We start from the raw sequence: 144,179 nt of genomic DNA on the forward strand, positions 1-144,179 counted from the left end.
TCCTGCACATTTTAATTATGCCACAAAGCATGCATATTAATGTTTCCAACTTTTTTTTGTTACCAACTGGACTGAAATCAGTGAATTAATCCCATAAAGTTTGACTGAAGGAAACTGAAGGAACTGACTCAAGATATTTTTATGGACCAGTGCTCTTATTTTGGCCAACTCAGTAACGCCTTACCAAGCACCCAGAACAATCTGGTTACCACAATATTCATAAAAATATTTTATGTAGATATCACTGATATTTTACTTTTATATGTTGAAGTGTCGACTTAAAAATAAGTAAGCAGGCATAACCTGCAATAACCTTTTGAGAAACTAAACTAGTAGATACATGTATATTTATTAAAGAGCCATACAGATACCTAGTGGGTAAACCATGGTATTACAAATGAAAAAGTTTTTTTTTTTTTAAACCACAAAAGGACTCTAATTTGCCTCTTTGCATTGGAATTTAAAACCTTCTTCTCTATTTTAACCTTAAATACTACACTAGTAATTTAAGTAAAAGAAATATGTGACCCTGGACCACAAAACTAGTCTTAAGCAGCACGGGCATACTTGTAGCGATAGCAAAAATTACATTGTATGGGTCAAAATTATGCCAAAAATTTAATTTTTGATTAGTAATATGCATTGCTACAAATTTCATTTGGACAACTTTAAAGGTGATTTTCTCAATATTTTTAATTTTTTGTTGCACCCTCAGATTCCTGATATTCAAATAGTATCTATTTATTTATCAAATAAGGTCCTATCCTAACAAATCATACATCAATGGAAAGCTTATTCATTCAGCTTTTTTCAGATGATGTATAAATCTCAATTTAAAAAAATTGACCCTTATTACTGGTTTTGTGGTCCAGGGTCACAAATTAGAAAAAATATATATTTTAAGTGGTCATTAACGGACCATAATTATTGCACAAATGGTATTTAGTACCAAAATATCTCCTCAGAATATTGAATAAATATTATTAAACTAAAATATAGAACATTTATTAACTGAAAAATATGGTCATATTATAAGTAAGGAATATGTTGCCTTTCCATCACTCTCCAGAGTAAAATGATACTGTAAATGTCATCGATGGCAATGCATAATTTGCTGTAATGTTTACTAAAAATAGCTGAAAATAACTTTAGAGTAAATCTGTGTCTGTCCTATTCAGATGTACTCAAAGCGCTGGTTTGTTTAAGCGCGAAATCGGTATTTACTATTTGACTTCCGTATTAAAACCTACAAAACACTTTGTTTCATGAACTGTTATTCATTTTGAGTCTTTCCAGTGATTCGAATCTTTTGAGTCTGTTTACTAAAAAGACCTATTCATATTCGTTCAACGAATCAGTGATTCGTTCTTCAAGTACATCGTTACGCCAGGGCGGGGTAAAGTGTGTAATTGTGTATTTTGACTCATACATTGATTCACAACAGATTCGTTAATACCGAAACTAGTTTTTTAGACTTTATTCGAATTTACGCGTTTCACGCACTAACAAGATTTGCAGTTCATTCCTGTTGTTCACGAACAAAATCACTCGTTGCTGCTTCGATTCTCATCAGATTCAAAACGACTCGTTCAGTAAAGGGGCGTGACCCTTCAGCAGGTTCAGCCAATGAAATGTCTCGTCACAAACCGCACTAGAATGCCATTGGTCAAGCTGTGGTGAGTGTTTAAAGGCTTCGGCGAACGTTCGAAAATGATTCGTTCACTTAAAGGATTCATTCAAAAACGTTCACGAATCAAACACTGCTGAAACTTTGAGTGCACTGTAAGTCTATTTGGATAAAAGCGTCTTATACGTGTATAAATGACTATGCAGATTCACTTCAGACTGAATTTACAGCGTTTGGGTAGAGGCCAGTCTATTAAAGGGAAGTGGCCTTTAAAATGACTGATCAGGCCATTTAAAGAACGCCATAATCAGCTGCAGCCATTCACGCAGACCATGATTAGTTAGTTGTGCTTTGTTCACAACTAACTATATAAAGTAGAATCATTGTTCAAGCATTATTTTAAATGTGAAAACAATATGTGAACAGAATATGTGGCTTTATATGGCTTTAGCTGTGTATATTCACATACACTCGTTGTTGGACTGCATCAAAACACTCCAGTATTTGTGAACAAGAACCAGCATGAGATTGTCAAGTGCATTTGAATTCAAGATCTTGTTTGGGAGTAAATCTGAATGCTAATATCAGTGGTTGTTACACTGTCCAGGCAGAGCTGGCCTGTTTTATCTCAGAATCAGGTTTCTGTGACCTTTACTTCATTACCAGGCTGGCTCATCCAGAGCAGATTTTGTGTTAAATGCTGACTCGCTTTTCTGTTTGCTGGTCAGTGCATCAGTTTAATCTCCTACAGAAAGTTCCTCTGTAGTCGACGTCTATTTGGGAATGCAACACACGAGATGTTCTGTTTAATAATGAATTGCCTGAATCATGTTAGCAGTATATTCATAGCCGTGAGCAGATTCTCATATTCTCAACCTCATTCATATGGGATAAGTGGTGATGTGAATGCGGATAAAACTTTTACTATGCAGAGTGTTCTACAGACCAAGACCTCAAGTGTCAAAAAGAGTCATGTTCCTGGAATAAATGTGTGTTTGTGTGTGGACAGGGTGTTCTTTGTATAAAACTCAATTATTCACCCTTCTGCTGAGGGCAGGACAGGTTGGAGATTGCTATGTAGGGTGCTTACGTTGTTTTTGTTTTCAGAACACGGCCATCCAGATGGAGCACTGCATCCTAATTACCAGAGCTGAAGGACAGAGGACATCTCCGCGCCTCCTTGGCCTGGTAAGTGCGTGTGTTTGCTTTTCTTTACTTCAGCTTAAAAGGATCCTCAGGGTATTCAACAGGTCTAGATGGAATTTCGATTGAAGATGTGAAGCAGAATGGGTTTAAACATGGTACGGTGTGTTAAAGGAATAGTTTGCACAAAAATTAAAATTTGCTGAAAATTTACTCACCCTAAAGCTTCATCTGAACAGATTTGGAGAAATTTAGCTATATTTATGCCATTAAAATGAGAATCCAAACAGATGATAAAAAACATCACAATAATCCACATGATTCAAGATTCAGTTGACCTCTTGAAAAGCTAAAAGCTGCCATCCTGAAGATGTTTTTGACTTCAAACTGTTGTTTTCATCTGAAATACTATCCAATCAAGTGCCATTTACAAGTGAAAACAGTCCAGTAGTCTAGTAGTTTGGGTAGAAGTAATGGTTTAAAATGGCCTGAGGGTGATTATATTTTAAGCATTTTTTTATTTTTGGATGAATTATTACTTTAAAGATTATGCAGTCTTATTGATAGCTGAAAGCATTCTCAAATTAGTTGAAGTATTTAATGAACACTTACATAAGCAATGGGAACTTTGTGAATCATGAGCATTTAAATGCTGCAGCACAGTGAACAGTTGCATTTATTTAATCAAAAATACAAAAAAAACATTAAATATTATTGCAATTTAAAATAACAGTTCTATCTCAGTATAATTTTAAATATAATTTATTTCTGTGATGAAATGCTAAATTTTCATAATTCGATTACTCCAGTATTCAGTGTCACAATCTTTCAGAAATCATTCTAATATGTTGATTTATTATCAATGTTGGAAACAGTTTTGATGCTTAATATTTCTTTGGAACCTGCAAAACTTTTTTCAGGATTCTTTGGTGAATAAAAAGTTAAAAATATAAGTATTTACTACCACTTTTAATCAATTTAATGCATCCTTGTTGAATAAAAGTATTATTATTTCCTTTTCAGAAAAAAAAAAACTTTTTAAAAATGGTAGTGTATATATCATTACAAAAACTTTTTTTTTACTCATCAGAGGTTCCAAAAAATATTAAGCAGCACAACTGTTTTCAACATTGATAATAAATCAGCATATTAGAATTCTGAAAGATCATGTGATGCTAAAGACTGGAGTAATGATGCTGAAAATTCAGCTTTGCATCACAGGAATAAATTGTATTTTAAAATATATTAAACTAGAAAACCGCTATTTTAAATTGCAATAATATTTCACAGTATTACAGTTTTTTTCTGTTTTTGATCAAATTAATGCAGCTTTGATGAGAATAAGAGACTTTAAAAAACATCTTACTGATCCTAAACTTTGGAATGGCAGTGTATATTAAACTATTGGTACATTGCAAAGCTGTGGACATATATTAAGAATTGGGGGAAATTGAATTAGAAATGGCTATTGAAAAATATTGTATTGTTTTGACCACTGAATTTTAACGTCTTATTGTGGTCCCCAAATTTCCTAAGGACAAACATGCTGTACATTATTACTGACATTCATCATCAACCCGAGCTCAACAGTGTAGCTAGACTAAAATCAGGATATCTGACTTAACTGAGCATTCTAGATTTCTCCTCTCTGATTGTTGGTGTCAAGTGTGAATATATCAGTGCTGAGCCTTCATTCGACGGCTCTTATGTCAGTCATCTCCGGCTGCTGTAATCTTCCACTGGAGATGAACTGCTGTCTGCTTCCCTGAATAAAAGCCCAGACTTATTCCTGGAAGGATTCCTCCGCCTGTCCTCTGTAAAGGACGCCTGAGTCAGCTACTAAATTCATCTTCAGCAAATTTGCCCAACCGGTGGAGTGTTCTCGAGATGAAGAGTCACGTCAAGAACGATTCTTTCACCTCTGTTGATCATTTGCTCAAAAGAACATGACATTTTCTTTCTGTTCGGATTCTTTTCAGGTGCATCCGGTCAAATGAGATTCCCGAGATGTGAAAGAAATAGCCATACACAGTAAATCAAAGGTAATGAGAATGAGACCTTTGATTAAACTTAACCAAGGACATTTACTGTGATATTTTGACACACACACACACAGATGTGTGTGACCCTGGACCACAAAACCAGTCATAAGTAGCACAGCCAACAATACATTGTATAGGTCAAAATTATTGATTTTTCTTATATGCCAAAAATAATTAGGATATTAAGTAAAGATCATGTTCTATTAAGATATTTGTAAATATCCTACCATAAATATATCTAAACTTAATTTTAGATTAGTAATATGCATTGCTAAGAACTTCATTTGGACAAAGGTGATTAAAGGTGATTTTCTCAATATTTTGATTTTTTTGCACCCTCAGATTCCAGATTTTCAAATAGTTGAATCTTGGCCAAATATTGTCCTATCCTAACAAACCATACATCAATGGAAAGCTTATTTATTACATCTTCATTGAAAATCTTCATTAAAAAACTGACCCTTATGACTGGTTTTGTGGTCTAGGATCAAATATATTGAGAACACATTTTTTGTTAGTCAGCTTTACAAAAGCAACTCAAATACAGCTTCATGATGAGGTTGATCAGGGATTTGGGTGTTTTTTTGTTTATCTGCCCTAAATTTCCCTGCTCTGTAGGAAAAGGCCTTTGTGCTCAGGAAAACTTATTTCAGGGACATATTCATGGAAGATGTTTAGGATATATAATATAGATAATATAAAAAATATGTATATAACATCTGCTCAGATGGTCCTACTATTTATTCAGCAAATGATGTATGATTATTACAAGAAATAATCCTATTTAAGGGTGGTGCAAAAAGGTGGAAAATTTCTGGCAAATTTCCAGAAACATTCCAGAATTTTTTACAACTTTACAGAAATTTTTTGGAACTTTCTGAAAATTCTGGAATTGTTTCCAAATCTTCGAAATGATTATTCTACAGAACTTTAATGTAGTATCACACCCCCTAGAGGTCATATGACAGAATTGCTCATCTATCTATCTATGAGACAAAGTCTTGACACAGTGTGACTTTATTGCATAAAATGGCAATAACATGAATATTTACAATCACTTGACTTGAGACTATAAAATATTATGCAATATTGTAACATCCAAAATAAACAATCTACATTTACAGGTTTTTTTTTTCACAAATCTAAGCTGTATAAAAGCTATTTAGACAAATACAAACTTACACTAAAACGTTTTAAAAGTAAAATTCTAAAATATAATTCCACTTATGAACTAATGCTTATTTATTAAGCTTTAAAAACATATAGCTGCATTATGAGAGAAGTTTGTGCCTCATTGTCTTTCTCTGTGTCCTGCAGGCGTGGCCCTCGGATTGTAGCAATGAGCCGCCCTGCCAGCCGATCGGATGAGAGGAAATCCACTGCATACAGATTTCAACATCAGCTGCCAAACATAATGATCCAGCCCAGAATGGTCCTGAGGGACAGGCTGGTTCCAAAAACAGTCACTGGCCAGAGGAGGGCGCTATGGAGTCGCAGTCACCTGCTTCAGTAAATCGCTTCATCCATATTATCATCACTGTCTCCTCCAAACTCCTCTCCATTGTCAAAGTAGGACATGATGTAATCTGTTTCCTGTTACACACATGCATAGGATTAATTGGCTAAAACTTATTGAATGTTGGTTTAATGCAAGTTAATCTCAATCAAAAGCATTTGAGGCATAATATTGATTACCACACAAAGTAGTTACAATTCATACTTTGTATTTTTATTTTTTTTTAAAAAGCAAAAATCAAGATTACCTTGAGGCACTTAGAAGTAGTAAACGGGAATTCTAAATTCTAAATTTTGGGAGGTTTTAAAAGCAGAAATTTGAAGCTTATAATTTTATAAATGCACACATTATTTTTTCCTTTTAATACTTGTGTGTTATTTGAGCTATAGAGTTATTATAATTTTTATAACAAGTTACACACATCTTGTGGCTATAGTATTAAACTAGTGAGTATTTTATTATTTATGAATTAACTTTAATTATGTGAACTTTCATTTCATCAAGAGTCTCACTGTAACCCAGTAAATAAAAGGAAGGACAGGTCAAAATAATTATTTTATAGAATATTTTCCACATATACTGACAATCTGTTATTGTTTACCAAAACCCATTAATTGAAATAAAGCTGAAATGAAATATAAATATTAAAATAAAACTAGAAATGTGGCTAAAACTGAAGTGCTAAAATGATTAAAACTGATATATATACACTACCAGTCAAAAGTTTTTTGTATCATTCTAATATTCTTATTTCCTGTTCAAACAACATTATTATTATTATTATTATTATTATTATTATGTTGAAAACAGCTGAGTAGAATTTTTTCAGGTTTCTTTGATGAATAGAAAGTTCAGAAGAATTAGCAATTATCTGAAACAGAAATGTTTTGTAACATTATAAATGTCTTTATCATCAGTTTTGATCAATTTAAAGCATCCTTGCTAAATAAAAGTATTAATTAACATTAGGTAACTATATTAGTTAGCATGAACTCTCAATGAAAAATACTTCTTAAGCCTTTATTAATCTTAGCGAATGTTGATTAAAAAAATGACTAATTATTAAAATCAAAAGTTGTGTTAATATTATTTAATGGACCTGAGCTAATATGAACTACCAATTAAATTATATTTTATTAACATTTATTAACAAAAATGAATGAATACTGTACTGCGCACTGCTAGTTGATGTTAGTCACTGCATTAACCAATGCTAACTAATGGAACCTACAGTGTTAACAATATATCTTAGTATACGACTCTGCTGCCGTTTGAGTATATTCCTTTAAGTTAAAATCAACTGGACTTAAATTAAACTTACATTTATGCATGTCAAATGCTCTTTCAAGTGATTTACAATGCATTCAATTTTTACATTTTATTAAATTGTACATTTACTGAATTATAAATTGCAGGTTATTTTCTCCCTCTCAACTATCGCAACTCAAGTCACTTACATCCTCAAATTCCTCTTCATCATACTCCTCCTCTCCCTCAGCCTCTTCCTCTTCCGGCTTCTTTTTCTCTCCCTCCTCTTCATCAGAACTCCTCTCTTCCTCTTTCTGCTCCAGAGTCTGAATACAAACACACACAGTCTGTCACATTGTGCATGTGTAATAAAGTAGATTAAAATTCTTTGTTTTTCGGTTCACTCTAAAAAGGTATCTTTGCACCTCGAGTTTGCGTATGATCTCCTCTTTGTCCACTCGTGGCTGTTTGGGTTGTTTAGGAACAGCTGGACCTTCTGCAAGCATATAAGCAAAACCATGTTTGTGACAGTGGAAATGACATCAGCAACATCTTCCCATAATAACATCAACTCATTGATCACAGCTCCTCTGACAAAAGACGCAGAATGACTAAAAATAATCTTGTCTCTCCTCTCTTGGTGACAGACGTTCTTCAAGCCTAAACCTTCATCCCTCTCTCATCTCTTCTTTCTCTCTCTCCATCCTTTCATTTTGGAGATGTGTGTGCAGCGCGGCTGAGAGCCGTCTCTCTGATTTCCCCAGAGACGCCGATGAGTCAGAGAACGAAGCGCAGACCTGCCGGTGCGGCTTGTCTTTACACACTCATTCATGAGCACATCAGCCTCACCTGCTCCCTTATCTGGGCTTTAAAAAGAGCACATTTACAAACGCATGCTTCCTGGGCTGGGCGTCTCTGCTCGACTGCAGCAAGAACACAGTGTCCAGTATTGGAGCGTAAGAGCCAGTTAACAGCATCAGACACACTCACTGTCTCTCAGGGGTCTCTTCTCCCTCACGCGCAGCTCCTTCGGAAAACGCCTCCAGTCTAAAACACACAAATGGACGTAGAGGATCACACAAGAGTGCAGAGGCGCAAGTGAATTGGTGTTGAATTGTTAACTAAAACAATAACAACATTTTAAATTTAAAATAAGCTGAAAAAAAATACAAATATTAGATCAAAAATGTAAACTAAATGAAATTTATAATATGTTGACTAACTAAAATAAGATTAAGTACTAACAAAAAAAGAAAAGAAATACTGTTTAGTTTTTAATATTTTTTTAAAACATTTTTTAAAATTTTTTAATAAGTAATGTGTATTATTTGAGCTGTAAAGTTGTTCTCATGATTTTTACAGTTTCAGTGTTTAGGCTTTATGTTGTCAAGACAAAGTTGTAAAATTGCATACTGTTTTTACGTCTATACCCAGACTTTTCCTTTTTTGGTTAATAAAAGGAGGGACATATTGAAATTCATTTTTGTGGTAATCAACATTATGCCAATAAGTAATAAGACTAAAATAAAAATAAATTGAAACTGTTTCTAAATATAAAAATAAATAAAAAAGACAAAATTGGATCAGTAAGATTTTTAATGTTTTTTTTTTTTTTTTTTTTTAAGAAGTTTCTTATGCTCATCAAGGCTGCATTTACTTGATCAAAAATACAGAACAAAACAGTAATGTTGTGAAATATTATTACAGTTTAAAATAATGGTTTTCTATTTTAATATATTTTAAAATGTAATTTATTCATGTGATGCAAGCTGAATTTTTATCAGCCATTACTCCAGTCTTCAGTGTCACATACAGTGTCAATGTGCGGATTCATTACTTTTATTATCAATGTTGGTGTTACACGGAGTGAGGGACGAGAGGCGAGCGGATCCATATGCAAGCCTTTATTGGGATGAGACAAAGACATGGTCGTACAGGCAAGGTCGAGACGGGAGCAAACAGGAATAACAAAGGCGATCGAGAGAATAATCCAGATAACAAGAGCGATAATCCAAGGCAGGCGGCTAGACAGACGTAAACGAAAGAGCAGGCGAGAAGTCAAAAACACGGGAACCAGAAACCAGGGAACGCTAACACAACAACAATACAATCTAACAATCCGTGACTAGTATGGAAAGTCCGGGGCTTTTATAGCGCCGCTGATTGGTCGTGGGTCAAGTGTAATGGCTGATGGGAAATGTAGTCCGGGGTGTGGTGCAACAGTCTGTGTGTGAAAGGGCGAGAGTGACATCTGGTGGTGAGCGGACAGCGGGACACCGACCAGATTCGTGACATAGCCCCCCAAGGAGCGGCTTCCAGACGCTCCAACAGAGTAACAGTCCAGGGAAGCGGTGGGGGCGGGAGTGAGACAGGGCGAGGGCTGGAGGGCCAGGTTCCTGCGGAGGACCCGGTGATTGAGGCAGGACTGGCAGAGCAGGAACCCTCCAGGGTGGGGCCGGAGGCGGAGCAGGAGGCACAGGAGACCTCCAGGGCGGAGCCGGAGGCGGAGCAAGACGCCAGAGCCCTCCAGGGCGGAGCCGGAGGCAGAGCGTGAGGCGCGGGCGCCCTCCAGGGTGGAGCAGGAGGCGCAGGAGCCCTCCGAGGCGAAACAGGAGGCGGAGCAGGAGGTGGAGCAGCCCTCCAGGGCGAAACAGGAATCTGCGTCACGGTCTGGGACCTGGGGATAGCAGGGACAGAGGAGGCAGACAGAATAGGAGAAGGCGCAGCAGTCCTCCGGGGCGGAACAGGAGGTGGAGCAGGAGGTGCCGCAGCCCTCCGGGGCGGAACAGGAGGCACCGCAGCCCTCCGGGGCGGAACAGGAGGCTGCGTCCTGGTCTGGGACCTGGGGAAAGCAGAGACAGAGGAGCCAGACAGAATAAAGGGAGAAGCAGAGAGTTCAAAGGGAAACGCCCCCTCCATAGGAGGTTCTACAGCTGACGCTGACACCTCTGGAGGCATTGGCGCAGCTTCTCCGACGGGGAAGGCCTCTGGAGCCGACTTGAGACCAGACGGGACCTCTGGAGCAGACTTGAGACCAGACGGGGGCTCTGGAGCAGACTTGAGACCAGACGGGGGCTCTGGAGCAGACTTGAGACCAGACGGGGGCTCTGGAGCAGACTTGAGACCAGACGGGGGCTCTGGAGCAGACTTGAGACCAGACGTGACCCCAGAAGCACAATGTGCAGCCCACACACACCAGATGGCAATAGCCATTAAGGGTAGAGCAGCAGCGGGAGGTTGTGGTGGGTCCAGGGCGCTGGCTATCCCGATAGGCTGTGGTCTTGGGATGTCAGACGAGATGTGACTTGACTTGGGGTCTGGTGTGACTTGACTTGGGGACTGGGCATGACCTGACTCTGGGCCGTCAGACGGGTCATGGTAAGGCTCTGGGTGGCCAGACGAGACGTGGCTTGAGTCTGGGCCGTCAGGCGGGGCGTGGCTTGAGTCTGGGCCGTCAGGCGGGGCGTGGCTTGACTCTGGGCCGTCAGGCGGGGCGTGGCTTGACTCTGGGCCGTCAGGCGGGGCGTGGCTTGACTCTGGGCCGTCAGGCGGGGCGTGGCTTGACTCTGGAACAGCCGCCTTGACATTGCTCGACTTGGAAGCTTGACTGGACCTGGAAGCTTGACTGGACTTGGAAGCTTGACTGGACTTGGAAGCTTGACTGGACGCTGTAGCTTGACTGGACGCTGTAGCTTGACGGGACTTGGAAGCTTGAGTGGACGCTGAAGCTTGACTGGACGCTGAAGCTTGACTGGACGCTGAAGCTTGACTGGAGACAGAAGCTGCATTATGACAGGACCTGACAACTAGGCTTGACTCACGAGGATCTGCAGAGGCCTGGCTTGCTTCAGGAATAACAGCTGTAACGTGACTTGGCTCAGGGACGACAGCTGTGACGTGACTTGGCTCAGGGACGACAGCTGTAACGTGACTTAACTCATGAGGAACAGCTGTGACTTGGCTTGACTCGTGGAGAACAAGAGCTTTGGTTTGACTTGACTCTGTTGTTTGACCGGACTTGGAAGCTTGACTTGACCCTGGGGTAGCAGCCGCGACGTGAAGGAGCGCCATTTTAGCTGCCCGTACAGCCATCAGGGGTGAATCCAGCACATGTGCCATCATGATAGGCCGCGATCTTGGGATGTCAGGCGGTACGTGACTTGACTCAGGAACCACGGCTGTGACTTTGCTTGACTCGGGAACTGCTTCAGGGAGGGCGGCCATGATGGGTGCAGACTCAGGAGCAGAAGACATGGCGTGAACTGGCTGTGACTTGACGGAGATGTCCTGAGCAGGCTGTGGTTTGGCTGACGTGGCGTTAGCGGGCGCCGGCCTGACTGACGGGGCTTTAGCAGGCGGAGGCTTTGGCGTGGCAACCATCTTGTGCAGTGGCTCTGGCGTGGCAGCCATCTTGACAGTGCTTGGCTCGGGAACGATGACTGTAACTTGACTTGACACAGAAACAGCAGCTGTAATGTTGCTTGACTCAGAAACTTGACTGGACTCAGGAAACAGAGCTGCAACTTGACTCGATTTGGAAACTTGACTTGACTCAGGAAATGTAACTGTACCTTTAAATGGCTTTTGTATGGCAGCTGTGACGTGACGGAGCTCTGTGATCGCCGCCATCTTGTGAGCGGGCTCCGCCGTCGCCGCCATTGTGTGGACGCGCTCCGACGCGGCCGCCATTTTGTGAACGGGCACCGCTGTCGCCGCTACTTTGTGCACAGGCTCTGTTGTCGCTGCTGTGGTATGAACGCGCTCCGGCGCGGCCGTCATCTGGTGAGCGAGCACCGGCACGGCCGCCATTACACGGGCCGGTTGCGCTGCCGGCGTTACCGCGATGTCGCGTTGCTTCCCGCGACACCCACAGTGAGCAAGGAACCGCTGATCTGGAGTGCAATGTTCAGATATTGGCTTATCGTCCACTGGGGCTGATACATTGGCATTAAGGAGCCGAAAGGTTCAGAGAGACCTCCACGGAAAAAATCATCAGACACAGATCACTCATCGAAGTCTGCTGTGCTAATGCGTAGAAGTCCATGACAAACTTTTCAACTGGTCGCTCACCTTGCTTGAGGAGCATGATCTGTACTGCGGGGTTCTGAGCTGCTGGATCCTTGTTGACGGATTGTTCTGTTACACGGAGTGAGGACGAGAGGCGAGCGGATCCATATGCAAGCCTTTATTGGGATGAGACAAAGACATGGTCGTACAGGCAAGGTCGAGACGGGAGCAAACAGGAATAACAAAGGCGATCGAGAGAATAATCCAGATAACAAGAGCGATAATCCAAGGCAGGCGGCTAGACAGACGTAAACGAAAGAGCAGGCGAGAAGTCAAAAACACGGGAACCAGAAACCAGGGAACGCTAACACAACAACAATACAATCTAACAATCCGTGACTAGTATGGAAAGTCCGGGGCTTTTATAGCGCCGCTGATTGGTCGTGGGTCAAGTGTAATGGCTGATGGGAAATGTAGTCCGGGGTGTGGTGCAACAGTCTGTGTGTGAAAGGGCGAGAGTGACATCTGGTGGTGAGCGGACAGCGGGACACCGACCAGATTCGTGACAGTTGGAAACAGTTGTGCTGCTTAATATTTTTTTGGAACCTGTGATTCTTTGCATAAAAAGTAAAACAGCATTTATTCAAAATAAAAAATCTTTTCTAACAACAGAAGTCTTTGATATCACTTATTAATTAATAATTTAATTTCTTAAAAAAACAAAAACAAAAAAAGAAAGTGTACTGACCACAAACTTTTAAATTGTAGTTTTTTTTATTTTGTTACTAAAGATTTCTATTTTAAATACAGCTGTTCTTTTGAGCTTTTTATTAATTAAAGAATCCTGAAAAAAGTAGTACAGGTTGTCTCAAAATATTAAGCAGCACAGCTGTTTTCAACATTAAAAATTATGAATGATTTCTGAAGAATCATATGACACTGATCAATGGAGTAAAGATGCTGAAAATTCAGCTTTGCATCACAGGAATGAATTACATTTTAAAATATATTAACATAGAAAACCGTTATTTTACATTAAAATAATATTTCAATATTACTGTTTTTTCTGGATTTTTTAATAAAATAAATGCAGCCTTGATGAGTATAAGAAGCTTCCTTAAAAAAAAAAAAAAACGCCAGTGTAAATGCATCAAAATTACTAAAAAAAAAATCAACTAAATTAAACAAATTGATTTACAATAATAAATTACAAAAAAAAGAAATAAAATTTAAATGGAAACTGTAAAATCTAAAAATAAAATTTTAAACTTAATATTATTAAAGACTGAAATATATAAATAATACAGAAATGTCACTAAAGTGAATCGCTGACATAAATCACTCACCTGGCTTCCATTCCAGGTTGTTGTCAGAGGTTTCAATTTTCTGGTACTTGTCAGAATAACGTTCCACATCTGTCAACAGGACAAAATAACTTCAAATTACTAACCACATATTGCTGTATAAAGAAGTCTTTATACTTGTGTGAATATTTGCCATCATTTTTTTCAGAAAAAAATGTAAAGCAATGCATAACTATAGACATAAAGGGGAATAGAATCATCTGACACAAATTTTGTTTTTTGCTTTCCATGCTTTCTGTACTTTTTATACTTTTGATCTGTGAAAAAATTACAAATTTAATTAATTTAATTATACATTTATTACTTATGTAGTCTGAAATGTACAAATACAAAAAATGCTGCAAAGAAATGCCGGATGTCTTAAAGATGCCAGAGCTCGTCCTTGACCCCGTACTGACCTTTCTTGGGTGCAGCTGGCCGGATGTAAAACGGGAGCGTCTTCATGGCTCCTCTGAACTCTTGTTTGAGTGCCAGCATGTACTCGGCCTCCTCACCCGCCTGCAGGGGCACCGGCTTCTGATCCAAAGGCTAAAACATCAAACACAAGTGAAGAGGGACAGCTGATACACATCTGTCTAGTATCAGGGGTCAAACAAACACCTGCTGGGACAGTCAACTCTGTACTAAATGAAACATTCATGTAAGTGAGCTTTTAATAAGCAATTTCTGATAGATATGAGATATGTTTTCTTAATTATGAACAGTATTTTTTAGCCATTTTTAACTTTGACTTAATAAAATGTTATGCTATGGCTATTTTTACTTGCTGTGTTTCCTTAAAACAAATGCCACTTCAGTCATTTGTGGATGTCATTATCTGTGACTTCTGTAGCTCCAACAGTAGCGCACAGCGACAGCAACGTCAAAGTCCTAGGTTCGACTCCCAATGAATGCAAATACTAATGTGCATCTTGAATACAATTCCAAAGTCGCTTTGGATAAAATCGTCTGACAGGTGCAGTAATGTAATATGAGTATTAGTTTAATCATGTTTTATTCTATCTTGAAAAACTCACAGGGAATAGAGGGGTGGGCTGGACGGAGGAAGGAGGGAGATTTTCTCCTTTACCGATGCCAACAATCTCCACAGAGAAAGTGAGCTGTCCTCTGCCCCTTCCTGCCATTATCTGAGACATAATCACCACACATAACATGTAAAAATCATACGTCATCTTTATTTCATATGATCGATACAATCGATACAATTCACGCAATTACATTCCGTTACAAAAATAAATATTTAACGTTAGACCAAGCACATGATATAAAATTTTAACTGCACATCTTCATTTAGCTGTTAATATATATTTGTTTACACAGAAATATAATATTTGAACACGCCTCGTTCACTCACAGACAAAGTTCCGCCGAAATCCCTCTCTATTTATAACTTCGTTTCATTGTGCAAAGCATTTATTGGATAATCCGTAAATATTACACGCAGTTGATTTTTTTTCAATTCAGATTTTATTGATGTAGAATTGAGCAGTAAAATCACCCGCCAAACATCTGCATATTTGTTTTGTCCGCTGCTGAAAATGTTCGTGGCAGAAACAAACGCGCGTTCTCTTATGGTTCCGCCTCTGCTGCTAAATTAAATTAACCCTGATTAATGTGAGTCATGCAGAACGAACAACTCAATTAAAAAAAATATCTGATGCACGATCAAAAGCAAAAATTTGTTTTTACATCTGTATTCCGTTTCAAGATTTGTTTTAAAACTAACACATTTATTTTTGTTATATAAAGGTCACGTTAAAACTATAATGAAAACATTTACCCATTACTTCATAGCCTTTCAGTTACATTGCTATAAATATTACACTACCAGTCAAGTTTTTGAACAGTAAGATTTTTGTTTTTTTTTAAACATTCTGCTCACCAAGCCTGCATTTATTTGATCCAAAATACACCAAAAGCAGTAATATTGTGAAATATTTTTGCTATTTAAAATAACTGCTTTCTATTTGAATACATTTTAAAATGTAATTTATTCCTGTGATCAAAGCTACATTTTCAGCATCATTACTCCAGTCTTCAGTGTCACATGATCCTTCAGAAATCATTCTAATATGCTGATTTGCTGCTCAAAAATGTACTATTATTATTATTATTATTATTATTATTAATATTTAAATCGGTTGAGTGAATAGAAATATCCAAAGATCAGCATTTATCTGGAATATTTTGCAACATTATACACTATACCATTCAGAAGCTTGGAGTCAGTATAATTGTTTTTTTTGTAAAGAAATTATAGAAAATAATACTTTTATTTAGCAAGGATGCTTTGAATTGATCAAAAGTGATAATAAAGACATTTATAATGTTATAAAAGGTTTCTATTTCAGATAAATGCTGTTCTTCTGAACTTTCTATTCATTAAAGAAACCTTAAAAAAAATCTATAAAGCTTTTTTTAACATAATAAGAATAATAATAAATGTTTTATTTTTTTTTGAGCAGCAAATCAGAATATTAGAACAATTTCTTAAGGATCATGTGACTGTAGTAATGATGCTAAAAATTCAGCTTTAAAATCGCAGGAAATTACATTTTAAAATATATTCAAATAGAAAGCAGTTATTTTAAGTAGTAAAAATATTTCGTAATTTTACTCTTTTTTTCTGTACTTTGGATCAATTAAATGCAGGGTTGGTGAGCAGAAAAGACTTATTTAAAAAGCATTAAAAATCTACTTTTGATTTGTCCTTGTTCCATTACCCTCTTCCCATCGTAACAAAAACAAACAAATAAACAAAAAAACTAAATGTATGACATTTGAAAGTATTGTGACCTAAAAAAAATTACTATAAAACTGGGTGAGATTCTTTGTTTATCATTCAGATTTTTCCAAAAACTATGACTGTCCCACAGTTAAATGTCATTTCTATAACGTCCAACATTTTTGCCCCATAATAAAATAAAAAAAGTTAGTGTACTTGGTTATCAGGGACACAAAAGTTTCAGGGAAGAGCATGCTTAACATTAAATATGAAAAATGAGGTTAAATATTGTATTGTGTACCAAGCTATAATTTTGTCAAATTATTTAAATGTGTTTAATTAGGATACATAAAATTGTAGCTGTAAAAATGCCTTAGTAAGACACACATTTTATTCTAAAATATTTAAAATGTCTGTTTAGAATAGTATTAAACACAAATATTTGAATTGTGGTGGAATGTTTGACATTTCAGAAAAATCACAGCATTCTCCTATGATACATGGCTGCATTTGTTATAAGACAAAAGTAATAAACTAATAAACTAGAAAAGTTTTTCTAAAAAAGTTTTTCTAAAAGTCCAAAAGCACCCATCACTCCAGTTCCATTTCCATCTGTCCTGATAAAGCTGCTCGCAGCACTGAAATGCATTTCTAGAAAACCTGAAAACAGCTAAAATTCAGCTAAATCTGCATTTGTTAAAAAAAGAGAAAAAATAATGAAAGGAAAACTAACCATGATATTGCTGACTCACAGCCTCCCCCGTCAAAATCAGAAAATGTGTGCGAGTATGAGAGACAGAAATTAGGCATATGCTCATTTCAACAAGGTAACCTCATTTTAAAAAAACACAACACTTAAAAACATTGATTAAAATGTTAGGACATAATATTTAAACAAATTTAAATCTAAACATGTACAGCAAGAGCACATTCACTACTATAACCTCTCTCTCTTTCTCTCTCTCTCTCTCTCTCCTGCAGCATGTGCATGTCACCGTGGGAACGCTTCTGTCGGAATCCACTGAATCAGTTGCCATAGAAACTGTGTTCAATAATAGCTATAGTCACTGAATTAGTATTTATGCAGTCTGAGAATTGTTTCACACCCCCCTGCTTTCTTGCAGAGAGGGCCTTGATATATATTTAGCCCCAAAAATAAAAAAAGGCAAGCAAAAATCCAGATTTATGTTGAGGGAGAACATGCACCTCTGCAAATGTGTTTATTGCATTTCAGCTTAAATGTTAAAGTGAGCAAATACACAGTTTCTTCACTCTGCAAAGCTGGCACAGAGGTTGCACACATGCATTGCACAAGTATTCCATCAAAGTGCTTCAGAAATTAAATTATGACTATAGAAATGCTAAATTCTATAATAAATGCTCTGTCATGACAACAACAGGCTGCACCAATGCCGCATCATTTACATTCATCACCGGGTGCTTAAGTGGGTCAGGGCTGGCATATTTTATATTTTGCATGGGTTTAATGCGCCATTGCGTCTTTAGGCAGAATTTAGAGCAGGCACAGAGCCTGCTCAGAGCTGCCTTAACTTGCACATGCACACATTGCTTAAATGTTATCATGCACCAAATCACAACATGCAAAATATGCTCTATTTCTTAGACAGGACTACTTATACTGCTATTATTATTATTATTGGAAAACTCATTGAATTCTTATGCATCAACTTGCATTTTTTTTACATCTACTTGTTAGAAACAAAACACCGTTGCACACGCATGCAGGGGTGCATTAAAAAAAAAATCAGGCAATGGTACAATGATAAACTTGAAATGATCAAAGAATTAAAAATAATTGAATAAGTTTCCCCCTAGTGGAAAGCAGAGATGTGCATGTGAACACTCAGTCAGTCAGTCAGTCAGTGGTTTGCTCGGTGAAGCTGGACCTCAGCGAGTCTGTGCGTGATCGTGGGAGCCTCGCATCAGCTCACTGCCCACTCCACGCCCCCGCAGAGTCTCCCAAACTCTCGGTCGCAGGAGGAGAGATGATGTGGGGGATGTAAGACACGGGGATCAGCAGACAGCAGCTGGATTCTCGGGCTAAAATCAGCCGCTCTGATGGAGTGAAGACAGCGGATACACGGTGAGACTCTCTAGTCTGCAAATGTTGCTTTCAAAATGCTCTTCATGTGTAGGATAACATTTATTATTATTTAATTTTAATTTTCTGTTAATCTCAGCTGAGCACGGTCGTAATTAAGCAGGCTTAAGTCCTTTATATTGCAGCGATGTCTTAACATTCCCTTGCACTGTCTTCCTTCTTATTATTACACACATCAAACCACTTTCATATAGCAATTTTCGAGTCGTCCTATGTTGTGTAGCATGCAAACGGCTCATTTTCTAATCAGAAATGGTAGCTGGCTGCTCATTTGGTGTGAGTTGTTGAAGCTAAATGTTTATGCAAATGTTTTATTGGAGGAACGGTGTGCATGTGGTTGCAGCTGTTCGTAAGGCTTTATGAACGTTCGTTGCGAATTGCACTGCAATTCGGATTCTCAGTCTCACTAAATGTCTGCTGGCATTTCCTTAAAAAGGTCACTGAAGATTGCATTGGATATCTGAAGGAGAAGGTTTAAGATTTGTAAGGTCTCCAACTGTGAGGTTTAATCTCTCACTTCACAAAAACTTAAAATATGAGCGTTTATGTGGCGATTGGTGCACGTTTGCTCTAACAGAGACTTGAAGTGTGCGTCTGCTGTTTGGAAGTTCATTTGTGGACACTGAAGCTTTGCGTCAGGCGGAGAGCTGACGTGAATAGACACCAAATTTGATGCTTCAAGACTAAAAATAGTCCTGAGCTGAAGATATTTGCAGCTGGCGGTGTGAATCGAGTCTGTAACGCATCAAAATCGGCAATTGCTCCGTTTTGCGAATGGCGTTCAGCACCGCGGACAGCGACACATAATCAGCATTTACTCGTTTGATTTGAGTAATATTTCCACTTGAACAATCAAAACATGAGAAATGTTGGCGTTTGGTATCTTACCTGGTTATATTAGAAGAAAATAATACCATTGTATTGGAATGTGCACGCTATTGCCAAGGTTTTTGAACGTAGCATCGGCAATACCATGTTTTTGGACATGTACCATGGTAATATTGGAGTTTATTGAAGCACTATGTATATACCATGCCACATATGTTCTTTTAGTATATAAAGTATGCAGAAGAATCTCACTTAAAATTAAAATTAAATATTTCACTCCAGGAGAATTAAGGCTATTTTTAGAACAATTAGGATTATTGATTGATTTTTTTTTGACAGTACATTTTGCACCCCACTTCTCGTTATTATAATATAAAATACTTAGTTATTACTGCCATGTAAAAATGTTAAGTATTTATTCATCATGCTAGCAGATTTGTTGCATGATTTTTTTTTAAATAAAATAATTGAAGCTTTAAAAAAAAGCATTGTATAACATAATTTTTACTATATGACAGTAAAATGCTATTTTACAGTAATGACAGTAATGCAGAAAATGTATCATTTTTAGCTATTTATTCATAATGCTAGAAGATTATTTGTTGCATTATCTTAAATATTTTATTAAAATAATTTTACAGTGCTATTTTACAGTAATGAGAAAGTAATATGTCAAGGAAAAGTAATTGCAATATTTATTTATAATGCTAGTAGATTATTTGTTGCCTTAACTTTAATTTTTTTTAAAAAGTACTTTGAAAAAAGCTTTGTGTAACTATTTTTCTGTACAACAGTAAAAAAGCTGTTTTACAGTAATGAGAAATGTCAAAGAAAAATTTTTAAGATACTTATTCATAATGCTAGTAGATTATTTGTTGCATTCTTTAATTGGTTTTAAAATATAGCTTTTTTTCTTTAAAAAATACATTGTATAACATTATTTTTTTTTTACTGTAAGACTGCATAAATACTATCTTACAGTAATGAAAAAGTAATTGGAACTGTAAGAGTGACATAATTAGATGCACTGAATTAATTTGTCCTAAAAACAGTATCAAAATGGAAAAAACAAACGCAGTGATCATAAACACAAGACGTATCCCATATACTGGACAGTATATAAATCATAAGATTTCTGCGTTGATCACATGAAGCCGCTTTCCTGTCTGCATAAAACCATATTTTATTTCTGGCATCTGCAGTTCGAGGGCAGAGAGAATGCATTGGTATGCGGTTGTGTGCAGTTATGAGAAAGGGGACGCGCAGATTGCTCTCGAATTGAGGTGAATTCATTCTCAGCTCTGTAAATCACTGAACACTCGGTCTAGTCGAGTCAAGTGGTTTTGTTGTCATTCATCTCATTACAGACCAAGTGTAGGAGAAAAACGAACTTGGCACGACATGTGCGGCGTCGAAACCGTCAGCAAGACCTAAACATGCCATAGTAAACAATACGGAGTAAACACACAGCAGTGTCAGGAACGCTTAGGACATTTAATATGAAGCAGATAATCTCATTGCCCCTCCGCAGGACGGTTTTCTTTGAAGTTGCCAATATGAGTGATGAATTGCCTCAGCGGTTCTGAAGCGACTGGGTCAAAGGGTCATCGGTGCACCGCTGATGGATGCTGTTCTCTCAGCTGCTGTAAAAGTGATTGCACCTGCCTCGATCCGTGTGATCTAATGAGGCAAACAGCAGCTCTTGGTGGGGCGATAACGCTTGACTGCGCAGCCCCTTATGGTCACGGGCCCCCTCGCGCAACCTCAGATGCAGCCTTGAGTCACACACACACTGCTGTTACATAAAACAGAAAGCCAGGGGGTGGGGGCTCTCAGAGGCATGAGAATGAAGACATGATATTCATTTCCATCATCTGTCGGGAGAGCATAAAGAATTAGATACGATTTGTCCCGACAAGACGGCGCGGTACGTCGCCTCCCTCCTCCGACGTGCTGCTGAAACTCAGACCCTCTGCAAGTGCTCTTCAGCGTGCTGCAAAATTGGCAAGTTTATTTTGGTCATGTTCAACAGCTCTCCACTACGCTGATCCGTACACACTCGAAGATCCGTGGGGAATGCTGGAAGAGCAAAGGCTTTGTTCAGATGGCACATAAATCCGATTTATCTATCAGATTCAATCTTGAGAGCTGTCTGGTTGTCTGCCACTTTTCAAGTGATTAAAATTGGATGCGTTTGTTCAGCAAAGTCAATATCTGATATATTTACACATACACCGAATATTGACGGGTCATCCTGACATCCTTCAATGCATAATGGATGCAAGAGAAAATGAGTTAAGTCAGGTCGCCTATTCTGTAGCGCTTTATACATAGATTGTGTCAAAGCAGCTTCACAGTGATAAACAGTGAAATAACAGAATCAATTATGGAAGCTCATAGGGGTGCGCCATAAATCATATCAATCAATAAATCACATTTTAAGCTTCTTTCAGTTTAATAAGCATAATTGTCTGCAATATTTGCGCACTGGTTATTTATCCTGAGTGAATTCGGACACAGTTGTAGACAAGCAGACAGTATGAAGAACCTTTAAAGGGATAGTTCACTAAAAAAATGCAAATTCTGTCATCACTCACCCTCAAACCTGTAAGACCTTTGTTCATTTTCAGAACACAAATGAAGATATTTTTGATGAAATCCAAGAGCATTCTGACCCTGTATAGACAGCAACGCATGGTGCATTTTAACAATGTCCTTACTACCTTTCTGGGCCTTGAATGTTTCAGTTGCATTGCTGTCTATGCAGGGTCTGAAAGCTCTCGGATTTTATCAAAAATATCTTAATTTGTGTTATGAAGATGAACGAAGATCTTACAAGTTTGGAATGACATAAGGGTGAGTAATTAATGACAGAATTTTCAAATTTGGGTGAACTAACCTGTTAAGATCAATGGGATATATTCATAAATGCAGTTATGCCTTAAAGTTCAAGATATTGGTGCAAAAAAAAATGCCCCTTTGTCTCATATTTATATACATCATATATCACAAAGGCAGCAAGAGCAATATGACATGAGTGCTGATTTTGTCCCGATCTATCCACAAGCTTAAATGTGATTTTATACAACAGTTCAGTAAATAATTTGTTGATATTGTGCTATATTTTTAACACAATGTGTTTTTGCTCAGTTTTGCAGAGAACATATTAACTTTAATGCGCATCTCTGAGAAACACAGCAGTGTTTAGTTTCTGAATTAATTTTGTTTTGAACGAATTGTGTGAATCAATGATTCAAATGCCCATTCATAAAGATTTACTTCCATTTACTTCATTCCTGAATGAATCAGCCATTTGAACGAATCGAATCGAATGAGTGAATGACTCATTAAGACATTTACCGCCACCTGCTGGCAGATTTCATTTATTTAGAGTACCATTCATTTAAAAATGATAATAATAATAATAGTAATAATAAAAATAAAAACATTAAAGGGATGGTTTATTCAAAAAATTTAAATTCTGTCAGTTTACTTACCCTCATGTTGTTTCAAACCTTTCTTTTGTGGAACATGAAAGAAGCTATTTTGAAGACTGTTGGTAATAAAGCTGTTACTTTAATTATAGGAACAAAAAATACTGTTTCTCAAATGATCTTTTATGCTCTATAGTTTACATTAGGCCGTTGCAGCCTAAATGGTTATGCGTAATAAATTTTATGTTGAATCATAATATTTCTTTCTAAAGCTATAATTTGTAATGTCTACTTGATACTTTCTCATTTAACACAAAAATAGCTTTAAATAGTATTTTGTGGGTATTTTCACAGTCAAATTTATCTTGCGATTAATTAGTTCTTAAATCTTTATTTGGTTTGGATTAGGTCTAAAATCACAATTTCGGTTGTTTTTTTGTGCTGTTTAGGCTACAAAAATAAGAGATTTGAAGTTCGAAATGCTTGCTTGTCTGAACAAAGCCACAGAAATGTTGACATGATTGAAAGATGATGACAGTTGTTTGTCCACCTGTATGAATTGAAAGAGTGGAAAAAGTAAGTACGACATCTTCAGTGTGTCATTTGTGACATAACATCCATTTTGGAGTTACACAACTGAAGAATCAGACTTCTGTTATGTTTTTTATTTTTCAAGCAATTCTTGTTCTGTTTAGCATCAAGACTTTATTTTAAAGTTCTTTTGTGCTTGTTTTGTGGGGTCAAAGACACAACTGATCAAATTTATACCTTCGATGCAACATAAGTCACTTTGTGAAAAGCATCTGGCGAATGTAATGTTCACAAACCCTCCCTGAATTGTACCAGGTGTTGCTTGTTTAATCAGTCTGTGTATAAATAACCCTTGTGGTTCTAGACAAGTATCTATAAAGTATGCAAATTAGACTAGAAAACAATTTATTATTTAGAAAACACAGATGCTGGTGCAAAATTGCAGTAGCTGCATGTACATGCATATCTATATGCATCTTTTACGCATATATCAGTACATATCAGCTCTGCTTTAAAACCTGGAAGGCTGTCTGTAAATTTTTTGGGTCTGGCTTCCGGTCTCATCTGCTTCAAGCTATTTTTAGCTGTACAAAACAGCTCGTTTTGCTGCTTGATATTGCAAATTGGTGTCTTACCATATTATTTTAATTATGAACACACTGGTTTGTAGTGCAGACAGTTACTGTTAATTCCCTATAGCGGTTAATGAACCGTAAGTCTCACCCATAGCCTTACTTCTGCGTTCTTAACTGAAATGAAACTCTCAGAATAAACTGCACTTTGCTTCTTAATATCGTGACACATTGTGAGTTTCACTGTGTGACTGAATACTTGACCAAAGTCAAGGGAAACATGAGGAATGTTTTTACACAGACTTATAATTAAGCAAAGGACACCTGTGAATTATGGTCACAGACAAGAGCAATAGAATTAAGCTTCACAATAAAGGTCCTGACATTAACATTTACATTCCTGCATTTAGCAGACGCTTTTATCCAAAGCGACTTACAATATGGAGCCTAAGCAATTTGTCACAGAGCCTTTAGTTCACTTCCAGAATAAAAATTTCCTGATAATATAAGTTTTTTGAGGAAAACATTCCAGGATTTTTCTTTATATAGTGGACTTCAATGGGGATCAGTGGGTTGAAGGTCCAAATTGCAGTTTCAATGCAGCTTCAAAGAGCCCCCAGCCGAGGAATAAGGGTCTTATCTTGTGAAACGATTGGTCATTTAAATAATAATAATAATAATAATAATAATTTAAATACTTACCCACAAATGCTCATCTTGCACTAGTATGACTTCATGCATTATGTAGTTACGTTAAAAAGGTCATGCATGATGTGGGCGGAAGTACTGACCCAGTGTTTACAAAGCCAACGTGCAAAGAAAGTCAAACGCCCTTTACAAAAAAAGTAAAACAACAATGTTGGACGAGTTTTTTGCCCTATCCTCCCTTTTTGAACCGTAGTAGTTATATATATGAAGAGCTTAATGCATGTGATTTTTCCAACGCAATTATGTAATGCATGAAGAGCTAGTGCAAGATGAGCATTTGTGGTTAAAAATAGAAAAGCTTTCCATTTTTAGTACATTGTTGTCATGTAAGAGCACTGATTTTATTTTTCCACCTTTTTCCTTTTTCCCCCTTTAATTCTCACTGGAGCGTTTAAAACAGCCTGGTCACAATGCACATGTCAGGTCAAGATACATGTAAGAAGGCCTGTGGGTTTCAGCAGGCTGATCTCCTGAGAGACGATGCCTGCCACATCTCTCCAGTGAGTCTATCATGAAGATGAGTCATCCATGCTGCCCGGTGTGTGTGAGACAGGAGATTAACCTCACCGTCTCGAATCCCGGAGACCCCAGTCTCTTAAAGACGGATTTTTTTGGCGGTTACGCTTTCAAAGAACAGTTCTTTTCTTCCTGTTCCTCTCCACCTCTCATAATCAGTAGGCAAAAAACAGCATTCCTCTTGCTTTCCTGAGCTGAGCTGGCTCGGAAATCACAGAGAATTCCTTAAGAAGGCAGGCAGGAGGAACAGCTCGGGGTCTGTGGGTGTGTTGGTGTGATGCAGGAGGATGTGAATTCTGTACAGCTTGTACACACTCTTGACGTTCACAATGTTCTTCATATTGCCAGAGATAGGCTTAGAGAGCAGCGGGACCTCTTCTGGGGGGGTGGTTGATTTTGGGGATGGTTGTTGAAGCCAAGTTAAAATATAATGGAAAAATGGTTTATTTTTCCATCCTCAGGCTGTCTGTTTTAAGCTGCAGATCCTGGCATACGCAGATGAAATAGACAATGTTTAGTAAAGCAGCACAGGAATCATCGCTTCCTAGAGATTGAACATATGGTTAGCAAATTATACTATTATAAGTAGCATGGGTATATTTGTAGCAATAGCCAAAAATACATTGTATGGGTCAAAATGATCGATTTTTCTTTTATGCCAAAAATCATTAGGATATTAAGTAAAGACCATGTTCCATTAAGATATTTTGTAAATTTCCTACTATAAATATATCAAAACTTAATTTTTGATTAGTAATATGCATTGCTAAAAACTTCATTTCGACAGTTTTAAAGGTGATTTTTTTTAAAAGTATATTGATTTTTTTTTTTTTTTTTTTTTTTTTTTTTTTTTGCTCCCTCTGAAATAGTTGCATCTCAGCCAAATATTGTGCTAACCTAACAATAATTTAATTTGCATTATTTATTCAGCTTTCAGATAATGTTTAAATCTCAATTAAAAAAAAAAAATATATATATATTGGTTTTGTGGTTCAGGGTTACATACTATTAGAAAAAGCCAAGTTTTAAAATAACAGCTGTTTTTAATATATTAGTTATTTAATATCAATCAAAGTACAGTTAAAATTCAGTGTATATAAGGATGTTTATTTATTAGGCAATACATTTTATTATACACTTTAAATATATTACTGTTCATTCAGGTTTAGGGTTGGTAAAATGTTTTTTTTTTTTTTCATGTTGCAAAGAAGTCTCTTATGCTAACTAAGCTGCGTTTATTTGATCGAAAATAGTATTGAATTGTGTAAAAATTATTACGATTTTAACAATTGTTTTCTATTTTGAATATTTTTAAATTGAATTTTTTCATGTGATGCAAAGCTGAATTTTCAGCATCATTATTCCAGTCTCCAGTGTCACATGATCCTACAGAAATCATTCTAATATGCTGATTTGCTACTTAATAAATGCTTATTATTGCCAATGTTGAAAACAGTTGCTGTTTTATATATCTGTGGAAACAGTGATACATTTTTTAGGGTTCTTTTTTCAATTTAGTGCATCCTTGCTGAATAAAAGTATGAAAAAGTTTGACCCCAAACATTTGAATGGTAGTACATACAGTGTAGTGGGTTGTTATCTGTTATGTGTTGTCCTGTGGCAAGCATGGGTCCTGGGCTTTTTTTAGTCCTAGTACATCTCAGCATTCCGCTGCTTTATATCACCAGAGCTCAGGTGCAGCAGTGAGAGGAAGCCCACTAGGAATAAATCACACAAATTATAACTAGAAGAGTAAGAGTCTCACTGTCTTCAATTAATCAGACAGTGAAGGAATAAGAACATAAAAAAAAAAGAAAATCCAGTAGAACGTCTTACATTTGTCCTTGTGCATTTGACCTCAGGTAAGTCACTTAACATCACCAGCATGCATAGCTGACCCTCCATAACAACCTTTCATGACAATACATGATCGACCATGTAGTCAAACCAATTTAATCCTTCTTTCCTCCCCATTTGTGTAGCTCATTGATCAGTTTCTGTTTGAGAAAAGGCGGGGCTTCGTTCTCAGTGCCTGTATCAATATGCTATGTGACTTTGGGCTCATTGAATTTCAAATAGGTTCAAGCTGATTTCGATGGCTGTGGCATGTTAATAATGCTGTTATTGGACTGGTTGCTCTCTTGCCACATCTCCTGTCGCTCGCTCTAATCATCTTACAAAGATAGTTAGTGTAATGATCTGATTGCCTACGTTCTGTATAACTTGTGCATTGCATGATGTGAAGGTTTCTGATTAAGAGTGAATGTGCACCTGAAAGCATGGGATTTTTTTTTAGGTATGGAGTTTTTACTGGTTTTAAAATTATCATCTTTCACATTGTCACCAGCTTGCACTTTTGTCCAAAAAAACATCCTGTACTGTCAAGTTAAACATTGGAAATATGGTTCATTTGTTATACCTTGCAATGGCAAAACATAAGATAACAAATGAAACCATTTCGAACATAATTTTTGTGCCTGGTATCTGTGTGTAAGATGAATACATATCATAAATTATATGTACATGTGCAGAGCTGACTGAGCTTGTCACATGTCTCGATGCTCTTTGCACCACTCAGGAATTCAATTTTCTTTTCTTTACTGGACTGCCATTATCATCTCTCTCCTGCCTTCATTATAGAGAAGATGGAGAGAAAGACTGTGTTAAAGAGTACAGGGTTGTACAGAGTGTCAGCCCACAGGACACAGTGTTCAGAACACAATAAGAACACAATAAGGCTGTATGCATTAACTTTAGTTAAAGGGTTAGTTCGCCCAAAAATGAAAAATCTGTCATTAATTACTCACCCTTACGTTGTTCCAAACCCGTAAGACCTTTGTTCATCTTCGGAACACACATATATTTTTGATGAAATCTGAGAGCTTTCTGTCCCTACATAGATAGTAACACAAGTACCACGTTCAAGGTCCAGAAAGGTAGTAAGAACATCTAAAAAAAAGTCCATGTGACATCAGTGATTCAACCTTAAGTTTATGAAGCTACGAGAATACTTTTTACGTGCAAAGAAGATAAAAAGAGGTTTTGATAGGGTTCCAAGTCGTCTTTTATTGATCCGGATTACACAGACTATGCACGCTCATCGCAGAGACAAAACGAGCATTTGAGGTTAAGAAGTAAATAAATTGTCAATTTGTTTAAAAAATGACTGATCGTTTCACTAGATAAGATCCCTCTTCCTCGGCTGTGGTAATTTAGAGCCATTTGAAACTGCATTTTGAAAGTTCAAACTTGGGGGCACCATTAAAGTCCAAATACAAATACATATTCATATTCATTAAGGTCAGGCCAAAACTAACTTTTCAGCGCTAATTCTTTTTTTTTTCCTGTCCATTTTTCCATTTTACTTTGAAAGGAGAGTGGAGATGAGACACAAAGTGAGTGGGAGCGAGAGAGGGGGGGTGGGATCGGGTCCACAAGGCAGGATTCGATCTCGGGACACCCGAGGCACAACTGCACCATATGTCGGTGCACTCCCCACAAGGCTATTGGCGCCAACTTCAGCACTAATTCTTCACTTTGTGTCTTTAGTAAAACCTGACGCAAGCTGTTAGTAAAACTGGCCATTGGTGTCAGATCAGTGTCTGTGATTTTGCCAATATTCAAATGTCAAGCAACCCTCTGATAAACCACTTTTATTTGTTTTCATTTTAGGTTCACCAGAATCTGAGCCGGGATGTACCGACAGTGCTGAGCCCGGTGGAGGAGAGGGGTGGGGGATTCTGGGATTCTAGAGGTGGAGAGCGAGACATCATGGGTGATGGAGGGGCCTTGCACGCGGAGGGCAATGCCCTTCTGAAGGCGGTGTTCCAGGGCAAACTCCGCCTCGCTCGCCTCCTCCTGGAAGGCGGAGCCTATATCAATGAAGGAAATGAGCGAGGGGAGACGCCCGTCATAGCAGCCTGTCTGGCAGGATACGATGATCCGCAGACCCGGCAGAGAATGGTGCGGTACTTGCTTGAGAAGGGAGCAGACCCAAACATCCCTGACAAATCGGGTCGGACCGCCCTGATGCATGCATGTGCAGAACAGGCAGGCAAAGAGGTGGTGTCGCTGCTGCTGGAAAACGGCGCCGATCCCAGCTTGAAGGACTACTCTGGGGCCTCGGCACTTGTACACGCCATCAATAAAGGCGATAGGGAGACTCTCCAGGTTCTGCTGGATGCCTGCAAAGCCAAAGGTAAAGAGGTAATCATCATTACCACCGACACATCTCCCTCTGGCACTAAGAAGACCAAACAATACCTGAACTCCCCACCGTCTCCGGGTATAGTGGACAAGCTCTCCCCTGCTTGCATGTCTCCGTCTGAGGTGGAGATCCATACCTCTGGCTCTGCCCCCGGTGAAGAGGAGGAAGGTATTTTCAGCTTTGCTGTAACTTCAGCACTCCCACTACCCTCCAGCAGACCACAAGGGGAGAGGAGACCACCGCCCCGTAAGCTTCTGAAAAGACTGAACTCTGAGCCGTGGGGTCTGGTGGCTCCTTCCGTACTTGCTGAGAGAGTGGAGCGGATAGAGAGCGATTTAGCAGAGGAGGACAAGTTGGTCTCGGAGATGAATGGGATGACAGTTTCTGGTCCAGGCAGACCTCTCCTGTCACGAAGGCACAGTATAGAGACCCACGACCCATCCTCTCCGAAGCTGATGGACCGGTCCTGTTCGGAAGACTGTGCAGCACTGTGTGGCTCTTCTTGGGCGGATAAAGTCCATCAGCACCAGTCACTGTATCGCAGAAATACGGCCCCTGAGACTCAGGACAATGTGGCTCAGGCACCAACAGGAATCCGTGGTTTACCACACCCTAAACTCACCCGCATGGAACACTACGAGTCGGACACCCACCTGTGCCCTGCCTCCATCCCTGGATCTCCAGATTCTGGACGTGTCTCAGTGGAACGCCGCAAGTACAATGCCTCTCCCCTGTCGCTGCTCACCAGCTCTTCTCGAGAGTCTCTGGAGAGCATTCCCAACTCTGTGTCTCCTATCACAATTCGGCGGCGTCCAACAGGACTCTTGGAACGGCGGGGATCAGGCACTCTCCTTTTGGACCACATCTCCCACACAAGACCTGGGTTCCTTCCACCTCTCAACGTCAACCCTCAGCGACCCATTCCTGATATCCGTGCCAACGGAAAGCCCACTTCTCCTGTTCACTCAGGGAGCAAGATCCTACTGCCGGTCGCGCCGTCATCCCCAAAACGTGGACCAGACTTCAAGATGAAGAAGAAGCTGATGAGACGACACTCGATGCAGACGGAGCAGATGAAGCAACTTTCGACCTTCCGGGAAATCCTCACAGAAAAGGTGATGGAGATGAATGGAGATTGAGAGCAAGAAAGAAGGAAAATGAGAAAGAGTCAGTGCTGGCCGAGAGTTTCCTCACTGGGTTCATCTACATCTCTGAGGCAAACCTGCTCTGGTCCAGTTTAGATCTTTTAGAACTTAATACATCCATCAAACATATGCATTGTGGAGACAAAACCATTTTCAAATCCAGACAATGAGAGAGAAAATGAGTCACGGTCACTCAAGATCACAAAAGGGATCAGTTAGTCCAAATTCGGAGATAACATTCTAATGTTATTTGGGATTATTCCTTGATCATCAAAAGTGCGTGAAGATGGACCCATTAGTGTCAGTGGAAGTGCTTTTGGTGTTTGAATTTGCTGCAACCCTCAGATGAAACCTCATAGATTAGGTTTCTCTAAGTATTAGCGCTGTTATGGCTATCAGCCTTATTGTTGTGCACTGTCAGAAAAAAAATTGTACCAGAAATTGTACCTTTAGGGGCACAGCTTGTTGATGGGGTAGTACCCTTAAACTAGGGGTGTCCAAACTCGAGTTTAGCTCTAACTTGCCTCAACACACTTGCTTGGAAGTTTCTAGCATGCTTAGGAAGACCTTGATTAGCTGGTTCAGGTGTGTTTATTAGGATTGGAGCTAAAATCTGCAGGACAGTGGACACCCCTGCCTTAAAAGGACAAATTTGTAGCTTGTCTACCCCTGAAAGTTGCATATTTGTATGTTAGATAAGTAATATATACCTTTAATGTACTACTGTGCATCACTTAGGGGTAAATAAGGTACAAAGATGACCCAATAAAGCCTAAAGTATACTTCACTTTTTACACATACGCAAGGGACAGTGTACAGTATGCACACACCGAATGCGCACGTCCGATTTTTGTAACCAGTCGCACATGCGCATTGAATTTGTTTTACAATAATCAGTTGTTCCCCAAGATGGCAACATGTCCTGGGCCGATGTTTCACAGTAGAAAAATAAACAAAAGATACAGAACAACAACAACAAAAAAGCGGAGACTGCAACAACAACAGACGGCCACATTGACAAGCGCTTGTGAGTGAGAGTGTATGGGAAAGCCCAGCTTTGGTTCGAAGGAGTTAAAAAAATATTTGTAATCGGTCATAAATTCTGGGGAAGCTTAGAGTAGACACTGGACATGGATGAAGATTTCAAGAGTGCATGTGTCGACCGCCTGCGTTTGTGCGCAACATCAAATGGGGTGTACTTTGAAAGGCCACACGTTTGACTGAACGCATACGCTAGCGTACATATACAAAAAAAAAAACCCAAAGTATATTTTGGGCATAAGGGGACAAGCTGTTGTACCTCTAAATGTACAATTTTTGCACATCCTGTGGAATAATTGGGTTCATGCTCTTAATATTCCAGATAAAATGCACATCCCTCTGTTTTTCTTTGGTGACAACATCAAGTGTAGTTCAGAACTCTAAAATTAATTTCTATGGTCGTTACGGTACAACTAAATTGATTCAAGTAGTTTCGTTAAAATGTGAACTGAATTTGAAGTTGATCAATTACTTACTTGTAAATAATGGTTCTTAAGCCTTTTTGATTAATATGTATTTGTTTCAGCGTGTTTGTTTTGGACTGAAGGTTGGGAAATGCAGTCCTTGAAGGACTTTTAATTTGGCACTGGCAGGCTTCCATATTTTTTCCACAGGATGTAAAGTAGAGGAGTATCGGAGATGTCTGACTGCTGACTTTTCCATTAACAATCGATAGTTTCACATTTCTGAAAAACATTTTATTGCATTATGAAAGTGCAATAAAATATTACAGGAATGAATTAGCATAAAAACATTTTTTAAAAGCTATATAACTGAAAACATAATTGTACTTGTTAAAACATTCTGCATGATTCAGGGCTTTTGGATGGGTTGCTTATCTTTCTTAAACTCTTATAAGTGATACAAAATAAGTGAAGTGCAATTCTTGAAACTCAAAATCCCAAAGAAACTCTACAAAGCCCATCCAAAACCACACAGATCCACCCTGACCCGACTCAGCGTAGGGGAGAGAGAAACCCCTCGCCTAACGCACACTCCCTCTGGAGACACAGAGCACAGATATTGTGTACATACTGTACAGAGTACAATTGTGTCTCAAGCGTTTGAACGTGCAATATTCCGTGCTGCCTCAGCACTGGTTTCATATTATTATCGTGAATGTGAACAATCACTCGGACGTGCGTCTGTGGTTAACATGCTGCGGTAAATGGTTCAAGACGAGCTGGAAGCTCTGTTTACATTCAGAGGAGGAAATCTCTGCACAAAATACATGAGAATGAATTTCCCTAAAGAGCTGCAGTGCACAGTGTGTCCGTGTCAAACACATAGTTCAACTCAAGCTTATGATGTGAGTGAATTTAGTGCTTCTGCTTTGAGATGTTCTACACTTGATGTGAATTAAACTTAGTGTACTTGAAATGTATCATGAAAACAAAAAGAGGAATATTTTTTTATGCCTGTAGGGTTTTACTCTTGTTGTTTTTTTATTTTTACTGAAACAAATTTTAATGTTTAATACTGAATTGTTGGTGGTGCAATTTCACTTTGACGGTAGCTTTTGTGTTCCAGGGTGTTTGTAGGAAATAATATGTGAGCAGCCGGAGCTCAATGGCTACAGCAATCTTCCTGAAAACGATCGCGATAAAACCCAAACGTCGCCTGTTAAACCGACGGATCTCTGATTACCTAGCTCTTTGTTATCCTGATGCGATTAGGAGAATCTTGGCACTTTGCTGTGTATTCATTGATTTTTAACGATTCTCCTCTTTTCATTTAACACACAAAGGCGAGATAACCGTGAGTTTGATTTGTTTCTAAATATGTTTGTATCTATCTCCAATATTTCTGACCTGCTGTACAAAAACATCCATTTAAATGAGTTGAAATTGTGTTCAAGTGTACCTGAGAAGATGTTAATAGTGTAAAGGCTGTTTTAGGTGCTGTACACAATGGACCTCCGTCTGTGCTACACTGTCGTCGGGTAGTTTGAGCCCTCCATTCACATAGAAGGGTCACAGTTACACTCTCAGTGCATCATTTAATGGATTATGGATTAACTATTTCTTGTTATTTTGTATGTTTAGTGTGGTACACAGGTCAAATGTAGTAAACCAAATAATTTTAAAAAGTATTAAATTATTTAAAACTAAAATCGCTGTTGTGCTACTTGTCTGAGGCGATCATTTTCTTCATGAGCTTTTATCTGCTTTGAATAAATGCATGACTGAGCCACCAATTTATTTTATACCAGTTGTTCTCAGCTGGTATGTTCATGGTTTGTTCTAATAGGGTTGTTGACAGGAAATAAAAACGATGCTATATTGTGCTAAATGCTAAAGCATTTCATACATCATGGAGATACTAGATATTAGAGATACTCGGATTTAAACAGCAGCATTGATTGCATGGTTAATGTACTACTGAAAATGTTGTTCTGCTAATTTATGCTGTCTAAACCACAGAAAAAAACGTGCAAGCTGCTAAATTGTTTAGAGAAGGACTTAGGAACCAGGAAAGGGCACAGTATTTTGACAAACTAAAGTTAATAGGTGGTAAAGATATGTACGAGCAGTATTAATTAAGATATTAGCCTAATATTTCACCTACCTGACCAGAAATGAGAACAAACACAAATGTTGTCAAGATTCTTGCCCTGGAAATCCTGGTTCAGTTTGGCCACAAACGCCTTCCCTGGTGGAAAAAACCAGCATATGCTGGTAGGTATGTTTTGATGCTGGGATGCTAGTTAGGTATGTTTTGATGCTGGTTATGGTGGTTGTTAGCTGGTTTATGCTGGTCATGTAAACCAGCAAATGACCAACTTGAACCAGCATCAAAACATACCTGCCAGCATATGCTGGATTTTTCACCAGGGTTTTGTTCCTCAGACAGTTTTATGCACTCTTCTCCTTGATTTGTTATCAGTTTTGGCAGACTATAGTATTTCCAAATGTTTTTCCCAGTCTGACCGATTTTGGTCTAGCCAGCCCAAAACATGACAACAACTGACCATTTTCTGCAGCAATAATCAGCAAAATATGTGAGTTTCCCTTCAATTCAGTGGCATTGTTTCAGTGTTGTCGTTTAAAAATATACACATTATTTAGGCCAAAAGTGCTTTATAAATCTTATAGTTAGTACTTACTACAGTTACATCAAAAATTCTATCATGCTACCATGGGATGTGTTTTGTGTAAAGTTTTGTGTACATTTTTTTTGTAATTTTGACATTTCTGAATAGTTGTGTACACTCTAAACAAAATTTTGGTGTCATGGATGAGTGTGTAGTGGTGGATGGAAGGGTACTTTTTGTTTATATATATATAATTTATATATATATAATTTATATATATTACAATATATATATATATATATATATATATATATATATATATATTGTAATATATATACATATATATACAGAGATTCATTACAGTGGTAAGGAGAAAGAAAGATGTACAATGTACAGTCACCCTCTGCTAATATAACAGTGCATAGATATCTTAACACAAACACGTATCTAAAACAAGTTATAAATAATGCTGGTTCAAGTTTCCAGGATGCAAGACGCCAAGGCCAAAGTGGAGGAATTGAAAGACGATTGGCCGTGACAGGGAGTTGTTCTTTGTTGCTCTCCATGTCTTACTCCATGAACTGAAACAAAAACAAAACCAGTGATATTTGTCTAAATACATTACATGTACAGCAAATTTGACTGGTTATATGAACAAACATTTAGCCAGTCTTAGACTCTAATCTTACCATAAACCAGTCATGGAGCTGCATCTCCTCCAGGATGAGTCTCTGCTGCGGCTCACGCTCCAGACAATCGTGAATCATCTGGCAGCATTCTGTTCAAAAACAATGAGAGAGATGTTTGATTATTAATTTATATGTTGCACCTTATATTTAGATTTCAAATTGCATACGTTCATATTTAGAATTGCAATTGTCCATCTTTGTTCTTTGATGAAGATATCACCTTGTGACAGCTCAGGTTTGGACCAGTCATTCTTACTGATCCTGTTCAGGTCTTCGTCATCCGGATAATAACGGCAGACCATCACAAACAGCAGGATACCTAATGACCAAACTGTCGCTGGCTTTGCGTGGTACCTGCTGTCGACATTAAACTCCGGTGGACAGAACATTTCTGTGCCTAAAGGCAGTTTTTGACAATAAATCCATTTCTAAGGCATTTACAGCAGGGTGTGGATTTAGCAAGCTAAACAACCCACTAGCAAATCATCAAATATACCATTGAAGGCCATGTAGGCGGAGTCCCTCATGAGCATGCCGCGTCCAAAGTCTATCAACTTGACCTCCAAAGTGTCCAGGTTCACCAGGAGGTTCTCCAGTTTGATATCCTGATGGAAGACGCCACGCTCATCGAAACCTTTGTCGGAGCTTCACAAAATTAAACATGCTCATGCTAGGCATGGGCCGCTCCAAGACCATGACGTAGTGGTGCGGGTCGTCCTGCCAGTCTAAGAGTTTGATTATCTGCGGGACGTTGGAGCCCATATTGGCCATGAGTGTCAGGCCGATCTCTATGGGGAGGCGTTTGGGATGACCAGGCTAAAAGAAAGAACATATGATGATTAATTGGAGATGCTTTCATGAATATTTTAGAAACTGAAAACAGTGACAGAGAAGTGATAATATACAGAGTGCAGGTTACTCACAACTATGATATATGGCATATCTGGTGTCTTGTCAGGAATTTTCACAGCCATCTGATCAACAAAACAAAGAAGTAACCATTAGAGACACAGAGATCATTCCAGTTATGAATACTGAACAGGTATGGAAAGTTTTGTTAAAACAGAGTAAGTAAAGATATGTAACCTTCAGGCCATCCATGCATTGAGTTCCTGCATGCACACAGCCGTAGCCTCCTTGACCCAGCTTCTGGCCGAATTCATATCACCAGAAAATGTGGCCTATTGAAAGATAAACAAATGTTGAGCATGATTTTATCATGCATTTTATAATTCAGATTAGAATTACATTTTCTAATTCTCTTATATGTGTTATACTTACTGTTGTCTGGCTCCTCAGCTTCATTATCTTCATTGGAGTTAACTGGATTGGGGACGTCCTGAGTTTGGAGGACGTCCTGCTCCAGCTGTTCCTCAGAAGCAGGGAGGACCTCAGAGACCGGAGTTTCTCCAAGATCAGGAATCTCTACATTTTGCAGTAGAGAAGTCTGATCTAAAGAAGGGAATACCAATAATATGAATGAAATATTACATACTTGAGTTGTTCCTCATTTAGGGGAATGTTTGAAAAACTGTGAATGTGAGAATGTGTGTGTATAATGTTTTAGATTGAGGCAGTAATCTTACCCTTGTCCAACTCTTCCACTTTATCATCTTTGGAGGAACTAACTGGAATGTGGAAGTCCTGATGTAGGAGGACGTCCTGCTCCACCTGTTCCGCTACAGCGGAGAGGACTTCAGAAGCTGGAGCTTCATGAAGATCATGGATTTCTACAATAGTGTTGTGTTGTAGAGAGGTCTGATCTAAAGTGGGGAATACCAATAATATGAATAAAATATTGCATAGTCAAATTATAAATCAATCAACCAAACAATGTAAATTGATTTTTTTTACTGGGAAAGTGAGAACTGCATTATGGCAGTAAATTTACCCTCGTCCAGCTCTTCCACTTTGTCCTCTTTAGCTGGAGTTTGGACGTCCTGATGTTGGAGGACGTCTGGCTCCAGCTGTTCTTCTACAGCAGGGAGGACTTCAGAGGTTGGAGGTTCTTGATGATCATGGAGCTCTACAATAGGATGGATGTCTTGTAGAGAAGTCAGATCTAAATAGGGAATGTTAATAACATAAACTGTTAGAAAACTTATTTAGATGGTGTAAATCTATTTTTGCTAAGTTTACACTCATTGTTATTTCTGTTGTAGCTTGAGCTGTTTAAGTACGTCAATGAAAGTGATTAATGTTTATTTGGCAACTAGCTGAAATGTACTTTTTAAAGTAAATTTGGTATCATTTCAGTTTACGTTTATTTCATATAAAGTAACGAAATGTTCTAATAGGCTAAAACATTAAAATTGACTTGATTTGTGATCTTTTAACTTTAAAATGTTTGGTGTTGTTAGATCAGGTCTCCACGCCAGACAATCAGGATCCAGCCCCGGACACCAGATCCCGTCAGAAATATATCAGTCTTTTGGTAACAGGACAACTAGTCAGCAAGCTGTAGTTACCCCAACCCCACTAACAAGCAGGTTTCTGTTAGTTATGAAGTTGATCGATGGAAGCCAGAAAAGAGCAGAAGCAGGAGACGAAGTGATAATGGTAAAAAAGTATAACAGAATTTATTGAACAGTTTTAGTTGCGCATGTTTCAATGTTCAAACTTCGTCTGGAGAGTACAGCTCAAAGAACAATGATATATCAAACGGATTCAACATCCCATAAACCTTGAATTTCCATAAACATCCCCGTTATCTATTTCTTAGACCAAACAATTCATGAAACCCCGCAATCATGGAACTGAACAATAATGAAAATGCATAAGCAAGGAAAATAATAAGAAATATAAAATATAAAAACATATAAATGAATAATATAAATGAACAATATATATGAGTAAATGAATAAATAATAAATACTTAAATAATCAAATAAATAATTAAATATGAATTATGTGAATGACTAATGATTGTAAAATGATTATGAATAATAATGTAGATAAATGATTATAAATGAAATTAAAAACAAACATAAAATTTAAACACAACACAATAATTTGCATGGAAGGATCTAAGGATCCTTCAGTGTGATAATGACAGCTGGGCCAGTGATTTTTGTTGTACACAAGAACAACATAAGTTTTTCTCTTGTCTCCCTGCCTCCTTTCTCACCTCATCTATCACATCAGCACCACCAGGCGTCTCATCGAGCCGACGAGGATGGTTTTCCAGCGTGATGGGCGTGTGTTTGAGCAACACACAGGGTTGGGGTTTGTGTGCACGCTGTTATGTGCATGACCTGTTACTTTTGAATAAAAACATTCTAATTTCATAACAACGTGTGTGTGTTGTTTAATAGGCCTATAGGTTACAGTTATGTCAAAATAAATAAATAAATACATTTAATATTAATGTCAAATTAATAACTTTTAATAATAATAGTAAATTTAGTTTACCAAATCATTGTTGGTTTAATTAAATATTTTAAAATAAATAAATAAATTGTCAAAGCAACCTGACTCAACTGTTTAAAAGAGTAATACATTAAAAACACTGAAGAACACTGAGTTGAACACATTTTATCTCATCACTTTATTTCATTTTATAAGATAAAAACACTGAATACATGGTATACACATTAGACTTAATTAACTCTAAAATCAACAATTGTTGATTTAACATTTTAAAAATGTGTCAAGCTAATATGGGATGTGTTTTTGTATGACATGAACACATTTTTTTTGCCTTTTTGACATTTCTGAATATTTGTGTGCACTCTACACTAATGTTTAGTGTCATGAATGAGTTTGCAGTGTGTTGTCTTCTCACATTAAAATCTACCAACATATAAGTAATGATATATAATGAGTAAATTTTAATGTTTTTTTTTTTTTTTTTTTTTTTTTTTTGTGTGTGTGTAACATTTGTGTTTACTTTTTGCAGAGCAAACAGTTTTGATGGGTTGTATTATGACACAAAACCAGTCTTACACAATTAATGAATGCTTCTAGTTTAAAAATGGTTATTGAAATAGAGACGAAGGTAGGCCCAGATGTCTGCCTACTGGTGCTTTACTGCATACAATGAAACCAAGCAGATCATTCCAGACTCTGGGCATCTTCCGTAAGTATCACAATAGGAGAAGGAGTGACCTTCATCCCAGAGGAATTGCTCTTCTCATCCAATCTTAGAACCTCTGGCAGTCTCATCTTGTCTGTTTGTTAGACACACAGCGGTGTCAGCGACGCCTGAGAGCACTTGTCCTGTGAAAACACTGCTTGTCAGTCTGACAGACACAGAGACACCATGATACAAAGTACAGATCACAAATCCCCTGAACTCAGACATCAACATATCTGCTAACAAGCCACTAGCAATGTTCGTTCGTGAGACAAGGTACATAATGTACAAGTGTAGGTTGTTCATATTTGGTTTGTTTAGTTAGTTTAATCCTTTAGTGATATAAGAGCAAACACAGTTAGCCTGCTGATCATGGAGTGATCAAACCTGAAACTCAAGCTTTGAATGGCACTTCACAAAAAGGGTTCAGAATAAAACAAAGCTCTTACTGGGTTCAAACTAAATTCACAATTTTATATTTTATGCATAGCTTTTTACTATTTATTTTATTTTTGGAAATGCAATTTAAAAAATTTAATTTGTAATTTTCTAAAATATAATTAAATAGGCATTAAATATGACATTCACCATAATTTTCAAAGGGGCAAAACTATTGCTTTTGAACCACTGAAGTACGCCCATGGGTGAGACTTCTGGTTTATTAGCTGCTAGGGAAATAGGGAAATAGCTGTTTGCACTACAAACCAGAGTGTTCATAATTTAGACAATACATTAATATAATATGGTAAGGCACATTGATTTGCAGTATCAAGCAGCAAAACGAGATGCTTTGTACAGCTAAAAATAGCTAGACATGGATGAGACCGGAAGCTAGACCCATAAAATAAATAAAAACGTCCGCGTCCAATCTTACGGGAAGAAAAAGGTGGATAGATGAACAGTGGTGGAAGATTTTCGGAATATTGTAAACACCCTTATTTTGTGATTGACAGGCTTAGATGAACATGCTCATTCCGAACTAAGGTTTAAGTCCTTAAAATGTAACAACGCTGAAAAAAAAAACAAAAAAAAAAAAACAAACAAACAAACAAAAAAAACCTTAAGCACAAACAAGGCTGTGCAAATGTTCATACCTTACAAAAAAAGTGATGTCTTGTTTAATTTCCCCTGTTCGCCCTCTGCTGGAGTATATAGATACAGCACACAGCTGCACATTCTTGTTTTATGAAATATTTTCTTTGACAGCAGTAACAGTTATTTAATTGTATTCTCATTTACATTTTGAGAAAGTTCCAACAAGATTAGAATGTGCTGAGTTAATTAAAGTGATTATTGTCATCAAGATTAACAAAAAAATGTAAACAAAGCAGTTTATGAGACTCCATCTTCTAAGTAAATTTTATGGAGAAAGTGTCTGAGACTTCACACTATTCTGTGGCTATATACAGCATGCATAAATATGCTCCTTTATTTATAACACAAGTTGCTGTTTTGATAAAATGTCTCATGTCTTACTATTTGTAACAATGTTTTATGATGACTAATATAAAATATGCACCAACAATAAGTCTATGGATAAGTTATATAAACATGCTCCTCCCAATCTTAACATGTTAAACTGACTGAGATTTCAAAGCAGAATGTTTTGCATGAGCAACTGTAATTTCATTCTCATTAGTGTATGCATAAGCATAATACAACTGATATTTTTAAAATATTGATAATGTAATACATAAATCATCCTTTGATTGATCATCCTGATCATCTTCTATCCGTCAGTATTCAGGTCTGTAACAGATGATATGAGGTCTGTGAATATTCTGTTTCAATGACAAAAGTTTTCTAATGTTGTCTAGTTTTCTAATGACAAAAAACACACTTCATCAGGGTGTAGACAACAGTAATTTCTTCATGCTTGTCAAAACAGCTCAATTACCGTCTGGTATAGGCTGGTGTGTATTCTGATGGCAGCCCGTATTGAACTGAACTGAAAACTGTTGGTGCAGTAGAGTTCGAATGAGTTACAAACACAATAGTCACACCAGGCAGAGGACTGTTCACATGATGAACCCCAGGCCTGCATTGCCTGTGAACCGGCCTTCGCCTGTGAACCGGCCTTCGCTAAAGGAGTGAGACAGAGAACACAAACAACACGACACATTTATTTAATGACATAAGCACTTTATTGAATGTTTTTTATTGAATTTTTATTGAATTTACTGTTAAGTACATGAAGATAAGTTTTATAGAAAGAAATATAGATGGCATTGTTCATCAGAATGAATAGAGATCTGCAGTGAGATATAAATGTGATTAATTTGTTATATTTTTTTTCACTGAAATAAGCTGTGTTGTACAGTTTTTGAATAGTAAGATTTTTAATATTTTTAAGTCTCTTCTAATGATGCTGAAAATGTAGCTATTTTAAAATATAATCAAACAGAAAGAAGTTATTTTAAATACTAAATATATTTCACAATATTACTGTTTTTGCTGTATTTTGGATCAAATAAATGCAGTCTTGGTGAGCGGAAAAGACTTTTTTAAAAATCTTACTGTTCATACAGGTTTGGAAAGATATGTGGCTGAGTAAATGTTGCCAGAATTTTATTTTTTGTGTCAGCTATCCTATTAAGTAAGAATCTTTAAGCAGTGTTTTGAGTTTTACCTTCACTCTGCAGCACTCACAGGAAGTTGAGGCAAGAATAATAGAAAAGATGAAGACCACAGCATCACAGACCATCAATACAATGTGAGTCACACCCTGGGTGAATAGTAGAGACAGGAGGATTATGAACTAAAATACATTTTTGCATTAGTTAGAATTATTTGTCTTAAAGGGGTCATCGGATGCTAAGTTCACTTTTACATGCTGTTTGAACATTAATGTGTGTTGGCAGTGTATGTACAAATCTACCCTATAATGATAAAAATCCATGCAGTGGTTTTAAATTAATCTGTAAAAATAATATCGCCTTTTTCAAATTGAGCCATTCTCAGATGCCTGTCGGTGTGCCGTCACACCCACAAAGGCCGCTCCCACGATAGTTGATTGACATGAGCGTCTTTACCTCAGATCAGCTGTAACAGACCCTCTTTGTTTCGATGCCGGAGCGGGAATGCAAGTTAGACAAGAACATCTCCAAATAAGCAATTGAGGTGTTGTGTTGCTGGATGTAATAATGAACATAGTGGTCGTAATTTACTCCTGACATCTAAACCGCTGAAGATGCAGTAGATTATGTTTTTTTGTGAAGGAAATGTGCCTCCCGATCTACATATATCTGTCTATGTTCGCACAAATCATTCGTGATCGAACTTCACTTACAGCAGAAGTGAGTATAAGGGTTTTTTAATGAATCTTTGTGATCGTCTTTCCTAATAATGTGCTATTTAGCAAGTTTAGTGGCTTAACACGGGTAAAGTAAACAGGCTTGTCACTCCACAGAGAGAAAAGAGGGACGGGGCGAGCAGAGCTCATTTGCATTTAAAGCAGCCTCGGCCAGAATGAGATGATTTTTGCAGAGCTGATTTTGACAAGGTAAAAAGGACGTTGTTTTACACAACCATTGAGAATTTTTAACCAAAGTATATTATAGACTTTTCATTAAGACCCTGAAGAATCATATCAACTTGTGGAAAATGGGCAACAGAGAGATACATATTAAGTATAACTGAATAAAAGGTTACTAATGCATTTAATACTAACCAACATAAATGCAAATTAACTTCTGGAGCTAGTAAGCAGGAAGTCTATACTTACATCATTTGCAAACCCATGACATGGGATGGAGATAATAGATGTTATGGCATTGAGGTAGTTTAGAGATTGTGAGGCTCTGACCTGAAATGAGAAAGATTTAGGTAAATCAAAGAATTTATAAAATTAATAAAACATAATGTATGCGTTTTAAATAAAAAGAAATGTACAATACTTAAAAGATTCAGACAAACCCATAGTATGGTATGTTTTTGTGCAGCTAACACCATCAAAGATCCAATTAAAACTGACTGCAGTGAAAAAAAAATATTTTTCAATATTTATTCAATGTAAAATATTGCTGTGATACAGAAATATAAGACTTACAATCATAGATGTCCACAAAATGTAATATATCCCTTTCCATACTGTTAAGGCAAACACTGCTATGCCTAATACTATTTCAAAACTCTGTAAAATATAAAACAAGATGGTGAACGTTTCCACATTACCCCAAAATTAATACTGTATCAGGTAAAAACTCAAAGTGGGACAGTTTGCTTTACCCCAAAGACCTCTGGCCTGATCTTCAGAAATTTAGACACCACATACTGATCAAACTCTGATTCTGGCTGCTGAAGAGAGCTGGTTTCATGATCATGTCTAGACATCTTCAAATGTACTGAGAGAAATATGTGTTGGGATGAGAATTTAGTTAGATTTTGGTTACTTTACAAGTAGGCCTATACGTTTTTGTTTTTATTTTTTATTGTTTCAGCAATTAATAACAAATTTTCTTTTTACTATGAGCCACAGAGAAAGTAAACACAAAAGAAACCGACTGCCACTTTGTACACAGGAGCTGATAATCTAGATTTACTGGATTTCTACAGGTCCCACATGGAAAGTTCTCTCTCTCTCTCTCTCTCTCTCTCTCTCTCTCTCTATTTAACTGTAAATAAATGACAAGCAACACTATTTTCTAATACAAAACTTGGAAAGATCTTGTTTGTTTGATCTGGCTGTCACAATACATAAGATCTAAAGGTGTAAACTAAGGTTGTACTAATAATTTTTAGTCCACATAATGCATAATATGTAATAGTATCTTACTCCAATTTCATGTCTATTTAGATATAAAAGATATATATAAAAGATTTGTTCTACAATCTAAGAAAAAACCCTGCTGATAAAACAAAAACCATCAAAGAAATTCTAATGGTTTCCACTACAAATACCAACTACAAACCATCAACTTTTAACCATTAAAACCACTAAGAATGGTTTCCTGTAGTGTGTTTTGCGACATATTCCATTAGGATTTAATGGTTTTAACAAGCCACCAATAGAAGGTGACCAATTACCAGTAGAGACCAACAGGCATTACAGTGTCCATTAAAACCAGTACAATTCCCATTATAGCCAGTAAAATCATTACAAATTCTGTGATTGTTTCCATGTATTGTTTTGTTTTTGCTTTTTTTCAGCAGGGAATAATAACTATATTAGGTATTAGGTGATAAGGTAGCCTACTTTACCTTTATGCTGCTCTTGTCTTAGATCTTGTCATTTTCGTTTTTTTTATTTATTTTCAAATTGTAGCCTATTCTAGGAAAGAAGCAGTTTATGAGACTCCACCTCCTAGGTAGCTTACAAATGAAATGTGTCTCACAGCAAGAAGGTTTTTGTCTGTGTGTGAAGTTTGTGTGTTTATGAAACTCCACCGAGTGGTTTCTCTCACATGACATGCAGGACAGGTGAATTGCAAGTGTATGTGTGTTACGGTGTATTTACACTGCATCGGAAGAAATATGATCCAAAAAAAAACTAATTTAGGGCGTGTTTGTATCGAGTGTCAATAATCTTTGTGGTTTCCAACATTCTGATATAATCATAGACACACGCGAATACAGTTGGAAAGATGCAAGCTTTGTTTTCGAATGCTCAAAGTAAAGATACACTGTCCATTTAATAGTTTTTTGTAAAACACAGCCAGTCTATTCACATTCACAGTGTCCAAAATGCAACTAACGTATCAGTATAAAACAATTGCAATGCGTCCAATGTGTAAACAATATGAATTATGTAGGCTACTAAATGAAGGGAGACTCCAAAACAATCAGTATATATTAGATGTTTTAGACAGTGTCACCTAAACCTTATCCCTACAAGAGTTTTGGGAAAGGATGGATATTTCTGAAACTTAACACTATCCTGGCTTCTACAGCTACTGTACGCAGCAATGTCTCTTTTTTTGTATATAACACTGGTCACATCTGCTATTAATCTGATTAAATGTCTTAAAACACTTGAATGAGCTGGCAGAGGCTATTTTTAAATGTTTTATGATGACTAATATCTTATCTTGTATTTACATACATGCACCTAAGACAGTAAAAACATGTTTAACATTACAGTACTGAATATAATCTAATCTCCAATGTTAGTATCTGTGATGTTTTGATTCCAAGGTTGTAAAAACAACGGAAAAAAAAACATGTTTACAGTTGTGCACTTATAAAGGAAGCTTATAAGGTGTCACAAATAAATGCTGAAAATATAAAACTATAAAATGCTCTGTTGCAAAAATGCAACTGATTTCTTCAACAGACCAGAAATTGCCCCTTTAACACCTAATAGTTCACGGAAGGTGCAGAAGAACATGGATTGTAGCTTGGTGGAGGTTCAGAAAGACCTGGTTCGTAACTTGGTGGAGGTGCAGAAGAACTTGGATCATGGTGAAAGTGCTGAAGGACTTTGATCATAGTTTGGTGGAGGTGCAGAAGGACTTGGATTGTCGTTTGGTGATGATACTGAAGGACTTGGGTTGTAGTTTGCTGGAGGTGTATAAGAATATGGATCATGTTTTAGTGGAGGTGCAAAAGCACTTGGATGGTATTTTGGTGGAGGCTCTGAAGGACTTGGATCATAGTTTGGTGGAGGTGCAAAAGGGCCTTGTTGGCCGTGAAGAACAATATTGTTATCAGTCATATAAGGCACATCTCTGTTTATGCAACTGACTGCTACATGTCTTGACTGGGAGAGAGAGAGAGATAAAGAACACAACAGAAACAGAACATAATTATTGTGTTGCATTCATTATTGCATGTAAATCTTAAGGTAATGTAGTGACACCTAGTGCCAGTTAATTAACCAATCAAAATGCATACACACAAAGTTGTATGTGTCAAAAATGCATTTAAATAATTATAAGGATAAGAAATAAAAAGTGCCTCTTTCTGTGTCCATGAAAGTACTAATATGTAAATCTAATATACGTTTCTTTAAATATATTCTGTATTTTCACATTAAGAAATGCTTAAATTTGTAGGTGTGGTTACCTTGTTATTATATCATTGATTTTGAAATAAATAACCTCTTATATCATTGTTGAATGTTGATTTAATTAGTTGCTTCTGTACAGTATAAAACAATCATTAAATGTAACTCTTTTTATGTCAGACTGCTTTTGTGAGCTCATCTGATTTAATGAAAAGATCTCTTTCAAAAGAAGACCAAAGTGAACATAGTAAGCATGGACATATGGACTATATTTATGGTGTTTTTTTTTTTTTTTTGTTTTTTTTTTTTGCAGAATGAAAGTGCCAGTCCTCATTCATCTTTATTAAACTGAAGGACATTCTTCTTAAATTCGTTCCATAAAAGAAAAAGTACTGTAACAGGGGTTTGAAATGGGATGAGGGTAAGTAAATAATGACAAAAGTAAATTTTTTGTTATTCACTTTTAAGATAAAAGATCTTTGAACTTCATCTTTTTACCTTCATCCTGCAGCAGTCACAGGAAGATGAAGCAACTATAACAGAGATGATGAAGACCAGAGCATCACAGAAAACCAAGAGAATTAGAGCCACACCCTGAGTGAGTATAAAGGATATAAATTAGTATAGAGCTGAAATAAAAAGGTTACAATTGAAACAACCTCCATTGTTGATAAGATTGATATTAGCTCTTTGTCTAGTAAAAAAATCTGCTAAGAATGTCAATTTTGCAGGTGCGTTTAAATGTTGTAAGTATGAAAGCAGGATGTCTATACAGACACTTACTTCACTGTCAAGACAGTGAAATGGGATGGAGATAGCAGCTGCTATGGCATTGAAACAGTTAAGAAATTGTGAGATTCTGACCTGAAATGTGAAAAATGTGAAAAATGTAATGCACTGTAGTCTAATGAAATATTACAAAATTTGTATTAGATATTCAGACTGACCCGACATGTGTTATATGTACATGCAACAGCCACTGTCACTGTTCCTGTTAAAATCGACTACAGTGAACATAATGAATATTATTCAGTATATGTTCATTGCACAATGTTGTTATGGTGTTGAAATTAAATACTCACAATTAAACATGACCAGAGGAGATATAAAAATCCCGTCCAGATTGTTAAGACTAACATCGTTATTCCTATTGATATTTCCAAAACCTGTAAGATATAAAACAAGACGTTATCTGTTTCCTCATTTACCTCAAATCAAAATGAACAACTGAAGTAGAACAGTTTGTTTTACCCCCAAAATCTTCGGTCTGATCTTCAGGAATTTAGACACCACACGCTGGTCAAAAGGTGACACTGACTGCTGCAAAAAGCTGGTCACATCGTCATGTCTATGCATCTTTAAATGCACTGAAAGAAATTTATGTTGTGAAAAGAATTGTAAAAGCATGCTTTTCTCTTCAGTGTCAACAATGAGGAAGAGGAACCAAATGTGCACATTCCCAAAGCTGAAAATCAGGATTTACTGGAAGAGTTGCTTAGACAACACATCACAAGGTAATCAGTGCTGCCAAAGACAGCTGATTTAGATTTAGTTTTTTGTTTTCAGCACAACCTAAAAATGCAACCTGAAGACAATGACACAACAGATGTCACTGTTTTCTGTTGGTACAAAGAAAGTTTGAAATGAAGATATTCACTTGATCTGCATGAACTTACAAAACAACTACCTACACAGTATATTTCTGCAATAACCACAGTGAGTACACAATGAACAAACATATTTTGCAATGGTATTTTGTTCTAGCTGCTCATTCCAGCTTTTACCTAACCCACAAACACAGAGAGACAGACAATGAATGCAGAATACTTACACTAAGTAACATGTTCAAGCGAAAACTTCAAATCCATTCAGATTAGTAGTATGTAAAGATAGGAATAGAATCATTATTGTTGTTGACAGTGTGTTGAGTCGTTTTCATTTTGTTTTTCATTTTGTTTTCCTAGTAAGAGGAAGTCACGCTGCTCACGAGACTCCACCTCGACAAAACATGAAGAGAATGATTCTTAAAAGTCACACTGATGTACAGATATCATAGGATCAAATATCCTAAATGTTTGATGTTTTTGAAGAGTCAAAAAGGTCTACTCAAAAAAGTTGGTATGGCACATTATGCAATTGAGGAGTCAATGATGTTGAGATTTCTGTAGGTGTGGGTTCAACTGACACTTCTGACAAGAGTTTTTGACTGGACTAGAAGTCCCAACATCAGTATCAGAATAAATAATTAATAAGTGATTAATAAATAAGTGATAAATAAGTGATTCAACATCAAGATCTATGTAAAAACTGATCACTGTTCTTGGTACAATTCAATACAGGGAACCTTAAATGCCTTTATTTATATTACAGTAATCATATATAATTAAATAGTTAAATACCCAAATGAAAGGAAAATACCTGCAGAGCACTTCTGAATCACTAGGGGGAGTTGCAGTACAAGGTTAGAAATTGCCCAGCAATTAGTATTGTTGCATTCTCAGCTTGGCATCATTTACCTGAAGCATCTGGTGAAACAATAATAATAATTAAAATAAAGAAATAATCCAGTCTATATCGGCCATAATGTGAAACAAAGAAATTATTTTATTTAAAACATTAAAATATGTAAAAATTACGATCTTTTTTTTTTTTCAAAGCCTTTTTCATAATCAGTGATATTAGTTGTCATAGTTGTGCCTAAAAGATTTTTATCAAATCTGTTTTATCTATTACTCCATCAATAACAATAAATGAATTGTCATATACTTTGGGACAAAAACACATTTGCATCTGAGCCTTGTTTTGTTTCAGTTCTCATTTGGCACAACAAAGGAACATTTTAGAAAGAATTGTTGACAAAAAGAAATAGTGACCATTTACAGCCGTGATATGATGGACCTTCATTATGCATTAAAAAATCCTTCAGTGGGAGCTAAAGTAAAACTGAATGATGATACAACATAAATTACTGACTGTAAGTACAAAACTACAATATATGATGTGGTCTGCACACAGTTTATGGTTAAATGAGGAGTCATTGGTTCAAAAACATTTGAGAAACCCTGCGTTAGAGCACCTAAAATAAAAAAAATATATACAAAATATAAACATTTCCTTATAAGTAACATTGTGTGTTATTTGTCATCTGCTCTACACTACCAGTCAAAAGTTCTTAAATAGTAAAAATTGTGATGTTTTTTAAAGAAGTTTCTTGTGCTCACCAAGTCTGCATTTATTTGACCCGAAGTACAGCAAAAAGTACAATTTTGTACTATTTAAAATAACCATTTTCTGTTTGAATATATGAAGAGTTCAGATGCAAAAAGCCACCTCGGTGAAAAATGAGATAATGATACTGAGTGAATGCTCTCTACACATATTATACGTCCATCAAATACTTTTACTTCAAACTCTCTAAATCCCAGCCTCAGCCCAATCAGAAGTACCAGTACTTAGGTAGAAACCTATACACAGGAGCCTGATAAAAATGCTTATTTTAAAGAAAACTATCAGATGGACTTAGAGGCCTTTGCATCTGAAGTCTTCATATTTTAAAATGTCATTTATTCCTATGATCAAAGCTGAATTTTTAGCATCATTACTTCAGTCACTTGATGCTTTAGAAAGCATTCTAATATTCTGATTTGCTGCACAAAAACATTTATTATGATGATGATGGTGTTAAAAACAGCTGAGTAATTTTTTTTCAGGTTTCTTTGATGAATAGAAAGTTCAGAAGAACAGCATTTATCTGAAACAAATCTTTTGTGACATAAATGTCTTTGTAATCACTTTTAAATAGAAGTATAAAAAGTACTCAACTGTTTTAAATATTGATAATAATAATAAATATTTCTTGAACGGCAGAATGATTGCTGAAGGATTATGTGACACTGAAGACTGGAGTAATGATGCTGAAAATGTAGCTTTGATCACAGGAATAAATTACTTTTTAAAATATATTCAAATTGAAAGCAGTTATTTTAAATAGTAAAATAATATTAATAAAATAAATGCAGGCTTGGTGAGCAGAAGAGACTTGTTTCAAAACCTTAAAAATCTTACTAGTAATATATTATTGCAGGGCCTGCAAGTGCAGAATTAGTAACTATTTGAATGAAATTTAAATAATCTGATTAGCATGATGCAATACTAAATACTAAATCATTAAAATTGTTATAAACTTTGTTTATTGGGTCAGCTAGGACTCCAGGTAGTGGTCAATCTGTAAAGGTTAACGAGCCTGCTGTACAACCAGTCCCTACTTAAAGCCTGTCAAGAGTTTGGATAGTTTTTAACCTTTGTGTATTACTGTTACTGGCCTAAAAACTCCATAGTGCGTCTTTTAAAACTTTCAGTTGTCTACACGCTCATCCTCACCGTGAGTTTTTTTCTTTTCCCTAGTGGATTGTGTAGGCCAACCAACCAATTGTCAATCAACTCTTCCGCTCTTCATTAATATTCATATACGAGCGTCGTTCCGACAATCTGATTGGCTAGGAGAAAAGCCGGTCGCCTGAGAGTGAGCGGATGAAATCACCTGTCAATCTCCAAAAGGGCGGGATTTTCCAAGCCCAGATATATGTAAAAATACCATTCACACGCTCTCAGTGGCTGTGACACGAGCGAAGGGGCATTTCGAAGTATCATATTCAAATCAGTCTCCGGCGAGGGACGGAAGAAGTGCACAGTTTGAACAAATGGAGGAAGATAGGACTGAACAGATGAAACCCCTCCTAACCACAGTAAGCATAAAGTTATTTGTTGTTGTCTCGTCAGATTTCAGTTGTTGCGGGAGCCCGGAGCGTTTCTACGCGCGTTCATTTCAAAGAAAGAAAAGGGACGGGGGGATGAGGGAAATGGATGCGGACTGGTTTAAAGCATCACTTCCTCTGGGTTGTTAACGACCCAGGAGCATCCACATTGTCTTAGTGGACTTGATAGGGGTTTGTTTTGAGATTGTATTGCTGTGGAAATGTACTTTCATTGTTTTGGGGTGACCACGCTTCTGCCAGGAAGTGTCGTTCAGATCATTGCGTCACAATAACGGTGAAAAGACGAGCGCTGTAGACTATGAATCTCTCTCTCTCTCTCTCTCTCTCTCTCTCTGCCACGAAACAGACGTTATAACTTTTGTTTTATGTTTTAATACCTTTCCTCACAAGAATATACCCTTTTAATACAGTTTTGATATATGAACATTAAAGTCCTGTGTTTATTCTGTCTTTAAGTATTCAGTATTTAGCTGACATGATTTGTTATTCAAAAACAAAATGCGTCTAAAGTTTGTAACTCTTAACATTTTATTTTTTTTTTTAAATGACGTTCTATAGTCATAATGTCATCCTTGCAGGATGTAAACACTTGAAATGCAAGTCCACACTTTTTTTTATCACTTACGTTTGTGCGTGGGAGACTGTCTTTAAATGTCAACTTTGTTAACATGAATTTGTATAGTAAACAGTTGATTATTCTCTCTGTCTTGCTATTGTCATTTACATAAGTATGCATGAGTAAGTGTGCACTTTCCTCTCTCCCTCTGTTTCATTCCTCAGAAGCTTCATTTCCATGTAGTCATAACGACTTCAGTAAATATTTCCTTTCCTTCACAAAGCATTTGTGACCCTGGACCACAAAACCAGTCTTATGTTGCACTGGTATATTTGTAGCAATAGCCAAAAATACATTGGAAGGGTCAAATTTATCGATTTTTCTTTTATGCCAAAAATCGTTAGGATATTAAGTAAAGATCATGTTCCATGAAGATATTTTGTAAATTTCCCACCGTAAATATATCAAAGCTTAATTTTTGATTTGTAATATGCATTGCTATGAACTTCATTTAGACAACTTTAAAGGTGATTTTCTCAGTATTTTGATTTTTTTGCACCACCAGATTCCAGATTTTCAAATAGTTGTATCTCGGACAAATATTGTCGTATTTAGAGAAATTTACACTTATGACTGGTTTTGTGGTCCAGGGTCACATTTGTGCTGTCAATAGGTACCAACAACCGTGATGCGCTTTTAGTGCTTATGTATATTTGCATACAAACAGTTGTACATCATCTACAAATAACAATAACTGTAACAACTACTGAGTGAAGATACAATGTGAACTTAATATATATGCTTATAAGCTTATATGTGTACGCTTTTTTATGTGTAAACACATAGTAAGCTTCAGTAGAGTCATCTTAAGAGGAAAACTGTCTCATCCAAAATGCAATTTGACAAGTCATCAGTACATGGCAGAACAGACACTGAATGGCTTGTTTGATGCAAAGATAGTATTGCATTCAGAGCATCAGGTGTGTTTACATATTTTGAAACATCTAAGATTATGCAAAGGATAAACTCATTTTTTAATTTTATGATTTTTTTTTTATTTACAGTCAAGTTAGCAGGGTGAATATTGTTACTTTTGATTTATTTTTTCAATGCAGAACGTAAGGGCTTGTGTTTTCACATAAACAGTAACCTGTGGGTCCAAAACCTCAAGATAACAATCTCTGTCTTGCAACTTGCTACTCTCTTTTCACGTTTGCCAGTCTGTTTATGGAAGCGTATTTTTGCCACGGAATAGAAAATACAAAAGGTAGTTCAGAGAAAGAAAGAATTTCGAAATGTAATTTCATAATTGTGAGATATAAACTAAGAATTTTCAGATATAAACTGGCAATTCTGAGAAGAAGAGTTAGAATTGTGAGATATACACAAAATCACATATTGCAAGAAAAAAAAGTCAGAATTTTGATCCAAGTCACAATTACCTTAAAAATTAAAATTTATCAGCATTTATCTAAAATAAAATGCTTTTTTAACATTATACACTATACCATTCAAAAGCTTGGAGTCTGTATAATTATAGAAATTATAGAAATTAATACTTTTATTTAGCAAGGATGCATGAAAGTGATGGTAAAGATGTTTATAATTTTACAAAAGACTTTTATTTCAGATAAATGCTGTTCTCCTCAACTTTCTATTCATCAAAGAAACCTGAAAAAATTCTACTCAGCTGTTTTCAACATAATAATAATAAAAATTGTTTTTTGAACAGTAAATTAGAATATTAAAATGATTTCTGAAGGATCATGTGACTGGAGTAATGTTGCTAAAATGCAGCTTTGAAATCACAGGAATAAAGTACACTTTAAAATACATTCAAATAGGAAACAATCATTTTAAATAGTAAAAATATTTCAAAACTGTACTGTTTTTGCTGTACTTTGGATCAAGTAAATGCAGGCTTGGTGTTCAGAAGGACTTTAAAAAACATTAAAAATCTTATTCTTCAAAAACTTTTGACTGGTAGCAAAAATGTAGAATTCTGAGTTTAAAAAAAGTCATAATTTTTAGATATAAACCTACAACTCTGAAAAAAAAACTCAGAATTTTGGATTAAAAAGTCTATTTTTTTATTCTGTGGCAAAATAAGCTTACCTGTTGGTGCAAGTACAATAAAAAAATGTTGTATAAACATTTTTCAATTAGAAATTGCTAGTAAATTTCACTATTAATTACAAAGAAGTGGCAGCTAGCATTGAATTTAATGTGAAATTTAAAGGCAGGGAAATAAGATGGTATTTCATCTATTAATCTTTGATTTATTTACAGCTTCAGAAAGTGTTAACAGTGTCAATATTATGTAATGCTGTTTAAGGTCCAGATGTCAAATCTGAAACTGGAATCTAGATGAGGAAATGGTTGTGGGTTATTGCATAAGTATATGTATTGTTTAGATGTCACTAAACGAAGTTAGCGTACTATTTATCCGAAATTATTTGCAAATGGCCAGCTCCTGTTACGTAACTAAGAGCCTTGTTTTGATTTCCACCTGTTGCTTACTTCTCTGCTATCCATCACTCAGGTGTCTTCAGGACAGTGATGCTCCTCTGTTCTCTGCCATCGTCACTTTGTCGGGATATTGGCATTGAGGAAAGAGTTCATGGTTTGTTGAGTGTGCGGTATCGTAATGTTACAGCGCTGGTTTAGATGGAAGATTAGACAGGAAGTTTGTCATTGTTCTCTGGCTGGAGGATCAGCAGCTCTCAGGGGTGCTGGGACCCAGCAGACAATGCTGTTGATAAAGCCACAGAGGGCACAGCCGTAAGCTCAGCAGGTTTAGAGTAGTTGGGGACAGTAGTATGAGGCACTGTGACCTGTCAGCGTGTGGTAGTCAACACAGTTGCTCTGCTACAGCTAATTCACAACAAGTTTTTCCAGTCCCACTTGTTGACATCTGTTGAGAGTGATTCTTTGCAAATGCAAAACCATATTGATCCAGGCGTAATGTTGGCACAGTGACCTAAATGTGTGTTAACTAGGCTTATTAGAGGGAATTTAGAAATTATTTTGAGGAAAAATCTGCAGAATGAGTTTAAATGGAACTGAGAATACTGCCGTAAAAAGAATATTTATTATGCCACCAAAATAGTTAATAAATAAGCAGAGGAGTAGATTTGTTTTTATATAGATTTTTGTAAATAACAAAATCTATAATCACAGGTAAAAATAGTCAAAGCATTTCTTTAGAGATGTGTTTTTTTGTATCATAAAATATTTCAGAAATGTTAGATGAGGGTTCAAAACTGTTCAGCAGAACAAAGTCTGTTTGCCAGTGCTTACTATTAGCTTAATCTGTTTTATGTTTTTATGATCTTATCTGAGAAAATGATTTATAGTAGTGTGTTACTCCAGTTTTATTCTCATAAATGTCTGCAAATATTTAATAAATGACCATAGAACCATAATAATAAACCAAAATATTTAATAAATAATCACAGACAAAATATTTATTAAATAAAATAACAGTATAAATAATCATATTTAATAAATTTGTATAGAGCTATAATAATTAAAGAAAATATTTAATAAATGAGCACAGAGCCAAAATAATTAAAGAAAGTATTTAATAAATGAGCACAGCCAAAATAATTAACCAAAATATTTAATAAATAAAACAATAATATAAATAATAATATTTAATAAATAAGCACAGTGCCATAATAATTAACCAGAATATTTCATAAATGAGTACAGAGACAAAATAATTAACCAAAATATTTAATAAATGAGCACAGAGCCAAAATAATTAACCAAAATATTTAATAAATGTGCATGTAAGGAGTGGGATTTTTTCATATGGATTTTTATAATTGACAGAATCTCTAATCACATGTAATAAAATTTTTACAACATGGGTTTTGTTGTTGCGCATTTTTGTTTTATTTATTATTATTTTATTTATCTTAGATGAGGGGTTGTTCAGCAGTGCAAAGTCTGTTTGCTTAGTATTAGCTTAGTATTAAGTTAATCTGTTTTATGATTTTATGATCTTATCTGAGAAAATGATTCATAATAGTGTTTTACTTAAGTTTTATTCTCATAAATGGCTGCAAAAGTGAACATAATTAACCAAAATATTTAATAAATGAGCACAGAATGAGTGGGATTCTGACCGACCGGTGCTATACACGCTGCCTAAAATTCACAAACCTTATAGTGATATTCCTTCTGGGAGACCTATAATCTCGGCTTTTGTTGATTTCCACTTACAACCTTTAGTTATGTTTTTACCTTCTTACATTAGAGATACAATGGATTTCATTGAACTCATTAATAATGTAAAATTACCTGATTGCTCTGTTCTTCTGGTCACCATGGATGTTGAATCGCTTTACACCAATGTTCCATTTCAGGTTGGGCTAGAGGCAATAAAATTTTTCCTCGATCAACGTCCTTGTCAAATTCCAAGTACTGCATGTGTGAGTGACTTGGCTAAATTGGTGCTTTCACACAATTATTTTTTGTTTGGGTCCGAGTATTATTTACAGTTTTTAGGGGGCAGCATGGATTCCAAGATGAAATTTACGATTGATTTCCATCAAGAGAAAATTAATTTTTTGGATGTGCTTGTTCTTCGCATTGCTTCAGGCATTGAAACTACCTTGTACCGAAAACCAACTGATCATAACACTATCCTACAATCCTGTCATCCTGTGTCATTAAAGCGTTCGTTACCAATTTCCCAATTTAGTCATATTCGCTGGATTTGCAGTAGCGATGAAAACTTCCAACAGCAATCACCAATTTTATCAGAGGGATTCAGAAAATGATCATATAGAGAAGAGTGGATTGAGTCTGTGCGTCGTTTTAAAGATGTGTCACAACAGGAGTCTCGTTAAACACCCCCAAAAATTTTAACGTTGTGTTAATTGTTATATGCAATATTCGCTTTACCAAGTTACCAAGGATATTAATAATGTTTTATTGAAACATCGGCATATTGTAGAAAGTGATCCCAGCCTCAAGAAATGTTTTGATAAACCACCTCGTTTAATGTATAAGAAAACCTCTAATCTCCGAAATATTTTGGTTAGAGCGGATTTGAAACCTGCTTCTCATTTCTTGAACAAAATACCTTATGGGAATTACAGATGTAGTAATTGTCATCAGTGTAATTTTACATATAAGACATCGACTTTTTTCACATTCTTACACGGCAACGTTTTTTTTATCTCGTGTAAGATGGCCAATGTTATTATTATTATATGTTGTGTTGCCCTTGTGGTTTATGTCACGTTGGTAAAACGAGCAGACCTTTGAAAACTCGCATTTCTAAACATCGGTGTGCAATTAGACATCACGATCAAAAAAAGTCCAGTAGCGCAGCATTTTGCAGATTTTAGATGCTCAGTTTCCATTCTTTAGTAAATGGGTATTGAGGTAGTCAAGTGTCCACGTCGCGGGGGTGACATCAATAAATTGCTTTTACAGCGTGAGGCTTTTTGGATTTTCACATTAGATATGTTGTCCCCCAGAGGATTAAATAAGGATTTTGACATTCGTCCATTTCTTTAAATTTACAATATTTATTTAAAGGTCTATAATACAATAAGGGTTTTGGTGTGACCAGTTGAACTTAGTGTTATATATGTCTGCAGGGATTAAAGTTTATTGAACTGTTTATTGAGAATATTTTTGTCTTGTATTTTGCATAGTTTCATAACGTTTAGTTTTTTTCTTTTGTCTTTTCTTTGGTTGATTTGTTATTGTTTGGATTTATTATTAAAATATTGTGTATGGTCATGTGACCTTTGATCACCCAGAGGTATAAAGAGTGGCACATTAGTGTTTAATTTGTCTGATGAAAAGCCTGCATGCTGGAAACGTTATACGCTATGCGAAAGCTTTTTAAATAAATTTTTTTTATATTTTTGGAGCCTTGGTGTTGCCGACATTTCATTTCAATTGTTGTACTTGTTTTTTAGTCGAGCACCCTTTTGAGATTGATGTGCATGCTTTTGTTTGCTTTTTGAAATATGGATTTGTATAAATGACAGAATCTCTAATTGCATGTAAAAAATAGTTAAAGCATTCTTCAGAGGTGGGTTTTATTACTCTGCATTTTTGTGTTGCAAAATATTTTATTAATCTTTGATGGAGGGCTGTTGAGCAGTGCAAAGTCTGTTTGCCAATGCTTTACATTAGCTTAATCTGTTTTATGTTTTTGTGGTCTTATCTGAGAAAGTGATTTTGCAATAGTGTGTTACTTAAGTTTTATTGTTATAAATGGCTGCAGTATATATTAAATAAATGACCATAGAACTTTTTCAGTGGTGTGTTTTATTGTAGTGCATTTTTGTTATAAAATATTTTATTAATCTTAGATGAAAGGGTTGTTCAGCAGTGCAAAGTCTATTTGCTTAGTATTAGCTTAATCTGTTTTATGATTTTATGATCTTATCTGAGAAGGTGATTAACAATAGTGAATGTCACTTCAGCATTGCATTTATAAATAGCTGCAAAATATTTGATTAATGACCACAGAAGAGTTGAGATTTTTTTATAAATGATAAAATATCTGATCACATGTAAAAAAAAAAAAAAAATAGTCAAAGCATTTCTTTAGAGGTGGTTTTGTTGCCCGTTTTGCATTGTTAAATCTTAGATGAGGGGTTGAGACTATTCAGCAGTGCAAAGTCTGTTTGCCAGTGCTTAGTATCATTCTGTTTTATGCTTTTATGAGCTTATCTGAGAAAATGATTTAGATTAATAAATGCTACATTGGTATTGTATTTATAAATAGCTGCATTAGATTTACAGTGCTTAGTTTGGTGTAACGGGGCAGACCACAACCAAATAAGGAAAAGATATCCCCATGCAAAGCTGACTGGCTTGTGTATGACTGTCATTCAACATCATTACACGCTCCTTAAACACACTACTTGATGTATAAAGCTACTGTAATGCTGAATACATCAGAAATTTAAAATCTAGCCTTTGCACAGATCAGATTGTGCTCACACACACACATTAAAAATAAACAAGCACAGTAAAAAGTGGGAATTTCTCCTTTGTTCTCTTTAAAACAAATCAGAATTTCTACAAACATCTCTTTTGTTTTTCAGTCTCCTCTCTTTATATTGTTTCCTGTGTCACCTTGTATGTGCAACCTATTACTGTTTATAACTGAAACGTCATTCTTAACCTAAATTAAGTGTGATTCTAGGTAATCCTGTTTCATGTTCACACTGTTCATGCTTAAACCCAAGTTCTAGTTTGTAAACCCTGGATTACTATGCCTATTTGCATTTTTATAAGACAGATAAAGTGATTTGCTTAAATGTATGCTGGCATGCAACCTCTTTGATGGAGCTGACAGATATGGCTATGAGAATGTTTCATGCACCATTGATGTTTATCTAGGTCACATTCTATTAATCATCATCAGTATGTGTGTGCCTACAGGGTAGCAGTATTTTAGTGTGATTTAAGCTGGAGTACGCTGTTGTACACTGCTGTGATTGATGTGTCTGTAATGCTTTGGCATGATTAATGCTTAGTCAGCAGAAAATGGCTAAGGTAACCATTTTAAGCTTGTTGACGTTTTTTTTTTTTCTTTTTGCCACAAAACCACTTGCCCACATAAATTATTTTAAAAATTCAAATATGGGGATGTGTTTTGTTAACTTTTGCAAATGCTTATTACATCAAGTGGTAATATCCACTTAAAGGATTAGTTCACTCCAGAATTAAAATTTCCTTGTGTCTTTCCTTCTTCAGTTGAAAAGAAATTAGGGTTTTTAAAAAAAACATTCCAGGATTTTTGTCCATATAGTGGACTTTAATGGGTTGAATGGTTCAAATCAGTTTCAGTGCAGCTTCAAAGGGCTCTAAATGATCCCAGTCGAGGAATAAGGGTCTTAAATAGCAAAAAAAAAAATGTACTTTTTAACCACAAATTATCGACTTGCTCTAGTTTGACTTCTCACTTTACATAGTCACGTTGGAACGGTCACGAGTGATGTAGGTGGAAGTACTGACCCGATGTTTACAAATCGAATGTGCAAAGAAAGTCAAACACCCTTTACAAAAAACAACAATGTTGGATGATTTTGAAGTTTGAGGAGAAAATGAGATGGAGTTTTTTGCCCTACCCTAACTTTCTGAACCGAATTACACAGACACTAACCACGTGTGACTTTTCCAATGTGATTACGTAATGCATGAAGACTGCTTGCTACTGCAAGACGAGCATTTGTGGTTAAAAAGTATATAAATTGTTTTTTGTTCTTTTTTGTTCAAGAAAATGATCAATCGTTTCGCTAGATAAGACCCTTGTTCTTTAGCTGGGATCATGTAGAGCCCTTTGAAGCTGTGTTGAAACTGCAGTTTGGACCTTCAAACCGTTAATGCTCATTGAAGTCCACTTTTTGGAAAAAAAATCCTGGAATGTTTTCCTCAAAAGCCAATTTCTTTTCATCTGAAGAAAGAAAGACATGGACATCTTGGATGACATGGCGGTGAGTTTTTAGGAGATTTTAATTCAGGAGTGAACTAATCCTTTAATGTTAATGAGTGAATTCTTAAAGCATCCACATTTTCTTTCAGACAAAAACATCTGACAATGGTTCCTCCTAGATTAGAATGTGACTTTATTTTATTATTTTTATTTTTTTGCTTAAACCCCCTCCATTCATACAGACTGCACAGCTTCTTAGATTTAAGTACAGGCATTAACAGCTTATTACTTAACAGCAATTTATTAACATTTTAACAAAAATAACACTTTTAAGGCCCTATAAAAATGTTACCAAATTTTTACCAAATTTTACCGAATTACGTGAATTAATATATTTCTGTCTTCAGTTTTAAAGATTATGGTTATGTGTTCATGTGTTTATGCTTCAATATGTGTGTAGTAAACAAAACTGCATGTCTGCGCCATTTTCATTCCGTATTCCGTATTTATACAATAAATTCTATTTTTATTACTGGATTGTGCAATGCTGCGGAAATCATATGGTCCTAGAAATGAATTTTCCTCTTTCTTGTAATATTTTCCTCGCTCTAACATTTTTTTTGCCACATTCATTTCACTTAAAGGTGTAATTCGCCCAAAAATTAAAATTCTGTTGTCAAGACTCTCAGGTTGATGAGTTTCTTTCTTCTGTTCAGCACAAAAGAAAATAATTTGAAGAATGTTGATAACCAACCAGTTAGTTGCTTCCATTGTATGAAAAAAAAAAACTGTACTATACACCTGGCTACCAGCAACTATCATCATAAAAGTTTGGAAAACATAATGCCAGAATTTAAAGATGCTTTTTAAGATGCTTGGTCTTTAAAAAACAATGCAATGATGAGTAAGTGCAATGCAATGGTGAGTAAGAGACATTTAAATCAGTCTAAGAAATCTGATTTTATATTTCCTTGTCACCCGATTTGCTTGCAGTGATGATGTAACTTCTAGTATACTTTACACTGTAAGCAATGCAACAAAAATAGAACACCTCCATAATAATCAAAAAGGCGTAGACACTGTGTAAATAAGAGATTCATTGTGCAGTGTAGACAGATTTGTTAATTATAATGTGATTATCTTAGCTTTGGTTGTATCCTGTGATATTGCTTTTTGTTTCAAACTCTGAATGTCCTTTAACACCTCAGGGCAATGGCACGCCATCTCGGCAGCTTCCCAGCACTCAGGCCATGTATAGCTCCAGTGCTTTTTGAACCCAAGCACTCACCCCTACTCGTGGAAAAACACATGCACGCTCACAACAACACACCCTCACACTCTGATATAAATAACTCCACATGTTTAGGTCTTTGCAACCAGGAGTGAGACCCGTCCAACGTCAGCATGAGAAGTGTACACTGGCAGCGTCTTGCAGGATTCTCTCTCACTTCTGCTTCCTAGTCAGTGTGACATAGACACTTTTGCTTTTGATCCTTGTAGAAGCAGACTGCCGCTTTAAGGAAGTGTGTGGAGACTTCCTCTTCAGGACAGATCCTGATTGTAGCTTGTCAGTTCTTTTTGATTCTAGCTAAATGATTTAACGCTTCAGGTTGATCTTTGATTGTTTTTCATCGTCAGCTCTAGTAGCGGACTTTTTTTTATGTGATCAGTATTTTTGGACCTTCATCATTGAAGCTCTTGCGTTCTTGCTGACTAATTTTTTTCCAAGCGATGAAGTTTTAAAGTCCCTCCCCAGTGTCTGTGAATGATGCAGGACTTCTGGGGAGACGTTGTGAATCTCAGGACCACCAGAGGAGCTACAAAATTCTCGGTATGCTTTTGGGCTCACTCTTGTGTATCTAATGATTTAATGCTGTTTTTCTTAAAGATGCATGACTCAGATTCTGCATGGCTCATTGAATATGCTTTGGCTTGGTGTTAGTGTTTGCTTGGGGTGTTCGGTTTCAAAATATTGCCTTGGAAACAGTATAGTGAGAAATTCAATGTACATGAGTGTTATTTGGTGGCTTTTCATTAAAACGAGGCGAAGCGTGTCAGTGGTCTCAAGACACCTTGTCTGTCACATGTCGTTGCGGTTTTAAATTCTAAGTCCACATTGTACCCTTTGCTGCGTTTTGCCCTTTGGGATGATATCTGATGCCACAGCACTCAGGAATGGTTGGACAGAAGCCCATGGCAGGACAGGGCCACCTTGGCTTTCTTTAAATACATGGGACTCTTTGTGAATGTACTGGAAGAATATCTGTGCTCATCTCACATCTCACTGCATATATATATATATATATATATATATAGGGCCCTATGATTTCCGCTATGCAGAAAATGCAGATGAAATCGCATAATCCAGTCATAAAAATGGATTTACAGTACATTGCAGAATGTCAAGGAATTTACCAAATTTTGAATGAATAAATCAAAAGTTGGTCAGTATGCCTAAATCAAAACATGATGTGGACTAGTGTCTGTGAATATTAAATGGCAAATTTTAAAATAATATTTAATAATATAAATCCTGCATTTTCTCTGTGTGAATGAATGGCGCAGACGCACAGTTTTGTTTACTATACTGAAGTGCGCATGACGCTCACCTCTGTTGCCTCAATATATGAGTACATTAACACATGAACATCATCTCTAGAACTGCTCTTAGAGTCACTTCATGAGCATTTTACTGTTTCTTGCTAGAAAAACCAAAACTGCTATCATCATATACAAACAGAAACTTCACAGCAACCTGTCAGAATAAAATTTTGGTTTAACTTGATGAAATTGTGACAGAAGTATATTACTTAATGTAATGACAGTAGTACTACTAATCAAATTATTAAAACATTATTTTAAAGGAATATTTACCAGAAAAATGTATTACCGGAATTTATTTACCAGAAAATAAATGCACAACAAAAAAAGAAATAAAACAATAATAAAATGTATTGTTAGTATTATTTTTATTATTTTTTAATAAAAATCAGTTATTCAAAGAATAAAAATATAGGGCCCTATATATATAGTCTAAGTGTGTGTGTGTGTGTATATGTATCTATCCATTTATCTATATGTATATATGTGGAAAGATATATATATATATCGATATATATATAGGTAGGTAGGTATATATAGATAGTGTTGGTTCAGTTCTGTTCAATAATGGTGTGAAGTTCTTCAGTTATAAAACAAGTACAGTTCAATGGTTTGGCTCGAGTTGTTGATTCAATTCTGACTCAATGTTGATTGTTCATTTCAATAACAGTGTAGATGTTGCATTTTGAACAGTTTGATTCAGCTATAAAGCATCTCTACAGAAAACAATAGTGTCATTACTTGGCTTAATTGACCCTTTGCAGGGAGCTTAATTGACAGCAATCTGACCAGTCATAATGCAGAATCTGTCATATTGTCTGACAAACGAATCAGAGTAGATTCGGTGGACTTAAACTGTGTATTCGCATCTTTCTGCGTTTGAAGCAAAATTCCTTATGATGTTTGCTCATGTTTACTTTGTGCTTTAACTAGTAAATTTGAAAACACGATTGGTTCACGTACCGCTTGAACTGAGGTGCTACGACGATCTGTCACGACACATTAAAGAGCCACAAAACGATATTTATCATTTGATTTTCTTAAAAAAATAACAATGTTTGAAAGCTAAGACTTTGTTTCATAGCAGAGGTAACCTGCTCTGTCTTGTCTGTCGGCATGTTGTCGGTGTCCTCTTTGCTCCGCAATGTATTTTTCACTGCGTTAGAACATGGTGTGTGGCGTGAGAGCACTATGGTTTGTCAGACATGGCAACAGTAACAAAGGCGGGCGGGTTTTGCGAAGGGTCAATTCAGTTCTCATCCACAGTGTCAGTACAGTCAAATCAATATTATTGAATATTGAGCTTTCAGAATAGAGGTGAAATTATGGTTCAGTACTTGTAATAACCTGCTTAGGAAATAGTAAAATGAACAAAAACCCTAAATATCTTTGTGGATATTTTGCAGGTGTACATTCTAGAAAATCGTGTTTCTGTTGTGATGTTTTGCACTTACAGGTTTTTGAAGGTAACCTCACAGGTTGTTTCAGGTCATGTGGCAACCCTGGCATCGTACCACACTTTCTCACATCATGATGGCCAATGTACTATGCAATTCAATAGCAGAATTTATTTTTAGACTGTGCTCTTTTTGAGTGAGCTCAGAAAAATGTGGCCTGAAATAGTTTCGGGGTAAGAATAGCTGTGAATTTGATCTGACTGTGGTTACATCATCCTTGTCATGCAGCTGCCCAGAGGACATAGTCACGTCTATTGTTTGTTTTATAGTTCTGAGCTGGAATGTGCAATGATAGTCAAATAGGTGTCCTATAACCAACCAGTTGATTAGTAAGGTTGATTCATTTGTCTAAATTATTCTTAGATATTCGGTTTAGATATGCTAACATCATTCTGTGCTTTCATTTTTAGACAGTTTTCTTTCTTTGAAAAAGTCATAAAATCAAAAGTCACCATATATATTTCCTTAACGCATGATGCATTGTGCATCGAATACAATCGACTACAAGCTCACGTTAATTTATTTTTGGGTGATTTGTTCCTATTAGGCAGTCCAGATTAGTTAACTAGTTGTTATGGACAGTTTAAAAAGTGGTATTTATTTTTTTGTTTAATATTTGATATTTTTAAGTGGTGTCACATGAAAGGAAGAGGATACTCTGTTTTCTCACAGATCTATGCAGCATTCTGTTTGGAGACTTGGGCGGTGCATTAGCAATGGTAGGGAATTATGGGAATTGGGTTATTGTCTGGGGAACTTAAACAAATATGCTGTAGGAGGACTCAGGCACAGTCCTGAGAATACTCTGGGTCGCATCTGGAAAAATGTCACATAATCACCGTCTCCAATACACCAGCTCCTTCTACAGCGACCACCAAAATGTTCTCACAGACATGCAGATTTCTCTTGGGAAATAAAGGGACAACGTTGTCTGATGCGTTCTGTTGTGTCCCAAGTGTACTTTAGGATCCTTTCTAGGATGCAAGTGGAAAATGTTTCTCATTTCACAATTCACAAAGATTGCTCCTGATAATGGACTAGGGATGTGCACGAGTATTCGATTAATCGATTACTCGAACGCATCAGCGACGATCGAGCATGAAAACGATGATCGATTGGCTCTAAAAATACATTTTCTAAAATTAAATTACTTTCATTCTTTCTGATTGGTTATGCTGGTATTTGGGCGGTAGTCTGATATTTGATTGGTTATGGCTGTGGGAAGTTGCGGTCAAGAGACAAGACCCGAGCGCAGATCGAGTATGGCTGCTAAAGCGCGCAGCGATGTCTGGCAACACTTTGAAAAACTTGACGAAAAAACAGTCAAGTGTAAGATGTGCAGCGTCACACTCGTCTACAACTCCACAACGAGTTCGATGCGTTACCATCTTGCACATAAACACAAAAAGGGAGATGATGCCGGTGCCACAACCAGCAGTCAGACGAGCATAAGAGAATTCACCATCAGACAGAAATGCGACACAGGCAGGGCAGAGAAGATGACGCAGCTAATAGCAGAAATGACAGCAAAAGACTTGCTGCCTATTAGTTTTGTTGAAGGTGAAGGTTTCAAACGTTTAATGAGTTACGTTGAGCCCCACTATACTGTCCCATCGCGCAAAACAGTCACTGCAAGGATTGATGCTCTGTACGAAAAATGCGCTTGTGCACTAAAAGACAGTCTGTCGAAGCCAGCGCGGGTGGCTATAACTATGAGAATATTTTTATTCAAAAAGATCAGTCGGTCTACGTGCTCCGATGAAAGCCACGTGCGAAGTTTATTTACAATTAGACCGGCGGTGGAAAAAATGCGCTCAGCAGGCACAGAAGTTGCAGGAACAGCCTTATGTTTTATTAGCCATGCATGGTAAAATATTCAGGCTGTTTTTGTTTTAAGTTTAAGCAGCATAGTTCAATTAGGCCGGCTTTATTTTATTTACCTTCACCGACTGATCATTTTGAAAGAAATGTTATTTTACCTAATCGTTAAGTTTTATAGCTGTGGTAAAAATATTCAGGCTATTTTTATTTTAAGTTTACGCAGCCAAATTATGCTAGCTTCTAATTTTCGTTAGGCTATGGGCTACTTAACAGTCGTCTGGTGAAGTCTTGGTGAAACTTTATTTTTGCGAACCTTTTACAAAAAAAAAAAAAAAAAAAAAACTTTTTTTGATCCACAGCTGTTGTGATGCTGCTGAAGTAAAATATGGTTTTGTTAAAAATGTCAGTTGAATAAAATAACTGAAAAGCAGAGTATCATGTGTTTTTTTTTTTTTTTGTCTAAAACATAGAAAAAGGTAGATTATCGTTTTAAAAACGGATCCAAAATATTTATAGAAATAATAAGACACATATTGATGGGGATAATACTGTAAAATAACTTTGTGTTTTCTTTTTTTTCCTGCGGGGCTTCAGTTGCCGTTGTTTTAAAGCGCCCTGTAACGGGAGAAGCGCATCCACTACTTTCTGGTTGGCATGTAGTTCAAGCTCACAAGCATTTTGTGTAGATAAACACAATTTGTAAAATAACATTTACATACCGTGTCTCTAGGCTTTATGATTAATTTTATTTACAATGCAACATGTAGAAAACCTACATGCCTCACGCTTCTTTAAATGTTTACTGTGTTAACCAATAGTGATGGTGATTTTTAATAACCCAACAGTGTTAATTTAATTGTTTTCTGAATCCTGTCATAGTTTTATCAACAACGTTTTTAATAGGGCTTTAATTAAAATATTTTTTTAAATTTAATATTTTTTAATTGTCGCTTTGATGCACACACGCCCCGCCTCTTGCTTAAGCTCCACCCCCCAATTAATCGAGTACTCGTTTCTCAAACCTGTGGATTAATCGAAATGAAGAATGATCAGAAATGCCCATCCCTATAATGGACATGGAGTTCACTTTGTATAGGCCTAGTTAAAGCTCATTGTCTTTGTATAAAAGTGAGTGGGCAGCATATAACAATTACAGTCACTCGTTTATATTGTCTCCAAATGTGACTCAACCTAATAAACCGAAGGGGTTGGAAAATAACCTGCAGTAGAGGTATTTTAGACTGGAAGTGGACGTCTGCAGCATGCATTTAAAGAAGTTTAGTCTAAGCCCTGTCTTAGACAAAATTATACATTATTGAAATGTCCTGCGTCCTAGACCCTCATGATGGAGCATCGATAAGCAAGGGTGTAGAAACCATTATCATTTAGGGGGGGGACATGTCCCCTTAACTTTATAGGAGATAATCATTATTTTTCAAAGACTCAAGCTGTAATGTGTCCCCGCCGCTTTTCAGATCCTGCTTCTCTGCACGCAAGACAGGTGCCAAAAGACAGCAGCTGTTAGATGATAATAGAGTTTCAAAGCACGTCTTATTTTGGAGACGTGTTATTATGAGCACAGGTTAAAAGATACTTTTTTTTTTTTTTTTTTTTTTTAACTTCCTCAAGAAGTTTTGAATGGTGACTGATAGCAATGCATCATTTTTCATATTTAAATGTAAGTGTTTAATAACTGGTAAGCTGCTTTTTAATACAAAAATAAGTTTTATGATCTTTAGTATAATACATGGCTGTAATTTGGCCGTAGGTTATCACAGCGTGCAGATATACAGCCATAAAGCACGGCTACAAGTGTGATACTGTGTTTATACAACAGTTCGACGGCACGAGTGTATTAATAGTGTCTTTAAAAACCCTCTTTTGTGCAAACTAATTCCTTCTGCCAAATCTCAGTTTGACAGTTTAAACTGAGCCCAAGCCTCCGTTACTAATTCGAAAATGTCACTTTAGTATTTGCCGTCAAAAACAAAAGTTACCATGCCAACCTGCTACTGTAAACAAAAGCTTGTGACGCTTGTCCCGCCTCTGTGGTCTTCTGATTGGTCCACTGTTTTGGAAACTGATGTTAATGAGCGGCCCTGCATGTAATTACCTGCATCTGATACAGCATTCATTCTTCAGCTCAATCTCAGCTGCTCTCAGCAGGTTAATGAGCACTGAATGCATCTTTTCACACTGAGGACAACTGAGGGACTCATATGCAACTATTACAGAAGGTTCAAATGCTCACTGATGCTTCGGAAGTAAACACAATGCATTGAAGGGGTCATCGGATGCAAAGTTCACTTTTACATGCTGTTTGAACATTAATGTGTATTGGCGTCACACCGACAGAGGCCGCTCCCACGATAGTTGATTGACATGAGCGTCTTACCTCAGACCCGCATTAAATCAGCTGTAGCAGTCCGACCTCCATTGTTTCGATGCTGGAGCAGGGATGTAAGTTAGACAAGAATATCTCCGATTGAGCGATTGGGGTGTTGTGCTGCTGGATGTAATAATGAACATAGTGGTCGTCGTTTACTCCCGACATCTGAGCCGCTGAAGATGCTGCAGTGGATTATGTTTGTTTGTGAATGGAATGCGCCTTCCCGATCTACATAAATGCGTCTATGTTCGCGTGAATCATTCATGATCGAGCTTCACTTACAGCAGAAGTGAGTATAAGGGTTTTTTTTATGCATCTTTGCGATCGCCTTTCCTAATAATGTGCTAATTAGCAAGGTTAGCGGCTAAATGCGGCTAAAGTAAACTGGCTCGTCACTCCACAGAGAGAAGAGAGGGGCGGGGCGAGCAGAGCTCATTAATATTTAAAGAAACCTTGACCAGAACAGGATGATTTTTGCAGAGCTGATTTTGGCAAGTTAAAAAGGGTGTTGTTTTACACTATCATTGAGAATTTTTAACCAAAGTATATTATAGACTTTTCATTAAGACCCAAAAGAATCATATCAATTTGTGGAAAATGGGCATCAGATGACCCATTTAAGAGCCATGGGGGTTGAAAATGTTTTAATTTTGAAGATCAGGGTAAATGAAACTTATTTCGTCTTCTGGGAAAAGTATCTTCTGTAGCTACTGAAGGGCAGTACCAAATGAAAAAATAGGATATTTAGGCAAAATAAAAGTAATGTCCACATATTTATTCTGTTTAAAAGTATACACCTCTGGCTATTACTGCATTGTTTTTCCTTTTGAAGCGTCAGCGAGTGTTTGAACCTTCTGTAATAGTTGCATATGAGTCCCTCAGTAGTTGTTAGTGTCTCAGAATCATATAGCCATTGTTGGAAAGTGTGCAAATACACAAAAATGCTGAAAAACCAAAGAATTTGTGGGATCTGAAGGATTTTTCTGAAGAACAGCAGGCAGTTTAACTGTTCAGGACAAACAAAGGATTCATGAACAACTATCACAAAACAAACAAACAAACAAAAAACAGCAGTGCATCATTCAGGTAACAACACAGTATTAAGAATCAAGTGTATGTAAACTTTTGAAAAGGGTCATTTTTATAAATTCAGCTGTTATTTTCTCTTGTGGATAATATCTTATTCGGGTTAGTACAAAATAAAAAACAGCATGCATTTTGTATGATCTCTCTTATTTTGGCAAAATAATAAACATTTTGCGGATTCTGCAATGTGTATGTAAACTTTTGACTTTAACTGTATATGTATGTATATATGTATCTATATTTATGTGAAACATTTTGCAGCAATCTCAAATATTCATCATTATATTAATCATTGTTTTATGGGCTGTCTAATGATTGATGTATTTTGGCTATTCATATCCATAGCTACACAGTCACAGGATGAGTTACAGTCTATGCCATATTTTATTATTTTGGGTAGAGGTTTGTTCCGATCGCAAACTCTTTAGTATGAGCAATATTAGTAGTGACTATTGCCTGGGCTAGGACCAGGGTTTATCTTTAGATTTATGTGGACATGCAGTTTGTATTTTGGTTCTGAGCTACTGAGTTCATGTTGGTTGAGGTAATAGTGTTGTTCATGAGTTTTGGTTCTTTGGATACAGAATGAACTCTAGTTGTTTATTCTGTGACCTGTTTCGTTCAGTTTTTTGCTAAGGAGCGTATTGTCAAAAACAATAGTCTTAAGCCCACTTACGGTATAAACTCTAAACTATTGCACAATTCTCAGTTATAGCCAGACGAAAGCGGCAGTAACTGGAATGGCACCCTCTCGTGTTGCCATGGATTGTTTGTTAACTCTGGTGTGAAAAATTCATCAGTCTTTATCTCTCTCTGTTCAGGGCAATGATGAGGAAGCTGTTGTTGATCAGGGGAAAACCAGCTCTACCATCCACACAAACTTTGAAAAAGAGGAACTTGAAAGTAAGTCACTCCCTCCGTTCACTTAACCCCCCTCCTTTATTTACCCCTCATAATCATATGCTTTGTTTTTTTGTGTGCGCCGTCTTGTCCTCAAGCACACCATCTGGTCTTTTGGCACATGGAGGTGTACAGTAAATGTCCGCATTACTTTGGGTGTGTTTTAAAGCAAAATGATTAAAACCATTCCTCCCTCTCAATTCTTCCACTCTCTGGCTGAGTTCATTGAGTTTTTTTGACCTTAAATGTGTCTTAAACCACTCCCCCTTCCTCTCTGAGGGCTCTCCCACGGGTCAACGGTATGCTTTCAGGTGATCCGATCCTGCTGTAAGATTTCTGCATGTGTTCTGGAAGCTTGTGCGTGTTGGAAAGGAGGCACTAGGTGTTTGGTAACAGTGCTCTGCCAGATGAGTAAGGCAAGAAATGTCTCGAACTCAGAAGAACTCATTCTTAAAGCGACTCGTGCATAGTGAGGAGACATCTGACCTACATCTTACAATTATGGCATTCATAGTCTGTGAACTGATTCCCTTAGTAGCGTGAGAGTTGCACAGACTTTAGCCAGAGGAAGTGGCATATTTAAAGGGATCATTCATCCAAAAATGAAAATTACCCCGCGATTTACTTACCCTAAAGCCATCCTAGACTAATATATTCAGAGTTTAAAAATTGTACTGTTTTTGCTGTACTTTGGATCAAACAAATGCAGGCTTGGTGAGCAGAAGAGACTTACATTTCAAGAACTTTAGAAAAACTTCTAAAATCTTACTGTTCAAAAACTTTTGACTGGTAGTGTATATACATAAATAATTCAAATTAGACAATTACTTGAATCAGACAAACTCCTATTCATGATAAAAAAACTTTAAAAAAAATAAACCTAAATATTTAATATTTGATTATAAAACTGATTTAACACTGATTATAAAAATGCTGCTTACTTATTTAATGTATTTAATGTTTAATATTATACTAATTTAATATTTTTATATTTAAGGTATTATGTAATTACATTTTCATATACACTACCATACAAAAGATTGTGTTAGTAAGATTTTATTAATGGTTTTGAAAGAAGTCAGTTATGGTCACCAAGGCTGGGATAGTAAAAAGTGTAATATTTTTAAAATATGTTTATGTATTTATTTATTTAAATTTGGTATTATTTAAAACAACTGTTTTCTATTTTAATTTCTATTTCTCATTTAAATGTAATTTATTCCTGTAATGACAAACCTGAAATTTCAGCAGCCATTATTCCAGTCCCATGAAACCATTCTAATATGCTGATTTGCTGCTCAAACATTTTTATCAATGTTGAAAACAGTTCTACAGCCTTATTTTCATTTGTGTGTTCTTACCTAGAGAAAACTCGTGTCTACTCAGACTAAGTTTCATTAGAAAGTTCATTTTGTTTAAAAACAACTTGTTTAAAGACTGATTTGAGCTTCAGGCGCTTCGCCAAACAGGTTTACTGTAATTCTGATATGATTGTAATGAGGGAACTTTTCAAAAGTAGCATGTACAGTATGGGCCGCTGTGCTGGCCTCCCGCTCACTTTAATAGCATTAAGATGGATTAGACAACAGCTCAAGATCTAATTAATTAAACTGTGCCTGCTCGGGTCATGCGTTCGGTCCCAGCAGCATTAACTGCATGCTCTATTGCTCACGTAAAACACTTTCCACGCTAAACATTTTTGTTTGTCCTCTTTCACTTTCTCTTTGACAGCTGACATCATTTTAAGGGAAGTCGCAGGAAGGCATATGGCATATTCAGTATGATGAAGCATATTTCTCAAAAGTAATTGGTTACATTTACCAAAATATTATTTAATCGGTGAAATCTGTTTAAAGGGATAGCTCACCTTAAAAATTTAAATTGTGTCATTTCCTAAACTTTTAATAAATTGCTGTTTAATATTGTAAGTTTCATAATTTATTTTGATTAATAAAATTTAATGGAATTTAACCATTAATACAAAGTCTAGAAAAATTAAAACGGAATATTGAAAAACAAAACTTCATAGAGCCCAATTACGTAGATCCCAAATGTAACACCTACTTTTGTGATCCATGATAGAAGGAAAGTCAGGTTTGGAGCAACATAAGGATGAGTAAGTAAAAAACCTTTTCTTTGTAGATCTCAGATAGGATTCCTTTGTTATCTTTGTTCATGCCTTTCTGCCAGACACTTACAATGATCTAATCGTAACGGACGTAGACCAGTGACTCAAGTCTTTTTAGTGCCAGTTTTAACTCAGCTTCATGTGCTTTGATATCGTTACACTTTTCTAGTTTTTTTCCTGCCGTCTGAGTGCCTTGTCTGATTATTGTAATTTGTAAGGACCAGGATGGGTTTTCACAGGCATGCAGCTCTGCACAGGGCTGGTGTATAGGGGAGTGTCGAGATAATATGGGATGAAGCTTTAGTATTGGTTGACCCACCTCCACCCCCCATTCCTTATTGCTCACAATGTGTTGCTTTGTATCTGCTCTTGTTTTCTTCTCCATTTAAATATGTTTTCCATGTAAACTAAAACCAGTAATTGCAATTAGTGTTTAATTTATTTAATTATGTCCTTGGAGACCTTTGACCTCAGTGTGTGTGCAAGTCAACAGTGACTCTGCTCCTTGTGGAATGCATACATGGAAGGATTGAAGCGTGAGAGATAAGTTCTTTGCTGGTTTTGTGACGCAGTTGCATTGCCTCAATGTGTCTTGAATGTTTTCAAGAGCTGACAAAGTGTGTACTCTGCTCTCAGCCTTGCTTGCATTCTCTGCGCAGACAAGCGTGTGAAATTGGTGTAGACACAGCAGGCGTTTACACAGACCACACATGCGTTCACACATGTCCCGCCCTCACACTACCGGCTGAATGAAGTTAGCTTTAAATTGCTTGGTGTTTTCTTTCCTTGTTCACATCAATCTTGTGACGCATACAGCCTCTGCTTCTCAGAAGCCTACCTTCAACACAATAACTCAGGCATGGGAGACAGATTTAACTTTTAAGCTTGCCTTAAAGTACGCCAGAGACAGTTAAGATGTTATTTATGTGTTTATTAAAATAGGGCCCTATGATTTCCGTGATGCGGAAAACACGGACGAAATCACGGAATCCAGTCATAATTTACTGAATAATGCGGAATGTCACGGAATTTGTCAAAGTTTGAATGAATTAATCAAAAGTAGGTCATTGCACTTAAATCAAACCGCAATATGGACTAGTATCTGTAAATATTACGCCACAAAAATACCATTTAAATGAATCCTGCGTGTCTCTGTTTTAATGAATGGAGCAGACCAGCGGTTTTGTTTACTACACACACTGAAGCATGCGGTGATTTCAGCGTTTGTCGTCTCACTAAATGAGGACATAAATACATGAACAATATCTGCTGAGAGTCATTTCATGAGCGTTTGACTGTTCCATTTTAGGTAAACTAGCGTTATATCACATACACACAGAAATGTAAAGGTAGACACGGCAACCTGTCAAAATAAAAGTCCTGTTTAACTTGAAAACATTGTGCCAGAAATATATTACTACTACTACTAAAATTAAACAAGCATTATTTTTTAGGGTATAATCACACAACATTTCTTCCATGTTTGCATTTTAATAGTAAATTCCCCTTTGTTTGCCAAAAAAAGTTTAAATTTTTTTTAAAGCTTAATTTTCAATAATTAAAAGATAAATGAAATTAATATTTTGTGCCTTCATTTGACAACCAGAACATTTTAAATAAACAACACAGAATTTCTGTGGGTAAAAAAAAACCTTTCATAAGGCTATTTAAAAAATACATTTGAATAAATTAAGTATGAATTCAAATAATTGGACATGCTAAAACACAGAATTTGATAACAATAAAACATATGGTGAGAAAAAATAAAACATTTCATAGGGCCATAAACGTCATTTTTGTTAAACCTTTATTAAATTGATGTGAAATTGTAAAAGTTTCGTGATTTTAATTAATTAGACATGCTCTTTGATTAATAAAATTTAATTTAACCATTAAAAAGGAGTTGAGAAAAATTTAAACAGGAAAAAATGGAATCCGGAAAAAATGGAATTTGGAAAAAAATAAAACGGATTTCAAAGGGTCCTATTAAAAGCATGCCGGTTTTCTCGCACAGTCTGTGCACAGTGTCATATTGGTTTATGTAAAAGGGTTACTCAGAAGAAGTTTTAAATGTGTTCTGGAACATAAGAACACTTCTGTTAGGTTTTTACTAGGCTTTTACCATGTAAAACCTGCCTCCATGATGCTAGAGTGGATATATCGTTACCATGCAGTGATGGGAATAATGGCGTTAACAATAAACAGCATTAGTAACAGCATTGCTTTTTTCAATAAAGAGTAATCAAACAAATTACTGTTTCCCAGTTACAACGCCGTTACCATTACTGACAGTAAAATGAGGGATTAATTTGAAATGTGGCTCAGGAAATGCTTAATTCTGAGTTAGACAGTTCAGGCAATTATTAATTTATCTTGCGTGTCTGGAACACTGTTTGTATGTTGTATTTGATCTTACTATAATGCAGTACAGGACAGTGTAATAATGCCTTTCCTCTTTATAGGTCACAGGGCAGTTTATGTGGGCGTACACGTGCCTTTAGGAAAACAAAGCAGACGTAGGCATCGCCACCGTGGTCACAAGCACCATCGGAAAAGGAAGGACAGAGGGTCTGAGCGAGAGGACGGGAGAGAATCGCCAGCGTACGGTAAGAATAACGGTTTCTATGCGACTAATTTTCATAAATAATTGCAAATAATTTCTTGTTTTGTTTTAAGTATCTTGACTCACGAGCTGTGTTTTTCTCACTGATGGCTGCAGACACTCCCTCACAGAGGGTCCAGTTTATCCTTGGCACTGAGGATGATGATGAGGAGCATATTCCTCATGACCTCTTCACTGAGCTCGATGAGCTGTCCTTCCGCGACGGGCAGGCTTACGAGTGGAAAGAGACGGCCAGGTGAGGAAACAATGTGAAGCCTGAAAGTGCATGTATATTGTGGGAGTTTCTTGTGTATTGGTGTTTTCTTGAGTGATTTTGCATCATATAAACTGGTCACCCTCACAATCCTGTTTGTTGTAGGTGGTTGAAGTTTGAGGAGGATGTTGAGGATGGAGGAGATCGTTGGAGTAAGCCCTACGTCGCCACGCTTTCCCTGCACAGCCTGTTTGAGTTACGGAGCTGTATTCTCAATGGCACAGTCATGCTGGACATGAGAGCAAACACCATTGAGGAGATAGCAGGTAACATTTAGCCGCTGGATAAACCCTTATATCTCATCATGAACAAAATGAACATTCAAAAAAATTAACATCTCCCCCCCTATTATCAGACATGGTATTAGACAACATGGTAGCGTCTGAGCAGCTGGACGAGAGTTTGAGGGAAAAGGTGCGGGATGCTGTGCTGAAGAGACATCACCACCAGAACGAGAAGAAACTCAGCAATCGCATCCCGCTTGTTCGCTCCTTCGCGGACATAGGCAAGAAACATTCAGACCCGCACTTGCTTGAGAGGAATGGTGAGAGCTTTTGCTGTGCTTGACTTTTTCTTTCTAATATTTACTCAAACGATCACTTTTGAATGCGTTTCCATCAAAACCACCACTTATTGATCCTTTGTTCCCACTCAAAAACAAGAAATGAAGAAAAGTAGGGTGCATAGGGTCCTTGAGTCTGTGGCGAGCAGTTATTAAAGACATCCGGCAGGAAGTACCTGTATATGTGACTAGATGCTCTATTCCTTTGAGCGCATTTGACACGTGCATGGAACAACTGATTTCAGGCCATTGCTGTGTGCTGTGTGGTTGCATTTCCTGTCTTTACTCACAACACAACATTTTCAAGGAAGAGCTGAAGTCATGGTGCTGTTATTGTGTGCATAAGGCCTGTTTCACACCATTCTTGTAAGCAATGCGTGAACCTGCTGCATAACAGAGCAGTGACTTTAGCTGATTTATACAAAAATAATTTTGCAACAAGTTTTTAAAAGGGAAATAAAAATTCTGTCATTAGTTACTCACACTCATGTCAATCCAAACCTGTAAGACCTTTGTTAATTTTCGGAAAAAAAATTAAGGTATTTTTGATGAAATCCGAGCACTTTTTGACCCTGCATAGACAGTAATGCAACTGACATGTTCAAGGCTCAGAAAGGTAGAAAGGACATCGATAAAACAGTCCATATACGATCAGTGGTTCACCCTTAATTTTATAAAGCTACGAGAATATGATTTTATTTAACCATTTCTTCTCTTCCCTGTCAGTCTTTGAAATTATGGCTGAACCACATCGATGTCCTTAATACGTTTCTGGACCTTGAATGTAGTATTTGTATTGCTTTCAATGCAGGGTCAGAAAGCTCTCAGAATTCATCAAAAATATCTTAATTTGTGTTTGGAAGATGAACGAAGGTCTAAGGGGTTTGGAACGACATAAAGGTGAGTAATTAATACCAGAATATTCATTTTGGTACTATCCATTTAAAGGTTTTTTTAAAGATACCAAGGCATTTATTTGATCAAAAAACAGTAAAACAGTAATATTTTGAAATAATTTTTTCAGAATTTCTAATTGAATAGGAAGTACAAAAGAACGACATGTGTTTGTAACACATATATTTAATACAGTGATGCATCCATGTTAATTTTCAGTTAAACTGCTTGAATCATCTGGATTCAGACAGATTTACTAAATGAAAAGTGCTACATGTTTAGGTCACTGCATGTGGAACTTTCTTTAAACTAGGGATGCCCTAGGCTAAAAATACTTCTTGTCGACTAGTGGTCGTTAATTTTAAGCATTAGTCGACTATTAGTCACACATTTTTTAATAAACCATGTAATCATAATAACAAGCCTTTAATTGTCTACATAGTCGAATAAGCGATCAAGCGCACAAAAAAAGCCTGCCACAGCACACTGGTAGATATAATAATTATGAATGTGTCAGGGAAAAACAGCAAGTAGACTACATTAACATTTTAATAATTTATTGATAAACTAGTGCTTTCTTTGTTTTCGACTTAAGAGATGAAGTAGGCGACACTGACTCGTCATCTCCGCAGTAGTGAGTGCACTTGTGTGCATGTTTCATACATGACATAATCTGAGAGTAGGCCTTCTTGTTTTCTATTTGAAAACTCTCTATAGATATTTTTTTCATGCCTGTAAGGCAAGTATACATGGAGTTTCGAAGTGACGAGACCGTAGAAAACACATGCTTATTTTACAAAAGCGCAATGTTTCGTTGTTATTCTGAGTGCACACATATAAACACAGTCTTTACAGATTCGAAAGATGTATAACTTTTAATCTGTATGACCAAAAATGACAGAGTATTTTAAGAGCAAGTGACCGCACCGGCACCTCCATTTGTCATGCAGTAAGTGCGCTATTGTTCAGCTTCCACACTCCACACAGACACTTCAATACTGCACATTTTTCTAGGTGTGCGTATGGATGTCCTTCCCGATGTACTATATTACCACATAGACCAGCCGTTAACAATCTGTCCGTCATGGACTGCGTGACTTCGTCACTTCCTGTGGATTTTTTTGTTTTTTGACAAAGCGACTAATAAAATTTTGGATGACCAAGCCTCTTTGTGCCGATTAACTGTTACTCGACTATTAGGGGGCAGCCCTAATTCAAACCAAACATTTTTTATGTATTTTGCACCGTGATTGTATTTTGCTTTATAAAAAAAGTCAATATAAAAAGTGTGCGATCATTAAACGTGTTTACAGAGCATTTTTAACATGTTTTCTGCTTGGTTCAAAGTTTGTTGTGTTGCAAAAATAGAAACATTTAGAAACATCTGTGAAACAGGCCTAACTCTGATTCTTAGAGCTGAATAATGGTTCTGTGATGGTTTATAACCAAAAAACAAGCTAGCAAAATGAATTAAAGTGTTAACGATCAGTGTGTGATGGTCATGTCTTTGGGTGTTGAATCATATGACTGATTTGCACTGTCCGTTCTTGCCACCATCTCACCTCCTCACTTCATTCTAACACTCCCAGCTCTTTCCTCTCAATATATTTGCTTTTTATTTCATCAGTGTTGTTTTATTCCATCTGCAGTCTGTTTACTTTCATTTCCTCTCTTCGTACTTTTCCCTCATTCTATTTGATCTCCTGCTCTGGTCCCATCAGGGGAGGGTCTCTCAGCCTCCCGTCTATCCCTCCTTAGACGTACCTCCTCCACCTCCAGTCCCCCCAGATCGCGTCGTCCTTCCAGAGAGTCCCGCTGTTCCCGTTCCTCCATCATTCTCAACCAGCTTCTGCCGAGTGCCAACTCCTCCCCTTCCGCCTCCCCTTCCGCCACCCCTCAAAACACACCCCCCACTGCCCACCGCGCTTCATCATCTCTCCGCTCTCCAGGACCCTCTCAGCAGGGACCTGAGCTGCTGGTGGCACGGGGATGGAGAGAAGACATTCCAGAGGTCGTGGTGTTCCCACCCGAGGAGGAGGAAGAACCGCAGTCATGGTTTTCTCCCAGTCAGGAAGAGCAGGTGGCGCATGACCCGGGCAGGCTGGCACAGCTCTTGCCCCCACCACAGTCAGGCAAATATCCAGCCCATTAGCATGATGTGTCACCTGCATGATACATTTGCTCGGCCTCTCACTCTTTTTAATTGTCATGAGTGTTTGAGCCTAGAAAACAGTCACTAATTACTGTTTTTATTTTATAAAAATATAAATAATTCTCTACACCATGTCCAAATTAGCAATGGGCATTTTAAATACATTATTTTCTATTATGGGACATAAACTACTGTTCAAATGTTTGCAGTCCATAAGATTATTTTTTTAAAAGGAACCCTGGGTATTAAGACTTGTATGCCTTAAAGGATTAGTTCACTACCAGAACAAAAATGTACAGATAATTTACTCACCCCTTTTTCACCCAAGATGTTTATGTCTTTCTTTCTTCAGTTGTAAAGAAATTGTTTTTTGAGGAAAACATTTCAGGAATTGTCTCCATATAGTGTACTTTAATGGTGCCCCCAAGTTTGAAATCCCAAAATGCAGTTTAAACGCAGCTTCAAAGAGCTCTATACAATCCCAGCCGAGGAAGAAGGTTCTTATCTAGCGAAATGATTGATCATCAATGCTCGTCTTGTCTCGTCTCTGCGATGCACATGCGTAGTCTGTGTAATCCGGGTCAATACAGATAGGGTATGTCGAAAATAAGAACTCCCATCTCATTTTCTTCTTCAACTTCAAAATAGTCCTACGTCGCTTTTTACCTTTTTGTAAAGGGCGTTTGATCTTCTTTGCATGTTCACTTTGTAGAGACCTTTGCAGCTGCATTTAATCTGCATTTTGGAAGTTCAAACTTGGGGGCACCATTGAAGTCCAACGTATGGAGATAACTCCTGAAATTTCTTATCGACTATGTAAGATGTTTACGCTCAGTGAGCAACTGGTGCTACCTGTTGCTATTTTACCGCAACACAACTCTGAAAACAAAATACTGATACCATGACCACAGCTACTGAAAGAGCTTACAGGTAGTGATGGATATAAGCGTAGGCTTAAACCAAATGCAGTACCATCGACCCACAATGAGTCTAAATGCCCCTGGATATCGAGTGAAATCCTTGCTGAGAAACTCCTTCAGTGGCGTCATGACAAGCGTTGTATGTTTACATCCTGCCAGGATGGCATCTAACGTTTCTTGTCTCTGCTGTTTGTAAGCTCTTTCAGTAGCTGAGGTCTACTAAAAGCCTTAAAGGCATCAGGGCTAAAGTGGAGAGAACAAAGATGTGGGTCTTTAGGAAGTTTTATTTGTTCACAGTCATCTTCCCATTCTTTTCTCCTCTTTTTATCGCTAAGAATGCAGTGAAAACTTACATCGCTTTTCTCGTTGCCCTTTAACTGAAAATTACAAGCGAAAGCTGCACAATGTGGCATTGTATCAATATTTTATTTTCCAAGTTGTGTTGCGGTAAAAATACAGACAGGTAGCGCTAGTAGCTCACAGAGTGCAACCATTTGACGCCATCGATGCAGAATGCACTGCGCACCAAAAATAATGGAGCTCCCATAGTCCAAAATATGTATAAAACATTGTGGATTTTTTAAATTATGTAAATCTTTCATGGGTTTTCTACTACATATTTCAGTATGAGACATAATTTACATTATATTAAGTCATACAAGTCTCAAGATTAACTACCTTTACCTGAAAATTGAGTGTTTACTGTTGCCCTTTGCATTGTTGATGTACTATTTCCTATTTAATACTGTACAGCCGCCTTGTCACAATTCTGTATTGTTAAAGGCGGTATATAAATAAAGGTGATTTGATTTGATCAATACCCAGGGATCCCTTTATTAAAATTAATACTTCTATTCAGCAAGGCTGCATTAAAATTATCAAATGTGGCATTAAAGAGTTTTACAAAAAAAAATTACTTTCTATTCATCAAAGAATACTAAAAATTGTCACTCCTTCCACAAAAATATTAAGCAGCACTGTTTTCAACATTAATAATAATAAGAAATGTTTCTTGAGACACATCAGCATATTAAAATGATTTCTGAAAGATCATCAGAGGCTCCGGTACTGGCTGGAGTAATTAAAAATAATATTTCACAATATTATTTTTTATACTAAATTTTTAATCAAATAAATGCAGCCTTGGTGAGCATGAGAGACTTCTTTCAAAAACTTCACAAAATCTTTTTCTGACCCCAAACTTTTTTTTTTTTTTTTAATGTTTACATTTCCTTATAATTGTTTCAAAATGCGATAATGTAATGATTTTACAATAATTTATTTCATATGTATACCCTTAAAATCACTTACCAACAACTTTATATGCTCATACTTAATTAGTAAAGTGTAAGTGTGTGTATATGCATTAAGATATAACCATAAAATATTTACAATTTTTCATTAATTACAAAACCAAACCTGAAGTTACACATCAGGAAAAAAAAAAAGAATCAGTAGAAACATAACACATTCTAAACAATCTGATTATGTAACGCATGCAACTTTCAATGCAATACCTCCAACATTGTCCATCACTTTCTCTCTGGTCTCTTTCTCAAACCTGTCTTTCACACCCTGCCCTCTGTCACCCTGAATTGTATTTGAATGTCTTCTTGTGTCACACTTGTTTTTCTTGAGTTTTACCATGACCAATCCATCCATCAGGTGTTTCTGTGTGAGATCTTGACTGTCCATATGAGACATTTCGACTTGGCACTGTGTTTTATCATTTTATCCTTCCCTGAAAATACACATTTAAGCATTCATTAATGGCAATATGTACAGTGATCTCAGAAAGAATTTGAATTAGCATCTTTAGCATTAAATGCAAAATACCTCATAAACGCATGAATGATACGTGTTCATATAAGTGTTCATATACCATTTGGAGCCACTGTATCACTTGCATGCAATTTTATACCATGCAAGCTTATGTGAGCTTCATTTTGATTAGTAATTTTACTGTCTGCATTTGTTAAAGGTCATCCGTACTTAATGAGGTCACAGGTTGCTCTTCTAGCTATTGGGACAAATGCACACCAGAAACTGGGTCAGTAAAACGAATCACCACAAATTAAGCACACAATAAAGGGTGGTAGTACCTCACTAATAAATGAGGTCATGCTAAGGAGCAGAAAGCTTCCAGTGACGCTTTAGGTCATCGGCCTCTTGGAATACACTTAATTCCAGAAGTGTAAACTGAGCCCGTTGAAATGGGAGTGGGTGATGTCATAGGGTTGCTCCATGTTGTACTTTGCAGCGTTCATGTTGGCAGAGCGTGCAGCTTGCGTGCTTGCAAACCTGAACGGTCTCTAGGGACTGACATTAAACAATTGTAATGACTGATTTGTCTGTTCCATGTGTTTACAGGGAAGACCATAGAAGGAGGGTCTTTTCGCTCTCTTTATTTTTAAGTTTGCTTGACGTCAAGCGGCAGGCTCAGATAGCAGGAGAGCTTGTTTCCACGAAATGTCATCCCAGGCCTACACAGTTTTACAGTGCTGCTTTTAGGATATCGGAAGATGTTTTTTGATCGCTGTGCTGTGTGAAGCTAAAATCCAATACGTGGAGGCCAGGAACAGTTTGTTTTGTCTCAGTTAATGGTTCAACTGTAATGCTCTCCTCAAGTGAACTCATCCTGTCATTCCATGAATAGGTCTATCCAACAAATTCTCTGGGGATATCGCTTTCTAAGTGTTTAAAATGCAATCTTACAGCATAGCGTCTATGAATGTACACACTGTAGTGTGATGTTATCCAGAAAGCATGTGACCTACTCTGCATGTCCACGCTCCAGACCACACAATGAGTGTGCAGTTAACCTTCCCTGCATATCATAGCTTTGAGTCACAACGTACATCTAACCACCACTTTCCTCTTTTCTCATCTCAACAGGTCTTCTTGCATCCCCCCCAGTCGGCCCCGGGGAGCCTGGAGAACAGTAAGCCCAGTGAAAGCCGGATGAATGGCGCTGGTGGCAGCAGGGAAAACAGCACTGTGGACTTTAGCAAGGTGAGCACCCTCTACATCATGTGCTGTTGTAAATATTATCAATAGTTTTCACTTAAAGCAATAGTTGCACAAAATTGACATTTGTCCTTGGTCTTGGAACAAAATAAAGATCTTAGACCTGTGAACAAGGATGTTTTTTTTTTGTGCACCGTTGAAGTTTTTATATTACACCATATAAAAGTGATTCATATGATTTTAAAATGATTCCCAAATGATCATGGGACCCTTTGTTTGAGGTTCATAAACCTTTTGCCATGTAACTCTTATAAAAGAAAGCTGGTCATTGCATTTATCATTTCTGTATTCCAGTGCTTCATAGTAAGCCAGTTTGTTAAATAATTGTGGGATATGATAATTTGCTTTATCTGTTTAAAAATGTATTTAAAATTAATATTATTGTGCATGATTCTTGGTGTAATTTGAAGCACTTTTTGGATGAGAGAGGTGAGAGGTTTTATCGGAGATGAGAGATTAATCAGGGAAAAGGGGATTAATAGACGTAACTATTATTATTATTAGTAGTAGTAGTAGTAGTAGTAGTAGTAGTAGTAGTATTATCAATATACTGCTGTTCAAAAGTTTGGGATCTGTAAATGTTTTTTAAATCTCTTTTGTTCACCAAGGCTGCTTGTTTGATCAAAAATACTGAAAAAAAATCTGTAATATTGTGAAATATTATCAGAATTTCAAATAACAGTTTTGTATTTTAATATTTTTTTTAAATATAACTTATTTCTATGATGCAAAGCTGAATTTTCAGCATCATTACTCTCACATGATCCTTCAGAAATCATTTTAATATGCTGATGAACAGTCATGTAAATTGTTTAAAAAGATTTCTATTGTAAATAAATTTTAAATACAGGTTCCAAAAAAATATTAAGCAGCACAACCGTTTTCAGCATTGATAATAAATCAGCATATCAGAATGATTTCTGAAGGATCATGTGACACTGAAGACTGGAGTAATGACTGGAGAAAATTCAGCTTTCCATCACAGAAATAAATTCAATTTGAAAGTATATTTAAATAGAAAACCATAACTTTAAATTGCAATAATATTTCACAATATTGCTGTTTTTTCCTGTATTTTTGGTCAAATAAATGCAGCCAAAAAATGGTGAGCATAAGAAACTTCTTTAAAAAACATTAAGAATATTAATGATCCCAAACTTTTGATCTGCTGATTTTTTTTTTTTTGTCGGCCTAATTATGCATTTCTACAAAACTTGAGTTGTTTTTACTTTTCTTTTCCCAAATAACCCTAGGTTTTGATTCTGTAATCAGTCTCAGACAGTGTCTAATATACACCATAATGTAAGTTATCAGTTTAAAATATAAATAATTATCACAAGAAAGCATTGTTTTCACCACCAGCTGTTTTGTAAACATGTCATAATGTTATTCAGGTTTGCAAGCAGATTGTAAGTAAAGAATGGAGTTAAAATTTAAATAGGAGATTATGTTTTTGGTGCGAGACACTAACATTATAAATGGATCAAATGACCTGTTTAATTACTGGTACGAGATTGTTCTGACAATAAAAGTCTCATGGCAAGATGGCAGATGTATTCCAAAACTGAACGCTCTCCATGTCTGTCTGGTTGGTATCAGGACAGCCAATCCCCTTTTCACTGTAGTTGCGGCTCTCTGGGAGGGGGCGGCAAAAGGCCTACTGTAAGTTTCTATACCGTTATAACTTTTAACCTGTCTTCCAGTGTGCCGTCATCGAGTGTTTTATGAGTGTTTCTGGTCTTCTGTGATGTTTTGAGTGGTTAACCATGGTTTGATTTACTGTAGTGTGTGTTGTGATTTAATGACGTTTGAAGTTTCTTGCATGTAGGAACTATGTTTATATTTCTATTAAATATTTTTAAAAAATTATTTTTTTAAAAGTTTATTATTGAGACAGTTTGATACTGTATTGTATCTGTAGTAGCCAGAACGGCAGTGAAAGGTAGTTAGGTAGTGTAACATAGCTGTCTTGGTTTGAACGAATTCTCACAGTCTTATGTTTTATTATCACAGCTTTGTTTCAAAATAAAACAGAAACTCTAGACTTTTTTTCTTTCTGTTTTTCAACTAATCTCTACCTGGTTCTGGCTGAATCAAGTCATTGTAAGAAGATGGGCAGTGTTCAGTACCTGGTTTAATTTGATAGTTTGTTTAGATTCTGCAACTGATTCCTGTTTTGTTAGGACTAAAGTGACATCTTCCCATGAATCTTGATCTTGGTTAAAATAACGTGACTCGCTAAGAGAAAAAACATTTCTCCAGACCGGACCGGTCTAGATTTTGCTGTCCTGTGGATTGTGAAATATCACTTCTCTCTCATGTGTCAGTGGTTTGGTGTATTATGTGGTTGTGCAATTGTTGCTTTTTGTTCATTGTCAACAGTTTATCATAGAATTGTTTCTTGTAGTTTATACTGTGTGTTTTTCATAGTTCATGTGAAGTTCCTTGATCACCATGTTAAACTGGCTCAACCTGAGTTTGGCAGAAATTTAGTTCCTGCAGTCTTGAAACCTGTTTTAATCATTGCATGATTACAAGAAATGAAAAATCCCCATCAAATATCCCGACTTGACTTCCAGGTTTTGTAAAACCAATACATCATTCTTGAGGTTCGTAAACACACACATAGACATTTACTTTTTTGTGCACTTAAGGTGGACATGAATTTCATGAAGAAGATTCCTCCGGGTGCTGAGGCCTCAAATGTTTTGGTGGGGGAGGTTGATTTCCTTGAGCGTCCGATCATCGCCTTTATCCGTCTCTCACCTGCTGTTCTTCTCACTGGACTGACCGAAGTGCCCGTTCCAACGAGGTATCGCTCAAGCACCCTTAAAACTCATCTTGCTTTTGCATAAACACACATGAATAGCTTTAGTAGGTTTCTTATGGCTGGCATTGTGTGTGAGGCCTTTTATGCAACTTTCCCTGAAGTTTTATATCCTCAACTTTTTTTTGTTTTACAGGTTTCTCTTCTTGCTGTTGGGGCCTTTCGGTAAAGGGGGCCAATACCATGAGATTGGCAGGTCGATAGCTACTTTAATGACAGATGAGGTGAGGCATCCACTTTGAAAGCTGTATTTAATAATCTAGTGTGCCTATGGCTCAGAGCAGCTATTACAGCTCTGCGTAATCTGGGCCTAAATTCATTGTATTCTAAACTTAATTGGCAATCAATTGTTGAAGCTATTAAGGTGTGCTGACCCAAAAATCTTTTAAAAACCTGGGCCAAGTTTAAACCAGTAACCAGGCATCACAGCTGGCAAAGGGGCATGTCTGACTTTGACATGTATATATTGGCATTATTATGTAATCAAAATGAAAATTATTATTGCTGGTCTTCAATGATAATGTCAACTTTAATGTATTTGCACCAAAAAATTATAAGGATTTATGTTGATATCATCCAAAACCACACTTTGCCAGGGGTGTTTCCAAACTTTTGGAGGGCAGTGTAAATGTATAAATATGAAGAGTGCAGATGCAAAAGCCTCTAAGTGCCATCTGAAATTTTCTTCTAAAATTAGCGTTAAAGTAATATTTCTGAACCTACACATAGTATGCTAAAATACTAATTTTAGAAAAAAATTCAAATGGCACTTAGAAGCTTTTGCATCTAAACTCTTCATATAATAAAAATTTAATTTGATATGAATTATTTTCTTAGTTGAACAATGACTCACAGCCTTGTTTTGGCATCTACCCTGAAACAAAGGAGCATAGAGATCAGGATAAACTCTAACCAGATGCTTTAACCATATTTTTAATCCTTCATTTGTGTTTTACAATAGTGTTTAGGATGTACAGCATTGTTCAAAAGTTTGAGATCAACTTACAATTCAGTTATAAGTAAGAGGTGTTATTTTAAATTTTCATGGGACAGTCAACATTGATAATAGTAAGAAGTGTTTGAGCATAAAATCAGCGTTTTAGAATGATTTCTAGTCATGTGACTGAAAACTGGAGTAATGACACTGAAAAATCAGCTTTGCAGTATAGGAATAAATTACATTTTAAAATATATTACAATAGAAAACATTTATTCTCAGTTGTAATAATTTTTCACATTACTGTTTTTACTATACTTTTGATGATATAAATGCAGCCTCTATGTGCGAAAGAGACTTTGTTCCAAAACATTAAAAAAATGTACCACCCCAACTTTTGAACAGTAGACAAAGACAATTTAAAGGAAGCTTAGCTTGTCTTTACAGCAGCAGCAATTCCATTTACATCTGTATATCACAGATGTATCACATTTTCATGTCTTCTCTTACACATTGACAGATCTTTCATGATGTAGCATACAAAGCCAAAGACAGGAATGACCTTCTGTCTGGCATAGATGAGTTCTTGGACCAGGTGACAGTGCTGCCTCCAGGAGAATGGGACCCCACAATACGAATCGAGCCGCCAAAGAGCGTCCCGTCTCAGGTAATCATTACCTCAGAGATAAGAATGTTCATGTCTTAGCTTCTTAAAGAGGTCATCGGATGCCTATTTTCCACAAGTTGAGATGATTCTTTAGGGTCTTAATGAAAAATCTATAATATACTTTGGTTAAAAATTCTCAATGGTTGTGTAAAAAAACACCCTTTTTACCTTGTCAAAATCAGCTCTGCAAAAATCATCCCATTCTGAGGGATTGTTCCTTTAAATGCAAATGAGCTCTGCTCGCCCCGCCCCTCTCTTCTCTCTGTGGAGTGACAAGCTGCTCTAAGAAATTGTTTACTTTAGCCGCGTTTAGCCGCCAAACTTGCTAACTAGCACGTTACTAGGAAAGGTGATTGCAGAGATTCATAAAAAACCTTATATTCACTTCTGCTGTAGGTGAAGCTGGATCACGAATGATTTGTGTGAACATAGACGCATTTATGTAGATAGGGAGGCGCATTCCCTTTATAAACGTAATCCACTGTATCTTTAGCGGCTCTGATGTCGGGAGTAAATAACGACCACTATGTTCATTATTACATCCAGCAACACAACACCTCAAACGCTCAATCTGAGATATTCTTGTCTAACTTACATCCCTGCTCCGGCATCAAAACAATGGAGGTCTGACTGTTACAGCTGATCTGAGTTAAGACGCTCATGTCAATCAACTATCGTGGGAGCGGCCGCTGTCAGTGTAACGCCGACTGAGAATGGCTCAGAAAAAGGGGATATTATTTTTACAGATTAAAAATTAAAATCCACTGCATGGATTTTTATCATTATAGGGTAGATGTGTACATACACTGCCAACACACATTAATGTTCAAACAACATGTAAAAGTGAACTTTGCATCCGACGACCCCTTTAAACTGAATAGAAATTAAGGTTTTTGAGGAAAACATTTCATATAATGGACTTCAATGGGACCCAACGGGTTTATGGTCCAAATTGCAGTTTCAAAGGGCTCTACATGATCCCAGTCAAGGAACAAGGGTCTTATCTAGCAAAAAAAAAAAAAAAAAAAAAAAAAAAAAAAAAATTTGACCACAAATGCATCTTTCACTAGCTCTGTGATGTGCGTCTACGACTTCACACATTATGTAATCACATTGGAAAGATCACACTCTGTTAGTTCTTCATCTGTGTACTCCGGTTTAATCATCCAACATTGTTTTTTTTCCCTTTTTTTTTTGTAAAGGGCATTTGTCTTTCTTTGCATGTTCACTTTGTGAACACTGCGTCCGTACTTTCGTCTACGTCACACTTGACCTTTTCAAGCTAGTGCAAGATGAGCATTTGTGGTTAAAAAGTATGTTTATTTTTTATAGATTTATTTTTTTACGAAAATCACTGAGAGTTTCACTAGATAAGACCATTATTCTTCAACTGGGATTGTGTAGAGCCCTTTAAAACTGCATTGAAATGCAGTTTTAAACCCTTCAACCCGCTGATCCCCATTGAAGTACACTATATGTAGAAAAATCCTGAATTTGAACATCTTGGTTGACACGGGGGTGAGTAAATAATCAGGAAATTTGAATTGCGGAGTGAACTAATCCTTTAATGGCCGGTTGTTGTTGTCTTTTTTTTTTTTTTTTTTTTTTTTTAATGTGTCTGCAGGAGAAGAGGAAGATGCCTTCCATGCCTAATGGCTCTGCTCCACTATCAGAGTCTATCAAAGAAGAGGAACACCACACTGGACCTGAACTCAAAAGGACAGGACGGTCAGAGCTAGTCTAATCTGTACCATTTATATGCTGCATACTATTTTGCATACATCAACCATATTAGTGTTCAAAGTAGGTTCTGATATATGATTGGATCCATATGAGGTGCAAAGCGTATATTAGATCAAAGAGATTCTATGATATATCATGCCCTAAATATGGCTAATGGGATTATGTATGTGGCGTACTTAGACGTGTTGTTCTCTTACATTAAGCCATTAAGGTGTCTGGACTTTAAAGCCATGTGTAAATGTGTGTCAAAGCTGAACCCTGCTGAAAACAGTGTTAGGGAGAGAGAAAACGGGGTGATGACGGATTTACCTAAGTCTCTTTTGATGAAGGAGGACCTTATTAAACACGCATTACATGGAGGGGGGTAAAAATGTTTTTATGGTGCAAATTTTGTAAGCCTTTCATGTCAGAGGTATTGAATAAAGGAGGTATATTTAACACTGGCGCCCATCCTTTGATGTGCAGCTTAAAATGGCCAGCTGGAGACAGTTGTGTAAGAGAGCCGTCCATTAAGACGTATTTTAAGAGCCCCATAGTGCTTTGAAAATACAGGACACCCTAAGCAGCCATTAGGACTGCATTTCCAACTGCATTTACTAATTTTGTTGCCTTTAATGTAGGGACTTTACATAACTTCACTGTTATACCCAACAGTCCTTTATAATAATAATATGTATTATTATTATTATTAGTTTGTTAACATCTGCAAATTATTTTTTAACTCCAAAGTTGATTGCTTTTGTGATTATGTCCTTGTAGAATTTTTATTCTTTTATTTTCTTTCTTTATAACAGGATATTTGGCGGTCTGGTGCTAGACATTAAGCGGAAAGCTCCGTTTTACTGGAGCGACGTGCGGGACGCTCTCAGCCTGCAGTGCTTGGCCTCCATCCTTTTTCTTTATTGTGCCTGCATGTCCCCTGTCATCACCTTTGGAGGCCTTCTGGGGGAAGCCACCAAAAACAACATAGTGAGTCAGACTTTGATTCAGAATCAAGAGTGTTTATTGAGAATAATCCTTCCCTATGCCTTAAAAGATATAATTTCTACTTCCACAGCATGTGTTTATTCTTTGTTTGAAACTTTCCCACATTGTTGATAACATCTCTTTTATCTGTGTTTGTTTTAGAGTGCCATTGAGTCTCTGTTTGGAGCTTCGCTGACCGGTGTGGCCTTCTCTCTGTTTTCTGGTCAGCCTCTCACTATCCTGGGCAGCACTGGGCCAGTTCTAGTTTTCGAGAAGATTCTTTTTAAGTTCTGCAGGTGAGGGAGACTCGCTTTCAATAGAGTGTCACAATATTTCTCCACAAGAGAAAATAATAGCTGAATTTATAAAAATGACCCTGTTCAAAAGTTTACGTACACTTAACTCTTAATACTGTGGTGTTACCTGAACGATCCACAGCTGGTTTTTGTTTTGTTCATGAGCCCACTGTTTGTCCTGAACAGTTAAACTGCCTGCTGTTCTTCAGAAAAATCCTTCAGGTCCCACAAATTCTTTGGTTTGTCAGCGTTTTTCTGTATATGAACTCTTTCCAACAATGTGTGGTTTTGAGATCCATCTTTTCACACTGAGGACAACTGAAAGACTCATATGCAACTATTACAGAAGGTTCAAATGCTCACTGATGCTTCAAAAGAAAACACAATGCATGAAGAGCCAGGGGTGAAAACTTTGAATTTGAAGCTTAGGGTAAATTGAACTTATTTTGTCTTCTGGGAAACATGTAGGTATCTTCTGTTGCTTCTGAAGGGCAGTACTAAATGAAAGAAAAAAAATATATTTAGACAAAACAAAACATTTACACATCTTCATTCTGTTCAAAAGTTTTCACCTCTGGCTCTCAATGCATTATTTTTCCTTCTGAAGCATCAATGAGCATTTGAACCTTCTGTAATAGTTGCATACGAGTCCTTCAGTTGTCCTCAGGATGAAAAGATGGATGTCAAAATCATACAGTCATTGCTGGAAAGGATTCAAAAACAATAATGCTGAAAAACCAAAGAATTTGGGACCTGAAGGATTTTTTTGAAGAACAGCAGGCAGTTTAACCGTTGAGGACAAACAAGGGACTCACTAACAACTATCATTTAACAACAACAACAACAAAAAAAAACACACACAGCTGTGGATCATTCAGGTAACAACATAGCATTAAGAATCAAGTGTATGTAAACTTTTGAACAGGGTTGTTTTTATAAATTCAGCTATTGTTTTCTCTTGTGGACTATATGTAAACATCTTTTATGTGAAATATCTTATTCAGGTCAGTACTAAATAAACAAATAACCCATTTTGTATGATCCCTCTTATTTTGATAAAATAATGAACATTTTGCAGATTCTACAAGGATTGTGTAAGCTTTGACTAACTGTATTTGTGTTGCAGTATTACATTCTGTAAAATGATTCATTAAAATGAACAGTATGAACTGATTTACTGAACTAAATCAAACCTATAGTACCAACTTAATGGCCAAATAATAAACTGAAAATCATTGCAATTAACTGAATCCTTCATTTTATTTTGGTTGCAAACTTATACATCAATGAATGTTGAGTACTTTGTTTTAGTGAAATATCAGAACTCTTTTACTGCTGTTTGTCCAGTCAAATTATTGGCCTTTAACTGTTGTTTAAAAAAGTTGAAGTACAAAAACTTGAAGTATAACATGTCACATGGTTGACATTTAAGAAGTTAAATACAATTCTGATTGCTTCCTCTTATGAAGGGTTGATTTCTAAGCTACCATAGTGCCATCTACTGGTACAGTAAAAACGTTGGTGCAGCACTCTGGAGAACACAACACACATTTTAAGCTCAGCATAGCCTCATTTTAATCCTATTTTGTGCAGTTATCCAAAACCATCAGTGTCTGTTGGTTTTTGTTTTTGCATTGCATTATTGCTTTGGTTTCAAATGTCCTTTTATCCCTTCTCTATACAAAAACATTGCTGATAGTATGAATCCCACAGAAGATTTTCATATTTCTTTATTAAGCAGTTTCGTTTATCCAGGTAGTGTTATAAAAATGTCTGTTTGTCTCTCTTCAGTGACTACGGTCTGTCCTACCTCCCTCTGCGCACTAGCATTGGCCTGTGGACGGCCTTCTTGTGTATTGTGTTGGTTGCCACAGATGCCAGCTCTCTAGTGTGCTATATAACAAGATTCACAGAGGAAGCCTTCGCTGCTCTTATCTGCATCATTTTCATCTATGAGGCCTTGGAGAAGCTCTTCCAGCTTGGGGAGATGTTCCCTTTCAACATGCACGACAGTTTAGACAACCTTACGTTTTACACGTAAGGCAATGCTTACCTTTATGTTTGTTGTTTACTGTATGTTTATTATAATTTACCTTTATGTTTGTTGTTTACTGTATGTTTATTATAATTATTTATATATATATATATATATATATATATATATATATATATATATATATATATATATATAATTTTATTTATTTATTTTTTTTCTTAGATGTCAGTGTTCACCTCCATCCAATATCACAGACAAGATGGTACAGGCATGGAATCAGTCTGGTTTTAACCCTGAGACCATGAACTGGAATGACCTTGATGTGCCAGTAAGCATTTCTTTCATTAGACTACAGTTGAAGTGATTTTAATAGTGATGCTAAAGTTAACATTATGAGGAGAAATATGGTTAAAGAGGACATTGCATGCAACAATTTACTTTTACATGGTGTTTGCATATAGCAGTGGCTTATTATCATTTAAAGAGAAATGCAGCGAAACGGGTCGCTGTGAACAGAGCTGTTCAAAGGCAAAGTATGTTGCAGACATTTCACAAAGAGCCTAAAGAATCATGCCAACTTGTGGAAAATGGGCATCCAATATAATATATAAAATATATATTTTTAGAATAATTTTTAGTTGCACTTGTTATGCATATCAAATAAATCAAACATCTTTAATTATTAATTAATAAAAGGTGCTATTTTTTCTCTCTTTTTAAAGAATTGCAAGAAACTCCATGGCGAGTTTGTGGGTCCTGCTTGCGGACATCATGGCCCGTACATCCCTGACGTCTTGTTCTGGTCTGTCATTCTGTTCTTCACCACTTTCTTCCTGTCATCCTTCCTCAAGCAGTTCAAGACCAAGCGCTATTTTCCCACTAAGGTCAGTAGAAATGCGCTGATCATGTGCTGATAGGGTGTTATTTACTCTAACGTTTAATTTCTGTCCTTCAGGTCCGCTCTTCAATCAGTGACTTTGCAGTTTTCCTAACCATCATGATTATGGTCTTGGTTGATTATTTGGTGGGCGTCCCCTCTCCTAAACTACACGTTCCAGATACCTTTGAGGTACTAGAAATGTCATTTTCTATTATTTGTTTTTGTTCATCTTGTTAGTTGTTAAACTAGATTCAACAAAACATGTTTGGCTGGTTTAAGGGTCTTTGGACTTTTGACCTTTGTTTCCACTCTTCTGAATTTGGGCAGTGGTTATTTTACAAAGGAAAGTTGGAATCAGTCTTTCTCAGAACACTTTATATCTTCAAAAACAGTTGAAATGAGTGGATCATCATGTGAATGGAGGCAAAACTTTGTTGAAAATAGTCCATAATAAACTGAAAATACACTTAGCAAGGTTTAGTTGACACTAAACCACTCCAGCTGTTTCTGTTTTCTGTTGTCCTGCTGAGCTTTGACTATTTATTTAACCTCTCCAACTGTTTTTCTATAAAGCCTAAGAACCAGGAGTTGCCTTTAAACAACCAATACTTAAAAGTTTAATAATGTTCAAATGTATGAAATTTTAAGAAATTAATACTTTTATTCATTTAGGACATATGTGACCTTGGACCACAAAACCAGTCATAAGGGTCAATTTTTTGAAACTGAACATTTTTTGAGATTGAGATAATCTGAAAGCTGAATAAATAACCTTTCCATTAATGTATAAAAAAAATCTAAATTTTGAGAAAATCGCCTGTGAAGTTGTCCAAATTAAGTTCTTCCTATGCATATTACTAATCAAAAACTTATCAAAAAGTTTTGATATGTTTGTGGTAGGAAATTTACAAAATATCTTCATGGAACATGATCTTTACTTAATATCCTAATGATTTTTGGCATAAAAGAATAAAATTATAATTTTGACCCATATAGGGCCCTATGAAATCTATTTTATTTTTTCTGTTTTATTTTTTCTCAACTCCTTTTTTAATGGTTAAATAAAATTTTATTAATCAAGGAGCATGTCTAATTAATTAAAATCATGAAACTTTTACAGTTTCACATCAATTTAATAAAGGTTTAACAAAAATGGCATGTTTAGGGCAGAAATGTTGTGTGGTTATACCCTAAAAAATAATGCTTGTTTTATTTTAGTAGTAGTAGTAATGTGTATGTTTTATTTATCAGTTTTTGTTGTATTTTTGGACAAATAAATGCAACCTTGGTAAACGTCTTTTAAAAAACAATTTAAAAATTGTGCCAACCAGCATTGTACATTATGTGCTTTTTGGATGGTGTTTATTTTGTCTTTGGCTTTCATTCCCAATACAGGGGGAACAGGGATGCACCGATGATTAAATATTTTATTAAAATTCTATACTATTTTGTCTAAAGAAATTGAAATTAAAAATTAAAACTAAGATCAGTCATAAATGCTACAAGTAAATTTAGACATCACAACATTATAATGTACAGTATGAAATATAGACATTCATTTTGAGATTTGTAAAAGATTACGTTTGGGTGTTATTAAATTGTGTAGCTTTTTTGAGAATTAGATAATAAAGGTGATCTAAATGTAAAAATGAGAGAAATAAGCATGTACAATATCAACAATACAATATCAATAACGATAAATTAACGGGATAGTTCACCCAAAAATGAAATTCTGTCATTTATTACTCGCCCTCATGTCGTTCCAAAACCGTAAGATCTTTGTTCATCTTTGTAACACAAATTAAGATATTTTTGATAAAATCCAAGAGCTTTGTGACCCAAACAGCAATGCAACTGACACGCTCAAGGCCTAGAAAGGTAGAAAGGACATTGTTAAAACAGTCCATGTGACATCAGTGGTTCAATCGTAATGTTATAAAGCTACAAGGATACTTTTTGTGTGCAAAGAAAACAAAAATAACTTTATTCAACAGCTTCTCTTCCGTGTCAGTTTTTGACGTGTGTTCATGAGAGTACCAATTGCGCATTTTGTTTATTATAAAGAAAGAACATTAATGTAAAGTGTTTTTCTCCTGTCCAATAGCCCACCTCTAAAAACCGGGGTTGGCTGATCTCCCCTCTGGGCGATAACCCCACATGGACGTTGTTTGCAGCAGCCATCCCTGCCCTCCTGTGCACCATCCTGATCTTCATGGATCAGCAGATCACTGCTGTCATCATCAACCGTAAGGAACACAAGCTGAAGGTCAGTTCGACACCTGATCCAGTATGTCAAATCAGTGCAGCTGTTATGGTGCTCACAATTCTGTTCTTCTGCAGAAAGGCTGCGGGTATCATCTTGACCTTCTGGTGGTGGCCGTGATGCTGGGCGTATGTTCTGTGATGGGCCTGCCCTGGTTTGTCGCTGCCACTGTCCTCTCCATCTCTCACGTCAACAGCTTGAAGGTGGAGTCGGAGTGCTCGGCCCCGGGAGAGCAGCCTAAGTTTTTGGGTATTCGTGAGCAGAGGGTTACTGGGCTCATGATCTTTGTGCTTATGGGGTTGTCTGTCTTCATGACATCTATTCTAAAGGTATGGCTCAGTTTATAGTGCAAAGTGGCTTTTTAGTGTCATTCTAAAAAATGTTCATGTTCAGGTTGTTACATGTGTCTAAGATGAACACTAATTGGACTGAAGCAACTTAATTGCTTCATTAAGTTTACTTAATTACCCATGCATGTTCTTTTTTCTCTCTGAAAAATCATGTTAAAAAGTACCAAATTTTAAGTCGTTGGATATGCCGTTATGGAGATCACATTCATTGCGTTTTGGGCATGTAAATATTTATAAATATAAAAAAATTGCATATTTTTTTTTATATGCTGGAGTATGAGCTCCATATTCTACTGTATCATGCTCTATGAGCTATAAAAGACTGATGCATCAAAAATGATACCTAAGACTTTTTTTTTTGTCTAAAGGTTTAGTGAACTCTTCCATTGCAAAAAGACAAAAAACAAAAACAAAACAAAACAAAAAAAAAAATAATATATATATATATATAATATATATATATATATATATATATATATATATATATATATATATATATATATATATATATATATATACTATTATATCCATATGTCTGGCTTTATAGGGTTAACTGCATTTTAAAACTGTAATTTTTCTTTTTTTGTAGTTTATCCCAATGCCCGTGTTGTATGGAGTGTTCCTCTATATGGGTGTCTCCTCACTCAAAGGCATACAGGTTGGCACACTTTCATATTCACAATATTTTACATTACTGGATTGATTTACATCTTATTTATGCATGCAGCTCAGACTAAGGCTATAATGGATGTGTGGTCATGTTGTTTATGTATTCATTGCACTGCAGTTCTTTGACCGTATTAAGCTGTTTGGGATGCCGGCAAAGCACCAGCCTGACCTGATCTACCTGAGATACGTGCCGCTGTGGAAGGTTCACATATTCACACTTGTTCAGCTGACCTGCCTGGTGCTGTTGTGGGTCATCAAAGCGTCTGCTGCCGCGGTGGTCTTCCCTATGATGGTACGTTTGAAATTCACTGTAAAATTGCACAGGTCCTGTTTAAATAATCTGAATTGCATAGAATTCTAAATTCTAAATGTATCTCCAGTGAGATTAACTTAATGTTAAAAACAATGACTGATGTTTAGAACACTTCAAAAGTCAAAATACTGTCAATTCTTGCATTTTTACAAACCAATCCTTAAAGAATGTTAATTGGTGTAAGAAGTTAAGAAAATGTTTTATAGATCTATTTTGGGTGAAGAAATTTGGATTTCAAGTGTAATCTAGTAAAATCCTACATACACTACCGGTCAAAAGTTTTTGAAAACTTTCAAAAGATTTTTTTTTTTTTTTTTTTTTTTTTTTTTTTTAAAGAAGATTCTTCTGCTCACCAAGCCTGCATTTATTTGCTCCAAAATACAGCAAAAGCAGTAATATTGTGAAATATTTTTACTATTTTAAATAACTGCTCTTCAATTGAATATATTATCAAATGTAATTTATTTCTGTGATCAAAGCTAAATTTTTATCATCATTACTCAAGTCTTCAGTGTCACATGATCCTTCAGAAATCATTCTAATATGCTGATTTGCTGTTTAAGAAACATTTTTTTTATTATTATTATTATTATTATTATTATTATCAATATTTAAAATAGCTGAGTACGTTTTTTCAGGATTCTTTGATGAATAGAAAATTAATACTTTTATTTAGCAAGGATTCTTTAAATTGATTTCTATTTAAGATAAGTGCTGTTCTTCTGAACTTTCTATTTATGAAAGAAACCTGAAAAATTTCTACTCCGCAGCAAATCAAAATATTAGAATGATTTCTGAAAGATCATGTGACTGGAGTAATGATGCTAAAAATTCACAGGAATAAATTACATTTTAAAATATGTTCAGATAGAAAACAGTTATTTTAACTAGTAAAAATGCTTCAAAATTTTACAGTTTTTGCTGTACTTTGGATCAAATAAATGCAGGCTTGATGAGCAGAAGAGACTTCTTTAAAAAACATTAAAAATCTTACTGTTCAAAAACTTTTGACTGGTAGTGTATAATGGTATATTGTTGACTAAATATCTTTTTCACACTGCATGAAAAATACCAATAGTGGCTTAGTCAAAGTGATGTACAGTTTATGTTTTTTTTTTTTTTTTTTTTTTTTTTTGCTGTCTGATCTCAATATTGCATATTTGTGTAGCTTTGCTACTTAAAATGTATTATGCAGTTAATTTTCATTCAGATTGTACTGCTCATCATCCATTGTTGCATGCATTTTTACTCAGGTCTTTTGTTTGCCTTCTGTAGGTTCTTGCTCTGGTATTCGTGAGGAAGCTTCTGGATTTCTGCTTTATGAAGAGGGAGCTTAGCTGGTTGGATGACCTAATGCCAGAAAGCAAGAAGAAAAAGGAAGACGACAAAAAGAAAAAGGCGAAAGAGGTACTTGTTCAGGATGTGAACTGAAAGTGGGTCACAAACTAAGAAATCAAAGTGTCAGGTTGTGGAAAAACACAGTCTTTGCATTGCCTTCAGCATTGTCGCACCACACAAGTGTGAGTAATTGTTTTTAACTCTTTGTCACTGTCTGTCTACCCAGGAAGCGCAGCGCATGATGGAGTCTGAAGGAGGAATAGCAATCCCCTATGATAATGGTGACCACCTGGAAATCCCTGTGAAGACTCTTAAAGTCAGGTTGGTGAAAGTTTATAGCTCATATGGTTAGATTTCACAGCATTTCCTGTGTACTGCAGCTTAGGCATTTCTTTGTGTGGGTTTCTTTTAAGCCTCATTCAAGGGCTCATTCAGTAAGCTTTGACCTGCTTGTTTTGAGACAGATCTGACAGCGTACTCTCCGACACCTCATACGAGGAAGACACGAGCGGAGTGGTTGGTCTTTTGTCTACTTGCAGGCCTGCTTAAGTTCTGGTTACCGCATACTCCCTCTTTTACAGCTATTAATCATCACTTACGTTTAAATAACGCAGAGTATTTTGCACATCACAATGTGTGAGTGCATGGTTACGAGTCTGAATCTTCCTCTGACAACTTTGCATTGGTTAACAGCCGAAGGAAGCGGCACCTTATAATTTCCCAATGCAGAACAGCTTCAGATGATGATTGATGCTCATGTTTTACCTTGTATGTCTGGTAATTGACATTTAATGTGTAAACCAGTGCTCAGTGATATTTAAACAAATTAACCAGGGCCATCTCATTGACAGACAGCTGTTTCATTGACCTGTACACTTGTTAGGCTTCACTAACAGGTTTCAAGAGCATTTTACTCCATGTTGGAGTGCTAACTCTCATTAACGTTAGATTTAATTTTACAATATTACAGCTGTGACTCATTTAGTATTTAATTTGATTTATTTTTTGCCTCATGGCCTATTAATGCACATTATTAATGGCTCTCTGGACTTCTTGGTTCCTATTGGTCAGTTGTGCAATTATGTAGTCAGATATTTTCTATAATTACTTAACAGGATTACAGGGTTCGTACAAGGTGCTTAAAGTGCTTCAATTTGACTTTTTGAAATTTAAGGCCTGGAAAACCCTTGAAAATAGCAATATTCCTTAATAGGGTCTTGAATAGTAAATCATTTGATGCAGAACAGGATTTCAGAGCGGTTTCGCAAATCTTTTTATGATTTTTTTTTTTCTTAAACAGTAGAAAACATCAAACCATAAGTAAGATCTCTGATTGAAGTCCTTGAAAATTAAAAAGTAGCGCTTGAAAAGTCCTTGAAAGTTCTGGAATTTTATTGTGCAAACGGATATTTATATATATATATGTGTGTGTGTATGTATATATATCTGTAGAATATTAAGAAGTTAAGAAGGTTGGTCCATTCTGTCTCAGATCTGCTTAGTATATATTTCATAGTTGCTTTATTTTATCTAGAGGGATCTTATAGAAGAAAAACAATTCCATAATGTTGATGTTTAGCTTTCTATCTGCTGGTGGAGGTGCTTTTGATTACTAACATGACATATTGCTCATGACCATCATCACAACAGCATTAAATGCTCACTTCTGAAATAACATCCAGGGTCTGCGCTGGGAAGGTTTGTCTTTGGTTCATCTGATGTGATTTCCATGCTTTATTAATCAAATGGCCATCAAGCACTGTGCTGGTGAACAGAACGGAAAATGAGTGTGGTGAAATGTGGGCGACCAGCTGTAAGTGCTCTGATGTGTCTTTTCTGCAGCACTGACCCCTCTGTGGTTAACATATCTGATGAGATGGCCAAAACTGCTGTGTGGAAAGCTGTTGCCATGAACTCTGACAGTGCCAAACTATTGAAACCTAGTGCCAGGTAGCTTTGTTCCTCTAACCTAATCCCTGTTTTTTATAACTCCTTTCGCATCACACTTCCTCTCACTGCTTCAGCGCACAGCCTGTTTTCCTGCATACATGCAAAACTGTACAGAAGAACTGCATACTTTAACCAGTAAAGGCCTGTTTGTCCAAGTTTTCAGTTTAAGGCATATTGTTAAATTTGATTCAGTGCATATATACATATATATTAATATAAGTGAAATTAATATTTATTTATTTATGTATGTATGTATTTGGCATAAAAATGTTTAAAAAAACATTTTAACTCATTTGGAAAAAAATGTTAATTGTAAAAAAAAAAAAAAGAAAAAGATAAATAAATTATTAATTACATACACAATTAAAACTAAATAAATAAATATAAATATACATAATTGTTGAATGTATTTTATTTAAGTATATTTTTGTATTATATAAATAATAAAAAATTTAAAATATATTTTTTTAAAAACAATTTGTATAGTAAAAATGTAAAATAATAATTAAATATAATATTTTATATATATATATATATATATATATATATATATATGTATATATATATATATAGAATAATTATGCTAAAATTCTAAATTATATACATAAGTAAAACAATTACATAAATTAAAATACACAATTATTACACATAATAAAAATACACTATATATATATATATATATATATATATATATATATATATATATATATATGTATGTATGTATGTATGTATGTATGTATAATAACAATTTATATATGTATGTATAATAACAATTTATATATATATATATATATATATATATATATATATATATATAAAATGTTAGTTTCCTGTATGTCAAAAATATAAAAAAAAAATATATATATATATATGTGTATATGTATATGTATTTTATTGTTTATATTATATGTGTGTGTATAAAAGTTGTATAATAATATAATGTTATAATACTTTATTTATTTTATGCAAGTAGATTTTTATATTAAAAAATAAATTTGATGAAAGTTATTAGCTTGCTTGTTTTTCGTTTATTTTCATGTGACCAGGCCTTTATCCATTGTTTAAAACCTATGCCCAAGTGTGTGTGCTGGATTTGCTTTTGCACATTTCCTGATGTATGACATCATGTTTGCGCTTCATTGAATCTGATATTGTGTGTAGGCGACATTTCGAAAAATGTAGCTTTTGCGTTAATTTTACCTCATCTTTTCTCTTTGTTTTACAGTGAAGAGAAGACAGCAAGTATTAAGATCAATGTGGAAGACGAGCAGGGGGATAAATGTGTGGATACAGAGACGTCATTATGAGAGACGGACTTACTGAGAGCTCACTGTGGACACTTGCAGGACCCTTAAGAGTCCTCTTGTCTGGATGGGTGTTGCTCTGTTCTGTGTGCCCTTCCAACCTGCCTAAGTCAAGCCAAAGGTAGAGATGCCCGATAGCGGGCAGAGAAATGACTTCCAGGTATATTTATCAAATAATTAAGTTTATATTTTTAATCACACCAACAAACCCTGTTTTTTATTTTTTTTTAATTTTGTACAATTATGTTTTTAATACAGTTAAAACACAATGATTTCAGACGTTTAGGGTATGTTATGAAGAACTCAGACCTTTAGGTTTCATATTATTTTCATTATTTTTCTCAAGTCTTTTAGGATTAGTTTTACACGCCAGAATTCTGTTTTTCACGGTACCACAGTTTTCACATCATGTTTTTTTCAGTATATTAAATGCTGTTTATTGCAGAGTGTGCCGTTTTAGAATAAATAAATGCATATATGAGAAAATGTCTCGTTGAGACCAAAAGTGGTGACATTAGGTTGGACGAACTACTGGAAAAAGAGCATGCAAAGCAAACACTTCAAATTGTCATTTGAAAGACATATTAAACCTAAATACACAGTAAATTATTGCACATTAATTGTCTCACTGACAGATTACTTGATGATTTATGTATAAATACTATATTAAAACAGAACAGTGCAGAATGAGAACAAACTGAGATTAATTTTCGCAGTCACACTGAAAATAGTAGCTAAAGTAAAAAAAAAATGTCAAATTTGAGTAATGTAAATTGTTCCAGATTGTGTTAAACGGTTCCCCCCCACATTCATTCATGTGTTTACATTGTTTCTCTTTGTTAGTGTTATGAAATAGATTTTTGTATTGTTAGTACGTATGATTTTTACAATGTGTTAATCAACTAATTTATTAACAGTCATTTAATGGTCAAATAAGCGATGCGGAGGCATGATGGGGCAGAAAGATTGCTGCAGTGTTGTTGACCTGTCATTTCTTTCCTTTTCTGTTTCTGGTGTTAATGTGCACTTTAGGTAGGCTTGCCATCATGGCTGTAGGCCTGACAACAACTTATTTAATCTAGAGCAGTCTCAGGAAACTCCTTTTTTGCACTCTTTCCCCACACTACTTTTTTTTTTAATGTTTAAAAAAAAATCACATGTCCTCCTTTTTGCTTTTCATTTTATGAGAAATGTCTTTTAATTTTACACTGGACAAAAAAGTTGCCTTTTTATCCCATTTTGTTCATGCTGAAAATTTTAAAGTCTACAGATGTTGACTTTTTTGCAAGCAATTGTCAATTATTTTATTGGTTATAAAATTTCTTTTGAACTGGTTTATACTGTTTGCAAGCATATTGCCACCATGCAATAAAAAAAGATGCTTGTGGAAGCTTCTGTAGGTTTGCCAAGTATAGTTCATTTGAATTAGTAATTTGCATGCTTACTGCCTTCATGCTCACACAGCGCTTCAAAGACCCCACCGTAAAAATGAAATACCTCTGACTACTATACTGTATGTGAAGACACTCTTTGATTTGTAAATCAGTATGTTCATTCAGTTCACTTTCACTCTTGCAGCGAGTTGCTTGTTTATGATGTGATCAATAAATGCTGGAGTCTGTGGGTGGAAGCAGGATTGAGTATCTTGAAGATGGTTTTCAGTCATATGCGGTTAGTAGCCTCACAATAAGACTCTGAACAAGTATTGCTGCCGTGGTGTTCTGAGCTTCTGTCTGCACAATGTACATGTACTATTACAGACTTCTGCCCAGTTCTGACAGATGTTTCCTTTGTGAACTGGCCAAATCAAGATTTAGGAAAATGTAGGACAATGTTTTGAATTTGTACAATATAAACACAGAGGGGAGAGAGCTGTCTTTTGTAATGTTGAAGTTGTTTATTAAAGGAATAAAAGAAATGTGTCTAATGTCTTTAATCTAGCGTTTGTGTTGGGTTTTTGTTGTACAGGATTTTTGGAATAATCTACTGTACGTGCTGCATTTACACTATGTAACCTTTTAAATAAATACAGATGAGGTCAGAAGTTTACGTATACTGTGCAGAATCTGCAAAATGTTAATTGTTTTACCAAAATAAGAGTGATCATACAAAATGCATGTTATTTTTTTTATTTAGTACTTTTGAACAGATTTTTTTTTCTTATTTTGCCTAAATATAATATTTCTTTCATTTAGTACTGCCCTTCAGAAGCTATAGAAGATATTTGCATGTTTCCCAGACAACGAAAGTTAAATTTACCCTGATCTTCAAATTAAAAAAAGATTTCAAAATCATACTCATTGTTGAAAAGGGATCAAATACACAAACGTGCTGATAAAACAAAGAATGTGGGTTTTTCTGAAGAACAGCAGGCAGTTTAACTGTTCAGGACAAAGGGACTCATCAACAACAACAACAAAACAGCTGTGGATCATTCAAGTGTATGTAAACTTTTGAAAGGGGTGAGTTTTATAAATTCAGCTATTATTTTCTCTTGTGGACAATATGTAAATATCGTTTATCTATTCAGGTAAGTATTAAATAAAAAATAACGCATTTTGTATGAGCCCTGTTATTTTGGTAAAATAATTAATATTTTGCAGATTCTGCAAGGTGTATGTACACTTGACTTAAACTGTAAATAAATGCAAGTATATTTTGCGTGAAACTATAAGCATTCAGCACGTCAAACCTGCACACAGAGATTGTCAAAGATTGTCACAACGAACTAGAATTTTTTTTTACCATTGATCATTAAAATCAAAACAAATTTTGGTTTACAAAAAAACAAACAAAAAAAAAATCCTCTGCTAAGATGTCTTGTATCCGTGCATCCGCACCAGACCTTTAAAACTACAATCATACACAAAGAGCGGAAGCGCAATCAAAACGCTGATTTCCGGTTGTGGCTAGAAGGGATACAGCTCCGACCGGAAACTAACAATGAAATGAATTGTTCTACCTATTGGATTGTGCTTTTTTTAACGTCTACACCTACCCCAACCCTAAAAGTAGCCCTTACTACGTCCAAAAGTCCTAGTATAACAAAAAGGAGCGACTTTTTGATTAAACCACAATTCTGCCACTGTAAAAAGAAGTGTCTTTCAGATGAGGCATTAAACTGACCTCCTGACCTTCTGTGGTTATTAATGCCCTACCTTAATTATGAATTTCAATTCATTTATTGAGGTGATAGCACATTCTGATCAGGATGCGCTACCCCTCTATTAGAGTAAGTACAAAAAAATATATATATATATATATATAGCAAATGACTGATATATATATATATATATAGCAAATGACTGATCATTTTTCTAGATAAGACCCTTCTTCCTTAGCTGGGATCGTGTAGAGCCCTTCAAAGTTGCACTGAAACTGCGATTTGGACCTTGGTTCCCATTTAAGTCCACTATATGGAGAAAAATCCTGGAATATTTTCAACACCCTTAATTTGTTTTCTACTGAAGAAAGACATGAACATCTTGGATGACATGGAGGTGAGTAAATTATCAGGAATTTTTTATTCTGGAAGTGAACTAATCCTTTAAATATGTCAGTTTCAAATTATTTTAAAAATAATAATAATAATAATAATAATACATTTTATTTATAAGTGCCTTTCATAATACTCAAGGACACTGTACAGGAAAAAAAACACAATCAACAATACAAATGTGAATACAAACAACCAACAACACAAAGAAAACAAACATGTACAAAAGAAAGCAGTGAATTCAAAGAGAATAAGCTTTAGTGAATAGATAAGTTTTGAGTCTTGATTTAAAGAGAGGGAGAGAATCTAAACTACGGATGTCAGGTGGGAAGCAACTGAATGCTCTACTCCCCATAGTACTGAGACGGGCAGAGGGCACGGCCAGACCAATGGAAGTGGATGATCTAAGAGAACGAGAGGAAGTGACAATATGAAGTAGATTGAGCAGATAAGAAGGGGGCAAGATTATGGATTACCTTAAAAGTGAACAAAATGATTTTGAATTCAATTCTGTATTTTATGGGAAGCCAGTGAAGTTGCTGCAGAACAGGGGTGATGTGATGGAAAGAGGGGGTTTTGGTGATGATGCGAGCTGCTGAGTTTTGGACAAGTTGTAGCTTATGGAGAGATTTCTGGGGAAGACCAAAGAGGAGAGAATTGCAGTAGTCAGTACGAGAGGAAACCAAGCTGTGAACAAGGATAGAAGTAGAATGGGTGGAGAGAGAGGGACGAAGACGATTAATATTGCGCAGATGGAAGTAGGCAGAACGGGTAATATTGTTAATGTGAGATTGGAATGATGATAAGCTATCGAGGATGACACCCAAACTCTTAACTTGATGGGAGGGAGAAACTGAGGAACTGTCAATTGTGAGGGTAAAACTGTTGACTTTGGATAGTAAGGATTTAGTGCCGATGAGAAGGATTTCTGTTTTGTCCATATTCAATTTAAGGAAATTGTGGGTAAACCAAGACTTTATTTTATATAGGCAGTTAGTGAGGGAGGAAGGTGGAAGTGAGGAGTTAGGTTGGCAAGAGAGATAGAGCTGGGTGTCATCAGCAAATCAGTGAAAATGGATATTATATTTACGAAAGATGTTACCAAGTGGGAGAAGGTAAGTGATGAAAACAAGGGGCCCCAGGACAGAACCCTGGGGAAAATGAAAACGACTCAGTGGATGATTCAAATAAGAAAACATTTATTTGTTGACATAAAAAATGTTCAGTACCTCACATTTTGATTGAACAGACAAAACGAAACAAGAAAAAAGTTGAGTTCTTTAACACTTCACATGCACATCAAATGAAATGTAAAGGACACTTCTGAATTACAACAGAACTCATGCTACAAATCGATATTTTTAATAATACCACGGCAGTGATTACAGTCCTTCGGTTTTTGAAGGACTATTATTATTACTACATGATATCAGGAAAGGAATCAGGACAAAAACTTGTCTGTTGTCTTGTCTATTTCCTGACTTGGTGAAATGAGTACAACACTATCACTGATAAACCTCAGTACAGAAACATGATCCATATTTAATACAAATATCAAACAAAAACAATACTTTCTTAAGACAGCTGTTCTAATACATAACACTGACCATGATTTCCACAAACAAAAACAGTAACAAGCAGTTTATTTACAACCGTTGACTAAGAAAATTGAGTTTGCAGATTTAAAAAAATAACACTATCATAACCCTCCTTCAAACTATATATATAACGTTTTTGTAGGTCACTTTGGTAAGAGCATCTGCCCAAAATAAATGAAAATGTTAAAACTACACACAAAAAGTGTTTTACGACACTTCACAGGTTGAAAACCGTAAAAGAGACTGACTATATAAAATATTTTATGCACAAAAAGTGAAATGACTGTAAGTAAACAATTGTCTGGACCATATGCAACCGGCAAACAGCAGCAACTTCGACGGCAAAAATCACAGTCATCCTAACAAAAGACATTTCAACAAGCATGAGAGCAGATGGTTAAAGGAAAAGTTAAATAAAAAAAATGACAATTTGCTTAAAGATGTAGATGAGTTTGTTTCTTTATCAGAACAGGTTTGGAGAAATTTAGCATTACATCCTATGCAGTGAACGGGTGCCGTCAGAATTAGAGTCTGTTTAGACAAATCTGTTCTGATGAAGAAACAAACTCGTCTACATCTTGTATCGCCTGAGGGCGAGTACATTTTCAGCAAATTTCATTTTTGGGTGAACTATCCCTTCAAGAGAAAAGAGGTGATTTAATACTGACTCTCTCACCACGGTTTAAACATCTCTTATAGCTTATCAAAACAAAACGGACACCAAAGTGGCAGAAGCAGGGCTTGAGAAAAACACATCTGACCTTTACAAAAATAATCATTGCTGTGTACACATATCAAAGATGGGAAAACAGTAAGGTGAGGGGAAAAACTGCTGTTATCTCATTTCTCGCACTGTTTTGGAAACTCGCAAGACTTTGTAAATGTTGTTGTGAAAGACAATGGAAAAGTGAGGACGAGAATCCCTCCACATGAGAGTGCAAAGTGGCACTTTTCCTGCATTTTGGCCATCCTCCACATCCCAGATCTCAGGCATGCTGCAACCAGGCCTGAAGATGAAGAAAAACACATCATGTGAGATATGAAGGAAATGATCAAACAGTGGTATTAATGTAAAGTATGTGGAAGTTACTTGGAGCGTCTGGTGCACCACGAGTCCTCTAAGATGAAATAGTCCACCTGCAGCTTTATTAAGTTTCGCTTCACTACCTCAGCTGGCTTTCGGCTGTACATGGCGTACACCATCTTTGTTCTTTCTCTGAGTAAGGACAAAATTAAATCTAATGCTTTACATTGGCAGAACTATATTAGAAGAATTAAATATTAGGATAAGAACCGTAATAGTCTAAATGTATGTTAAATCATGTCTACCTCAATCCTGCGTCTTCGTAGTGTGGGTGATTCACAATGGCTCTTCCTGTGGACAGTTTTACACTTGCCATGGTAGGCATTGCACCAGCAAACACAGCATCTACAGAAATAATCACACGGATGCAAAAATCAGACACTAGTCATGTGATGCGAGATCTTTCATTTTGCACAGCTAAACAGTGACAGTTTCTTACTAGGGCTTGTGTTGTCCTTGATCCACTCCAGGAGCTCTTCCTGAGGGAAGTTGCTGAATTCTCCTATGATGTCCCATTGACTCTGCAGGTTCGTGAATCCTTGGACTGCCATGATGGACAATATTCCCACGACTGTCAACTGGAGTTTAACCTTCTCTCCTACCCAGCCGAACAGCTGCAGATGTGATCAAAACATCGGACACCCCACTTTAATCATTTAAAAGCTTTTGCTTTAATGCTTCTCTGCATTATGGAGAATTTGGGGTGAGACAGTACCTGTCTGGAGCAGATCAAACAGGACATGATGCACATGTGAGGAGTGAGGAAGAGCTTCAGTCTCATGATGAGCACAGCCAGCACTGCAAACGCCACCAGCTGCAGACTGTGATACACCATCTAGACAAACATCACAAGATAAAAACAGCCTTTACATACATTGAATCATAAAAAGCTATACATAACTAAAAAATCTTACCACTCCCTTCGCCAACATCTGGGTCCTGAAAAATTGAAAAGCAAAGTTTAGGGCACATAGTAGACATTAATAAGATTTATTTTTTGGAAAAAGAAAAAGAAAGATAGAAAAAAAAAAAAAAAAAAAAAAAAAATGCAATATTTTTGCAAGGACATCATAAAATTGTTGCTTAAAAGACACGTTACAAAAAAATCTATTTCAAATAAATGCTGTTCTTTTAAACTTTCTATTCACGAAAAAATACTAAATAAAAAAAGTGTCATGGTTTCCAAAAATATTAAGCAGTACAACAAAAATTGCTAAGAAATGTTTTTTTTGAGCAGCAAATTAGCATAATAAAATGAATTCTTTATAATAAAATGAATTTTACTTTACAATCACAGGAAAAACAGAAAACGGTTATAGTAAACTAGTGATATTTTGGAATATTACTGTAATTTTGATTAAATAAATTCAGCCTTGGAAAGCATACAAGACTTATTAAAAAACTAATTAAATAAATAAAGTACAAACTTTTGCACAGTAACATATCTTAAAAAAAAAAAAAAAAAAAAAAAAAAAAACTAATCTACACAGTTAATTTAAAATAACTTCTATATAAAACTATATTTTAATATGTCATTTATTTCTGTGATTTCAAAGCTGAATATTTTGAAAAAAATGATACTGACTTCACACTTTTGAAAAGTATAGTGTAAAATAAAAATGCTTTTTATTTCAGAATAAAAGAATCCTAAAAAATGTATTCAGCAAATCAGCATATTAGAATAATTTCTGAAGGATCATGTGACACTGAAGACTGGAGTTATGAGGCTAAAATTGTAGCTTTGATCACAGGAATAACTTACATTTTAAAATATATTTAAATACAAAGCAGCTTTTTGGCTGTTTTTGCATTTTCTAGATGAAACAGTGAAGATGAGTGGGAAAGAGAGGGGGGGAACAGGATCGGGAAAGGTCCACAAGACAAGATTCGAACTCGGGACGCCCGAAGCGCAACTGCTGAGGCTATCGGCGCCAACAAAAAGCAGTTATTCTGTTTCAAAATATGCTTTTTTTTGTTTTGGATCAAATAAATGCAGACTTGGTGAGCAGAAGATACTTTAAAAAAAACAAACAAAAAAAAAACATTACAAATCGTACTGTTCAAAAACTTTTGACTGGTGGTGTATCCACTGTATTCACTGTTGAAATGCATACCAATAAAGTGCTGAAGTCATACTTACTGCTGCATTTCATCATCCTCTGGCTTTTCCGTCTTCTCATGTCTGAGCAACGCAATAATGTCCTGTATAGTCTGTACTCAGGAAATAAAAGGAGGAAGCATATGGAGGGAACTTTAGTATATAGATTACTTGGTTTCCTATCTAAAAAAAAAAGGCTAAACTTTTAACCAAATGATAAACACCAAACTGACAGAAAACTGTAAACCTAGAACACTGGTGCAAATTGATAAAAGCGGGACATACACACTAAAACTTAGAAGAGGGAAATGATCCATTATCTAAGTGAAAACAACTCACCCTTCCAGCAATAAAACCCACGATCAGGATGTTAATTGGAAGCAGCATGGTTTTGATGTACCGGATGAGAGTCTGCAAACACATTAAGTCCAATAAAGAAAAAGAGCTTTAAGGGGAAACCGATGACAGATTGCAAGGAAATAGATCACATTACCCACCTCTGTTTCGATGAAGTCAAACTCAGCGGCACACGTGTACATCATCGTGTCAAAGTCTTTGTAGCTTGTGAACTTGGATTTGATCAGGCTGCTGATGTGGGCCTATATTTCAAAACAAAATGAAAATGTCAAAAGCCAGACCCCTGAAGCTAAAGCAAAGTGATGTTCACAGCAAGAGAAAACAGCGCTGTTCTCATTTTACTCACATCATCTGATGCCCCAAAGATCACTGAGAGCATGAACTTCAGAATGACAGTGGAGACCACCCATGCAAGGCACTGCATGACCTAACAAAAACACAACTGTGTTTTGGTAGTCAATTTGGGCACATTTTACTGATGCATCAGTCAGTACTCGTTGTGCTCTTACCCATGCGAAGAGTCCAGGTTTGAAAATACCAACCAGACGGTCCCTGAGTGCAATTACCCCCTGAAATAAAAGCAGACATGTTTCTTCACAATATATTTGTGTTTGAGGTCTTCTATTTGTACTTAGTCATGATACTTATTTGGTCAGGCGATAGCACTATTTGACCAGCATTTTCTATGCGAGACAACATCAGCTTCTGGTGTCCTAGGAACCCATTATACCTCCCTTTCCTCAGCAAGTAGCAAACGAGACCTCACACTGTCCAACTCACCCAGATGGAGATCAGTGAAGAGGCGTAAAAGGATGTCAGCAGCATCGAGTTCCCGAACATTAGAAGAAAACAGACGGCCAAGGAGATCTGTCAGGAGCAGTGAGTTCATCGGTGAATCAAAAAGACAACATAAGCAATACTGTGGTTCTATTAATCAAGTCTAGATTATGTTACATTACCATGTGTGTCACTAAGACGGACTGCATTTTTGCCGGACTCAGATATCCCAGGATGTATGAAGCAAAAAGGGATGCCACCTATAAAACACATAAACATTCTTGTCATAGCATCCTTTAGTATCTTGCTGCAAAACAATTTTCTCACAACAGCTGAAACTGAAAACCAGATTGCACAATTTTCCTGAGGCATGCAATCATGTTAGGCTTATCTACTGTAGGCTTCCTTCAGGCAAAATATCATTACAAACGACTCTGACTATAAAAGAGAACTGCATTATGTTTCTATTAGAAAACTATCAACATTGTTCAAAAGTTTGAGGTCAGATTTTTGTTTTAAATTAATGTTTTTTTTCAGCAAGAATGCATTAAATTGATCTAAAGTAACTTTAACTGTTATTTAGAACTTTCTATTCATAAAAGAATCCTGACAAAATAACAATGCATCACAGTTTCCACAAAAATATTACACAACACAGCTGTTTTCAACATTAACATTAACAAGAAATGTGGTCCTAATCAGCATTAGAATTATTTGAACTTCTGCTGAACATCTGAAAAAATAAACTTTGCCATCAGGAATAAATTACATTTTAAAACATATTAAAATATAAAAGTTAGTGGAGTATTTCAGGAATACCCTTATCAGTGGATGTTCAAAGATAAAGGCTGCAGAATTTAAAATGTTACATTCAGCTGCTTTCTGTACTTCAAATATCAGCATTAAACAAGTGTTTGGCTCAGCAAGCTTACAATTTTGTCATCTCTTCCATCACTCACCTGGGTAAGTAGGACAAACTGTGCAAACTGCCACGGCAGCATGAAGAAAATATTGGAGATTCCCAAAGCCATCATGGTATTCTTGCTTGGGTTCCTTGTCCTTACAAATTCAAAAATATTCAAAAAGATACATTTTAATTGTACAGCATAACCCAACTTTGTATGTATAATCATATATAATGCACACATAAGCAACCTAAATACATAAACTCTGCTTAAATGTGTCTGGTGACTGCATATTATCTAATAAAATTATCTAATAATTTCCTGATGAATTACTCACCCTCATATCACCCAAGATGTTAATGTCTTTCTTTTTTCAGTCGAAAAGAAATTAAGGTTTTTGGGGAAAACATAGCGGGATTTTTCTTAAATGGGGATTAATGAATTGAAGGTCCAAATTGTAGTTTCAATGAATCTTCAAAGGGCTCTACACAATCCCAGTTGGGGAATAAAGGTCTTGTCTAGCAAAACGATCAGTCATTTTCTAAAAAAAAAAAAAAAGAAAAACTTATATACTTTATAACCACAAATGCTCGTCTTGCACTAGCTTGACTTCACGCATTACATAATTACGTTGGAAAGGTCTCATGTGAAGTAGGTGGAAGTACCGACCGAATGTTTACAAAGCGAACATGCAAAGAAAGTCAAACGGCCTTTACAAAAAAAAAGGTAAAACAACGATGTTGGCCGATTTTAAAGTTGGAGGAGAAAATAAGATGGAGCTTTTCGCCCTAACCTTGAACCGGAGTACACAGACAAAGAACTAACCATGCAAGACTTTTCCAATGTGATAACACAATGTGTAGACACCAATCGCAGAGCTAGTGCAAGATGAGCATTTGTGGGTAAAAAGTATACACATTTAAATTTTTTTTGTCCGATCATTTCGCTAGATAAGACCCTTATTCCTCGGTTGGGATCGTGTAGTGCCCTTTGAAGCTGCAATGAAACTGCAGTTTGGACCTTCAACCTGCTGATCCCCATTAAAGTCCACTATATAGAGAAAATTCTTGGAATGCTTTCCTCAAAAGCCTTAATTTCTTTTCAGCTGAAGAAAGAAAGACATGAAGACATCTTGGATGACACTGGGGTGAGTAAATTATAAGGAACTTTTTATTTTAGAAGTGAACTAATTTTTTAAGCCATCTCAAAGTATGAACAAAAAAGGTTGTAAAAGGTTGAATATGAACATGAAATTGCTATGATTACACCAAACTTGGAGAAGCAAGCAACTTACCGGATGATGTAGGTGAGCAGAAGCATCTGCAGAACCAGGAAGGGGTAGGAGAAGCTCTCTCTCAGAGGTGGCGTCCACATGACCCGAGTACTCTGAGATTCAAGGGTTCAAAACAGACAAAACCTCTAAGAAGAGGAAAAAAAACAAACAAAAAAAAAAACAATAGGCTAGAGATGCTTAAGAAGACAATCTGCTTTACCTCTCCATGATTAAAGAAGAAACACAGAACTGTAACAGTACCACCCAGTCGACTGCCACTATCAGAACAGCCAAAAAAAGAAAGTGCATGTTATGATTATGAAGGATCAACTCATTTGTAATCAAAACTAAACTCAAAAGATACATTTCAGTATCGATCAAAGGTCTCTGAGGTGTTTCATCTAGGCTGCATTACCTCAGATATGTTCCATAAATGAAGAAGAGGCTCATCATTGCCCCATTTAACAGGAACACAAAGGTGACATAAAAGTATGCAGGATCCCCCAGACCTGCGGAAAAGCCACTTAAGTAAGTATAATATCTGTGAAATGAAGAACATTTGGCTGTCATTCACACACTGAATGAAATGGCACCTTCTGCTTTCACTTTTTTCTCCGCCTCAATAATGGTTTACAAAAATAAACCTTCCCTCATGTTGAATGTGTTAGCAGAAGTGAAAATTGCCAAAGAGTCAGCGAGTGCAAATAAGAGGTTCCAGACCTATTCCTAAAGCATGCATTTTAATTATAACTACACTGAAGGAAACTTTTATATGACAGCAAGACAAAAAAAGGTAATAAATTCATAAATTCTTCATTTGTGGTCACAATTTAAAGGGACAGTTTACAGTTTTGTCGTTAATTACTCACCCTCATGTTGTTCCAAACCCGTAAGACTTTCGTTTATCTTCAGAACACAAATTAAGATATTTTTTGATGAAATCCGAGAGCTTTCTGACCCTGCACAGACAGCAATGCAACCGCTATATTGTTAAAATAGTCCATGTGACATCAGTGGTCCAACCTTAATTTTATGAAGCTACGAGAATACTTTTTGTGTGCAGAGAAAAAAAAAAAAAAAAAAAGACTTTATTCAACAATTTCTCATAGCTTTATAACACTATGCTTGAATTGTCACAAGTCCTTACAGCCTTTCTGACCTTGAACGTCAGTATTTACATCTTAATTTGTGTTCTAAAGATAAATGAAGGTCTTACGGTTGGGAACGATATGAGGGTGAGTAATAAATGACTTTTGGGTGAACTATCCTTTCAGGTAAAATGAGTTGTTTGGATCTCATGTGTGGGGCTCTACAGTTACAGTTTACAACACAGCGTACTGTAAATGCTCTAAAATTAAACAACAAATAGATGTGAGGGCCAAACAATGGATACTTATTTGATGTTTGGCTTCTTCAATACCTTCACAACTCTCCACTGGATCTAAACCCTCCCCTCTGTTGATGGTCCAACACATCTTGGTAGGGATCCCAAAGTAATCCATTGTGCCGGTGTACGCTCTGTACCAGCTGGCCAAGACCACCTGCAGTGTAGGAGAGAGCAGAAAAGATGGTTAACGTCAGAGATCAAGACTTTAAGCAAATACTGTGGAGAAAAAGAGATTTCACTGATATTCAGAAGATGCCAAAGAGGTCATCTCACCTCAGGGTACAAGTTAAACCTCTTTAATGTGTTTATCACCAGAGGGTATTCAGTAAGCCGGTCGTTCATTATCATATAAAGACCGTCCATGAAAGAAGGAGCCTCAATGATGGTCTTGAAGTATGAGTAATACAGTCCCTAAAAAGACAAAATAGCATATGCCATTGTGAGACAATTATCTAAAGCAAAATGTCAACTGAGGTTGAAGCTATGTATTTAACAACACGAGTTGCAAGGTGAAGGAGAGCCAAATATATATACAAGTGTACTAATATCTAAAAAGATATTGTATATTGCAGTAAATTATATAGTAATCGTACCGGAAATTTTAACAAAAGCAGAACTAACCATCTCTGTTCGAAAGGCCATCTCTTTTTCCAAAGAGGACATGTGGGAAAAGTGTCTGTCATTTTCAAATAGATGTGAAAGATGATACCTGAGAAATATTGGACAGCTTATTTACTTCGTCCTAACAAGAGGAAAATTATGTTTAGATTTTACAGATCTGAAGCTACTTACCAGTGTAAAAATCCCACAATAAGAGCTGTGGAAATAAACACATCAGGTTAGGTGACTGTCCAAAGACAGACCGCTACGTGGCCACATTGAAGGACTTTTATATGATCAACCCGAGTGAGTCTGTTAGATGAATCGAGGTCGAAGTTTATAATTTACGAACAGATTAATAATTCTGATCAGTTACTGTAATCAGTTAACGTCTGTTAAAACTGTGGGTAGTTTACATGTACTGACAAATACGATGAGTTTATGCATGGTCATCATTGGTTAATAATTGAAGTGAAATGAATGAAATTTGATTGGCTGGTAACTAGAGTTTACATGAGCATTCACCAACACTCTGAAGTGTAAACTGGTAATTTCGAGTTGTTTAAGAATAAAATCGCCAAAGGAAATATGACTTCCACACAACTTCGCTGTTTACAAACGAGTTGCTATAATACCGATAACATGCTAGATGCTAATCTGAATAACCGTTAGCTACCTAGCGGCTAAGAAACAAAGCCTTACCGAGAACCAACACTGATATTCCTCGTGCAAAAGCGGACGGGCTCAAACCTAATTTGCTTCTAATGAACCCTGCAAAAAGTCCGTTTTTACTCTGGAAAGCCGAGCCCTTCCCATCTTTCGCACGCTTGCTTTTTCCCGACACGGATTGACTCCTGTCCTTCTCGCTGCTCTGGTCCTTGGCATTTGATTTTCTGGTTTTGACTACCATGTTTTCATATTTATGTCTGGAACAAAGAAGCGACAGCAGCGTAGACAGGTGATAAAACCAGCTGTTTCACTCTTCCTGACGCCTCACATCTGTGGTCTTGCACAGTTTGAGTGCTGTGGGACTTCACTGATCTGTTGAATGAAACGGCCATCGCCCCCGTCTGGACGTTGCGCTCAACTGTCAGCTTGACGAGTAACCATGGCAACGAGTTTAAATAACCTGTGGTAACCGAGGACTTTAGCAACCCGCGTAAACGTATAACTGTCGATATCCATGATGACACTTTAAATAACTTGCACATACTTACAATGGTATATTATATACGGGGAATAATAAGGAATTTAATGAGTCATTACGGTTCGTTAACGCTTCCATGTACGAATCTTTTAGTATTTTTGAGAACTATATATTCGGAAGAAATTAAATTACTATTGCATTAAATGAGTCTTTTGCCAAATAACATTACCGTTTAAATATATTTAATACATCAGATTCACTAAAATGAACCGACTCATAAGAGTCATTCGTTCTGGAATCGCGCTACAGTGATTGCTTTGGATGTTTTCGATTCAGTAAAAAGAACCGGTTCAAAAGAGTCATTTGTTTGGGAATGAGAACACACATTATGCATGTAATGAGTTCGGGAGTCTTTTGCCAAATAATAATGTCATTTGAATATATAGAATAAATCCGAAATAAACGTAATATTTTTTTTTTTTGCCAAAAGTATTATCACACAGACATTAAACTGATTTTTAAAGATTTTTTTTATAGGTAGCATACATGTAATGCAGTAATTGACGCTAACTATATATTAAATTATTCCTAAACAAACAATAAATGTGGTAATATATTTCACTGGCTAAATTCGGAATATTACACAAGTGGTCGTGGCGTATATTTTAGATTCACCAAAAAGAACCGGCTCAAACGAGTCATTCGTTCCGGAATCGGGCTAATATAACTTTTTGATTCACTAAAATGAACCGACTCATAAGAGTCATTTATTAATATTCTTCCAGGAATCAGGCTACGATGGTCGCGCTGTTTGTTTTTGATTCACTGAAATGAACCGATTCATAAGAGTCATTCGTTCCAGAATCGGACTACAGTGGTCGCTTTGGATATTTTCGATTCATTAAAAAGAACCGGCCATAAGAGCCATTTGTTCTGGAATCAGAACACACTCTAATGAGTTCAGCAGTTGTCAAATAATAATATCGTTTGAACACAGAATCAAACAGAACTAAACGTAATACATTTTGTTTTTGCCAAAAGTATTATTACATAGACGTTTAATCAGATTTTAAAGACGTTTTATAGGCTACATAAATGTAATCCAATAATTGGTCCTAACTGTATATTAAATAAATACTAAACAAATAATACATGTGGTAATATATTTCACTGTCTTAATTCGGAATACCACACAGTAGTCACGGTGTATATTTTATGATTCATTAAAAAGAACCGGCTCATACGAGTCATTTGTTCAAGAATCAGATTACGATGTTCGCGCTGTTTGTTTTTGATTCACTAAAAAGAACCGACTCATAATAGCTATTTGTTGCAGATGCAGAATCGGACTACAGTGGTCGCTTTGAATGTTTTCGATTCACTAAAACAACGGCTCATAAGAGTCATTTGTTCGGGAATCAGAATGTAATGCCTCTACTACGAAGCCACGTGTTGAGATGAGAGCAACCGCATGATGGCGCTGTAATACAGCAAATTCAGCTGTGAGCCGGACGACCGTTACACCTTTGAAAGTAGGCTATAATTTATATAATAGGCATTTGTAGTTCACTTCAGTTATAGGGTTATTATCAGTTTGATTTTAATGTAAATATTATATATATTCAACCGTGTTTAAGCATATTCACACGACGAAGAAGGTGGTTCGTATTCACGAAGCGTGAGGTGGTTTAACTGAATAACATATAAAAGAGGAATATAATAAGTGTAATTTTACTTTAAGATATACATGTGTTGACAATATGTAAATGATTTTTAAATTAATTAAAACATAGTGTCACCAAAAAAAGTTTTGGGGCAATTAGAAGTCGCACACTTATAATGTATAATGTTGTTACATTATACAACCGTTTATTTAAAAGAAAACAGCAAGTTAGTTGGTTAATTAACCAAATAAAATAATATATTTAGAGTCTTCATACAGCTATTGAAATTACTGTAAAACGGCTTAGAAAACTACATTTACTTCTGAGAAAACATCTAGTATAATTTGTTTACATATGACATTTGGTTTACAATTTTTTTTTTTAAGTATTGAAAGATTTTTGAGTGTGGTTTTAGCGTCCACATACTTTTTTGTGAAGTTTATGCTTCTATAATAAGTGGGTTTACTATGTAATTTTTTGATGGTACCACAGTAAGTTGGATAGAGTTCTTGCAGTGGACAAGGAGTCTGAAGGAACAGGAATCTGTTTAGTTTGGAACATGCTGGGAATTAGGGCTGTGACATCACAACCGTTTCTCTTCATCTCAAGAAACAAGGCCAGAGCAGACTTCTCAACAGGGTATCTGAAGAGGGAACAGTTTGTTTTCACTGCTCCTTTTTACTTGTAGGCCTTGGGATCAGAAAGAAGCTTACTTTCCCTGGAAAACATGCATGAGAACCTGACAGATACAAAGACTTACAGAGCTTGTCTGGTTCACATAGAAGAAAAAAAAACTTGTATATATAAATATATATATATATATATATATATATATATATATATATATTATCTCACATACCACTAGATGATGATGATCAGACTGAGTTTAGTCTAATCATATAGCAGTGCGTGAGCTGGGTACAGACAGTTTTGTTGAATAATAATCTTGGGTGTTAAGCAATGAATTGTTTTCCGCCGTTGTACCGATCTCATCACGGCCCTTCACGGCCTCTGAGTGAATCACTGGTGCTAGACATAACCTAAATACAATAACGAAACTCTGTGCCCATCTTGAAAGTTATGGTTAGCAGTGCCACTGAAATGTCTGTGGTGTTAGCACAGCTTGTGGCCACACTGAGGGAATTTGTTTTTTCACCAAACATAGCTGAGATCTGGCCCGTTTGGAGGGTGAGAGCGTAGGTTCTGCTGTTAGCTGATGACACCTCCTGTCCAGGCGCTCGGGTTTCCAGTACACTTGGCCCATCATGAAAGCCAACAAGCAGATGCAGCTGCGTCATCATTTGGAAGTCATGTTAGATGGGAGGCTATTTATTCACATTTCTGTGTAGTTTGAGTTATGCACTTAAATTGAAAAGTGATCACTCTCATTTAATATTTGTTAAAACGTCTAGTCCGTTATGCAAAAATGCCCTAAAGAGGTGATGACAGTGCATTTGAGTTTAATCTGATCATAAAATATACTATTATCAAAAGGAGATTCAGCAAAGCCACCCACTGACCACATGTATGAAAGGCCTGGCTGGCTGAAGTGTGAATCAGGGATCAGTGTTTATGTAAAGGGTTTTCTGTGCCCTGAAGGTTCCCCAAAACTCTGCACAAATATCTCCCAGATGGGCTAAAGACGTGCCAGTATAATCATGGGACAGTGAAAACTGGCTCATGTTTTCTCACTCACTCGCTGAGCTAAGTTTATAAGTATGAATGTGAGTGTCAAAAGAGTTTAATGCATGAGTACAATCAAATTCAGGTAATAAAAACTATGAAATGACACAAAATAAATGTTGTAAAGTTACCCAAAAAGTCAAATAGTCAAAAAAAAAAAAAAAAAAAAATATATATATATATATATACATATATATATATATATATATATATATATATATATATATATATGTACATATAATTTTGGACTAATATATATTTAATTTCCGATACTAATATTATACATTATGATAAATAATAATAATAATAATAATTATAATAATGTAATGTATAATTACTATTATGGTAATCAGAATCATTAGTACAAATAATAGGACAACCAAAAAAGCTCATAAATTGAAGTATGAAGTTGAATGAAATTTATTTCCCTGTATGTCATTCCAAAACAAAATTGACCACTAAAAAAGTATAAAAAATTACAAATAAATTAAAAAAGATACAGATTATTTTATACATTTGAGAATTACTTGATTATTTGATATATTGCTCTAATGTAGTTTTTTTTTATTTTAATTGATTTTTAATGTATATTTTATTTTTCTTTAAATAAGATTTTAATCATTTAAAATATATATAATCACTATATTATGCTAGTGAGAATCACTATAAAAATTCATAAATTATAATTACACACACACACACACGCACACAGAAATAAAATAAAATAATAAAATATAAAAAAACCCTCAAACTTACGTTATTTCAGTTCGTTTGTAAGTCAACATCTCTCTTTTTTTTGTTTAACTTGATGTACTAAAATAAAAACAATAAAATGTAAAATTAATTAAAATAAAAACTAAAACAACAAAATTACTATAACTTCAATTAAAATTAACAGTACCCTAAAAAATATCAAAATACTGATAAAGAAATCAGTAAATGTTTCTTCAGTACCAAATCTGCATTTCTAATAATAATATTTCACAATATTAATTATATTATTTATTTCTGATCAAATAAATGTAGCCTTTGTGAGCATTAGAGGCTTGCTTCAAAAATATAAAAAAATTTATTAATGTCTTTGTTAATGTTAGTAAAAATAAAATCATTCATTGTTTGTTCATGTTAGTTCACAGTTCATTAACTAATGTTAACAAACACAACTTGTGATTTTAATAATGCATTAGTAAATGCCGAAATTAACATTAACTAAGATTACTAAATGCTGTAGAGGTATTGTTCATTCTTAGTTCATGTTAACTAACATATTTAACTAATGTTATTTAACCTTATTGTAAAATAAGTTGTAAGTCATCAAAATCTTACTGACCCCAAACAGTTTCTGCACACTTTTGGTGATTAAGCAGTGTTTCTTCATGAATTTTTTTTTGCTATTCTGTGTAAGATCTTTGTGTTTGGAGCGCAGTGTGTGTGTGTGTGGCGCAGTGAGGTAATTTCGTTGCAGCTACTGACTGGCTGTCTGTGTGACATGTTTATTACTGGCAAGAAACACATGCTGTCAATGATCACTTATTCTTAGGGCTTCAGTTATCTCAACATTACGCCCCATTAGTATTCTCTGGAAACCAATTCAATTAGAGCCCTCCTGGGTCCCACAGATGCCATTTATCTGAGAGAACAGAGCATCAATCACACTGAGAGTTTATCAGCTGTCTGAGCAAAGCACAAGAAAAGTGTGTCTGTGCCTAATTCCCTTTACCACACGCTTTATGTATTATTCATTTGATTATTAAACTATGATCTTCAAAAGTGATCCTTTTGTGAATAAATAATGACAGAATGATTATTTTTGCGTGAACTATGCCTTTAAGGTTTCTGTCTACTCTTGTTCGTACAGGCACACCTGCTCAGAGTGACGTAAGGCTGCAGACCTTGCTTTAATCCCGATACAGCGCTTACAGGATCACAGCTGCTTTCTGCTCTCACTATCTTACATTCACCTGCTGCCTCTCCAAGGTGATCACACACACGTGTTGATGTCAGCCGTGCTCCCTGCTTTATCCCCAAGATACATATCATGACTATTATTGGCTTTTCAGAGAAAAAGAAAAGGATGTTCTGCAAAGAAGCTTGGTATCATGTTCGTCAAATCATCATAAAGGTTTAAACACACAAATGCAAAGACAACTTTCAAATTGTGTCTCTTTGAGGTGACACAGACTATTTTTTTTGTTCTTATACACTACCAATCATAAGTTTTTGAACAGAAAGATTTTTAATGTTTTTTAAAGAAGCCTCTTTTGCTCACCAAGCCTGCATTTATTTGATTTAAAGTACAGCAAAAACAGTAAAGTTCTGAAATATTTTTACTATTTAAAATAACTGTTTTCTATCTGAATATATTTTAAAATGTAATTTATTTCTGTGATTTCAAAGCTGAATTTTTTGGCATCATTACTCCGGTCACATGATCCTTCAGAAATCATTCTGACATTCTACTTTGCTGCTTAAAAAACATTTATTATTATTATAATTATGTTGAAAACAGATTTTTTTCAGGTTTCTTTGATGAATAGAAAGTTCAGAAGAACAGCATTTATCTGAAACAGAAATCTTTTGTAACGTTATAAATGTCTTTATCATCACGTTTGATCAATTTAAAGCATCCTTGATAAATAAAAGTATTAATTTTTTAACATTTTTCTCACCAATAAATAAATACATAAATAAATAAATATAGGTATAATGCATAATGCTACAAAAGCTTTTTATTTCAGATAAATGCTGATCTTTGGACCTTTCCATCAACTGGTTTAAATATTGATAATAATAATAATGGAAACTAACTGAAATAACATAAGTTGAAGTTTTTTTTTAATTTAATTTAAGTTTTTTTTTTTATTATTATTATTTTTTTATTTACACACACACACACACACACACACACACACACATACATAAACATTTCTCACTTCAATTTAGTTTAACTTTATTTTTAAAAAAACAATAAAATTTAAATGTAAATAAAAACATATTTGAAGAAATACAAATATACTGTTTTGTGTGTTAGCCCTATAAATGATTCTCACTACGATATATAGTAATTCTTTCATTTAAAAAAAAACCAAAAACTTTTTTTATATAATAAAAAAATCAGTGTATTTTGTCTATACAATGAAAGTCCATTTAAATGGTAATTTTTATTTTTTTTGTTAGTCCTATTATTTTTAATTGTGATTCACACTACCACAATTTAGTAAATATTTCTCCTTTTTTTGAATGATTAAAAAATATAACAAAAATAATCTTTATTTTATAAATGTATAAAAGAAAAATCTTTATTAGATTATCTATATTTCTAACTTTTTTGTAATTTTTAATACATTTATAAATGATCATTTATGACTTTTTTGTTAGTCTTATTATTTTTAATAGTAATTCTCACTGCCATAATTTTTGACATTATTAAAATCTTATTTAATAAAATATAATAATTACAAAAAAGCTTAATTAAGGCAATATATCAAATAATCTTTAACTGTATTAAATAATCTATATATATTTTGATTTACTTATAGTGTTATTAATCTACTATTTTTAGAGGTCAGTGTTGTTTTGAAATGACATACAGGGGGATAAAAGATTTTGAAAATAGTCCTATAGTCCTATACATTTTTAATAATGATTCTGATTACCATAATATAGTAATTACATTTTTTTAAAGTATTAATATTATTATATTACATATAATATATATGTAACTTTTTTTTTTTTTTTTCCAAAACAACATACTTAAGGTTTGAAATGAATTATTTGATGATTAAATGATGACTGAATTTTCATTTTTGGGTGAACTATCCCATTACCTTTAACTAAACTTTACCCAAATCTGTGGCACTTACATACATCAAAAGTTCTGATGAATAAATATACTGTGGTGATAAATGCAGGCCGCTTTCAGTCGAGCGTTTAATCAGAGTTGTATCAAAAGCACTTTGTGGCTAAGATGTGGTTGGAGGTTGGAGAGGACATGATTGGCTTAGTCCAGTGCAGAAAGATTGTTTCCTTTGGCCCCGTTCGGCGATTTCCTGCCCTGTGATCATCTCTTCCATATGATTAGACCGATGTGCAGAACATGCCGTCATGTGATGGGCTTATGCCACAGGCCGTCAGTGGGTGTGAGCATAAAGAGAAATGAACTGCAACAGGCTTTGCGAGAGACAGGGTAATTACTGGGAGAGAGCAGTAAAATCCCAACATAATTTACCAGAAGATATTAACATTGGGCCCGATGCCGCAAAAGCACAGATATTTCTGTCAGCAGCCTACGACAATATTATTTGTTGAAATAGCACAGAACCTCCTCCCCTACACGCACAGAAACACATATGGCACCGCAGCTGAGACACACTGGGCCTGTAATGCGATTACTACTACAAGATGTCTTTTCATTCAAACCCGACACAATACGCAGAAGGTTTTCTACAAAGTTGCAGCTGCTCCTCTTTAGTTAATAGAGAGAACAAGCACAGAGAACAAACTGTTAAGTAGTTGGGTGGCGCAGACGCTGCAGGTTTCGTTTTGAAATCAATCATTCGTCTGACGTCTGATCCAGCCAATGGCGTCCTGCTGCGCAAAGCAGCTAATTATGCGAAATATTTGTGCTTTAAGCCTCTTACTCAAAGGTATACCTATAGATAGAAATGTGGAAAGCCAATTACTTTAATTAAAGTGGAGGGCCTGGGATGATCTTGAACTCTTTTTGGTGTGTGAGGCCTTCGGAATGCTTTACACACTAGAAGAGACTCCCGTCACTTGTCAACACCCAAATGTTTTAATCTTTCCTTCCTCAGTGCGTATTAAAAGATTATGAGCTTTCTGCATGGCTGGGCGGCACACAGTCCCTTGTTTTGCAGCTTTCTAAAGGCCTTGGCACATGCGGAGGCCCAGGCGGGGCCGGTGACAGGGGCTATGAGTTCGACTTGAGGTGGCTAGAAGATGAAAGAACTCACAGTAACACACTGAAATATGTTCAGGTGACAAAAATTAGAAATTATATTTTAGATAAAGAGAAAAAAGTCTGTTTTAGGATCACTATGGTTATTTGTACCATAACAATTAGCAAATTTTCCTTAATTTCCTTTTTAATTTTTTTTTTTAAATCAATGATTTTCAAAATATATATATATATATAAGAAAATAATTTTTCATTTATCTGTAATTTTTAATAATCTATAATTGTTTATAGGGGAAAAGCAATTTAATTGTCATGAAAATAATGTCACAAAGTTTCATCCTACTACTACTAATAATTAAATACAAATAAATAATCTACAAATAGTCTGTTTTAGATAATCTATCATTTTTAATGGATCTTTAATTTGTAATAATCTATAACTTTTTATAGAGAAAAAAGGTGTTTTATTGCCATGAAAATAATGTCACAGTTACAATTTGCTATTTTTAATATTAAAAAAAAGTAAATTAAAAAAGAAAAATCTCATAATAATAATAAAATAATAATAATAAATTAATAATTAAAAAAATCTCTAATTTCTTTTTTTTGTTAGTCCTTGCATTATCCCGAAGTCCCTACATAATTTGTAATGATTCACCTTAGCATAATATAGTAATTATTATTTTTTAATTACCATCATATTGTAATTAATTTTGTAATTCTTGAATTAGTATCAGTATACATACTTACTGCTACTACTACTACTACTTCTACTACTACTACTACTACTAATAAATTATCTACAAATACTGTTTTAGATAATCTATAACTTTTTATTTACCTGTAATTTTTAATAATCTATACATTTTTATAGGGAAAAAGGTGTTTAATTGTCATGAAAGTAAAGTCACAATGTATCTAAAACTTGTTATTTTGAATATTTTCTTTAAAAAAAACTAATACTATAATAATAATACAAATAAAACAATAATAAACTAATAATAATAAAATTCTCCTAATTTCTTATTTTCACGCTTTTTTAAATGTTTGTTAGTCCTATTATTTTTAATCACTCCTTATTATAATATAGTAATTTCTATTTTTAATTACAAATTTGTAATTACATCATATAGTAAATTAGCATCAGTATACACACTTACTACTACTATAATAATAATAATAATAATAATAATAACAAATATAAATAATTATCCACAAATAGACTGTTCTAGATAAAATCCTCAATTTTTTCATTTTTCAGTATTTTATGTTTGATAGTCCTATTATTTTTAATGATTCTCTTTATCATAATATTTTTATGTAATAAAAAATAAAATAAATTACCAATTATAAAAGGCCCCCAGTTTCACATTTTTGAGTATTTTATTTTTGTTAGTCCTATTATTTCTAATGACTCTCTTTATCAAAATGTAGTAATTACTATTTTTTAATTACTAAATTGTTATTATTTTTTAATTATTGTTTTTATTAATTAATTATTAATTAATAATTTTTTTTATTTTGCAATATACCATATAACACATTATATACGTGTGTGTACAAATACAAATAATCTGTAACTGTTTTACATAATCTATCATTCTTAATATGCTATTTTTGTCACGAAGCAAATCTTAGTTGTCTAAAAAAAACACTAAATAAAAACATTTAAAAAAAAATAATAAAAATTCCTAATATCCTAGGATATGAAGTTGAGAATCCAACTATGAAGTTGAGAATCCAAATAAAGTCTCTAGTCATATGTTACAGTACCTGTGCTAAAAATATTCGTGTTAGCATGTGTTTGTGAACTTCCACATAAAAAAGCTACCACATTACTCCCAGATTCCATCCTGACACTAAGCTCACTTGTTGGTCCCTTCTCTAAAAAAAAAGCGAGAAAGCGCGAGCACAGGTTTGCATTAACACTCCTTACAGGTAGAGAGCAGAGGCGTAATAGCCTCTTTCAGCACCTAAGCGAGGCGGCGTGCTGCAGTAATCTTTCAGCAACTTGGCTCCCCGCTAACAGGCCTGCTCTGAGAGCGCCTTTCAATTAGCAGTTTATTATTGCAGAGGCCCCACAGCACCGGGCGCTGATAGCCACATGCCAATACTGCTACTGACACTTCGGGGGTAAACGCTCTCGCCGGTGGGGGGGGGCGGGGGCATCGAATTAAAGGACTGACACCTCTCACTTACACCGTCGCCTGGCATCTGAAACAAGTAGCGTTTCCAAACTCACACCTCTTTTGCACGGTATTCTTGTTTAGTTTCAAAGCGAACCCCTGAAGGTGTATTCTCATACAAGCTGCACTTTCTCTGAAACACGTTCACGTAAACACGCACACGTGCACGGCAGCGTCCCTCTCTCTGTCCGAAGCCCGGGCTTCTATCTGCCAATGCGCTTGTAGAGATATTGTTAGCATTCCATTTGCCATTTACATTTTCTCTGCTTGACATAATTGAAGAATGGATGCTCTTATGAAAATTAAACTTGCGGTCCTCCCGGGTTACTGTAACCCTGTTAAAATGTAATGAGATTCTTTATGCGTCTTCTCGTGATTTTTTATTAAATAGAATATCAGTATGACTAATTCCCCGGGCCTAAATGCAGACTGGGACACAGCATTATTGATAGGGCAGCGCGTAAGTGGTCTCCCATCCCCAGCCTCTAATGGTCTAATAATGCATTATACCAGTATCAGTGGGCCTGTGGCTTGCAGTGCTTATTGTCGTTATTGAAAACACCTGGCCGGACCATTCATCAAGGTTAAATCAAGAGGGCCCATTTGTTCATTAGCCTGTCACTAAACATCTTTATTTCGTTTCGCCGTCCGAAGGCGGATCGCCGGCCCTGGGATTCGGAGTCCCGGAGTCCTTCCAAGCGGGGAGCGATGCTAAACGGTGTCATTGCGGACGAATGATAAAGAGAAACAGATTACAGCCGTTCCCGGAACACAGGCTATTTCCCTGTGTATGAATTCACCGCACTCATTTATCTGGCCGTCCTGTTTATACGGGAGGGTGAAAAACGGCCCGTCTCGTTTTTTAACCCTCACTGACGTATAAGAAACAGTTTGAGAGGGGGGAGGGGGGGAAAGGAGACACTTGTTTTCCTCCAAATATTGACACGTGTAATTAGAATATCGGACGCTAATTAATTCTCCCAAATAAATGAGCGAGTCCTCTGAAGCCTATTATGAAATTACTGGCACTGACAACTGAGGTGATTAGTATTAATTATCAAGGCCACAAAAAGGATAGAAGACGCCCATATGAGCGTTTAAGAGCAAATTATATCTCCCTTTAAGCCATTTATTACGCATAAAATCAATAAGGTCATTTTTTATCTTCTCCTATTATCATCCACAAATGTTAATTTGGAAATTGAACCTTCATGTGAGGTAAACTGCACCTTGTTTACGGGACTCAATTTTTTGCCAAATGTATCCACAAAATGTAAATATAGTATATTTATCACTGAAACAGACTAAAACATTTATTTTTAATTATATGTATGTATAATTTAAGTGTGTTTCTAATATAATTTAATTTAATAATTTATAATAGAATTAATAGACACAAAAAATATATTTTTTTGTAAAAATGAATGTCAACATCTGAATATTCTAAATATATCTGAATATATATATATATATATATATATATGTGAAATTTTGTATTATATTTATACTATATTACATATATATCAAAATATATTTAAAAATAATTTAAATAAAATGTGGGTGTGTGTAATGGCTGTTCTTTGACAGAAAAACGTGAAAAGTAATGTATAAATTAATAAATATTATAGTATAAAATATAATAAATATAAATATAATACTGAAGTGAATATAATATAATAATCTGAATATAAAAATATATACTGTGTATTATTGCAATATTGCTACAGTGAATTATTTTTATTTAAAATTGAAGAGACAAAAATAATTTAAATTATAAGTATGTATAATTTAATTTAATTAATTATATTTTTGTTATTATAATTATTTTATTTTCGACATAAAAAGTTATATTATATTTAACATTCATTATAAATATTATAAAAATGTTTAATATTTATAATGTATATGATAAATTATAATATTTATAATATAAATATAATAATAATGTATAAATATTTTATTTCTATAAGTATATATAATTTATTATATTATATTTATTTCATATATTTATGAAATTGCTTTATGTCTTCAACAATACTATATGTAACAAAATATATTAAAAATGTAAATAAAAGCTGTTTTTTGAAAGAAATGTATAAATATAATATCAGAATATAAAATATACATGTAATGAACTGAATATAATATAATAATCTGAATAATAATAATATATACTTTATATTATCACAATATTACTTCAGTGAAATATTTGTATTTATAGTTGAAGAGACAAAAAATTTAATAATTACTTATACGTATGTATAATAATCAGAATATAATAATATATACTTTATATCATTGCAATATTACTTAAGTGAAATATTTGTATTTATAGTTGAAGAGGCCAAAAAAAAAAAATTATATGTATGTATAATTTAAGTGTATTTCTAATATAATTTAATGTAATAAATACTAATAATAATTAATTAGCTTTTTATTTATTATAATTTCTATTTATTATAATTGTATTATATATATTTATACACACACACACACACACAAATTTGAAATTTATAATCTTTTCAGCAGTGTTATATATAAAATAAATAATTTTAATTTAATTAAATAAATATAGGTGGTTGTGTGTGTGTGGCTTTTTGGACAGAATATAAATAATGAAATAAGAACTAATGAACTGAATATAATATAATAACCAGAATATAAAAATATATACTGTATATTACTGCAATACTGCTACAGTGAAATATTTTCTTTTCAATATAAATTAGGCTTCAAGTAAAGATATATACAATGTTGAGTAAGTTACATGATGTGATCTAATCTAATCTAGTGAAAAGTTTTTAAACAAACCCTCTTCCTGGTTGTTTTGTGGCAGAACCGCTGTTTTTGGCATAGTACGATCTATTGTGTACTTCTGACAGTCTGAAATATGAGACCAAAACTGCTGCGGTTCGATATACTGTACACTATTCTGTGTTTGATTGTCAATATGCAACAGTCAACAGCAGTCACTTCCCACTTCCCAGGTTCACAGCAACCTGAACAATGGCATCATAAAACAGCAGCATTTCACAGAGACTGTAAATGTCACGAGCAATGAGGAAAAAATAATACACACTCACACCTTGGCTACACTAGGCGGAAACCCCGACGCGTTAGACGCTGACGAACACACGCGCTGGTCCGAGCCCAGCTGCCGGAGAGAGACGCGGTGGGGCTCGCTGTGAACCCGAGTTCACAGAACCATATATCTCTCATGGCCGCAGCGCACGGGCGTCCACCAGCCTCAGCCGTCTGTCAGTGTCCCGGGTCACACAGACCAAAGACAAACAAACACCCGCAGCTGGACCTGCACCCTTCTCAGAAATACACACACACAACATCACAATTACGGGTATACATCTTCACCCACATAAACCTCTGGCTTGGTATGGTCACATTTGGACGTGGTGTTTTGTGGGTCATTGTGTGTGCTTTGCTGATTCTAAATCTTGCCGAGACACGTATATGTTGGGTAAAAAGGAGAAATTGTATGAAGCCAAAAGCTGCAGGGATGCAGGATGAAAGTATATGTTAGGAGATAAATGGTTAATATAAATAGTAATGAACATTAGTGAGCAGAATCACCAGCAGATGCTGTGTTTGGGTTAGTGTGGTGTTTATATTGCAGTGAAATGCCAGTAACTCTGGGTGGAGACTGCTCTCACACTGGACGCAGATACTGTGGACTGAACAAGAGAAAAGCAAACGGAAAAAGAGGTTGAGCATGAAATCAGGTTGGCTGAATACTGCTTCGTGTCTCACTTACATAGCTTGACATTTTATATAGATGGACAAAATTTTTTAGTCATTCCTGTTCTTTAGTACCTTCGAAAACCTCAACTGAACGAATATGAATTTTGTTGTGTTGTATTTGATTGTATTGTATTTCTATTAAAAAAAGACCTGGCTTTCAGAATACACACAGACAGAGAAAGCGCATCATTTCAAATTCTGAACTTCACTGATTTTTTTGCATTTTTATTAAATAGGATGGAATGTTTTAAAAGTGAGTCATGCAAACTAATACAAAAACCAACTACAAAATGACAGAAAAAAAAACATATATTTTTGAATGATATCTATACTGTGGCCTCCCACAAAAAATGAAATAAACTAAATCAAAACAATTAAATATTAAAATAAAATAATATAAAATAAAAAATAAAAAATACATAAAATCACAGAAAAACATATATTTTTAAGTGATATCTATACTGTTGCTTCCCACAAAACAAAATGAATTAAAACAATTAAAATTTTAAAATAAAATAAAATTTATTAATATTAAATTAAGAAAATAGTTTTTGTTAATAAATGACTTTACATGTGACTATCAGGATAGAAAATTACATTAAAGACATACAAATCTGTAGATTGATAACATAATATACCGATTACTAGGCTTTTTTTCTTTCTGTTTCATTCTTTCTTTTTGGAATCAAGAAAGGAAAACCTAAAGAAACACTAGGAATAATTTTAATAATTTAATAATTTAAAATATGACAAAAATGGCAACATGCTCAAACCAAAGTAGTGAAATTACTACAAAAATCTAAAAAAAAACAAAAACAAAAAAAAAAAAACAAATCTATAGATTGATTTTAATTTAATATAATATACCAATTACTAGGTTGTTTGTAATTGTAATAATTGTAAAATGTTGTAATCATTTATTCATAATTAATAATATGACAATATGGCAACAGGCTCAAACCAAAGTAGTAAAATTATTATGTTTTATTATCTTTTATTATTATTATCTTTTTTATTTCATTCTTTTCTTTTCTTTTTTTATTTTGGAATCAAGAAAGGAAAACCTAAAGAAACACTAGGAATAATTGTAATAATTTATTAATAATGACAAAATTAATTAATGTCATTAATGAAATCTTGACATTAATTAATTTGACATTAATTAATGTCAAAATCAAATCTATAGAACAATCTATAGATTGATTTTAATTTAAGATAATATACCAATTAATAGGTTTTCTTTCTTTGTATTTCTTTCTATTTATTTATTTATTTATGGAATCAAGAAAAGAAAATCTAATGAAACCTTCAGAATAATATTAATAATTTAATATTATTTAATAACATGACAAAAATGGCAACATGTTCAAACCAAAGTAGTGAAATAAAAAAAAAAAAAAACTACAGACAAATCTTTTGACTGATTTCAATTTAACATCATATTAATTCCTAGGTTTTCTTTTTTGTTCTTTCTTTCTTTCGTTCTTTCTTTTTTGGATTTTGAAATCAAGGAAGAAAAACCTAAAGAAACACTAGGAATAATTGTAATAATTTAATAATAATTAATAATAAGACAAAAATGGCAACATGCACAAACCAAAGTAGTGAAATTAGATAAAACTGAACCATTATTTACCATTTAATTGTGATATTTGGATAAAAGAACTATTCATTATAAACTGAGTTTAATATTTTATCCTATATATTAAGATATATGTGACAAAACTATACTGAATCACATGAATAAGCAATTTACTTCAGTGACTTTGCCAGTAATGTTTAACTGAAAGCAGACCAACAAAAACAATGACCTTAGCGGCATAATAAAAGACAAATTATGCTATAAACGTCTCACGTATGAGTGACTACACAGCGTTTCAGAGTAAAAAATGGGCACGTTTCTCACTCTGATATTCACTGCGGAAAAAGAAAGACTTGATTGTCTGTCAAAAGAGGGAGAAAATGTCGTGGTGTGGATTAATTTAGTAAAAAGGAGAAAATTATTCTTCATTCCTTTTAACAATTTGGCATGCGTTTGATGTAGGGAGAAAATTATTTTCAATTGTCTGCATCACTCAAGAAGCCCGAGGAGCTATGAATTGCCAAAAGTGATTTGATTATGTTGAGCCTAATGACTTGAATCCATCTTCACATTTATCCTCTCTACTCAAACGCAGACAATGTTCCTTGTCAGCAAATTTTAACAACTGAATGGCTGTCTCCTGTTTTTCTGGCGATGACAATGAGGTTTTTTGCAGGCCTGTTTGTTGCAGAGCACAGTAGCTCTTATTACAGAGCGGCCTCAGCCATCATCATCATCATCATCCGCAGCATCACTCTCTCTCTCTCCATCTCACAGTCAGCCTCTCTCTCTCTCTCTTGCTCCGGGTCAGGCCAAGGGCCCAGGAGGGTGGGAGAGCTTCTTTCCCTCTGGACTGTTTATTTTAATTTGCGGAGTTGCCGGGGACAACGAACAGTGGTTAGTTGTGTGCCTTGGCAGCTGCTGTTAAACAACCCACTCGTCTGATGTCATGACAGGATTAGGGTTAAGCGTGCGAGTAACGCGTTGATGACGCATTCGTGATTGAGCTGATCATAATCGGGTCCATTATGATCAACACATTCATATGGGAGAAGGCACTGTGTGATTTAATCAGCAGTAGATAAGTAACAAGTCTGTCAGATATAATTCATTATGTGAAATTATTAGGATGAGATGATGTCAAAATAAAGGAATTACAAAGGGTGAAATTTTGGAATAAATGAATTAAATTAATGAATATGATTCAAGAAGACTGACAAAAGTAATGAAAATACAAACAAGAGAAGGTTTTATGATTAGGTTTACTGTTGGCAAATATTTTATGTGAACACGAATAAATAAAGCCTAATCAAAAAGAGGAACATCTAAATATATAGAAAATAAATAAAGATAGTAAATGTAAATAAATAAATTTTGAGAAAAAACAAACAAACCATAAATAAAGAGGTTTCATGATAAGGTTTTAGACCTAATAAAAGAAATGTAAAAAATAAATTATTACATTTAAAAAAACAAACAAATAAATATTTTAAGTAGGCTTTATGATTAAATTAGATTTTATGTTGCCATTATCTCCTTATATATATACAGAGCCTAATAGAAGAATGAATGAATGAATGAATAAATAAATAAATAAAGCCTAATAAAATGTAATAAAATAAATCAAAATTATATATATATATATATGTATGTATACACACATTCATTCTATTGTGATAGTTTTAGATTTATATATTTATAATTAAATATATATTTATTTTAAATGAATTAATTTAAATGTATTTGTTTTAAGTAAATTTAAATATTTTAAATTCTAAATAAATAAATAAATAAATAAAGACAACCCACTTTTCACTTAAAATTGAAATTTGCTAATTTAAATTCAAAAAGTAGTGTTAAAATGAAAACCTGCATTAATAATTTCACTGCACCTTTTTAATCACTTTAATTAAATTAATGATTAAGAAAATCAATAAATATAATCAATATATTTATTAAAATATATGACAATATACTGTAATATATTTAATATATTTGTTACAAATATATATATATATATATATTCATTCTATTGTAATAGTTTTATATTTATATATTTTTAATTAGAAATGTATTTATTTTAAATGAATTAATTTAAATAAATGTAAATATTTTAAACCTTTGTAAATAATTAAGAAAGAAATACAACCCACTTTTCACTAAAATTTAAATCTGAAATTTGCTCATTTAAATTCAAAAAGTAGTGCTAAAATGAAAACCTGCATTAATAATTTCACTGCACCTTTTTAATTACTTTAATTTAATTACTGATAGAAGAAAATCAAGCTTAAACAAGTAAAAATGACAGAAATTATTTTGATAAGTTAAAAATATGTAAATAAGTAAAAATGTGTAAATCACTGTGAGGATACTGTGAAATACTGATTTATTTTTAATTATACATTTTTTTTCAATCTACATTTAATGAACGAATTAATTCAAAATGACTTTTTAAATCATAAAAAATACTGACTGTCTACAGTATATTTTATAACAATATATAAACAGAGCCTAATAGAAGAAAATAATATTAAATAAATGAATAATGAAAAATAAATACATCTGAAAAAAGACAACAACAACCAAATACCAAATAAATAAATACATAAAGCCTAATAAAATAAATAAATAAATAAATAAATAAACAGAAATGTAAACAAACTAATAATTTTGAGCCTTTTTAAGAAAGATTTTCTTAGGTCATCTTAAAATTTTATGATGCTAATATTTCCTCTTTTTACTAACATTTAAACTTACTTAAAATTACTAGTATTTCCTCTCTGAAAAACTGCAATTGAAAACCTCAGTAAATACAGTCCTACAATATTAAAAATACTCTCTAAAGAGATCAAACGTGCACAGCCATTTCCATGGATACATCGCGTCTCTCTTGTCACACCAGCTCAGTGTTTTAGCATTTAAGATGGAGTCAAAGATGCCAGCTGACATCCAACTCACGCAATAAATCTAATAATGAAGTCTAGTTTTTAGGGAAGGAGAGAGGTTGCACGCCGGTAGCTTTTATTAGATGATGCCATTGGAGAAGTCTGATTGGGAAATAAGCGAAGAGGACACCGGAGAGCCTGTGAGACTGAGTGGAAGCGGTGTTTCAAAAAGAGGAAGAGAGAGGAGAGGAGACAGGTGGCGTTTACGCCGCTACCACCGCAATCACAGGAGGAATATTGCTCCTGGCGCGCGGGAAAAAAAGAGAAACATTTCACCGCTTGCGGAGTAGAAAGTCTGTTGGTGAGGGGGGACCCTAATCACATTACCCTAGAAAACTTTTACTTATGGCTAATGGAATTCATTTAAAATTGAACCATGGGGGCATAAGTACATTTGCATTGATCCATATATGTATAGAGCCAAAGTCAGTCTATCTATTTTGTGAGGGAATTAAAGCGGGTAAGCCCATAGAGCCAGACTGTATAATCCTATGTTAAAAGATCAATACGAGCTGGCCCGCTCATAGGCCTTTTTTTATTTGCTAAAACGCGTGTATGCGCGGGTGCGCGTTTGCCCGCTGTATATTTTGCCAGCGAATTCTTCTGTGTGTGGGAATTGGCCATCTCCCATGCTTACCTGCTTGTTGGGTGGCGGCCCGGCTCTTTCGTGGCTCTTTGGGGTTTTGCGCGCCTGTTAACGCCGTACAAATAAGCAGCGCTGCCCTCCGTTTATTTAGTCTGACACTTGTGACATCCATCGTCTATAAAAGCCCCAGTGACAGCCCCGGCCCTTAAGAGCACAACGTACGATTACAGGATACAAGCAGTGAGTTAAATGAAAACAGCACATTTTAAAAACGACATAAAACGTTAATAGGAAATAAAAATGTTCAATTAGTGGAATCTATACTTAGTAACATTTCTAGTTTTATGTGGAAAGATCACAAACATGGCAACATGCTAAAATAATGTGTGTGTGTGTTTTTTTTTAAACATATTCATCTATAAATTTATAATGCTAAAATATAAATCAAAAGCACTTGCATGGACACAACATTTCAGAGTATAAAGCTCCGACGTACTGACAATGACTCAATTGTAGTTGCGGTGTTGCTGTGTTGGTTTTTAATAAGTATTCCTACTCTGAAATTAAATATGTAATTATTTTATATAAATGTAAATATTTTAAACCTTTATGAACAAACGAACACATATAAATAAATAAGTAAATAAATAAATAAATAAATAAATAAAGTAAGAAATAAGTAATCCTGATCGTTCCTGAATAGTATCTATTTCCAAATAATAATCTAATATTTTTCTACTGTAATATTTTATGGTTATATATTTGTAATTAGAAATGTAAATATATGAAATACAATATATATATATATATATATATATATATAGTTTTTGTAATATTTTTATATTTACATATTTTTAATTACAAATGTAATTATTTTAAATGTAAATATTTGAAAACTTTATGAACAAACACAAATAACTAAATAAATAAATAAAATAATTAATTAATTCAAAATAAAGTAAGAAAAAAATAAGAAATAAGCCAACATTCCTGAGTAGTATCTAATTCCAAATAATAATATATATTTTTTTCTATTGTAATATTTTAACGGTTATATATTTTTAATTAAAAATGTAAATATTTTAAATACATTTAAATATTCTAAACATTTATGAATAAATAAAAAAATAAAAGTAATTAATAAAAATAAAGCAAAATGAGAAGAAAAGTCATAGTACATTCCTGAGTAATTTCCAAATAATAATATAATATTTGTTCTATTGTAATAGTTTTCTATTTATATATTTTTAATTAGAAATGCAAATGTTTAAATACATTTATATATTGTAAACATTTATAAATAAATAAATAAATAAATAAAAGATGTTTAATAAAAATAAAGTAAGAAAAAAAGAAGAAAAGCAGCATCGATTTCCAAAGAAAAGATAAGCAGCCATGCACAATTGACTTGGTTTGTAAATGACAGAAAAATGTAAATCTGTCTCTTTACATATATATATATTCTCTTTGTCTCTTTAAATAATATATTTGCCATTGTAATATTTTCATATTTGGATATTTTTAATTTCATAATTAAATAAAATAATTTTAATAATTTAAGTATGTTAAAATCATTTACATATTGTAAACCTTTATGAACAAACAAATGAAAATAAATAAATAAGTAATTAAATGACAACCCCCTTTCCACTAAAATTGAAATATGAAATCAAAAACTCAAAGTAGTGCTGCTAAAATGAAAACCTGCATTAATAAATTCAGTGTACTTTTTAAATCATTTTAATTTATTTACTGGTAAAGAAAATCAAGCTAGAACAAGTAGAAAAGACAGAAATTATTTTCATTATTGTGTGGTTACTGTAAAATATTTGTTTATTTTTAACTGGACATTTATTTTTTAATCTACATTTAATGAATGGAGGAATGAATTTAAAATCACTAACTATAAAATGTCTGACTGTCTTCAGTATATTTTTATAACATTAAACATGACTGAAAAATCTCATTTCTGTATTTTGTTAACAATAAATTTTTTTTTATAGTGTTCTGTAGCATCCAGCTGGACTAATTTGCATGAATTTAAACTAAGATGGCACTGTTGCATTTCCAACAGTCTCTGTTGCTCACATTGTTAGCAAATCTGCAATTCTCTCATTGAAACATACTGTTACTGATGTCTAGCCATTGTGCCACTGCAAATCAAGGTCTGTGTAAACAGATGAAATTCACTAAGAATGAAATGCAAAGTGCTGCAACGTAATGAATTTAAAAATGTTGTAGGCATAGAGAAATTCCCACACACACCCAAACACACCTTCACACCTCGGCGGGGTCATCCACGACCGTTCACCTTCCCACTATCACCCACGTTCCACTAAAATTAGTGATGGATGAGGACCACAATGACATTCACTACAGCTGGCAGAAGGTAAATCTGATGACTAAGAAACCCAACTATGAGATTAGACTCCAGCTCTCCTTCCCTAAGTGCTACTCGCTACAAATGGGACCCTAAGAAGATAATAACCTTACAATTGCTTTTATAGGGATTGAGTTATTCTATTAGAAGAGCATGGCAGAATTGCACCTTTATCCTTATGACTGCAGCACATCTGGGATCACAGCCATCCTCCATTTGTCTGGATGGGAACGGTGATGTTGTGAATGGCACGGGAATCTGGATGATAAATGAAGATAAATGTTACATGTCTTAAAAGTCAACATGAAATCAAAATGGCTATACAATTGCAAAAAAATAGAACTGTTTTAAATAAAATTCCATATGATCTTCCATAGAATTATTTCTTCCTTCACCTAAACTCTGACCTCAGAAAGTCTCCTAGAATTTTTACCCCATCTTATAAAAAGGTCAGGTGTGGAATAATCTCCCTATTCACACCCGTAATTACAGCGCTGTTGCCCTCATACAGTTAGCGAAGGCCTGTGCGGTGCGTGTTGCCACCAAACACCCTAATGGTATTTCAGAGATTCAGCAAACTGGTCAGTAAAAGTGAAAAGGGTCTAATGGCTGATATCCTTCCAGTGGCACTCCTCTTAACACATAATCCCTTTTGTCATCATCTAATGGAATCAAAGTGGCAGGGCCTTTCCCAAACTCCCCCTTCTCCATTTTAAAAACATTACTCGGCAAAGACCAATGTGACCATTTCCCATAAACTTACGCTGAAAGAGGGACCGGAGCCAAAACAAAAAAAGATCACAATATTAAAGACCATCTGGCCAATAAGCAACGACCTAGCAACTGCATAGCAACAAACTTAAACTCTAACATCTTAGCAAACATTAAAAAAAAATAAATAAATAAAACCTAGAATTGTGGCAACAAACTTTTTCCACAGATAAACAATACTTATATTTTCTTCAGATAATGTAAATATATAGTCATTTTAATACAACAAGAAAACAGAATTTCCTCTACATTATATTTGGATTTTTAATTTAATGAAATTATAATCTATATATTTTTACATTTTCTTGTTCATACATTTAAATTCTCTAACACTAGCAGTCTCTATTCTACTCTCTTCTATTCTTTCAGGTTGTTTTCTTTTTATTAATTAAAAAAAATGGACCCTTTAACACTAGCACCCTGTATTCTATTTCTGTTATCTACTTCTGTTTTCTTTTTATTTATTATAAAAACGTGACTCTCTAACAATAGAACTCTATTCTATTTCTATTCTGTTCTGTTCTATATCTGTTTTTTCTTTTATTTGTTATAAAAAACTGACCCTCTACACTAGCACTCTCTATTACATTATAGCACTCTACATTCTATTCTATTCTATTCTATTCTATTCTATTCTATTCTATTCTATTCTATCTACTTGTTTTCTTTTTTATTAAACAATAATTTGACCCTCTAAGCCAGTGCTCTCTATTCTATTTCTATTCTATCTACTTTTATTTTTATTTGTTATCAAAACTTGACCCCCCAACACTTGCACTTTCTATTCTATTTCTATTCTATCTACTTGTTTTCTATTTATTATAAAAAAACTTGACCCTCTATCACTAGCACTCTATTTTCTATTTACATCTTTTCTTTATATTTATTATAGAAGATTGACCCTCTAACACTAGCACTCTCTATTCTATTTCTATTCTACTTCTTTTCTTTTCATTAAAAAAACTTAACCTTCTAAACTTGCACTGTCTTTTCTATTTCTGTTCTACCTACTTGTTGTCTTTTTATTTATTATACAAAACTTGACCCTCTAATACTAGCGCTCTCTATTTTATTTCTATTCTATCTACTTCTTTTCTTTTTATTAAAAAACTTGACCCCCAACACTTGCACTCTCTATTCCATTTCTATTCTATCTACTTGTTTTCCTTTTTTTTATTAATTATAAAAAACTGGACCCTCTAACACTAAGACTCTATTCTACTTCCATGTGATCTACTAGTTTTCTTTTTGATTATTATAAAATAACTTGACCCTGTAACATTAGCACTCTCTATTCTATTTCTATTCTACTTGTTTTCTTTTCTTTATTATGAAAACGTCACCCTCTAACACTAACACTCTATTCGATCTACCTGTTTTCTTTTGGTTTATTATAAAAAACTCAACCCTCTAACACTAGCACTCTCTATTCTATTTCTATATCTACTTGTTTTTCTATTTATTATAAAAAACTTGACCCTCTAACACTAGAACTCTCTGTTCTATTTCTATAATACAGACCAGACTAACACTAGCACTCTCTATTCTATTTCTGTTCTACTCGTTTTTTTTTCTTATTTATTATAAAAACCTGACCCTCAAATACTAGCACTCTCTATTCCATTATTATTCTATCTACTTGTTTTCTTTTTTTAATTAATTATAAAAAACTTGACCCTCTAACATTAAGACTCTATTCTAATTCTATGCGATCTACTAGTTTTCTTTTTGATTATTATGAAAAAACTGGACCCTCTAACACTAGCATTCTATTCTATTTCTATTCTATCTACTTGTTTTTTATTTATTAATTATAAAATAACTTGACCCTCTTACATTAGCACTCTCTATTTTATTTATATTCTGCTTGTTTTCTTTTCTTTATTATAAAAACTTCACCCTCTAACACTAACACTCTATTGTATTTCTACACTATATACTTGTTTTCTAACACTAGCACTCTCTATTCTATTTCTATTCTACTTGTTTTGTATTTATTATTCTAACACAGAACTCCCTGTTCTCTCTGTTTCTATTCTACTTGTTTTTGTTTTATTTATAAAAAAACCTTGAACCTCTAACAGTCGAACTCTATTATATTTCTATTCTACTTGTTTTCTTTTTATTAAAAAACTTATTGACCCTCTAACACTAGTGTTCTCTATTCTTTTTCTACAACTACTTGTGTTCTTTCTAATTAGTATAAAAAGATAATAATGTGATCCTCTAACAGTAGCTCTATCTATTATATTTCTTTTCTATCTACTTTTTTATTATTTTTATTTTTAATTGCTATGTATACTGCATTAGACTAGCTGGGACTTGACGTATTGTTATATATTGCACTTGCATATTGTTGCTCTTTTGTTGGTTGGATTGCTTTGGATGTCCTTATTTGTAAGTTGCTTTAAATAAAAAACGTCTGCTATTTTTTTAAATAAATTATTTTTTTCCAAATAACTCAGTCATTATAAAGTCATCGTAAGTGAATATGCAGTATCTAGTTCCAAAGGAAACATAATTGCATGAGTTGGTCTGATTATGCTGCTGTCTGTGAAGGGGGATTAACGGAGGCCTTATCGAACGATTTGACTTGACACGTCTCAATCCTGCAGGTCCTGCTCGGGCATTAGTCATATCTGAATACAGTTACCCTTTATGCTACTAATCCCTTTAGTGGCTCATCAATAGCTTTCAGATGTGACGAAAAGCTTGAAGTCTGAGGTGTTAAAAGTCCCCAAGACAAGACAGGTGAAAGGGGGGTCAGTTAACTTTAGGACCTCTGAACTGGGTTGAAATACCCAGCCAAAAAAAAAAAAAAAGCGGCAGAACAAATAAACAGCAGGCTGGAAATGAGCTGTCGTGAGCAGAAATCATTTTCTGGCATGGTGACAGACATCTCCTCGACCACCCGGGAAAATCCATATCCACGGTCTTCATGCTCCTTTCAGCCCGAGGTTTAGGCCGTCCTTACAATGCCAGGATGCTAAGCTGTTTCAAGAGAAAACAGAGCATGAATCATCATGTACGGGGGTTTTGGTCGTGCACGAGGGTGGCGGGACAAACTGGTGTCACCAGATGTGCTATTTTAAGCATGCCACCACCAGGCAAAGGAAGAAGCGGTTGTATTTCATTTCAAATGTGCTACTGATGTCTTGTTCAGGAAGAGCCGGAGGAAATTAGTCTGGCAGGAAGCCACAGGAGTCCGACTCCCTTTCACACAGTAATGGCTATCGGCCAGTGAGCGGTGACCTGAGAAAATGATACCACGTCAGTGATAGTACGTTCGAAAGAGTCAGAAACTTAATTTACCTCATGAGAACATTTAACACCCAAAAAGTTCACAAAAACGAGACCCTGGACCACAGTCATAAGGGTCATTTTTTGAAAATAGAGATTTATATATCAAAGCTGAATAAATAAGCTTTCCATTGATGTATGGGGTATGGGTTTGATAGGACAATATTTGGCGAGATACAACTATTTGAAAATCTGGAATCTGAGGGTGCAAAAGAAAAAAAAAACAAAACAAAATATTCGGAAAATCACCTTTAAAGTTGTCCACATGAAGTTCTTAGCAATGCATATTATTTATCAAAAATTAAGTTTTGATATATTTACAATATGAAATGTACTAAATATCTTCATGGAACATGATCTTTACTTAATATCCTAATGATTTTTGGCATAAAAGAAAAATCTATAATTTTGACCCATACAATGTATTGTTGGCTATTGTTACAAATATACCTGTGCTACTTATGACAGGTTTTGTGGTGCAAGGTCACATTTACTGATACCTATGATACGGAACACAAACCCGTAAGACCTTCACTCATCTTTGTAACACAAATTAAGATATTTTTGATGAAATCCCAGAGCTGTTTGACCCTGTATAGACAGCAACACAACTGACAAGTCGTGTTGTGAACGCAAGTCAAAAACTGACACGGAAAAGAAGAAATTGTTAAATTAAGTCATTAGTTTTGTTTTCTTCATGCAAATAAAATTATTCTTATAGCTTCATAAAATAACAGGTGAACCACTGATGTCAAATGGACTTTTTTATCGATGTCCTTACTACCTTTCTGGGCTTTGAACGTGGTAGTTGCATTGCTATGGAGGGTCAGAAACTCTTGGATTTCATTAAAAATATCTTAATTTGTGTTCCGAAGATGAACAAAGGTCTCACAGTATGTATTTAGAATGTCATGAGGCTGAGTAATTAATGACAGAATTTTCATTTTTGGGTGAACTATCCCTTTAAAAACTGTTCACTTAATGGTTCTTTCGGTTTTTCTACAGAAAAAGGTTATATTGAAATGACATTGCTCTCCCAATGCTTAAATTTATCAGACTCAGGTTTCAAGTCACAGAATTTATGTTGCTACAGCAAATATCCCAGCGTCTATAAGTGGGGATTACTCTAAGCTAGCTTTCAGTAATTTGCAGCTTATCAAAAAGAGCACTTTTCTGCCAGCTACTTTAAGAACACTTATAACAAAGAGGTCAGACCTGGAGAATTTCAGGCAAGTTCACACAAACAGACACCCTGAAACACGCACACATACACACACACACACGCCACTGCCTACATATCCCTGTCTCCCCTGTTTTGTTAAATAAACATGGACTCCTTATCATATATGAATATTTACTTCATGATTAGAGACTTACACTACTCTTCAAAAGTTTGGGGTTGGTATTAAACATAGTTAAACAGTAATAGTTTGAATTATTAATCCAAATTAAAATAACTGTTTTCGATTTTAATATATTTTAAAATGTAATTTATTCCTGTGATGCAAAGCTGAATTTTCAGCATCATTACTCCAGACTTCAGTTTTACATGATCCTTCAGAAATCATTCTAATATGCTGATTTGCTGCTCAAGAAACAATTCTTACTATTATCTATTATTATTAATGTTGAAAACGTTTTTTCTGCTTAGTAACAGGAATGTCTGGAAACCATTTTTTTTCTAGATACTTTGAATAATAGAAAAAGAAGAGCAATTATAAAAAAAAAATTTTTTGTAACAATGAACAAGTCTTTACTGTCACTTTTGATCATGCCGATTAATAGTTTCAAATAAAATTCTGAACCAAAACCTTTGCACAATAATGTAATGTAATATAATGTATGAATGTCACTGAATTAGATAAAGTATTAAAAGTGGCATCAACTTTTCTGAGCTAGAAAACCTGGCTTAACAAGAGCAGTTCTGCTTGTAATGTTGATGTGTTTCCTACTGAAACAGGAAGTTGGGGTGAATGAATGAATGAACCAGAACAAACAAACAGTGACTGCAGGACAAGCCAAACATTTTTGGTCCATTTTCCTGAGAAAAAGAAAGACTGTAAATTAAAAAAACAAATAAATAAATAAAGCATTTTTTAAGATGCAT

At 35.2% G+C, this 144,179-nt stretch overlaps 6 protein-coding genes and 1 long non-coding RNA gene across 11 annotated transcripts; 3 read left to right on the forward strand and 4 right to left on the reverse strand.

Annotated features, from left to right (window-relative positions):
• Positions 1–2,723: 2,723 nt before the first annotated feature.
• On the forward strand, positions 2,724–6,229 carry LOC127177840 (uncharacterized). Its single transcript, XR_007829268.1, has 3 exons — positions 2,724–2,815; positions 4,750–4,812; positions 6,130–6,229. It is a non-coding gene; the product is annotated as an uncharacterized LOC127177840 (long non-coding RNA).
• Positions 5,805–17,477, reverse strand: polr3glb (RNA polymerase III subunit GL b). 4 transcript variants are annotated; one of them, XM_051130343.1, is made up of 8 exons: positions 17,406–17,477; positions 14,964–15,074; positions 14,346–14,475; positions 13,930–13,998; positions 8,567–8,623; positions 8,002–8,072; positions 7,786–7,902; positions 5,806–6,405 (listed from the first exon to the last, which is right to left on the reverse strand). In XM_051130343.1, exons 1-8 carry the CDS (start codon positions 17,406–17,408, stop codon positions 6,319–6,321), a joined length of 645 nt encoding a protein of 214 aa, XP_050986300.1. In that variant the 5' UTR covers positions 17,409–17,477; the 3' UTR covers positions 5,806–6,318. The 4 variants fall into 4 exon arrangements, with proteins under 4 accessions (XP_050986299.1, XP_050986300.1, XP_050986301.1 ...); XM_051130344.1 differs by lacking the exon at positions 17,406–17,477 and adding an exon at positions 15,302–15,474; XM_051130345.1 differs by lacking the exon at positions 17,406–17,477 and adding an exon at positions 15,446–15,471.
• Positions 17,478–18,438: 961 nt separating this feature from the next.
• On the forward strand, positions 18,439–34,067 carry LOC127179081 (ankyrin repeat domain-containing protein 34A). Its single transcript, XM_051132349.1, has 2 exons — positions 18,439–18,776; positions 29,056–34,067. The coding sequence occupies exon 2, from the start codon at positions 29,155–29,157 to the stop codon at positions 30,727–30,729; it is 1,575 nt and encodes a 524-aa protein (XP_050988306.1). The 5' UTR covers positions 18,439–18,776; positions 29,056–29,154; the 3' UTR covers positions 30,730–34,067.
• Positions 34,068–40,797: 6,730 nt separating this feature from the next.
• Positions 40,798–44,923, reverse strand: LOC127179094 (uncharacterized). Its single transcript, XM_051132371.1, has 8 exons — positions 44,774–44,923; positions 43,802–43,917; positions 43,623–43,706; positions 43,490–43,546; positions 43,299–43,379; positions 42,204–42,299; positions 41,472–41,656; positions 40,798–41,323 (listed from the first exon to the last, which is right to left on the reverse strand). Exons 2-8 carry the CDS (start codon positions 43,904–43,906, stop codon positions 41,311–41,313), a joined length of 621 nt encoding a protein of 206 aa, XP_050988328.1. The 5' UTR covers positions 43,907–43,917; positions 44,774–44,923; the 3' UTR covers positions 40,798–41,310.
• Positions 44,924–45,207: 284 nt separating this feature from the next.
• LOC127178912 (uncharacterized) lies at positions 45,208–48,468 on the reverse strand. 2 transcript variants are annotated; one of them, XM_051132093.1, is made up of 7 exons: positions 48,349–48,468; positions 47,769–47,884; positions 47,600–47,683; positions 47,465–47,521; positions 47,301–47,381; positions 47,016–47,111; positions 45,208–46,271 (listed from the first exon to the last, which is right to left on the reverse strand). In XM_051132093.1, exons 2-7 carry the CDS (start codon positions 47,871–47,873, stop codon positions 45,969–45,971), a joined length of 726 nt encoding a protein of 241 aa, XP_050988050.1. In that variant the 5' UTR covers positions 47,874–47,884; positions 48,349–48,468; the 3' UTR covers positions 45,208–45,968. The 2 variants fall into 2 exon arrangements, with proteins under 2 accessions (XP_050988050.1, XP_050988051.1); XM_051132094.1 differs by lacking the exons at positions 47,301–47,381; positions 47,465–47,521.
• A 2,641-nt stretch (positions 48,469–51,109) lies between these two features.
• slc4a7 (solute carrier family 4 member 7) lies at positions 51,110–103,320 on the forward strand. The gene is given in 27 exon segments (XM_051130811.1): positions 51,110–51,262; positions 70,443–70,524; positions 75,112–75,255; positions 75,369–75,507; positions 75,631–75,791; positions 75,881–76,069; positions 82,949–82,962; positions 82,964–83,065; positions 84,680–84,742; positions 85,735–85,892; positions 86,044–86,131; positions 87,365–87,511; positions 89,136–89,239; positions 90,049–90,223; positions 90,383–90,516; positions 92,308–92,553; positions 92,735–92,840; positions 93,235–93,396; positions 93,468–93,581; positions 95,497–95,658; positions 95,733–95,984; positions 96,595–96,663; positions 96,793–96,966; positions 98,263–98,394; positions 98,552–98,646; positions 100,168–100,275; positions 101,501–103,320. Coding segments are annotated over 27 exon segments (3,447 nt in total). The 5' UTR covers positions 51,110–51,217; the 3' UTR covers positions 101,583–103,320.
• A 2,937-nt stretch (positions 103,321–106,257) lies between these two features.
• Positions 106,258–116,207, reverse strand: dpy19l1l (dpy-19-like 1, like (H. sapiens)). Its single transcript, XM_051132049.1, has 22 exons — positions 115,857–116,207; positions 115,347–115,371; positions 115,176–115,263; positions 114,828–114,965; positions 114,588–114,708; positions 113,583–113,676; positions 113,388–113,445; positions 113,189–113,280; positions 111,949–112,048; positions 111,172–111,249; positions 110,993–111,079; positions 110,722–110,781; positions 110,559–110,639; positions 110,353–110,454; positions 110,195–110,266; positions 109,898–109,968; positions 108,672–108,696; positions 108,473–108,592; positions 108,197–108,371; positions 108,003–108,102; positions 107,764–107,889; positions 106,258–107,680 (listed from the first exon to the last, which is right to left on the reverse strand). Exons 1-22 carry the CDS (start codon positions 116,062–116,064, stop codon positions 107,509–107,511), a joined length of 2,193 nt encoding a protein of 730 aa, XP_050988006.1. The 5' UTR covers positions 116,065–116,207; the 3' UTR covers positions 106,258–107,508.
• Positions 116,208–144,179: the final 27,972 nt, after the last annotated feature.

Source organism: Labeo rohita, chromosome 16, assembly GCF_022985175.1.
Source record: "Labeo rohita strain BAU-BD-2019 chromosome 16, IGBB_LRoh.1.0, whole genome shotgun sequence".
NCBI classification, from domain to species: Eukaryota; Metazoa; Chordata; class Actinopteri; order Cypriniformes; family Cyprinidae; genus Labeo; species Labeo rohita.

Coding starts and splice junctions, on each gene's coding strand:
- LOC127178912 (XM_051132093.1), bottom strand. CDS start 47,873: ATGCATAGACATGACGATGTGACCAGCTTTTTGCAGCAGTCAGTGTCA. Junction 47,382..47,464: donor GTACATATAACACATGTCGG/GTCAGTCTGAAT, acceptor TTCACATTTCAG/GTCAGAATCTCACAATTTCT. Junction 47,112..47,300: donor TTCACTGTCTTGACAGTGAA/GTAAGTGTCTGT, acceptor ATACTCACTCAG/GGTGTGGCTCTAATTCTCTT.
- dpy19l1l (XM_051132049.1), bottom strand. CDS start 116,064: ATGGTAGTCAAAACCAGAAAATCAAATGCCAAGGACCAGAGCAGCGAG. Junction 115,372..115,856: donor AATATCAGTGTTGGTTCTCG/GTAAGGCTTTGT, acceptor TTATTTCCACAG/CTCTTATTGTGGGATTTTTA. Junction 108,103..108,196: donor CAAGGACAACACAAGCCCTA/GTAAGAAACTGT, acceptor TTATTTCTGTAG/ATGCTGTGTTTGCTGGTGCA.
- polr3glb (XM_051130342.1), bottom strand. CDS start 15,083: ATGTCTCAGATAATGGCAGGAAGGGGCAGAGGACAGCTCACTTTCTCT. Junction 13,999..14,345: donor GCCAGCTGCACCCAAGAAAG/GTCAGTACGGGG, acceptor TCCTGTTGACAG/ATGTGGAACGTTATTCTGAC. Junction 6,406..7,785: donor ATGAAGAGGAATTTGAGGAT/GTAAGTGACTTG, acceptor TGTGTGTAACAG/GAAACAGATTACATCATGTC.
- LOC127179094 (XM_051132371.1), bottom strand. CDS start 43,906: ATGTCTAGACATGATCATGAAACCAGCTCTCTTCAGCAGCCAGAATCA. Junction 43,380..43,489: donor AAAAACATACCATACTATGG/GTTTGTCTGAAT, acceptor TTCTCATTTCAG/GTCAGAGCCTCACAATCTCT. Junction 42,300..43,298: donor GTCATGGGTTTGCAAATGAT/GTAAGTATAGAC, acceptor CTATTCACCCAG/GGTGTGACTCACATTGTATT.
- LOC127179081 (XM_051132349.1), top strand. CDS start 29,155: ATGGGTGATGGAGGGGCCTTGCACGCGGAGGGCAATGCCCTTCTGAAG.